Consider the following 121,896-nt stretch of genomic DNA (forward strand, 5'->3'; position numbering starts at 1 on the left):
ACCTTGGTCTGTCAGACCCATTGTGACTCCATATATTGATACTAAAGAAACAGCTTATTTACTTACTGTTTCACTTGCTGAAATGCAAAACCAAAATGAAATAAAATGCTTTATAAACTATTTATTTCCTAATTATTTGTGCAATGTTGCTCAATTTCTTGTTTTTCAGTGTGCTTTCCTTTTTCCTTAGAGGCAATATGAAAGACAAAGAATTTTCAAAAGAAGGAGGATCTGGGAATTCTCAATACTACAAGTTAGCTCCTCAGCATTTTCATAAAGAAAAACCACAGGTGAATCTTCCAACCACTGTTCAGTTGATTTTAAAAAAATTATCTTTGCCTTTCAACATAAATCTTTCAACATAAATATTTTTAAACTATAAAAGCCCTTCCTGAATTTCATCTTCCTTCTTACTCTGAAGGTACTGTAAGAATAGTTACAAACTAAATGCCATAGAATATGCAATGTAATTATATATTTTGATTTCACCTTGCTCAAATTACGATGTTTTCAACTTCTTGAGACACAGTATGTGCTTATTACTGAAGCAATATGTCAAAATAGATTTTAATTTCTTAATATCAGTACTAGTAAGGAAAGAAAATATGGAACAAACCAGCAAATAAATTCTGCACCACAAAGCACCAAGTATTAATTTCTAGAGGAAAATACATGCTAAGATTTTGCAGAGCAAGATTAAATTAAAATAAGCGTGTTCAGACAGAGAGAGAGGTTGTTACCATCTGCAGTCCAGCTGAAGTGAAAGAACATTATGGGTATTCAGTGTCATTAAGACCCAAGTAATTTCTATTTTGTATTTTCAAGTGAAATATCACTCTGATGAGATATTCAGAATACTTAGCAGCTCCCATTATGCCTTTTCTGGGCCTCAGCCATTTGGATGAATTTCTAGGGTCACAGCCTTTGGTCTCCTTAGGATTCCTGCACAGTTGAGCTGCAGCTAAAACACTGACAAGACACAAGCAAACTGCCTCAAATATTCCCAGTCTGGAAGCATCTCTGGATATCACTCAGTCCAAGCCCATCTCAAAACTGGATCACCCAGGGCAGGGTGCTCGGGACCTTGCTCAGTTGAGTTTGGAGTTTCTTCAATGACATCAACTTCAAAAACTCCCTGGGCAGCCACAGGACAGATGCTCCTCTTATCCCTCCTCACAGCCCTTTTCTGCCCTCAATCCATCATGTCCATGTCCTTCCCACTGTGGGAAGCCCAGAGCTGGGCACAGCACTCCCACTGAAGTCTCACCAGTGCTGGGCAAAGGGGAATCATTACCTCCTTTGACTTCTGGCAATGCCCCTCCTAATGCAGCCCAGGATGCTGCTGGGCCTCTCTGCCAGTATAGACATTTACAGATATAACAGAATTTGAGGGACATTATGAGTTATGTATTTCCAAGGTCTGCTCTGTATCAGGAAAATTCAAACAATATTATTATGCTAATACATGTTTTATGTCAGTATCAGGGATTGTATTTATGTTCTCATTACATGATTTCCTAAATAACTGGCCCATTGAAACCAGTTGTTTGGGATGATTACACAGTGCTTTGTAAAAACATCTGTGCACAGATTTCTAAAGGTAACAGTGAAAATCTCTAAATGCAGACCAGGGTATGTTCACAGGAATGAAGGCATCTTGGAAACTGCAATTCTAGAAGATAGGAATTCTCAATTTCATTGTGTTGTTAGTGTTAAGATCTAAAGATAGCAGATTAATTACTATTATGTTTAACTCACAGATAACCTCCTGTAGCAGTAACATCCAGCTTATAAACTTCCACAGTTTCCAAAAGCACTCCACATTGTTTCAGAAGCCAAAAATCCAGTTCTCCCTAATGTATTTCTGAGAACCTTCCACTTCCTCTGCAGCTGCCACAGTGTAACTGTGGACAATACACTTATGTATTGACAATACACAAATTTTCTGTGGAAAAAGGTGCATCTACTTTCCAGTGGGTCCTCAGGCAGCCTAAAGCAATGAGATGGTCTATCAGATTTGTTTGTCTTGGCAAGGAAGACAACAACCTTGTTCTTGAAAAATCTACATTTAGCTCCCCATCTATAAACAGTTTTCATCAGTTCTTCCATCTGCAGTATAAGTCTTTGTTTGGCAAACAATTTGCAATGTTTCTTGTTATACATGTCAAATTGTTTCTGTTCTGCATGAGCTATAAAGACTTAAAGGACCAAAGTTCCATGTGGTGGTTGGAGTTTGTTCCCTCTGAATCCAGGGGTATCTTTACTGCCCTGGCTGGTCCATGATTTCTTTGCATTTCTTGAAGTCTGTGACTACAGAAAACAGGAATAAAACTCCTTGCCATTAGTGACATAGCAGTGCATGAGTCAACACACATTCTAGCTAATGTCCTTTTACCTTTTGGTATAGTTTAAAGCAGGATGCAAAATATTCTTCCAAAAATATACTAAGTCCTTTCCATCCACTTTCCTGTAAAGCTATGCCAAAAGCCCTGGGAAAGCCTTTTGAATCCAGCCTACATGCTCAAAAGAAATCTGTGAGACTGGCAAAAACCCACAATATAATTAGGACAATGTTGGAACTCAGATTAACATTATGGAAAGCAAACACCTTTCATACCACTCCCAGCTCTCACATATCCATGCTTAAGGGAGATTAAAATTCAGATGCTCATGAGCAGAGTAGCTCTTCCCAAAACAACACTAGATTGGCCCAGGTGGCCACAACCTGCACAATTTTTCATGGACTGACTTTCAAATTGCCTCATGGCTGCTTTGGTCTCAGAGATGTTGAATATCTTTCTCAGCTTTTTCCAATGCAGACCAGATGTTCTATTGTGATAATTCTCTCATGGGCCTTTTCCATTTTGACTCTCCATCAGCTGGAGATCCAAAGAGACATTACTTGAAAAACAGGAACCATAAAAGAGCCAGGAACTTATAAATTAAAACATAAACATTAATTTGTTTTCCAAAATACAGATGTCTTTTGTCAGTTCAAGCCTTGATCTCCATCAGTTAAAGGCAGCAGTTGTTCTGTGGAGGCATGCACTGGAAATCAGCCAACGGGCATTAACTTTTGGTTCTGATTGAACTGAGGAAAATTTGAAACAGAAACACAGAATTAAAGTTGTGATAGCAATTATTGTCTGATAACATTTTAAAATGTTCACAACAATAGAAGAAGTGTCTGGCCATAAGGAACTGTAAATTACTGAACCTTTTTGGAGGAGGCTCAGGAGAGATTTGGGTTGTCCTTGGGGATGGCAGGCACCTGTCCTTCTCCTCACCTGGCTCGTATGGCACATGGACCAGGACCCATCCCTGGGGAAGTGGATCCTATGGTGGTGACTGTTGCACTTGGGTCACAGCAATCTGGCACCACCACAGCTCTGGACAAAGGGACTGGGCTGGAAGAGGAAGGCACACCAGACAGAGACAGCTTTAAAAAAGCACTTTTATACATTACAAACACAAGTTGCACAGATTTAGTTTTGTATTGACATAACACAGCAAGCCTTATTTTCAAATAGCCACTGAAAAGCTGTCTTTTTTTAAATGCTAAATCACTTGATATATCAGTATTATTACATCTTTTAACATTTTTATCTCAATAAAACTTTGAGAATATTTAAAATAGCAGAAAGGCTACAGGCAACCAAAGAAGACATCTATAAAACTGTGCATAACAAAGAGATAAGGATGAAAAGTTACTTACTTTTTTTAACATGACCTACATGTGAACTAATTTTTTTATCTTTAAAAAGTAGCAATTCACAAGTCACACCTCTTCATTCCCTTTGAAATCAATTTTATACACCTACACAATTCTTCTGACAGTGGATTACTGCAGGTTTACACTTAAACTTTGAGTTTCCAGTTCTGCTGTGTTTTCTTGAAAAAAAATCTCATAGTATGAGAGATAAATACTACTCTGCAACTTTTAGCAATGAACCTTCTGCAACTGAACATTTTATTGTACCTAAGCAGGAAAGGTACAACAAATTGCTGGTCTTGATGTAATCAGTTCCCTCTCATATGGGCACAAACAACCACCTGTAATTTATAATCCAATCCAATCCAAGAACTATCACTGAATGATACCCTTTTCTTCTACTCCTTCAGAGACTTTGCTTTTACCAATAATTACTTCTTCTAGAGCCTTCTGCTCAGAATAGTCTGTCCTTTATACCAAGACCTGTCCTTCCTCTGTACTACAATGAACTCACCTGGTGGAGCAGGGATTGAGCATTTACTCCCTCCCTCGACACCACTGGAATAAATCCTTGCTCTCCAACACCCTTTTATGACAAGCTTTACATATTTTTTTTTTTTTTCTTCTTCCTAGGCTACAGCTCCTCTAGATTTCACACCATACTATTATCTGCCTATACTCTTCTTGCTAAACTGTTCATGCTTTATTATTTAAGTGCAGGGAATTCTAAGTAGCTGTTCCCACTTCATCTGCTCTTCCCTTGGACAGTGAACCAGCATCTGCTGTTCCCTGTCTCCTGAGGAAGAAACAACTTCCACAGAAAGCAGCCACAAAGATCCTTTCATGGTTTCACTTCACACTAAGAAAGATTTTGATTTTGATTGCACATGCTGGTTCCAGCAGAATTTGCTTTCAGGTAAAAACTGTAGTCCTGTATATTGGTAAAGTTTTAATATTCTCTTCTTTAAGAAGAAGACTGAGGTAAAAATTTAGAATACACATTTTACTTAAAGGTTTTGCACTGGCTCAGACAATTAATCAGAGATGCCCTTCATCAAAAATGTAGAATTCTATTCCAAAAGCATATGAGAAGCAAAAAGAGTCAGATATTTCTGTGAATTTATAGTAATATACTGATAACGTGCATTTATAGTTGTATCTGTTAGCTTATTAAGAAAGGTGAGTTTTCAGATCTATATGTGTTACAAATTAACTATTTATGAAATTCCCAGACTACAGAATGATGAAAATCTAATTATTTCAATTCAAGATGAAAGAAAGTTATTTTAAACATAAACTGTGACGTGGCAGATGTACACTCACTTTTAAAGATAATTTTAAATAGTAAAATGCATTGCAGCTGGTATGTCTTAAAAGTGAAGACTTAATCCAAACTACTATTGGTAAGGACTAAGAAATTATTTCCTGGCTTTGCAATGTCCAGATCCTGAACTTTTGCTTCTGTTAATCCCCTTGCTCAGTCAGACATCCAATTGTAGGAATAGCAATCCCTGTCCTCCTCCCATCAAAGGGGCTGCAATGGCTCCCCCTTCACATGACACAATCTTTTTTACTTTTGGCATCCCTTCCAAACAAGCCACTCCAACAAAACTTTCCCTGGATACACCACCTTCACAGAAAAAGAAGTGGTTACAGTTTCAGTTGGAGGCACTTCTGCCAACCTTTCCCTAGATGTCGCCACATTTTCTGGCTCCTTCATTACAGCCTTAATTAAACTAAGTTTAAACTAAATTGAACTACATGGAAAACTATCATGAAGGTTCCTACTTTCTTCATATAGAAGAAACAGAAAACTATCACAGAGTAACCCAATTTCTTCACAGCAACAAAAAGACATTATAATTATACGTAGGTATGAATCTATTTAATAGAATGTATCTAATATATCCTGCCAATGCCATATTGAAACCTGAAAACAGCTTTTATCACAGACTTTTTTTCACACTCTTTTTACCTTCCTAACACACCTCCTACTAATTGTGTTAACTCTTTGAGTCAGGAGTTGCTTGACCTCTTCCATTACTTTGCCTGAAACAATCTCCTTAAGGATATTTCCAAAGTTTCCAGATTCAGTTTTCATGCATACTTTGCTATTCTTTCTCTCTTAACAATTTTTTTTCAAAGGATGTCCCTCTTCTCTTATATGATTTTGCCACTATCCAAGTGCTACAAGGACACTATTTTGGGAATTCAAGGCAGGATTCAGGCTTGTGTTTTTGCTGATTTGGACTTAAAACAGGGTTCTGAGGGCACCATCCTTGTTTCCACTCCAGTGTTAATACCTCTCTGTAATTCACAGTTTCTTCCTGTGGAAATAGTCTTTGAAAAGCACATGCTGATTTCTACACATGAATGAAGTTTCCATATTGTGCAGAAATATGAAGACTCTTCAGTTTGTAGAAAAAACTACCAAAATATCTTTAGATTTTGTATTTTAAATTTCAGTTGTGCTGAAGTAGTCATTGATTGGTTGTCCACAAGATGGGGCTTCTACAACAGAGATCTTTATATACAAATTTAAGATTCTGATGTAAAACCTATGAATGGCATTACAGCTGACAGGAACATACTGTGAAATTTTGGCACAGGAATGGTCCTCACTGCATTCCCCATTTCTCATGTAAAAACAACAAAATTTCAAAAGAAATTTTGATCTCTCCTCAGGAAATCAAAACAACAGCAAGTGATTTTATCTTGTCCTTAACCCTTGCACGGTGCTGGTGTACAGCTTGTAAGCCAGAGGCAAAAATCACCATTGCAATCACCCTGTGTCTTGCAGAGATTCTGTGCAGTCCCCTATATCTACATGAGTGTTTGTGGAACAGCACAGAAACCAAAACACCAAATGAAGTGCCTGTGGTTTTTGAGACATTTTCTAAGTCAATATGCAGCCTTCAGAATTTTTGAAGCAGTGTGTAAGTCCACTGCTAAGATGATAACACCTCCAAATGAAAGTTAAAATAGCTCCACAGAGTGTGCAATTTTTGTAAACTTAACTGAAAGAGGGAACAGTTTGCTGTTACAAAAACTAATGGTAGGCATACACTTCACAGTAAATGAAAAGTAAAATAATTTATTCTTAGACACAACAATTTTGAAACATTAAAAAAAAAAGAATAGACTTAAAGTACCTTTAGCTGTCTTGTTTCACTGTGGTGTTTGTTTACACAGTATGTTCTGCTAAGAAAAAAGGCCTCTCTCCTCTTTTGTCATGTAAGTAAACAAGCAGGATTTTCATGTCTTATAGGAATCTCCACATAACTAAAATCAGAACAGACTGAAGAATTGTACAGCTACCTTCCTTTATTCCTTTTCATACTGTTAGAGGCTTAATTTATGGTAATTTCTGTTTTCTGCATGCTATAGTTGTTTTGTAGAATTATTTTTCAAGAAACTCAGCAGTGTTTGAGCATGCAAAAGCAAATACTGATAAAAATTTCCAGCCTGTCCCTCCAAGAAGAAGCTGTACAAACACAGACTATCAAAAAGTAAAACTAAATGTTAAGAAGAAACATTTCTGGCCAGAGGATAAAGTGAATTTCCCAAGGGCAGTCATTCACAACCACCTCATACTTCTAGTACAAAATCTTCAATGGTTCCTTCTCACATTCCTTCTGTTCAGTCTCCAGTAACTTGCCTGCTGCAATTCAGCCAGTTAAGCTGTCACAGACCAGAGTTTCAACAGGAAGTGCAAAATAGTACCCTTCAGAATAATCATCTGGAGAAGCATAAAATAAGAAAATCTGAGCAGGCAGGAATTACATGGAGAAGGATAGGGAGTGACAGGAGCTACAAACTGCAGGAAACAATGTGCTAGGAAAAAGGAAGAACACTAAATTTGATCAATGGCATTTTTGCACACACTAATTTTCCCTTTATTAAATGCTGAGATTTTAACTGGATCATTCTGTGCAGCTTGGGGTGCCACGCTTACTGGAAAAGTGGACCAAAGAAGGAGGCTCCAGGACAGTGAAACATCTCAGAGATTTACACATCATGATCAATAAGGGAAAACTGAAACAAAGCATTGTAACAGTTTTCAGATATCTAAAATTGCTTTAACAATACTAACAGAGCACATATTAAAGTGTTTCACTTACAGCAATTATAGAAAACTTAGGAAACTATAGAAAAAGCAGCAATGGATTAGAACACAGTACCTGTAGCCATCATTCAGTATCCAGAAAGAGTTTCAACAGTTTTCTGTCAAGGAACAACAAAGACATAGATGATCTTGGACTTGGGCAGAGCTGTCTGACAGGTCACCCTCCCTAGGTTCTCATGAATCCATTCAAGTGTCACTCTATCACTCTGTTATTGCAGAAGACCTACACTTACCTACAGGAAGAAAATAGAGATTTTAGGCTACAGGAAGCATGGTGAAATTCAGAAAAACAGGAAGACTATGGAGAAGGTGAACAAAAAGTTCAAAATTTTGCAGCAGAATGTATATTTAACTAGAACACACAATTCCTCGACTCTGTTTCAAAGAATTACAAGTTTTTCGGATACTACCTTACTGTTGCAGAGAACTGGAGGAACAAGAAGTCTAACAAACTGGCTTACTGGTGAACTGTGGATGGAGCTCACTCCTTGCAAATTTAGGAAATACTTGAACACAGCAAAAAGTGAAGCTTCAATTAAAATTTAAAATTAAAATTTTAAACATAGATTTCTGCGTGTTGACTAACCATCACTTGTTGAAAGTCAACCTAATACTTGTGTCCCAAAGCCTGTCAGGAGGACATGTCAGCATGTGCCACTCTGCTCAAACACACCAGCTTTCCTGCAGGAACTGTGATTTCTTAGTTATTGGGAACATCCCCACCCATGCTACTCACCCAATTTTTTACCTGCTGATATCTTTTCATCCTGGCATTTTCTGAGGATACAAGGAAGAGTTAGAATCAAAATAACACAATAGCAAAGCATCTGCTGTAAATCACCTGAGAGAAACAAAACACCATAAACCAGCCAGGAACCTTTTGGGTTTATCTCCATATAATCTACTGCAACTAAAACCATTCCTGATACATGTGACCTAATCCGCCTTTCAAAGCCTTCAGCAAATGAGATTCCCAGATAATCATTTTCGGTGCCAAACTACATCTGCAGTTTGAAATAATTTCCTAAGGTCTACTTTAAGTACTCCACATCCATCACCTCTTGCCCTAGATCCACTGAGCATAAAGAAAAACATATTCCTTCTCTCTGCAGAGAAACATTTTACCTTTTGGAAGATCATTATCATTTTCCCCCAACACCTTCCTTTTCTTCAGACTAAACAACCCCAATTCTTTCAATCTTTCCCCTTAGATCATATTTAAAGGTCTCTCATCATCCTTGAAGTTGAGACTGTGGCAACATGTGGTACAAGGAGAAAAAGGAAAATTGATTCCTACACAAAAGTCACGAGGAAGCTGGGTGACAGAGGGCTTGTTTGAAGAGGTTGCTTTTGTACGATGACTGTCTGCTTTGTTGCTTGGGTGATTTAGTGCCAAAATACATGTTCTTTCTGTTCTTTGTGGCTCACAGAGCAGGTGTCCCAGTGCACAGAATAGGCAGCAATAACACTCCTTGCTGAAAGAAAACATTTTGCACCTGGGGAAAATCGATATTATGGAAGGCAAGTTATTCTTGCCAGTAATGGAATACTTCTCCTTACCAAGATGTTATCTTTGGGATAAATTGATATAAGTGGCATATTTGGGATACCAGGATTATTTAGGCAGAAGTTTAAGTAATTTTTAGAAACATGAGTAAAATCCTGCATCACAAAGTACATTTCAGGGAAATATATTAGTTCCATAATTGCTTTCTAGTGCTGCATTCACTCTGTCTCAGAAAGCAATATGCAGTTGTAATATACACTGAGAAACATCTATGGTTCAGCTAAAATCAACAAAACTAAAAATAATCATGTGCATTTTAGAAGATGCCATGTTCTTTATAACCAGATAAATTAATTCTGCCATTCCTGTAATCAGATTCACATACATAATAGAAGAATGTAATTTACTTCCATTCTCCAGAGGTATACAAAGTCTTTTTTTTTTTTCCTTCCAGAAAAAGGTTTTAAAATGGCATTGTGTTCTATTCCCCAATGTTACCCAAGCAAACAGAGTTATCTCTGGACCTCTGGGTACCATGGCATGGAAAGATTGCACTCAGAAGTCAACTGAGCTTCTGTGTAGGAATTGGGAAAACAATCTTATCCAGAAAAAAAGATAAGACATAATGAGAGATGATAAGTGCTGGGAAAATAAGCTTGATGGAAGAAAAGGAAGTTAAAAAACTTTTCCATGCTGAGGAAAAGAAAAGGTCTTTCAAAAACCTTTGTTAAGCATGACATATTAAACATATCCAAAATGTTGTCCAACAATAACATGAGCATGGATCATGTAAAATGGTGTTATCAAAGGGTCTTTCATCCAAAAATTAGGCAATTTATGACATCAATCTTGCAGAAGAACTCTTAACGAGAAGGACTTTTTATGTCCTCAGTGGAGTTTAGATTTTTAACTCAAAAGGAAACATTTTTTTCAGTAAAAAAGTTCATAATCTCTGGCTACCTCGTATGAGCCTTAAGAACACATCAATATGTCACTTGCTTCCCCACACATCAAAAGCCTGTAAAATAAACCATAAACTTTGTCTGCATAGTTTAACACTTTTTATCTTGAATTTTCATTCTGTATTGAAAGATTGATTTCACTCAGAAGATGCTGGCTGTCAGAAGGTGGTGAGGACAGACCCGTGTATGACACTGTTGTATCAAGGTGTGCCAGAGCATGAATTCTGTACACTGGCAAACTTCAGAACATCCCCATTTCCATTCTGACAACAGATTACAGCCAACTGTTTACATGTCTGCAGGTGAGAAAAAGTTTAATTGACTTACACTGCCAGTTCTGTACTAGTATTAGCCTGACAATATTTTTTGTATTTGCAAAATACAGTCTAGCCCTAAACCACTACATGAATTTTTCTTCCTCTATAACAGTCTTTTAAGGCTCCAGAAAATCTATTACTTGCTCCCCAAGCTAAATAGAGGAAGTAAAAACCAGAGAGAATTGAGGTAATCAGTTAAACTGCCCTATGGTCCTGCTAAAACATACCATAAATCTAAAGAAACCACACTCATAAATTACATCCTCTGAGGACCCATCCCTCTGCTTCCTTGTCCCCAACCTGCAAAAAAGTGTGGTAGCAAAAGGAATAGGTTCACAGGCTACACCTCAGCATATGCAGGGATATTAAAAGACATTTGTGAACACAACAATTTTCCATCTCCTGGACCTTTGTACAACTTTTGAGCCAGTGGTGCAAAGCCATTATTAATGACCTATCTGAAACAACTGGAGTGAATGGCCAGGAAAAGCAATACCTTCAACCACCCCTACTTCAAAGAATCCAGGCACTGCTGGTAGTAGCTCTTCCCCCTTCAGAGCTCTCACAGGTGCAGTCTGTCTTGTTGCAAGGCCAAACATGAAGCTCTGCTTCCTCTTTGGTTTCTGTGAGTCCACCATGAAAAGCAGATCTCTTCTGGCATTTGACATGTCTGCATTTTTTAAAACATGCCCAGATTGGGAGCATCCTGTACCTACGAGGGGGAATGATTCAACTGGGCTTAGCATCTATTCCTTCTGGACATCTGCCTCAAGGTAAATAAATGCAACATCTAAACCATGAGATGCAGAGGAAATGCCATCTGTGCCATGACTGCATATCAGGATGAGATCAGCTTGCACTCTGGTTTCCAATGAAAGGGTATTTTGGCATGTCAGCCACCAGGGAGGCACCACAGGTTTCCACAGGATCTCCTCACTGTAGAGGATCACAAGTGTGATCACAGCCTCACACCAAGGCACAGTGTGACCTGTGGCTTTCACTGAACTACATCAACGACACAGGCCCAAACCTCACAGAGAAAACAAAACATGAGCTCACAGCTGAATAAATAAGTCTTTCTAGTTGCCCATAATCTCATTCCCAATGGTGCCAACTGTACAACTGAAAATACCAGTGACAACACTGGAGTTTCATCACCAGGTTCTCACAGCAGACAGCTCTGACATTGCCTTAACCTTGAAATCATGACTGGGTGAGGCAGTGGCTCACTGGATCTCCTCCAACAATTGCTTGCCTAATTCTATTAAACCAAGGCAACAGACTCATAGGATAAACACCCAAATGAGCAAGCCATGTACAGCAGTCATTATTTACAATTCACCATTGCAAAGCCTCTCTGTCTTGAGCAACACTCACAATCCTGCCCCATTTTTAGTTTCAGTTTCCTTGAAAAGCCTGAAACCGTGCTGCTATAAATGGCAGCAATCACAGGCTTTACACCAGGGTTGTTTAACTTACCCATTGATAAGCAGCAAAACAAACCACCCTAAACAGTAATAAAACAAAATCTCCAAGAATGAACTCATAAGGATAATCAGCAAAATGTCTGATCACAGACTGAGGTCCACCAGCAAAGATTGTGGAGCCAAACACGTCACTGTGAACAACAGGTCTGGAGATAGTCTGACCCAGAATGGGACCTCTGGTGCAAAGCTGTATCAGCAGAGAACTTGGTGATATGCAGCAGCCACGCTGTACTGCTTTACAGACTGGACTTTGCAGCTGCTCTCATCTGCACCACAGTTGCTTCACTGGAAAAAAGACTTCATGTTAAAAATTGGATTTAAACGTATTTTCCATGGTGTGAATCTGAAGGCCAAGCATGCATTTTGAGGAGCTAAAGAACCCTAAGAGGACCATCGTATAGTCCCCTCTGTGTGGGTCAGTGCTGACCCACTAACACAGTGACACAGGGGCATTCACCATCCTCAAATTCGCATTTATCAGTACTTACCTATACTTCATATCCAAGTATGAATATATGTTTATGAAGGAAAAGAAGGAGTTAAATATATGGCTTATTAGAGCACCTGCTCATTGCACAAAAAAACCTTCAGAAACGCAAAAGCCAAGCGCCTGTTGCTGACTTTGCTCTACTCTGGGGTCCACTGCCCTGCGCCCCTCCGGTCACATCAGGGACCAGCACAGGGAAGCCCCTTCCCTGCCTGGGGACCCGACTTTGGGAAGGTCGCTGGGCCTGGCACAAGTCCCCTCAGCCACGGTGGGCCGGGCGGTCCCGTCCCGTCCCGTCCCGTCCCGTCCCGCCCCGGCGGGCCGGGCCCGAGCGGCCGCTGGCTCCACCATGCCCGGAACACAAACAAACACCGCGCTCGGGGGCGGAGCGAAGCGGCTCCCACCATTTTGGGGCCGGGGGAGCCCGGCAGGCGGCTGGGTCCCCCAGCCCGTCCTGTCCCGCCTCATCCCGCCGGGGGCGGGCAGGGCTGTCCCCGCGGCGGGGCCGGGGGGCGCGGAGGCCAGCGGGGCCCCGCGGCTGCTCCCCGGGCCCGGCTGGGAGGGGTGAGAGGAGGAGCCAGGGCGGCCCGTGCGACAAAGCCCAGTGCGCAGGGAGCTGGTGACCGGGAAGCAGAACCGCGCCGGGCAGCCGCGGGGCGGGCGGACCCACCGGAGCCCGCTGCCCCACGGGGGGTGGGAGGCCCGTCCTGCCGCCCCCCCCGGCTCGGGGGTCGGGGCGGCTGCGGAGCGGAGCGGGAGGCAGCCGGGCTGCTGCTGCTAGTGCTGCTGCTGCTAAGCCGCTTAGGGCCGGGGCTGGCATGAGCCTCCCCGGCGGGGCGGCTGCGGGCTGCGCGCTGCGGCGGGGAGGCTGAGGGCGCGGATCCGCCGCCGGAGCGGGAGGAGGCGGAGGGGGGGGCCGCGCTCCCCCCGGGAAGATGGGGAACTGCCTTAAGTCCCCCACCTCGGATGACATCTCGCTGCTCCACGAGTCCCAGTCGGACAGAGCTAGCTACGGAGACGGGGCAGAGCCGGATCAGGAGCCGCCGCCGCCATATCAGGTAGGGGAGGGGGCGGCAGCGGGGCCCCGCCGGGGCTGGCGGGGGTCGCGGGGCCGCTCGCCCGGGGGCCGGCCCGCATCGACCCGGGAGCCGCCGCCTCCCCGCCGCTCCAGCGCTGGGCGGCCCGAACCTCTCCCTTTCCGCCCGCACGTAGCGCGGGGGAAGCCGCTTTGTCTCGGCCGGTGCCGGCGCTCCGGGCGGGCGGGAGGCGCGGTGCCGCCGGCGGGGCGGGGGACGGAGGGCAGGGGCCGCCCGGCCGGTGCCGCGTCCTTTGTTGCCGCCGGCGGTGACATCACCGTCTGGCGCGGGGACGCTCCGGGACGGGGACCGCGGGCCCTGCCCGGGCTTTGTCCGGGCCCGCTCGCACCGCTCCCGTATTTTTAGTAGCATCTGATCCCCACTAAGTAACTCCCCCAGCGCAGGGGATCCTCTTTCCCTTCGTCCTGTGGGGCGCCGGCGGGGAAGTGTTTCCCATTGTTCAGTAGGGTCTTTCTTTTCTTTTTTTTATTTTTCTCTGTCTCTGAGAGAATCTGTTAATTTGCATCTTGATGACGAATCAGGGGGAAAGAAGGAAAAAGGCCGGGTATTTGGTTTGATGGCTTTGCTGACAGCGGAGGGTAAGGCCGATGTGGAGGGGGATGGCGTTGGTGTGAAAGCCTGCGCTTGGCCGCCTCTGGAAGGGATGGGCACAGAAAGGGAACCTGAACTTGGGGTTGCCCTTGTCTGCTCCCGGAGATCTCCACCCCCCACCTATAGAAATGTGTATTGACCTAAACAAGCGGTCTACAGCACTGAGAAATTAAAAGGAAAACCATCCAGCGGTAGAACTGCACGTTCTATTCAAGTTTTGAAAGAATTTTCCTATCTGGGAAAATAGCATACATTCCAGAGGAATCTGTAGAAGCGGCAGTCGAGACACGCATTCTGGGAGGGGGTGACTTGAGAGCTGTATGTTTTCTAGGAGTCATTCCCTAATTGCAGACCCTGATGTATAATTAACAAAACTACAGGAAGTATTTAACCGGACAGGCGTGTAATCTACAAATGCTTTAGCAAGTTCAAGAATTCCACCCTGGTAGGAGCCCCGCAAGTATTGAAGAGAAGCCTTACACGTAGCAGCCCTTGCTGGTGCCCTGAAGCTGCACTGATGTTTCTTGGCAGAGTGTGCCTGATTGTTTTGTTTGGGTGCGAAAGCTGAATGTCACAATAAATTCCATGATGCGAGGAATTGGTTTTTTCTGATTTCTGAGCTATGTCCAGTAAATAGAAAGTGTTTGGTGGCAGATCAAGTTTTTTAAAGGTCGTGTTGTTCTAAATTAAGCCTGAACGGTCCATGAGGTTTAGGAATGCATTTCATTTTTGTCAAATCACCATAGAAAATTTGACTGTTTCTGCGATTTATTGCATTTATATCTGTGATTCTAGCAAGACTTGTGGAGGTTTTTTTTTCTTGTTTTTCCCTTTGGAAACAACCTGTTAGCTCTTGTAAGAGTCTCCAATCAGGTATATATATGCCTTATTCAGGCCTTCTAATGTGGATGTTGGTGTAGATAATGACTATTTTTTTTTCATGAAGAACTTGTCTGTAAGTGTGGATGGTTGACTGAGAACACGACAGAGAGTAAAATAAACGAACCCACAGGTGTCTATTATTGTGTAAGTATATTCATAGCAAACCTTTCCTCAGCTGAAGAGCCTGTGCAGCATCAGGTGATTGCCCACAGGCACTTGGCTGTGTGGAACATCACTGTCTGTCCTGAAAGCTCCTTCACTGATCCTGGCAGTTCCTAAAGCCTCACCTTAGGGTAGCCTTAAGTGTCTCATAGTCCAAATCAAAGCTACTTTTTCCACAGGTTTTGAACCACAATGGTTTGTGACTTTAATAAAAATTAGGCTTTAGCTGCAATATTATGCAGCATTTTCTGCACTTTGAGGTTGAGGGGATTTATAATTTTAGATTAGTTAATGATTACAAGATAAACAAAACTCTAAGTATGAGCAATTGCTGATGCTCCAGTATTACTTTTATGCTAGAAATAAGTCAATCATATTAACTTTGAAGTGGCAGCTCAGAGTCAATGTTCCAAATGGGAAAGTTGTGCCCTTGTCCCTGGTAATTACTTCTTTCAGTGTCTTAACCAGAGTTAGCGTGTAATGCGTAGACATGGGGAATGATAGCAGTGAAGGGGATAAAATAAAATTAAAAACTTACTTGTGGCAGCTAGCCTCGACAAACTGGAAGGTGACCAGTTCTAAAAGCCAACTGCTGAAATTTCAGCTGCAAGTGGACATATTTTAAAGGAGAGTAAAATCTGGTGTGTCTGTTGCTTTCGGGTTTGCAGCAACAATATGTCAACTTCCTGAGAAGCTCTTGCAAGGTATGCAAACTAAGGGAAGGATGTTTGTTGGGGGAAGCTACACAGTTGTATCACAGTGAAGATGACTTCTGTATTATTTTTGACATTTAAAGTACTTTTTTGTGTTCTGACAGGATTGTGCCATGGGCATTCATGCGGAACTCTTGTTATGCCATAGTTTTTATTTACCTATTGATTTCCAACTGCAAAATGTACCCCCACTAAAAATTGCAGTATAGTACGTTAAATTCTTTTGATCAGTGAATGCTGTGTGAAATTCCTACTTCCAAAAGTGAGGTTGAGAATTGGATTAACAGTGTGGACACATGGAATAATGAGGAATAACTTCCATTGAGAGGCTCTGCAAATACCTGTCTCTTGGTTCCTGTGGCAGGACATGTTATCAGCTGCTGCAGAAAGGCCTCAGAGAGGAGGCATCTTTTTAAATAGATATCTGAATTAATGAGAAAGTGCCCCATTAAAGCATCAGGTATTTTCTAGTGCACTGAGCTTAACCACTAACATGAGAAATGAAAATGCACCAAAAAAAAAAGTGTTTTCATGGCAGGGAGGAAGGAAGTGATTTCAAGAGTGGACCAACATTTTCATAGACGTTAATTTTGAATGCCTCCATTTTAGAACCCAGAAATTACAACTGCTTTTCTAAGTGTTAAGAACATGCAGCTCCATTTTTATCCAGGGAATCTGTGATTAGGAAGGAGTTAGCTTTAGGTTTGTTTTGTTTTGGTTTTTTTTTTTTTGTTTTTTTTTTCTCAAGTCCTCAAAATTGAGTATGCTTTCAAGTTTGTTTTCCTTTTTGGCATATGACTTCTTCACCATCTGTTGGCAATATGCCTTCTGCTGTTTTTCTGTACAAGTTCACTGGGTTTTTTTCAGTGTCTCTTACTTCTAGTAGTTCTTCTCAAAGACTTTATTTTGCAGAACAGATGTATCCCTTTTCTTAATCCTTGTCTCATGTTTCTGTTCTTAAATAGTTCCTTAATAGCTGTAGGAAATAATTCACCATTTTATTCAATTTTGGATTTTTTACCCAGTAAAGTACAAAATGCTTTACACATTTTCTCCCAAAGTTTCTAAAAAGTATTACTATGGACAAAATACACTGCAGTCTTCTAAAAAAGATGTATGATACTTGCTTAATTACTTAGCTGAAAGCATGAGAAATAAGCACAAGATCTTAGTGTTGACAGTAACCTCATAAAAGCTCATTTGATATGTTGATGTGGCAGGTAGACTAATAAAATACTTTACTCTGTTACCAGGAGAGCTCCAGAGCACCCTCTGGTACTTGGTGCCACCTTGTGCTGTCTTACAGGCCTAGATAAAATGGATAAAATGTTTTCATGGATCTAGTGAATTTTTTTTTTTTTTTTTTTAGGGATTAATTTAAAACCTTTTGGCCTGGATACTCATTTGATTTGGCTGTAGGAACTAAATGAGACAAAAGATCACAAACATGAGCTTAAGCCAATGCTGTGCTCCCATAATCCTCCAAAAGCTGTTGGGGACAGCAGGTTTTGAAAGTGTAATTTAGGATGTCTCATGGCTTCTCTTAAAACTGAGGTTGCTGCAATGGCTTCCTCGGGCCTCTTCTGAATGGAGTGTCACCTGTACACAGTGCACCTGTCCTCATCACTCTGGCTTGTCCTGCTTTATTCCAGCTGTTCCCACTTCAGGGAGGTGGCACATCAGCCTGTCCTGGCTGTGCCATAGGCCAGTGAACAGCACAGTAGGTGCAGCACTGGAGATGCTGAAGAAGTGCCCAGTTTGAACAGTCAGAGAATCTTCTTGAAAGAGTCCACTGCATTTTTGTGTGAACTTTGCCCTGTGGATGGGAGTGTTGGATGTGTTTTGCTCAAAAGAGGAACCAAGCCTTCATTACACTCTCCTCGTGACTTAAGTAATGTGTCACATCGGTGTTCTGATGCTGTCTTTTCAAAGGCATTTTTAATTAGTATAATTAAAAATTTCTAGCCAGATGAATTCTGATCTAGGAGTTGCACTCATTTATTGAAACAGCTGAACAAAAACTCCCTTGGGCCGCAAAGGAAATGATTTATCCTCTGTGACTGAGTGTTTTGTACAAGAAGGAAGACTGGTAGTGTAGCAAGTTATAATCTATCATGGAGTGGTTGTGCAAAGCTGGAACACTTGATCTATGTTCGAACAGCATAAAAGAGGGAAAGATGTAATGGGAAAATGTTACATACAGAAAGCTATCCATGAAAAAAAGCAAACCAACTAGTAGGGTTACTTTCATAAAAGAGAAAGCAATTTATTTAAAAGTTGCCTATGCATGTCTTGCCCTTTTTTTTGCTTGTCCTCCACATCTTGGTGATGATGTGTATGAATTACAGTTGCACTTTTGGATGTGAACTGAAATACTGCTCTAGTCCACAATTCCTTAGTCTGCTGGAAACTTCAAAGGGCTTCAAACCCTTTGTTTTTGTTGCTGTGTTGCTGGTTGGGGCCTTCTGGCAGCAGTGCCTGAGGTGAAGATCAGCTGCAGTGAGGAGGGAAAGTGATGGAGGAGCTGAAGTTGAGAGTTTACTGCATGGGTAAGAATTGGTAGAGTAGCCAGTGGTGCTTGGTTCTTCTCTTCAAGGATGGGGTTGCTTGAGTGACCTTATGTAATTCTCAGAAATGAAGAAGTGTTTTAGTAGTTTTCTGGTGTAACATTTTATCAGAGAAAGACCAAGCATTAAGTGATAAAGTCGCTCCTCATAAGTTGTTACGATACAATTTAGACCTGCATTTAGAAAAGCTGTAAGTGTTCCATGTTTTATATTTGTATGTCCAATTTGATAAACCTTTTTTTAATATCAGTATAGGGCTACACAATTAATTTTCCATACAGTAATGAAATATATGTACTATGAATGCCATTATAGTAGCATTCAAGATTATTTGGTTAGTGAACAATATGCCATGACATTTCTTATTCTTCCACAGCCGAAGAATTTAGCAAGTTATCTAGAGAATTGTATTGCTGGTAATCAGTTCTAGGTGAAAAGTTTCTTGAGGGTGCTGAGTCTAAACTTCCTTTGCAGACAACAGTTAGAAAAAGCCTGCACCTGTATTTCCTGTCTCAATGCATATTGGTTTCAGCATTGCCTTTCATTTTGCTGGTGAAAAAAGTTGGTGGGGCAGAGGGAGAAGAAAGAAAGAAAGGAAGACAGCCCTGAAAGAAAAGGATACCAGAAGGTATAACCGAGTTCAGTAACTTCAGTCTTGAAAATACGTATTCATAAAGAGTTTAAATTAATATTTTAATTAATACTGGTTGAATATTGTAATGCTTTATTTGCTTAAAAGAGATTTTAAACTACAGTCAGTAAAAAATGTGTTAGGCATGGCTGGAGGAAATGGGAAGAGTATGCTTATGTCTGACTTCTGTGTTACCACCTTTCTTAAAAAATTAGAGCTGGTTTCTAGATTCTCTGTTGTTGAGTTGGCAGTTGGTAAGGATCTGTTCCTAACCACTCTGTCCAGAAGATTTTCCAAGGGGAATTCTGAAAAGAATATGTTTACAGTATCATTTAACAGAGTATTGCTTTCTGCTTCACAAGGATTTCTGCAAGAAATATCTTTAAGTTGGATCAAGATGCTCTACAGAGTCTGTCCCTGTCTTCCCGTGTCCCTGTTCATCACTTCCACAAAGGAAGGAAACTCAGCTTCATGAGTGCTTCTGCAGACCCTGGTAATGGTGTAGTCAAACTGGTTGCAGAATGTGAGGCGAAGAAACTAAAAATAACACCTCTTGCTTGTGGCAGATTTGTGTCTTCCAGTCTTTGTGCTAGTCCTTGTCTCTGCCTTCCCATATGCACAAGGAGAAGCATATTTGTATTTTGGAGAAGTAATAGTCTGTGGAATAGACTGAAGCAAACCAGCCATGACTTTTCTATGAGCTAATGAAAACGTTCCTCAGAGACCGAAGAATGACAAAATGAGCAGGTTTTTAGGGATGGCATGGTTGAGTAAGAATAAAACCTTTTCAGGGGAAAAAGCTGGAGTCACCATTCTCTTGACTTTGAAAGGCAAAGCAAGCTTTGATCTCGATTTAGACCACAAGAAAAATGGGGCCTGACATTATGGAGGTCTCAGAAGCAAAGATGTGTCTTGCTCCCTGAAGGTAGGATGTGTTTTTGTAAAAGATGCTGTCTTGTTCTGCCTGCCTCTTGGGGGACAGCCGTAGCAGCGATCTGTCCCAGCAGAGCTAGAGTTGTGTAACTTCTTGCTGGGTAAAACTGCACTTCAACCAAAAAACCTCCCAGCCCCAAGACTAAGCAAAACAAAATCCACCAAAAAACCCCACTCTAGCAGCCCTAGGATAAGCTATCATCATCCTTATTTAATGGCTTCTGTTCTGTTTGTAACGTTAGGAAACCACTTAACTGGCCTGTACTTCAGTTTCTTCACTGTAAAATGTGTGAAGGGATAATAAAGTTTATCTTTAGTGCAGGCATGCTTAGTAATTTAATTCAAGTTTGTAAAGTGTTCAATGGTAGTTTGATTTTAATAAAAGAATATTCCTGTATTACAAAAGGAACCTCTGCAGAAATTTATGACAAACCTGATGCTGTAGAGAGGGAGCTTTATCAGAAGATCTGTTTAAAGCAGTAGATAAGTCTCTGAAAATCTGTTTTGGAATCTGATAGTTCAGCATTTATTTGGCAGCCTGCATTCCAGATGCTTGATTAGTAGGAATGAAGAGTCTGTGGAAATGGTAATAAGAAATCTTGCCTAATCAGGGTAATGAATCTTTGCTATGCTGGAAGATCATGCATTCTTTTGGACAAGCCAACCCAAACATGCAATACCACCCTCTCTAAAATCTAGGACCACCATGCATTTAGGAAGCTCTTCTGTTTCCCATATGTACCTTGCGTTCAGTGCTGTGATCAGCTGTTGCTGGCTTTACATCTGCAGTCAGTTTCTGACCCGTGGAAAATAAACCACTTTTATGTTTTGAAGAGATAATGATCTGTGGCATGGACTAAAGCAAATCAACCGTGACTTTCCTATGAACTTATGAAACAATTTCCAAGAGACCAAACAGTTACAGAGAGTGATTATTCTATTTACCAGCCCCTCCATAGGAATCTGCCAACCACTCTGTTTCTCATCAGTGAAGAAGAAAGTCAGAATGCCGGTGGCATAAAAGCTGCTGGGCCAGGATCCTCACACGGTGACACGGACAAAGAGCAGATGCGTGCGGCAACTGGAGGAGGAGATAAAAGAACCATCCTTTAACCGCAGTTGAGTCAGCCAAATCACAACCAGCTGGGTTATTGCACTGGGCATTTCTGCTGATCCACCACACTGCTCACGCATGCTCTGTGCACATTTGCATGCACACATACCCTCTTGTCATAGGCCGGGCTGATTTTTGAGCCTTCTTGTCCTCCCTCTGTTTTTAGCCACTGGTTTAGTTGAGGGATGATGTAGGTCTCAGGTGCCCAGAGGAGGACTGAAACTGTTGGAAGGATGAGAAAAACCATGACTCAGGAAATCAAGTTCCTCCCTCAGCCCCAGCATGCAGTGATGAATGTGCAGACTATTATCCTTACAATACTGCAGCCTGTTTCCCTTGGTTGTATTTTTGGACACTGGAGTGGCCTCTGTGTCCTCTCGTCTGTTTTTTTGCTCAGGGAGAGCAGTTTGTATTTCTAGAAGCATGGTTCAGGAGCAGTCCATGCATGCAGTGCTCTGCACTCCAGAGCCAAAAGCTCATGCAGGGACAACTTTATCCTCAGTCAAAGTCAAGTCTCAGCTGGCTGACAGGCCTGAGTTTCCCAGAGCTTGGGCTTGTAGCTAGCCCATCTGCCAGTAGAATTTGGACTGCTAAGAGAGGTCCTAGAAGCATCAAGGAAACGCCTGGTTTATGACTAATAAAATTTAATGAAGCTGCTTGACTGTCCAGTTTTAAGCAAAAAATGAGTCAGTATGTGCTGGTTTGGACAAAAGCAAGGATTGACCATCTTGCAACCATGGTTAAAACCATTGCATCTACCGCATGCCGCCAGTTTCTAATTGGTTTCATGGCAAAATGGCTTTAGAAGAAAAAATCGGACAAGAATGTATCCCACAAATACATCGTAACATAACTACTGTCCAAGTATAAATAGCTCTGTGGAGACTGTAAGGTGGCCCTATAGTCCCCACCAGTTTCACTCTGTGTGGCTCTCCAGATGATTTGTGTACAAGCTCTGTCCAGAAGGAAATGGAACAGTATTTATTCCCAGAAGATGTGTCTTGCTAGTGGGGATACAAATCTCTTCCGACACAGTGTGTGAACAGTGCAGAATTGGATGAGGTTGGGTGCTCTTGCCCTTTCTGTTTCAGAGCAGTGGGAGGCTTATCTAAGAGATCAAAGTGCATCAAATTCCATTATTTCAGTATCTATGGGACAGTATAATGCATGAATACTCTGGGACGGTGCCTCTGTCTGACTTTTATTCATCACTGTAATTAAAGCCAGATACAGAGCTTGTTCTGTGCACTGAACATTAATCACAGTGTTTTATTAACACAGTTGTCAAAATCTTTAATTCAGATGTCGTATAATTCTGCAACATAGATTAAGACTAGTATTTATTTTGCCTGAATGCATTAATTTTATTTAAAGTTCAGGAAGAGCTTGCTTTCAGGTTTTGAACAAATGAGTACAAGCATTGTTTGACTGCTGACATACCAAACTGCTAAACTGGTTTGGTCTGTACTGTTGCTTAACAAAAAGCAGCGAACTGCTGTATTCAGTGGAAAATGCATAAAAGGCTCAGCAAACTAATGCTCTAAATTCAGATTTAGTTAAGACACTAAAATTAATATTTTAGCATCTGTAGGCTTTATTTTATGCTCTGTAGTAGTACTTGCTTAATTGCCATTGCCAGTTTCTGATGTTTTGGGATTTTCCTTGGTTGTTTTCTGTTTAAATATTATGATTTGTATTGCAGTTGCATCCATGTATCTTCAGTTTAGCTTATGAAATATGACTAAGACATTGCTTTAGTGTCTGCTTCAGAGTTCTTTAATGTTGCATCTATATATATTTGGAGGCCTTGAGGCAGTTGTGGATTGTCCCATGGAGAGTGGTGTCCTTGAAAGTATATTACTGTTCTTGGAAGGGAAGAGAATCAGTTTTAAAATTCAAACAAAAGTACTTAACTTTAAATTAACTGTTAATTCTTTTATTGGTTAGTGCTTTTTCACCTCTTGTCTCTCCAAGTCTCTGTGGGCTGTTTTGTTTGTGCTCACAAGAGCTAATGAAATCCCCTCTGTAGTCACTAAACTGTAATAGAGGCCCACACGTCTTCTTGACAGTTTTTAGGGATCTGCTGATTGGAAGCTGAGGAGCACTGCATAGGTAGTGTTGCACTACGGTCTGTCCCAAGCTGAGAAAATTCTTCCTGCCCTGGTCTCCCACCTCTTCACTAATGGCTCCTTCATGTTGCTGTAGTGGCTGAGCTGGCCAGGTACCCCAGTGGCTGGGCTGAGTTAGATGGTGGCCTTTGGCCCAAACCTGAGTGAGATGCTTGGTTATTCTCCCACCTGCCCTCGATTGGAACTGGGAACGTGGTATTTAATCCATCAGAGTGGATTTGTATGGTAGCTCACCTGGAGCTGAGCTGGCTTGTGTATAATCATTCAAATCACAAATAAGGTGCAGGGAGGGATTTTATATTATGTCTGAATATAGATGAACTCCCTGAAATTTCTGAGACCTGAAGTTGCTTTTACTTTACTGTGTGGCTAAACTACTGAAAGTAAGTTTACCAAAGAATGCTCATACTTTCTGTAAATACAGTGGGTTTCTCAAAGTGCATGGAGTCAGGTCTTCAAAGAGACAGTGTTTAATGGTGAGTTTTGCTTTTTAAAGTCCTTTAGGAAACAAAAAAATATTATCCACACAAAATTTCATGCTCCAAGTAATCTTTTGCTTCCTGTAGAAACTGTATTCTTGTTCAATGAGTAACCTGGTTTTTCCTACCTCCCAGAAGAAGCAAGATAACCTAGATCTAGAGCTTCCTGGGGAAAAGTTCACCCTATATATAGTGTCTCCTGAAGTGTCTTTACATAGCTGTCATTTACTCTGAGCAGATGAACTGAAAGAGAAAAGAGCTGAAGTTTTATGCTGAGGTAGGAGAGTGTTTTATCCCTCCTTTTTTTGGTGGTGGGGGGGTTTATCTTATACAGATGTCACTAACTGTATTACAGCCAGATGAAGGCCAGACTTCCCAACTTCCAGCTGTAGCACTGAATTTCATGTCTCAGTGTGCTGCAGCTGAAAAATTACCAACTGCCTCTGTAAAAGGAGTGAATTGGATCCTGCTTTTGTGCCAGCAGGAGTTTCTGCACAGGACTCAGAACGTGATATCCTGGGGTCAGAGTGTTCTTTGCTCCGGTCAGATCACGCAGATGGAGACTCCTCCAAGCAGCACTCCTGGCACAGTGGTGTTTTTATTGGAAAGCAAAAGCTGGGAAAATGGTAGTAACAACTATATAACAGATACTACCAAACAGGCTGTTGGTGTTGAGGGATCAGGCAAGTGTTTCTACCTCAGGGTGATGAGTCAAACGATGAAGTGTGCTGTAGGCTGTGGGGAATCTGCCCGTCCTTTTGTCAGCATAAGGCTTTTTTTTAGATACAGGAGAGTTTATCTGAGTGCATCAGCAACTTGAGTGGTTTGGACTTCTGCAGCCTTTCTGGGGAGACAAGGGTACTTTCCAAGTCCCTGCAGAAAGAGCCACTGCCTAAGGACAGCACATACTCCTCTCCTGGCACCTTCACCACACTAGGGCCAGTGAAATCCATGGGTGCTCCTGTGGTGGGCTGTGTACACCTCTGCGTGTGGAGAAAGCAACATCTGTGTTCATTTAACTTAATGGCAGGATCCTGCTCCAGCACTTAAAAAGAATTACTTCAACAGGCCCAGCTTAGGAATGAACACAGCCAAGGCTTGAGGAGAGGGCTCCGAGGCTGTCTCTGTGTTCAGTGGACCGCTGGCTGAAACCAGGCAAAAATGTGGCATGCCTTGTGCTCAGTGTTGTGTGTAAATGTTTCTGGGGCAAGGAGGTCTGGTCTAACCATCCACTGCTGCCAAAAAGGGATTGTTTTGCTTTTCCCTCCTGTTTTCCACACGGAGCTGTGTTCATTCACTCCATGATGGATCTGGTGCTTGGGTCAGCTCATACCATTCAAGTGTTTGAAATGGGTTGTCTTATTCTTCCTCTGGTCAGATTAGTGAAATGAACTGGCTTCCTGGTGGAGATTTCATTTATCAGCGCTGTTTGCCACCTGTAGATTGATTGCATTGTACTTAAGTGACATCTCTGGAAATATCTAGAGGTGTTGGGTGTTAGATGTGTGCTATTACTACCAAGTGTTAGAGAAGTTTGGGCTATGTTGAAATTAAGGCTATACTTGGATTTAACTGTGTACCAGAGCAGGTGCAGGATGAGTATCTGATACTGGTTTGGTCAGTGAATGCATTTGGGAATGGCCTGTGCATGAAATGCAGCCTAAAGTTGCCATTTTTAACTTCAGCAGGGTGGTGATTTCAGTTGTAGGGATTTTGCTACTTCAGGACAAATGTCTGATGTGGACAAAGCCTTAATTCTTTATTTCTTACCTGTGACCTTTCCAGTTAAAAAAAAAAAAAACCAAACTAAAAAACCAGGAAAAAAAGTGACATAATCTTGTTTGTACCACAACCACCTTTAAAGATTCTTGAGTGCGTTTTGCTATTTTTCTTGTTGAAGAGCTTCATTGGTGTTACCTAACAGTTCATGAGTAGACTTGGTAAGTGGAGGAGTGTCTGAAGACTTTGACAGCCTGTTCATATTGTGCTGCAGACTGTGATGTCCCTTGGGACACAACTGACCACAGTAACATCATTTAGCTGTGTTGTGGGTGCTGCTCTGCCTCTTTCCTCACACAAGCCTTGCAGTAACGACTCCGTGGATGCTTTCCAAAGTCTGAATGTTGCTTGGCAAGCTTTGTCACTGCTGTTAGGAGTTTGATTACCATTGTGCATATGTATTTGAGGACTGCCAGTGTCTGTGGCTTTTAATAAAACAATCTCCCTGTTGTCTAAAATGTTTAGAATAAAGAAAATATTTAAGTGTGCATGAGCAGGAGCTCGTCTGGCTGTCTCAGTTTGACTGTACTGTTTCATATGTTATGTCTCCTTATTGAAGTTTGGCATCTCTCAGAGGAGGCCACTGGCTTCTTCTTGAAACCGGTCTTACTTAAGGTAAATGAAGGGACAAAACCCTGTTTCAGAAAATAAATTTGAGAAGCAAATCTTGCTGCTTCTCTATGCATCTACTCATGGAGCATTACCATTTCTTCTCCTTGCTGGAGTAATGCTGTGCTCTTATATAGCTCAATCCCCCTTGCTCAGAACCTTTCTGTTCAGCTTTCTGAATTCAGAATCAGGAACGCTGAACACGAGCAGTAAATACCATCTTTACAGCTTTTTTGCATCTCATTAAATATCTTGGGTCAGGCTTAGTTTTTGGCTTGGAGACCTACCAAAAAAGCCCTCAAAGCCACAGGAGATGGGGCTACTGGAATAGAGAGGACACCCTTCCTTGCTGGTCATATTCCACATTGCCAGGGCTGTGGGGCACTGCAAAGCTGTGAAATCATTTTCTGAATGAGACCACTAAGGTTCCTTGGATTATTTTACAGAATATACTGCCAGGCTTCAGTTTGAATACAGTTATGCATTTTAGCTGGACAGAATATAACTATTTAAATTAGAGCAGTAGCTAGTGCACTTTCTCCCTTAAAATTACTTAAGTAATACAGCAAAGTAAAGTAAGACAAATACTATTTTAAATCCTAATTGCAGAGTGGTTGCTAGCAATAAAGTGTCTGTAGATTGACACAGACTGCAAGAATGCCATGTACACTTGTTCACTGATGATCTTACATTTTGCTTGCCATGGGCCAGATCTTCACTAGTGGTGCAGCTGCCTGGTGCTACTCAAGTGGAACTTCCAGCTAGCATATGTTCAGCAGAAAAAACTTTATAAAGGTCTTTTGTTCAGCCTTGCCTTCATTCCTGCTTCTGCCTGTAGCTAGTGCTGCAGGAGAAAGGGTTTGGCCAAGAACATTTGTACTCCACTGTAGCAATCTTCCACCAGTGAGCTATCAAAACCCTCCCTGAGATCAAACCAGAAATCCTAATGGAAAATTATTTTGCCCAAAAATTTATTTTCTCACATTTAAAGCTTTTGTTTTGTTACTGTCTTAACTTCCAAGTGGGCATGACAGTGTTTACTGACTTGTCTTCAACAAAATGAAGCTTGGATTTAATGAGTGTTCTCTTTTGTATTTTATTTAAATTACCTTTGAGTTAAACATGACAAACATTATTGCTAGTTTTTACACCACATCAGAGATTATACTAGTTTGGATAACAACTGTTTTCAATACAGTTTTGCAAATTGCATGCTAACAAGTGTGTGAATTAGATTGTTTTCTGGTGTCTGGACAAGGGGATATATGGACAATTTTGCATATACTCAGCGTAGTTATTTTCTGCAGACCATGGATGATTTTGAAAGATGCTGGTCAAGCTTTGCCCTGTTACTCCCTCAAAAGGGAGCCTCTTTTGATCAACCAAAAAACTAAGGCTCAAGAATCTTATTTCACAATTTTAGATTGTTTATGACAAACTTGCACCTGTTATTCTTCTACCAGATAGGTCTTTAGTTGTTTCTCTGATGTTTACACTCGTGATTTATTTAGAGATCCTATATCCCTTTCAGCCTTTGTTTTTCTGGGCTAACGCTTCTATTTTTATTTTGTTTATTAGCAGATATGATATTCAAACAACTTGGTTTTCCTGAAAAACAAAATGCCTCGTCTGTAGTCAGTGAAACCAAACAAAAACAACAGTGAAAAAAAGAAAATACTAAAATGGGGCATGTGATAAGTGATGGAGGGAGCATTGACTGACTGCTCAGCATCTTGCAGTGAATTTGTCATGGGGACTCATAATAGAAGTTAGAGACAATACTTAACTCCAAATTTGCAGAATGTGTAGCTCCAAGGGGTAAGCACCTTTTCATTTGCTGCTGGATGTTATCCTCTCTCACTGGGGTAAACCATTCCACAACACGAATGAAGACCTCACCAGGAGTGCAGCACTAATGACACAAAAAAATTAGAACCAGGCCTGTAAGTTATTTCAAGGCTAATTTCAGTATAAAGTTTCAGCATAGCAAAGAAATTTTCTTTTACGTGATTTCTAGTCTGAAATTACTTTGCAGGGTACTTGCTTATGGTGTTCAGCAGATTTAATTTGATGAGCACTGGACTCCTTTTTGCCAAAGTTCATGGAGAAGACTATGGCAAATAATTTTCTACCCCCAAGGAAGAACACAGAGCTTCCCATCCCCCAGAAGGATCAGTTTATTTCAGTATCTGCTGTGTGATTCAAAACAAGTGAAAAAACAAAATTGTTTGCTGCAGTAATTTCTACTTGTGCCTTTACTGCACTGGAGATTGATCCATAAGAAAGGATGGATTTATTCCCATTTAAAGACAGGAATTTGGTGTTCCCAAGGAAGCACATTCCCTGACTTCACTTAACTGTAGCCAGCCTTAAGGAGACAAAGTAACTTCAGTCCTGTAGACTTGCAAGAGTGGCACTAAATGCCATCTGCTTCCCAAGGTACTCTGCTGCACCCACTGCCTCTTGGAGAGGTCTCCATTCAGGGATCAAAGGGTGAGCTAGAAAGTTTAGAAAGATAACTAAAATGTTTTATAGTCACTGAGTCATGATATTTCTGCTTATGAAGTTGTAGTCTGAGCAACAAGCTGCTTTTTCTCTTGAAGCTTATCTAGGTATTACAGTTACCTCTGAAGTTACACCCTAATGACTCCAGAGGTAGCAAGACTAGATGTCTAGACTAAATGTTGTAAATTAAACGTAAAGAGCTCGCAGGTTTTCTTGATAGCTGTTTTGCTGGGGCTGTGTGTATTTTTTTTTTTTTTAACTTTCAAAAAAGCTCGGTGTTACTCCATTCTGGCATTTTGTCGTGACTGCAGTTTGTCTGTGTGAGTATAAACTGACAAAACTTATTTTAGTGAGTGTGTAGGTTGCAGCAGGACATGGTTATTCCACCCTAAACATTAATGCAGGAGAATACAGTGAATACAAATGTTTCTTTATATTTTCATAAAGCCTGAGAGTGTTGGTAGCATAATGTTAATGACATGAGGCTTGGGGCACAACAAAAGTAGTAGCATGAACCTCACCCAGAGTGGTGGAGTTACACTTCAGTGCAGGACCTGAGCTGTATCCTTGTGTGTGTGTGTGTGTGTGTGTGTGTGTAAACGTTCTTGGTAAATTAGAGCTTTTAAATTTGCACAGACAAGTTTTATATTTGTATTTCCATGAGACCTTTTCAATTCCAGCTGTAAAACTGCCTCCTGTGTTTTTAGTGTCAGTGTTTTTATCACTGTTTTTAGTGTTCAGGATTTCTGGTGTTCCTCACACAACCTGAAAGATGGGTTGTTGCGGATGGATGAGCCAAGGCTGGAAATCTCCAGGCTTTGCAGCTGCCCTCATGCGGGTGTGTCCTGGTGAAATGGGCCTTTGTCTTCCAACCAGTCAGTCCATATTCAGAAAAATGACCTCTCTGTTTTCATGTCCCTCCTCTCAAACAGTTTTCTGTTCTTCTGAGATTTTGTGGCAGCCTGAGCTGTAATCCAGGCAAGTACTTAAGTAGGTGCTCAAGTGCCATGTCCCTGGTACTGTTTGAAATCCTTACTGAGTGTGCTTCTGGAGCTGTAGTGAGGACATTGGTAGATTTTACTGATCCATGCAGACAGCAGTATGAATCCACTGTGGAAACTTCAAATTTTCCTTCAGAAAGGCAGTTGCATGTAAACAAAAGCCCTGTCTTCTGTGACAGTGGGTGTAAGCAGGGGAATGGCCTGACAAAATAGAGGTTTTTCTTCCTCCCATTGAAGCTGAACAAGATGAAGTTGAGTTGAAGAGGTTGGGGTTGGACTCTGTGCTCCCTATCTCCCCCCTCACCCTTGCAAAACCTTGAACCTGCTACAGTTCCCCCTTCAAACCACCTACTCCAAAAGCACTTGTGCTGAAACAGACGTGCGTATTTTTGGTGTGAAACCAGCACAGGCAAGATCCAAAGATGAGTATAAAAAGCCCCACTACGCCATAGATTGAAAAGGCTGATTAGCCAGGTGTTGGCTTGTACAGTTAGTGATGGAGGTTGTACCTTATTTATCGATGAAGATGAATGTTTGCAATTTGTCCTGCTTGCATCAGCAACTGGCTGTTTCATACATAGCAGTGAAACCAATCCGTGTTGTCTGGTGACACATTAAAGAGATGACCAGGTGCCCATTGAACTGTCTCTGTGCATTTAAAACCTTAAAATAGTAGGGAAAACGTGTTCTGGAAATATTTCACTTGTGTAACCAGCTCCTGAGAGAGCTATTTATGATTTCTCTACCTGTTCTTGGCACAGGCTTTTTTTTCTGTTAGAAGAGGTTTGACAGTTGCATGAGATCACACTTGGATTTGTGCCCTGCGAGCTGAAAACGCAGAGTCATTGCTTGCGAGGACAAGACTTAGCTGGAAAAAATAGAAACATTGCCCTTGTGTTCACTGCTAATACTGCATCGAGAAATGGAGCTCTGTCAAGCTTTAGTGTGCCTCGATATTCATGCAGGCATTACTTGCTTATAAATATAGAACTGCTTTAAAAAAACCCCAACAAACCAAGAGATTTGGAAATATTCATCTAATGCCTGGGATGTTCCTTTAAGATTAATAAATGACTAATGATTAATAGTATGGATGAGATGAACTGATAGGCTGACTCGGTGCCTCTGGCTATTTATAGCTGCTGCTTATTAACTCAGAGATGAAATAATTAATGTTATTATCAAATGATGCTAAACAAATAGTCAGATCCCATTTTTTGTGTGTGCGCATTCTCCCTGAAGCGGGAGATGGCAGCGAGTGGGTGCCTGGGGGAAGTGTCAGCATCCACACTATGGAGCACCCTGAGCTGTGCCTCTCGTGCACAGCCCAGCAGTTCAGGGTGCTGCTGGCACTCCCAGTTCAAACCACAGTTCCAGCCTCAAGATGTGGCTGAAATCACAGAAAACCCCAGTCAGTTTCCCAGGATCTGGTGGAGGAGAGGAGCTGTCCCTCTCCAGCGCACAGCGACTTGACTGTGTTTGAGGTGCCCCAGTGTATGGCAGGTGTTTATGAGCCTTCATCTGTCTATGGCTTTCCAGCAGGCTGATGCAGAAACACGCTTAAAAAAAAAAAAAAAAGCTGTGGTTATGCTGTGGCAAAATGCAGCGTTGATATATCTTTTAGCTGGCCTCAGGAAACCTCCTGGCTGCCTGTGCACAGTCCTCTGCTGCACTGAGTCTTCTCACGCACCTTGATCTCAGGGTATCCACTGTTGATCAGAAATTCAGATGCCAGTAGGAAAATAAAAAGGCCTGTGGAGCTGAGTGTAGCATCAAACTGCCAAGGTGTGGCAGCTTTCTGCTTGAGCAGGCATTCATAATTGAGGATGGCTTTGTTAAAAAGGCAATTAAAATATTTCAAGTGGAGTACAAAGTTATGATACAGTGAAGTATAGCACAGATTCCTAGGTTTTGGAACAAACCCTGCTGTCACGGGCTGCCTCACTGACACAGTCTCACAGCAGGTGCCCCACACCAGCAGTCTCTCTGCTGCAGGTTTTCCTGCTCTGCGGTTACACACACCCAGCTCATCACCAACCCCATCTGCTTTTTGAAGCTCTTCTGCAGTAGCATGTGGACTGCTGCCCCTTTTCTTCCCCAAGTCATTTATCCTTAGTAGGGCAATCTGTTTTTTCTCCTTTTCCTTATGCTCTGGCAGAGCTTCGCGCTGCATGAGAGTCCTGCTCTCCTGAGTCCCTGTTTGCTGTGAGGTGTGATAGAAGATTCTTCCATCAGGTGTGGCAGAGGTTTGCGCTATGTGAGAGACCTGCTCTTCAGAGTCCCTGTCTGCTGCCAGTCCTGACAGAAAAATGTTTCAGGTTTCTTCTTGGTTTCCCTTGCTGGGGGAACCCAATGCTGGCCCTCCTTCCCAGGCTGTGGCACAGCTTGGCCCCATCAGCTGGGCTCTGGTAAGGGGAAGGTCTCTGTCAAGGTCTGCAGAAGCCTTCTCCTATGTGTCCTCTTCTGTGTGTTTGGGTGAGCTAACAGACTGTATCTCTATAAAAAGAACAACTGTGTCTGTCCTCTTTCAGACCTCTTTTTGGTGCTTGCTTACAACCAACCGGCTGGCTACAAAAAGGCAGTTTGTGTCACCGCCTAGGATAGTGCAGGAATGAGGGGCAGATGATGTGAAGGAGCTGCTGCTGTGCCTGCTTGGTTTTGTTACCTTTGTTACCTCTTACCTGGAGCTGAATTGACACCTCACAGAGACGTTACATAAGGGTGATGTTCTCAGTGTAGCTGGCACTGTTGTGTCTATTTAAGTTCTGTTTTAGGAACCTGATGTAGGAGGACCTACGCTCCTCCATAGGATGCTTTTGGATGTGTGTGGAAAGGTAACGCTCAGGCTAGAGATGAGATCATTTGTCACTTGATTTCTTCGATCCTTTGATATCCTACTCACTCTTTCTAAAATCCTTTACTAGTTCTGCATAATTCTCTGTAATTCTCTGCATTTCTCTGTAATGTGTTATGGTGTTCTCATTAGTTCACACTAGCACCCTTAAATACACACATGCACATGTGTATTTACACACTGAAGTATTTATGCCTCAGCAGCACTCCCCTGATGGATTGACTACTTGTGCCTTCAGCTTATGTCCATTTTCATGTTTACTCCTTGGCTTGGCCCCTTGTCCCTAGTCTGTCCTCTTGGCTAATTAGAGCTGATTTCCATAACTTTGCTGCCTTGTTCCTGAAGTCCTCAGAAGAGCTGTTTTGTTCTTAGAGTTGCCATCGAGGTGACCTAATTCTTGCCAGAAGATATATTTTAGCACTCTTGCTATTTTTTAAGCGTTTGGAGTTGGGTTTTCACAATTGGCTTGAGTCCCAACAGGGGCACTCCCCTTGTGTGCCTGTTCCCAGCTTTCCCAGCAGCTGCAGAGATTGAACTGTCAGTGGCAATGGCTTGTGTGCTTTCCATGAGGGGAAGAGTCAGTCAGAGCAGTGTCCTTGGAGCCACTGCAAGGGACGTGGCGGGACCCACAGTGGTGAGGCAGTGCTGTTTTAGACCAGCTGGAGTCAGCTGTGCCCTAATCCCCAAATTCCCTGAAATGGCACCATAAGCAGGGGCTTACTCAGCTTCACTGAGCCTATGGGTTCAGTAGCAGTTCAGGGCACAGTGTGCACTGCTGGTCACTCCTGGTGCCTTACATTGCTCACCTGAAGTCCCTTATATCCCTGCACTCTTCCCTGGGAATGCCTGTCCAGTGATCCATACCCAGCAAGAGGACTTGCACACACTTGTCAGTGATGCAATGCTTTGGGAGCTTTGGGATGGGAGCTTTGGGCCAGGCCCGTGTCTCGGGTGGCAGAAGCACGTGTGAGCTTTTTGTACCCAGAGGTGAGTCAGAGCCTCGGCGTGGTTTGGGGTGTGTGTGGGGATGGTGTCTGGGACAGATCCCACATGTCCCACACGGGGAGCAGGGCAGGGTGTGAGCAAAGCCTGTTTGCTGCTGCACACGGGGCCTGGCTCAGCGGGAGTCATGGCTGCCTGCGGACTCTGTGTTCCCCAGGATGATCAATACTACCATTTTTTTAGCTGTTACCCCTTTGATTTATACTGTAAACAAGTTGCACTGGCTGGTATTTACCCTTTGCAGAAAGCAAACGTGTCCAAAGGAAGTGTGAATGATTTCCCAATAACTGTGTGGACTACTCGTGTTCTGTCAGCTTTCCCGTCATATCTTCCCCTGTCTCTTGTGCTTGAACACAGCCTCCAAAAAACACCTTAACTCCATTCCTTTGTTTGGGGTGTTCTTTTTATTTTTTTCTTCCTGCTACCCAGCAGCTCCACAGCAATAAGTGACTGGCACAGAGTAGGTTCACTTTAGCTCTCAACAGAGGAGACAGTCTGAGATACTTGTTTTCAGCCTGTTCCACCTCAGAACTGTTTTCTTTCCCCCAAAACTTCAGGTTTTTATTTGCTATTAAAGCTATTTCTTAGTTTTCCAGCATCCATCTCACTTGAACCATAAGTGCTGTATTTAATGCAGCCATAGCACTGTAAAAACCCTCTGCTCTTGTCAGGCCTAAGGAGGGGTTTCTGCAAAGAACCACTTGGCATAAGTGGGAGAGAATATGTACAGTAATACAGAACAATAACACAGATGTGGGGTTGCTCATGGGGTAGGATGATCCACATTCACATGCTGTTCTTCCACCACCAGCTGCAGAATTGATTCCTGGCCCCTTCTGCTAGATTTTCTCCCTACCCAGCTGCTTTGCTGTGTAGTCCCTGGGATGTACCAGTCTCAGGAGGCTGCATTTTGTGCCTGAGTGTCCTTATTTTAATGTTTAGGTGCAACTGTTCCTTCCTGGCTTTTCTCACTGCAGCAGCCTGACAGAAAAGCATGAATTTTTATAAATTGTTTATGAATCTTTTCCTTCTCAATATAAATAGAAAAGCCTATTAAAATAAACATGCTGGGAGCTGTAACAAGAAGGCTTTGTTATCTCTCAGAAGTTGTGGCCCGATGGTGTAAGTTGAGCTGTCAGTGAGGCTGTCTGGAGGGATGGAATAAATTCTCTGGTGAGCAATTTACTGGTCTGGGACATGTTGGTGTATAAGTTACTGACTTTCCTGAACAAAGTCACACTCTGATGTTTGATGTGATCTCTGGAGAAAGGAACAAGGACACCTAAAACTGACACAAAGCTGGTGAACAAGAAATCAGCGAGTGGAGTCATCAGTACCCAACGTTGACGCCCTTGAGTTAGAGAAACCTGCTGTGCAGCCTGGAAATGTAAAAACTGGCTGTGTCAGGAGATTGTGCTTCCAGGGAGTAATTACTGCTTTTTAATTACTGCTTTTCCCCTACAACTCTTTCTTGCTACTCTTTTGTATTTTGGTTTGCCTTGATGGTTAATCAAATTTCAGAGCAAGTGACTCTGCAGGTGATTTCCATCTGCCAGGTGAGGCTGGGTTTGCTCTGGCCAAGCTGCAGGGGCACTGCCAACTGTTTGTCTTGGCAGTAGGTTGATAGCCTTTTTGGGTTTGTGTGACAGTACAGGGATGAAACTTCAAAGTCCTTTTCTCACAGCCCTTGTCACTGTCTAGGAAAGCAGCAGGCAGGATACATCTACTTTGTACCTTCTCTCTCTGTCCCAGCCCTATTTTTGGTAGCAAAGCTGAGCTTAGGGAACCTGTGATATTTTAAGAGTCAGCAGTCAGGAGTCACTTTCTTTCATGGTTGCTACTCTTTTCCAGCTCTTCAGATACATTTATTTCCCAGTAATTTCAGTGGAATAGCTGTGAGGAATGCACAAGACAGTTTTACAGTTTTGATTATTGTGTGAATGAGGCTGTGCCATCTCTGCAGAGCCACTGTGGCTTTCACCAAAAAACACTTCTCTCTGAAGCGTGATCCATGACTCAGAATGGGCGTTGCTTCTTAACTGGAGTCAACAGCTGGAGGAGCACAGCACAGATCCTGCAGGTTCTCCTCCTGTGTGCAAACTGGTGCCTCAGTCTGTTATTATATTAATTACTAACTGTATTTGCAGTGCCCGATTCCTACAGTACCAGAATTCTTAGTAATCTTCCCTTAAAAGCACCGTGGTGGGAAGTGTATGTGCACATGTATCTGATCTGTCTGTCCCCTCCCAAAGGGAGAGGGGAGAGGAGGGGATTTTTCCTTCAGAAGAACTTCTGAGCGTTAAGTGCTCAGCTGTTGCAGTCACTTATACTGAGTGACTACTTGGAAGCAGAAATATAAAAAATTTGGGTAGCAATTTCATTACATGATGTTTTATAGCAACGGCTGTTCACCTTTATAAATTAACTGCTCTCTTTTGTATGGCAGAAAAAGGCTTTTATAGTTGGCAGGCTGCTTGTAATATTCTAAGGATTATTAAAGTAAGCTGTAGTTGTCGTATAATGCACATTATAATGGCGCGTGGTTTTACATTAATGTGTCTTGGGGGAGGATATTATTTCAGAATGTGTGTTCACATATGGATGGAGTTTTTTCACCCTGATCAGAATGACATTCACAGAAAAGGTCCCTGGACCATCATCCCAGCAAGTTCCTTGTGAGATAATAAAGTGGTGAGAAGGGAAAATTTTATCGAATTCAGGAGGAATTTTTGAAACAGACCTCAAAGAGCACTTTTTTTTTCTCACCTCCTGACTTTACGTTTATAAATGGGGGTTGTTCGTATTTAGGTGAGTTATTTGGGCTCCCTGCTCTCCTTAGAGGTGAGAAAGCTGGGGAGCAGCCAGGCTGAGTGAGCTGTGTGTGGGGGTGATGAGTGCTGCAGTGGGGCTGCAGTGCAGTGGGGGGCTGGTGTGTGTGAACCAGGGCAGTTGCCTTCAGACATCCTGTTCCAGGCAGGACATTTGCAAGTCGAAGGGATTTCAGAACAGGGCTGTGGGAACAGCTGGGGAAATGCAAATGGAGCTCTTATATTTGCATTAATTAATTAGGCAGCGACCGCAAGGAGCGTAAGCGCTACAGCTACTGATGTTTAAAAAGTGTGAAAAAGATGTAGGATAAACATAGGGAGGTGTTTTTCTCCTCTGTCAGGCTGAATTAACAGATACACTGTTGATCTGGTGATAAAATGCATATTAATATCCCAGGTTGAGACACACAGAGCTCTGGATTAGGTGAGGAAGAAAATTTAGAGATGGAAACAGCAAAACAAGCAGTAGAGAAAAGCAGGTGGCTGTAGATGGAATCTCAGGGACAGCACTGAGGCTTTAACCTCTGGAACTATTTAACGTTAGGAATTATTCTTCTCACCTTTGACCATTCTGAAATGATAATTTGGGCACGTTGGTGCAATTGTAAAAACAACAAGCAAACAAAAGCCCTGATAGCATACTGCTATGTGGCATAAGAGAGATCTTAAAATAATCTTTATCCAGGGATTAAGAGTTTCTGATTTACCACTGACCTGTTTTCAGAGTATTACAAATTCATGGTACTTGTAAAAACAAGACAAAAAGGCTGTAAAACAAGAGAAAAGCAGATTTACAGTAGCATAACTAAAGTAAGTTGCATTGATGAGGAAACTTCAAACTAAACACCATGCTTGGTGAAACTTCCTTTTCCTAGTCAAGAGTCCAAAGTGTGCTTTGAAATCTATGTGTAGAAAGTTTCTGGGCCTTTTAGGCCATGTGTGAAAATGTTTATTTTCATTAGGAGTGAGAAATGCAGACCTCCAGATGCCCTCTATGATTTTTTACCCCAAAGGAGGAGGAGCTGGGGTGAGATGGAGACACAAACACTGCTGTAGTCCTTGAGTCTGAATTAATGCTGCTCCTTTTAAGGGCTGAATAAACATTGGGAGTGAATGATTTCTGTGCACAGAAAGCCAGTGAAACTTGTGCTATTACCACTGACTTTGTGAACAAAGAGAAAGTTGTGTATCTCCAGGATTATGGACATCTGAGGTGTTCATCATTACTAAATTCTTGTGGGGAAAAAATGATTGACTAAAGCAAATTAAGTGCCAGAAAGTGGTTTTTATTTCATTGGCTGACAGTAATGTGTGGATTTGATTGTTTGTTTTGGCCTTTTTTAGAGGTTTTTGCACTTAGTAATAGAGTTAGCATGAAATTTCATCTTAGTTTGAAGTGCTTTACATCTTTATCAAATCATAAATAACACAGACTTTGGCTAGAAGTTCAGTATTTTGTAATTTTGTCTGCAAAAACATTTTCCGTGGTCAATAAGAGAATTGTGATACACCAGACCAATAAATTCATGCTCGTCTTTGAAGTAAAATAATTACTTGGGTAATGCAATCTTTTTTACATACACACATGTCAGGGGGCCCCGGCTACAAATGTGAGCTGAGTGAAGTCTGGAGTCGTTCCCACCCTGGAGGAGCAGGACCTTGGTCAGTGAAAGCAGCCTTTTTAAACTGTGAGGGATTTGCAGAGGGGTGATAATCCACACGGGACCGGCACCTTAGAATTTTTGTTGGATGTTTTAACTCCCAATCTCGTTGCAGAGATTGGGTAGTGGAGAAATCCAGGGCTGTGGCTGCCAGCAGGGCCACCAGCTGTGTGTGTGCCCAAGCCTGGGTGTGTGCCCGAGGGGCTGCCAGGGGACAGGAGCCCAGCTCCACTCAGGGTGGTGCTCAGGGTCTGCTGGGGGAGCTGTGGTTGGAGCTTTGCAGTCAGAGAAACCCCGACTCTCAGATTCTCATGAATAAATAGTTTGAAATAGTTTTAGAATCATGCAGGTACGAACACACTGCCTGTTGGAGGGGAGAGGGCTGGTTTGAAAGGGTCGGTGTCGACGTACCGTGTACTGTGACACTGCAACGTGTGTGGCTGTGTACTTTCCCTGGTGCGTTCATGTGCAGGGCTCAGTTTGGGCAGGCTTTTAATAGCAGTCGGGAGGGGAGATCAAAGTGCCACCAGGCATCGCGTTCAATGCCCGAGTATCGAGTGGTCTCTGTGGTTTATTTACAGTAATTTGTTCTGCATTTTTCACAACAGCCACACCAACCCCTGCTCTCTGCATAGGACATGGCTGTGAAAGACAGCACCATTTTCACCCAGTTACATCTCTGACAAGAGCTTCTTGTCTAGAATGTGAAATTGTAGAAGCCCCCAGCTGGCGACTATAAATTCCTGCCTTAATGGCCTGTGTCAGACACGTCGGGGCTGGCTGTGCCAGGAGAGAACCTGAGACAGGATGCCAAAGGGAGGAGTTTCCATCCAGCGCTGGCAGCGGGAAAGCATTTGTGTGTTTGGCACGCCAAGGGGCCAGGGTCCCTCCAGCCCCTCTGCAGGGAAGGTGACACCCAGGGGAGAGGGGGGGCTGTAGTAATGCACAAGTGGCTTCCCCAGCTGCAGGGTCTCACAGTGGTCACTCACAAGTGCCTGCAAAGGACTAGAACAAGAGAATGAGGCTTTGTTCTTGTCTTGCTTATCACAGGTTTAAAAGTTGTGTTGATTCCCTGTCCAAATTAACCAAAGCAGTTGTTGAGTGGTCGGTGTGTGGCTGTTGCTCACTTCAGAGTTGTCCAGATGTGACCACTCTAACTCATGGCAGATTCTTACTTAACCATAGTTTCCTTTTGTTGTATCATTATTGCTGAGATAATCAGTTTGCTGTTCTTCTGCTACAGATATTCACCGTCAGTTTTTGTTGCTGGTTTCAGACATTTTGAGAATTTCTTGGATCTTCTGTCCTCCTGTTTTTGCCTTTCATTGAATTTCTGCATTACCACTTGCAGCCATGGCTTAGGCCAGGGGAGTGGTATGAAGCACAGTTGCCTCCCCTCCTCCTGCCCATGCTGGCACCAGCCTGTGCTGTGCCTATGATTTGTTGTACTGCTCTTCTTTTTCTCCTAGATGTGAAGGAGGGTACAGCCCTCTCCAGTGCCGAGTGTTCTCTACATCTGTGTAACAAGTGAAGGAGGTAGCAGTAATGTTGTGCTGTTGCTTTAATGACCTGTTCAAAGAAGTACAGCAAAGCCCTGGGAAGAAAAAGTAACTGATAGTTTGTGCTGCTAAGTTCTTGAAACATAAAACCATGACCAGGCTCTGCTTTGAGCTGAAGTGTTCAGTGCAGAGGGTCTGCAGCATTTGTCAGGGGAAAATTTTGCTGGCGCCAAAGGTTGCAGTCACTTTCTGAATACTGTTATATCTGACAGGCTGGCCCGAGGTTCAGATGGTACTTTTCTCTGTCCAAATGATGATTAGAGAATACATCAGATAATTTAAAACACTAAAAGGCACCTGATCCAAAAGAATTCTGTGATTCTGTGAAATATGGTTCAGAGTAGTCAGGAAATTAATCACTTGGAGAACCCCTGGCATTCAGTCTTTTGAACCTTCTCATAATTCCTCTGAGTTCTGCCAGGAAATCAGAGGGGGGAAATCCTAGGGTGTCTAAATTAAGAGACGACTGTGAATTTTACCCCACAGCTGAATTGCCAATGGCAGGCAGTGTTCAGTGAAGAATTGCCAGGCAGACTTGTATCTGTAATTAGCATTTCTCAGGAGCAAGGGCTTCTGCTGCTGGGTGGCACCAGCGAGAGGCTGCTCGCTCCTGGGACAGCTTTCTCCTGCCTTCCAGGAGTCCTGGCTGGCTGAGTCCACCGCTTGCTGTGATTCCTGGCAGTGAAAGGAGAAGGGCTTTATGGAGTTTGACAAATGCAGTGTTACATGTGGGAGGTGACCTGTGCTGCCTCAGCTGCGTACACCTGCCCTGGGCTCAGCTTGCACCAGTGTCCTCTGAAACAGCAAATCTGGCATTTGCCAAACAGATGATTCGGTGCATTGTGTGTCTGATGCAGCAGGTTTATTTTCAGACACATCTAGAAGTTGAATTTTTTTTCTGCTGTTTAAGAAGAACTATTAAAATGGGTCTCTTGCAAGAAATTGACTCTCTGTTAATCTATGGCTACTGGCCAATATGGTCCTGATAGTGAATCCTGTTCAAAATTGGTATTTATGTACCAAAAAATGCTTTAAAAGCAAGTAAATTAAATACCATGTTAATATAAATGTTAGTGAAAATATCTGAAGTTCATTAATATTCAAAAGAAGTTTCTCAGAATGTGGTCCAGGAAGGAATGCATAATGTTGCCTATATTTTTTTTTTTTTTGAAAATATATATCTCAAACATACCCACAGTTGAATCCAGCTTTGGATTACTTGTGAAGTCATACTAGTGTATGAGAAGAAACATAAAACTTGGGTTACTTACTTATGCTGTTGTTTGTACTGTTCAGGTAACATTCTTATAACACATGAAAATTAAATCTACAATTCTAGATTTAAGCTTATGTGGCCCAAAACAGTTCACATAAATTTTAGTTATTGCAGAGTAAGTAAAACCTTCCTCTCTAAAAATTTTGAGAGTAAGCAGTGTCCTCATCTTTCATTCTTTCAAAGAATTCTTCCTAAATATAAAAAGAAGATAAAAATCATAGAATCTACTTTCAGTTGCAGATGCTGGGGGTTCTCCCTAAGGTCTTGCATTGCTCAGTTCCATACCTTAGCACTTCACCTGTAAGGTTTATTTGCCTGCTGCCTTGTGGAGTTTCTCGTCCATGCGTCTCCTGTGTGAACAATCCCTGGATTATCGAAAGCTTTTGCACGGAACAACCACGAACAGCTCCTTCCTCAAATACTGCCCTCAGTTCTCTATCCTGTTCTCATTTTAATTACAGCCCCAAAATTCCAGAGTAGGAGTGGGAGTTCATACAAATATTTGTAGGCCTGTGAAGGGTACCGTGCCGTGGAAGGCCAGGAAAGCCTCTGAGGTGGTTTCTCACAGGAGCGCTTCGCTTTCAGGAGCAGGTGCCCGTTCCTGTGTATCACCCCACGCCGAGCCAGACTCGCCTGGCCACGCAGCTGACGGAGGAGGAGCAGATCCGGATCGCGCAGCGCATCGGCCTCATCCAGCACCTTCCCAAAGGCGTCTACGACCCCGGCAGAGACGGCTCCGAGAAGAAGATCCGAGAGTAAGTCCTGGGTCTGAATGGAAGGATGGGGCTGTTGTTGGTTTGGGATGTTACCCTGCGAGACCTGACCTTGTCATCCTGGGTTTGCCTTATTTTCTGGGACTGCAACTTAATTTGGTTAAAAAAAAAAAAAAAATAAAAGCCCTGCAGAAGGCTGGTGTGGTGAGTAGCATCCCTGCTGAGGGTAGGGGTTGGAATTCTGTCGGCTCCAAGATCCCTTTAACCCAAAGCGCTCCATGCATCTGAGGCTCTTTCCTTTATCTTACACAAGGCTGCTCCTCACAGTATCTACAAATACTAAAAGTATCCAGAAATAGATACTACACTGTTTTTAACTTCCAGGTTGGTAACAGCAGCTTAAGTATTTTATTTTTCTCCCCTCAGATGTGTCATTTGTATGATGGACTTTGTTTATGGGGACCCTATCCGATTTCTGCCGTGCATGCACATTTACCACCTGGACTGTATAGATGACTGGTTGATGAGATCCTTTACCTGTCCATCCTGCATGGAGCCAGTGGATGCAGCACTGCTTTCATCATATGAGACTAACTGAGCCAGGGTTTCTCTACTGAACCTTCAAAGAGACCATCCACTTCAATGGGTTTGATCCTTTTGTCATTCAGCCCAAAGAGCCAGGAATTAGGAAATTAAGATCATGCACAGAGTATACATTTCCTAATAAATAAATAAATTTAAAAAAATATTCCTGAATGGCTGCAAATGTTGGAAAACATAGTATTTTAGAGACTATAGAAAAGTAGGTTGTTATTTTTAATGTAAAGCCTTGACCCACCATTGTCTTTTAATGTTTGTTCTTACACCCATATATAGGAGTTGTGTAAAGTGTTAAAGCAACTGTAAATGTTTAAACTGTGTGTATCCAATTTTATTAGCAGCAAGATAAGAGTATTTTTTTCCTAAATAAAATAACCAGTTTTGTTCTGATTCTTTTCACAAGTCCTGGCATTTGGGTCAAGGCTTTATTGAAATCTACATTTTATAACACTGGCACAAAGAAATAGTTTTAAGCTTGTTTGCACAGTTATTTTTCTTTTTTTTTTTTTTCCATTGGAGATGGAATTCATTGCCTTAGGTCTTTTTAATAGTGTATTGTTATTGTTGGGCTGGCTCTATGCTTGAAAACCAGTTTATTTATAACCTGTTAAAAGTGCTATATTTTGTTTGCAGTTAGGAATATGCAGACTTCAAAGTGATCTCCTAGCTTGTAAGCAAACTGAGATGCATTATCCCTTTTCTAGTGATGCAGATTATGAAGATAGGACACAAGGCCTGCAATGAAACTGTGGTTTCATGGGGTTTTTTTATAACTTCCTTCAGTTTTGGTGAAATAATAGTCCTTAAACTTTAATATGTTACCTTTAACTTCTTCAGATTAAAAGTGGGCCGGATGAACAATAAATAGTTAAGCTGCCATAACTGGGAAAAAAAATATATTTGGAACTAATGTAGTGTTAGTGATCACTTATTCTACTTTTTTCTCCCTAAAAAATGGTTGTCTTGGATCATAGCAAATGGATACTGCATCTCTCGTTCTTGTAGTTCTTAGGTTATCAGAAGTTAAGAATAAACATACTGTATCTCAATCTCCTGTATTAAATGTATCTGTTGAGCCCTGCTGGCTGACACATCAGTCCACCAAACAGGAAAGAACGCAGAGAGGAGAAAAACAGACTTTGTCCTGCACATAAATGCAAAGTTTATATAAACACAAACTGTCAGGGTAGCAGTGGAGGGGCAAACAGTCCTGCTGTAGCCAGAATGACACAATTCCCTGATTGCTGTAGCAAACAGTATGTGCTTGTTAAGAGAGGCTCCAGCAAAGAGTGTAGCTGTAAAGACGTTTTTCCACTTAGCTTTTTTTCTTTTTTCTTTTCCCCCACTCCCTTAATGTACCTGCTGTGACTTCTATGCATTCAGTGCCACCCTGACACAGTGAGAAGCCCTGGTCTCATGAAATGAAACACAATCTCAAATTAACCACAGCAAACTGGGGGATGTGCTTTGATTGTGTTTCAGCTATAGTTTGAGTTCTTGACACAAGTTGTGTTTAAAGACCCAGGTCCTTTGAGGACTTAGTGCGTTTCCAGTAGAGGAGAATTGTAATCCTGTGGGTTATGGATAACTGGTCAGCACAATGGAGAGTCAACATTTGTTTGTTATTCCTGCAGCTGACAGCACCCTGCTCCCTTAGAGAAGAACTCCAAGGAGCAGTCACAAGGAACTGAAAACACTCTGCAATTCTAGATACACTCAAATGGCCACACATTTATCTGGACACAATGTTTTGCTGAATTCATTCATACCTAATTACATGGATCAAAATCTGGGAAGAGACCTGAAGTTGTGCAATATCATTGTTCCTTTTCATCATTCCATGTGTGTTCCTCTGTGTCCTCCTTTTTGTCTTTTTGTTTCAGGGGTTGGGTTCTTTTTTTTTTTTGATAAAACAATGTCCACATTAAGTATTCATTTCTTTATCTTGTTAAAACTGGCAAATGAACAATTTAAAAAAAAACAGTGTTGTCATGGTGGTATTAGTCTTTATTTATTACAAGACTTGATTAAGAAAGATTTTAAGCAAGTAGGAAGTGATGAGTTACTGAGCTGAATGCTTTCCTAGCAGCTGACACCTGAGCAGCTGAACTTTTAACACTGATACTGACTTGGGCTAAGGGAAGAAATTACTTTTATTAAAATACTTGTTAAATAGCAAAAAGGTGTGAAGGGCTAAAACTGGAGCTGATGACAAAAGAACATTCCAAAACAGTTCACATTTTAGCTTAAAGACAAATGTGTAAATATAACAAATAAATCAAATTATTTTTCAAGTTTTTAGGTACAATACTGTTCTGGGTGATTTCTAATTCAAAGAAGAACTGATCTAAATTTAATGCAAAATAATGTATAACCTGAATCTTAGCTAATTGTGGAACCCGGTCTGCGTCTTACTTCTACCATCTATAAGATGAAGATGTTCACCTCCTGTCTTAGAGGTATCTAACAAATTACTTGCACTTCAAACACATTAAGACAGTCCAGCACAGCACAGCTGTTCCCAGCTGGAGTCTTCTGCAGCTGAATGAAGGGAAGGAGTTGGCTCTGACTCACCTGGACCTGTTCACCCAAAGCCCTTCTTATGCCAGGGTTGGCAGGCCCATAGAAAAATGTCTGCAAAGCAGTTTGAAGGGAAAAACAAACAAAAAAGCCTCTTAAAGCCACTTGTGCAAGTACCTGAGTTTGGAGGTGCTCAACAGCCCTCAAGAGCTGTTGCTTTGAAGCATTTTCCATAGGGCCTGTGCAGTGTGATGAAAACACTGAGTGCAGTGATGGCATTTGTAATCTAGAGCTGGAAGTGGCACAGCAGCTCTGGCACAGACCCAGCAGGGCTGAGGGATCACCAGGCTCCATTTTAGCAGCACAAGGGACACTGAGTGTGAAACCCACATGGCCCAGGCCAGTGCCAGCACAGCCCTGCTGTCCCTCCAGAGCCAGAGCTGCTGCAGAAACTGCAGGGAGGGAGGGCAGCATCTGCACCCAGGAGGCACAGCAAGGACGTGCTTGGATTCCATTTGCAGATTAGAGAAGGAAATGGGTTTTGTCTCCTACATGGGGGGGAAACTCACAAACCTAAAGCCAGAGATGTAATGACAAGTAAGGAATACTCAGTTTTGTACGGACCTTTGTGCTTCAAAACATTTGCATGCTACAGGAATTACCACTTTACAATCATTTTACATCTAAGGATGATAATCCTTATTACTTGTTGCCAGTTCATTGTTTAAATCTGGGGGAGAATTATAAATAAACAAACAAACCCACCCCAGAACATCTCTTTCTAAGGACCATGAGCCACATAAGGGTTTAAAAGCTCCCATGGTCTTGCAGCTTCCCAGGGCTGAAAGAATTCCATGTTTAGAAAGCTGACAGTCTCCCTTTCCAGTGGCAGAAGGGAACATTTCTGGGTTGAGGGATTATGAAATACCTGAATTTACTTCAGTTGCCACAGTTTCAGGACTTCAACATTTCCTGTCATTGTGCCATCATGATGAAGATGAAAATTCTTTTGAGTCAGACTGCCGGTGAAATAAATAACAAGATGGCTGAAACTAAACGTACAGGGTCTCTCAGCAGTTAAATCCTGGATTAAAAGGACTCAGGAAAAAAGTGGATGATGGATGTTTGATTACAAACACAGTTTGTTACAGACACCACATTTTTATTAAAAGCACACATTCTAGTTGACAACCTATAAAAACACATGAATAAAAATCTGTTCAGAAGAACCTTTCTTGACTTAATACTCAGAATAAAAATGAGCTTCAAGGATTAACTTTTCCTTTTATATAGCATTTAACTTTGAAGAATATAATTTATGCTAACCATCCTTTGCAGATTATCTTGCATTTAAACCTGTTCTGGGATAAGGGTTTGGGGCTTTGGAATTCTTGGTATGAAATGAAAAGTCAATGCTTTGTGATAAAGAGAACAGTTTAAATGTACTCTGCTGAAGCATCTTTTTGATTTAAACAGAAGAAATAACTGTATTTTCACACTGGCAACTGATTCATTACAACGTCCACACTGCTTTGACACTTGCTAAGTAAAAGCTGCAGAGAGGAGTTTATAATGAAGAAATCCTTTGTGCAAAGCCTTTTCTGTGTTCCCACAGCACCGAGGTATTTGCTTACTCAGCAAGAGAAGTCCAGCCACACCGAGCATGCACAGAGAGCCCCCAGCCCTCCTCTGTCCTCCCGGCTGGAAAACAAGCAACAGAAACTCCGTAAACCTGCTCTTTGCAGCACTAACCCCTACAAAACATTTTCTTTCCAAGAAGGCATTTCAAGAGCTCTGCACACAGCAGAAAATGTTGGATTCACTACACACACCACACGTGCCTTGGCTGCCCACACCGAGCACTTTCCCAGCCTCACTGTGCTCCCTCTCTGCACTTTTGCCAGGGTTCTCACTGCAGAAATGACAGAGAAACTTCACCTTTTCAGCATCTTTTGCCCACACTTCTGCCACATTAGCAGGAGGTGTAATCCAGGATTCACGCTGGGGAAGCAGATTGAGGGAGGCAGGCAAGGCAAGAATTCAAGGGGGGAAAGGTTGAATCACTGCAAAACTGGTTTCTGAGCAGGACAGAGCCATCCCAGGCACTGTCCCACTGAGGCAGAGCTCTGCTAGTCCAGGGTGAAAACTGATGCCCTTCAAATCTAGAACATAAAACTGCATTTCTGTGAGGTTAACCCACTGAAGGGCTCTTGCTAGATTTCCTGTTTGCCTTGGGATTTCTTCTTCTTGTAGAACATTATAAACTGCACAGTCCTGCGGTGTGATCCTACTGCAAACCATTAATAAAGGCCTTTAACCTCTGCATTTTCCTCAACCGTCATCAAAGCTTTTTCTTTTTAAAGTATATTGCCTTTTCAAAGTCCTGAATTTAACAAATAGTTCAAGCAATTCTGATAACTTTTCAAAAAGCTTTGACTCCAGAACCTGTTACCAGTGTGTGTGAGTATACACACATACATAGATGTTTTATGTATATTTATATATGCTTTTCTTTATGTGTGTGTGACAGATCAGACTACACCAGAGCTGCAGCAAAGGCACTATGCATGGAATTCCTGCTGTTCCTTAGAAATACCAACATTTATTCACATCAGTGATGAGCCCAGCCAGCATTACAGAATGGAAATCTGACTCGGGTATCCACAAGCCATAAGAATGAAAGGCAAACCAAATTTTTCACAACTGCACCAGTCACTGGAATAATCTCCCCAGGCAATGTTAGATCTCCCAACACTGGACACTTCTAAGATGCAGCTGGACAGGGTGCAGGGCCACCTTGCCTAGCCTCTGTTTCTGGCAAGAAAGGTTGGACCAGATGATCCTTGAGATCCCTTCCAACCTGGTATTGTATCTGTGACTGAAATATCTAAACCGTAACTGGCCCTGGTATTTGTGTCGAAAAACCTCTGCAGCTGCATCACCTTAGTGGTGGTGAGAGCAGTGCTGGGCACTATACCTGGGTGAAGATGACATTGAACATGAGCCACGTAATTCTGGGATCCTCTGGAGTTAACAACCTTGCTTCACTCCCCAGAATGATTTACTGAACTGCACTGAGATACAGTTCCTGTTCAACAACTATAGAGCAGAGACAGCTGCAAGTATCTCACACCAGCACCTTCTCCAGAACATTGACAAAGCAGCAGCTCCTCCTGGGACTGCCCCTGTGACACAGGTGACACCAAGCACAACCCCAGGGCTCCGGCTCTGCAGACAAACATCCCACACAGCTCCAGCACCAAGGATGGTGTTCTTACCTTCACAACCTGTGTGCTGCAGGATGAAAGGAATGGGGAGAGGAAATCTGTCCAGAGTATTGCAGCTTCTTCTCTTTCCACCACATCACCACATAACTTTTAGGCCACAAGCCTGAAACTGCTGTTCCTGTACTTGGCTAGTACAAGATAAACTTTTCTTTGCCTCTTAAAAAATTGAATCAACCCATAAAAAGAGCATGTAGGGGGTTATGATTGCTCTGTTTTGTATTCTTTCTGTAAAATAGCCAAGAAGAGAGAAAGCAAGTTAATTTTCCCACAATGCATAATTCTAAACAAACATTTTGCCTATGCTTAGCCCGCAATGAAAGTAAGTAGGTCCTGAGGTTTAAAAAAAACACAAGATAATGGAGCACAGCCCAGTCCTACAGAGTCATGATTGAATTTGAGTAAACAGTATGCAGAACTTTACCACAGTGCAATGCAGGTATTTATTAGCTCTGCTGCTATTCATAAATCTTGGAGACAGGGATTGACTGGGCATGTCCTTAAAAGAAAGTACTTGGATTTTTTTTTTAAACACCTGAAGGAAACCTAGATAGCATCTTTAAAAAATATTCTATGATGACAAATCATTCAATTAAAACACTTGCTGGTACACGCTTTGCACATAATCTGCCACCAAAATGTACGTGCAGAAGGTAATGAGAAAAGAAGCAAGTTCATTTCTAGTCTGTTCAGGTTGCCCAATCTCATTCATCAGTGATGTTGCCAACCATTACCCATTTTCCTGTAGAGCAGTAAACAACATGACTCACCTCTTTATCTTCTCCTCTTCCTCCCAGAGGGGGAATGGTGTTGAATGCGTTGTTTCGGTCATTTCACATACATTTGCTTTGCTGCTGTGTTTTTATGCTTGAGAAGGCAAAAAAATGCATCTTGCAGGTGGAACTGGAGGCTGAGTGTTGTATTTAAACTCCTGGGAGTGCATTCTGCATTGTGAGACTGACCTGTAGGAAAGCCTTGTCTCATGTGGAGAAGCATTATTTGATGCCTCTGTTGGGCCAGAGGCACACAGGCTATCAGCCCGTGAGCTTTTAGTGAGCTTTTAGTCTTGGACCCAGGCCACAGATAACTAAAAATACTAAAACACTCAATACAGAATGTAATGCCAAAACCAATGTGAAATGGGAGGAAATGTTTGATATGATCCTGTTCTACACTGCTGTATTTCATAAAATGCTGTTTCCTAAGCCAAGTTTTGAGGTGTAAACAGCCTGAGGCCAGGCAGAATCAGAAGGGGGCAGTCCTAAAACCATCCATCCCTGGTGGCACGTGTGAAATGTGGATGGCAACTTAACTGTGTGTCAGTAAGCAAAGCAGGCTCCTATGACACAGATGGAGCTGAGCAATCTTTGTGTGTTTCCAGATCACACTGTGACTTCATCAAATTCTCTTCTATCCAGAAAAGCTGTGTCCAGGTTCAGCTCCAGCCCAACATCCTTCACCCAACAGGTCTAGCTCACCTTGTGTTATTTACAGGAGCTGGGAGCTGATGCAGTTGCACCTGATCAGACCTCAGCAGGAGCTGCTGACTCTTCAGCCCCTCTCCTCCCTCAGGTCAAGAGAGACCTTGCAGACAGGGATTCCACATAGCAGAGCTCATGATAAAAGGGATGCCCCTTTTACTGCCCTGCCCTTCCTGCCAGCACCACTTTTAGGTGACAGCATTATTCCAAGGGGCACCATGGCTGCTGCTGCAGACATCCAGGAAACTGAGTAGGAATTTCTGTCCCTCCTTGGTTGCTGGCAGGAAAACACTAGTGAGAAAAAGAAATAAAGTTTGTAGGTTTTATGATAAAGGTCCTACCAAGTGCAGAAAACTTCTGCTGTCGGAGTAATTTTTGTCTTTGGGTAACAAAGAGCTGATTGCAGCAGTTGGCTAAAGCTTGTGCACAGAGTGGGTTTCTCAAGCATTTCTCAGACAATTCAGTGTTTGAACCAGAAGGAACTACTCCTGCAGTTGAGGTGTGGACTATATCTGTCTGCAGTCATGCTTCAGTCTCTGATGTGCAATTCAATAACAATACCTGCTATTTTCTGCTAAGTGAGTACCCAGAGGTGAGAACTCACACATTTGTGCTTTCCTTGATCCATTGCATTTGGGACTCCAGACTGATGAAGCAATTTACTGTCCTGCAGAGCTGCTCCAGGCACCATGCAGCAGCTTCTGGAGGAGCAATGAAAAAACCAACCCAGCATCAACCTTCCAACCCAGACCCCACAGGGTTTGGGTCCCTGCCATGGAGAAGCACCAAAATGAAGGAACTGATGAGCAGAGTGATGTTGGGCAACTGCAAATGTAGCACATAAAAAAACTTACAAAGAGACAATGTACCAGACCTTCCACTCATCTTCTTCTCAAGTGAATCCATACTGTTACAGACCATAAATCCTCATTGCATAAGGAAGATGATTATTTGTTATGGCTTAGGAGCCAAAGAGCCAGAGTGAAACACCACAGTGAACTACAAAGCACTCACTGAAGCTGGAGATCAGGTCCACAGTGTGACTGGTGCTGGTGTTTGAGAAAAGATGACTATGAAAATCTTAGGAAGGTTACGAAAACCTTAGGAAAATCTTGGGATTTTCAATGCTGCAGAGCATCAGGGAAGTTGGCTGAGTATCACACAATACATCCTTTGTGTGATGTATCTAAGTTGTGGGTGAAATTTCAAAGATGAGAAATGAATCTACACTCAGGATTGTTCACTTTCTGCAAAGTACAACTTATGCTAATTTTCACATGGCATTGCTTGCTTAAAAGATGCTAAGGCTGCCAAAATATTTGAAAAGGACACAACAGGAAGAAGAGGCATCATATGCATGAAGTAGAACAAGAAACTTTTTTTATTCTATACAAAGAATGACTGAATTTTTACACTGAAGTTTTGATGTGCGGCATGTAAATAGCATAACTGTTTATACTGAATTTTATCTGAATCGAGAAATTTATTGGAACTAAATTTATCTGAAAAAGTAACTTTAAAAATGCATTATTCATCTTTAATTTTTAACTTGCAAAGACTTTTATGAAGGGTATCTATTTTTAAGACAATGCAAGTTTTCCTTGTTGAGGAACTGGTGGTTCTGTCTCCTTGCATATTAATCTACAGTTATAAAACAATTTTATTTCCTTTGAGGAGGCAAAAGCAGAGCTATAAACTGTCAATTTTCTTTTCTGCTGGGAACAATCACTTTAGAAAGGATCTTCACTGTGAGGTACATGGATATTAATCTTCCTGACAAATGTCTCCATTGGAGAAAAAGGGCTGTCAGAAGGCCTCCCATCTCCACCCATCCAAATGGGTAATGGGGAAGAAGCTCTTTCAAAAGGGAGGTAGAAGTGTGCCCCAAAACCCCAGAGGCATACAGACATGGAACTAGCCTGGAGAACAGCAAACACAAGGCAAAGCTGTGGTACCACTGACTTCCCCAGTTTTCCAGCAAAGCAGGAATTCCACGGCAGCGTTGGAAAGCAGACTCAGCTCATTGCTGTATTCTCAAAACCCCTTACACAGAAAATCTCCCAAAAGATCAATAAAGAGCAGAAGGATAAAGGGCTGTCCTTTGTGCTGAGGGAGTCTGCTCCATCCCCAGCTTCCTCCCACAGGGAACATCTGCCTTGACCAACACAGACTTCTCAGCTTGGGAATCCTAAGAGCAGTCACTGTAAGAGGGGCTGGACCATCACAATAACTTCTGTATGGCTCCAGCCACTGCATGTTGCCATTTCCTAAATGACCTTCAAGGACTTGTACTTTCAATTTGACATAAGCTTCAGATCATGTTCATTCTGACAAAAGACATTTCCTAAGAACCTCCCATTGTCAAAGAAGTGATGCAGTTTTATGCCATCACCACCTTTCTCCCTGCAATCCTCAGTAAATTAATTCAGCTGCTACAAGGAGCAGACCTGACAGGAAAACCAAACTAAAGAAAAAGTCAAGGTACCTGCATAAGGGAGACCATTCTTTTCACCAGCAGGTTTCTTACAGAAGCAAAAATCTGACTGGTAGAAGCTGGTAAAGAGAAACTTTCTGTGCACAACTAGAAATGCCCAGGATCCAGAGCTCCTCCCTGCTGTGAGATTTTCTCACACCATTCCAAGTAAGCAGGTACTGGGAAAAAGCAATGCTTCCTTCTCAGCTAGCAGTATGGATCCAAACAAACATTTAGAACTAACTGAGGCTAAATCTGGAAATCTTAAAGTTTTGCTGTTTGTTTTTCTTTCAAATGTTCCCCTTTCACTAAGCAAGCTACAACATAATGTTGCAAACGCAAGAAAAAGGCACATGATTGAAAAATGAATTACACAGATGTAAGTATTCAAAAAGCCACTGTTGGAATAACAATATTTTTCAGGGTTATGGTTGGTTTGAGAGATTTTTTGCCATGTTATTACACTAGACAAATGTTTTATGCATCATCTTCAAAATTTTAAGTTATTTGGTTTTTCATGGACTTGAAAGAAAAGGAAAAATAATTCTAAAGTGTCAGTAATTTTCTGCACAAAGTTTGCAACAAACAGAACATCAAAGAAGAAAATGTTACGACACTGCTGAGGCTCCACAGTGCATTCCATTTTCTGGGGCAGATTTGGCTTGGTGCAGGGCAGCTTGAATTCTGAAATGTGTCCTTGTTTCCATGGAATAATTCTTGTAGTTTTGTCTGAAACAAAAGAAGATCCACTCCGATGAATATATATTTTTAAAACATTTCTAACTTATCTTTGTATTACTGTTTTAAGCAAAACAACAGTAGACAGCAAAAAATCCTTTCTGCACAAGCTCCTTTGTTGCCTACTCTAAAATACAAGGCATATGTTCCTGGCCAAACAATGCAGCTCTGTGTTCTTTATTTGTAGTTCCACTGTCTGGCAATTAACAGAAAAATATAACTTAATAAGAGATTGAATCTGGTCCACTCAATCAAAATATTGAGTCCATATTAATTATCTGTAAAAACCACTTAAGCAACCACTTAGTTTACATTCAGAAATTAGAAATTTTCCCCCCCTCTCAAAGAGTAACTGACAGATTTTAATACAAATATTGTCAGCATTTAAAAAATTAATTTTAATAAGGCAGACTCATTTCAAGAAAGTAAAGAGGAAGGGCAAAAAAAAAAAAAAAAAAAAGAGAAAAAAGAGAGAGAGAAAAGGGAAGCTGTCCTGATCCAGAGGAGGGAAACATCCCATCTCCATCCTATGTTTGCCAACAATGTGAATTCTGTAGGAAATGAAGGAAGGAGACAATTTGCTGCTCCAGAGCTTGGAAAGTGGACACACACCAGATTCCATATCAGCTTTTGAGGAGCAATTCACCATCCCAGGGAAAGGCAGGATTTGCACCACACATCTAGGGCCTAGCTCTACACTGTCGTCTGCCTGTAGTTTCCAGTAGTTCTGTCATGCTCTAAAGGGTTACTGGAAGTTTCAAAGAACCTGTATTTTCATGGAAAAGCATATATAAAAAGAAGAAAATTTGCCCCAGGACCACACAGAAATTGCAGATCCTACTTAGTAGGAATTAACATGTCAGCTCCTACAGGATGGATACCGAATCCAGATACAAAAGAGGATTAGACTATGCTAATTTTCTTGAAGAAGGTATTTGTCATCTTTACACAAACATAACATTAAATATTAACCTCTGTGTATCTTAACAGCATTTCAGTTCTAAATTCATAATCCTAACCAAGCATGACAGTATGGTATCTGTCTGCGGCAGTGCCAGTCCCTTGGTGAAAACAAGGAATTCCATGCCCATCCTACACCAGCTTATAATTTAATGTATGCAACACCCAAGAGGCTGACTGAGAAAAGGAGGTGGCCGTGTTCTTCTGTGTGCTGATCTGAAATCCCTTGGAGTTTTTCCTTTAAATGGAATAGATTTTGTCATGCCAGGCCTGTACTCCTCATGAGTACACTGATATTCTTGTTTGTAGTTTACAGTCATACAAATAGAAATATTTCCATGCATGACCAAGCCAAAACTGTTTATCATCTCATCCCACTCTTTCTCCCAGAGCTGAGGATCCAAGCCAGCAGCAGGACGTGGATTTAGGTCAGGCAAATCAAGCGTCACGCACCAGCCGAGCGCTCGCCTGCGCTTCTGCCAACTGCAAACTGAATTCTGCAGCCCCAACCCCACCAATGCCCTGCTCTCCCTCTCAGGGCTGCTGAGACATTCAGTGTTTGTAGTTGAAACCCAGAGCATTCTATTGCCACAGGTAGAAACGTAACAGCTGCACCTGTATTTATGACTGACTGAAATACGGGAGTTTGTAATGAGGGTGGTATGGGTTTTTTTGTTTGTTTTTTTGGTTTTTTTTTTCTGTGTTAGATTTTTGGTTGCTGTTGTTTTTGTTGTGGGTATTTTTTTAATATCATTATAGTTTTCAAGAGTTCTTTGAGCATAGTGAGTCTGAGAAGCAGCTTTCATACCCTGGGGACAGCATGTTTTTCAGAGCTGCTGCCTGTTAAGCCAAACACCTTCTCCTGAGAGGACCCAAGACACTCAAGAGCTGCCAGGGAAAAGTGCAATGGCCAGGCAGCAATGACAGAAGTTCTGGCTGGAATCAGCAGCTCCAGATCATTCATTTCTAGATCTCTTATTAAGAGAGATTTGAACAAAGGAAATGGGGACAGGAGAGGTGGGTTTTGAGGCACATGCAGCCAATTGAAACACTTTCTATTGCACTTTGCTATAATGTAATTTTTGCTGTTCTTGATGTCTTCCATGGGTCTACAGAGAACCAGGCTCAGAAGCACAGGAGATTAAGGATTGCAATGTTTTAATTTTTGTGCTGACAGGCTTTTGGCATAATCTTTGGTAGGCTGGATTTGCTGCTCTGACTTGCAGAGTTGCCTGATTTGGACAAAAAGCAACATAAAAACTCTATCTGACCTCTCTGACCCAGGGGCAGGCATCAGTTTTGCAGCTGTCACACCTGTGGCAGTGACTGTGCACATCTGGACTCATTCAGGATCCAGGCAGAGGTGAGCTACCCTGGATGCTTGAAGAGGGGGAGAGTTGTTTGGGTTGGATTTCGTCCCTCCCCATAACTGCCAAAATTTTGGCTCAGCAGAGAAATAAAGGTTCAAACAGAGGCAAACCACATATTTTGTTAATTTTATAAAAAAGAACACAGACAATCAAGTCCAACTTCCCATAAACCTTCTTTGCAAGAAAAAAATAGTCACACAAAACAGTAAAAGCAGGTGTTTTAGTTGCCTTGATGCAGATGAAACAAAGCTACCATGTGCAACCTGAAGCATTATCTTAAGTGTATTTCATCAAGGAAAGAAACAGGCACTGCTGGCCATCAATTTAAGTAATGGTATTTTAGCTACAACACAGAGCTTTGATTCAATTTAATATATTTTTTATATGAATAAGCAAATAGACTACAAAGATTATTATCCTGTTACACATGGATTATTTCTTATGGAAGCCTTTGACATTCCTAATAAGATACTTGATTTTTTTTGGCTCTTTTTGCAATTACAAGACTGAACAAATGTAACACCTACCACTGGAAAGGTCCAAACCAAAACTAAGGCATGCATGCTCCCATTGGGAAAATGAATGGAGTTTCTACCATATTAATTAAATTATTCTGCTTCTTGCTAACCAGTAAAACACCAAACTGATCCATCAGACAACAACACAGGCTTTTCACCTACTTTGCTTTTTCCAGAAGTTTTATTGCTTCTTCTCTTCTATCCTGGTCCAGGTACAGTATTGCCAGCTCCAGCAAGGCATTTGGAATTAGATAATGGTCATATTTTATCTTCTTCTCACTGTATTGGAAAATAAATAACCTAGAGACCTTGAAATGATATATTGTTTCCCTCATATAACAGCTCCAAACACAAATAAATAGGAGATTAGCTAAGATCAGAAGGAGCAATCAATCTCTATTACGACACTTGTCATGTTCTCTACCCAAAGCTCCCTTCTGGGTTATTAAATGTGTATTTTGCATAAGCATCCTACACAGTATGTATAATCTCAGGATTAGAAAATAATGCCTTTATGATCAGGGAAGTGTTAGAAAAGATGATAATATCATGAGCTCTATCCATGTGAGCTGACAAAAAGAGGTGCCCATTCACCTTATGTGCAGAAGTTCCCAGTGCAATCCTGCTCCCACCTGTCTCTGCTGAGTACATTTGGTTTTTTTGGGTACAGTTTCCTCATGACTGGGAAGAGGAATGGGGCAATAAAAGCTAAGTGGTATCTGAAAAATTTTGTGCACATACAGTCCCCCAGAAAAGCAGAAAGCATCTCAATAAAAAATATTTAAAAATAAAAATAAAAACATAAGATTTGAAATGCTTCAACTCACAGCTAACAACAGTGGAAATTAAAATCCTAATATCTTGAAGCAAGCACTAAAGATACTGCAGTCCTCTCCCTTCTATTCATATCATGGTTGCATCTCCTCTTACTTGAAACTCAAGAGCTCTCCTACATGCCAGGTATGAAAACTTACTTTAAATAGATGTAATTAAAATGGTCTTCTGCTTCTGAGATCTTGCCCAAATGCTTGAAGCATAATCCCTTTAACAGCTTTATCACACACCGGTCATCTGCCAGTAGTTCTGTAGCTGCAAGAGGAAGTAAATGGCACATTTTAGAAAGCTCCAGAACACAGGAGACTTTTCTGCCTGTAGGGGAACTTTTCAAAGGTAAGTGTGAGTACAGTCTATCTACTGAAACACAGGAAAGAACTAATTGGTGAATTTAATTTAATGCAGAGACAAACTCACATCAATCTTTTCATAAATTGATCAAACTTTGTCCAAATGTTGGGCTGTTCCTTCCCTCTCTACTCCCACTGAATTCCAGGTCTTACTGCTCTGACACCTAAAAACTAATTTAAGGTGTCCATTTTGTGAATACTGAAGTCCAATTTACAATCTCTCAACCCTCTGCCTTTATTACCCCGTACAGCTCTTCTGCTTCCTGACTTGTACTCACATGGCCTATTCATAGACAAGAATTTTGTCAATTTTCTACCTTCATTTGGCTAAATAAAAATATGTGAAAATTTGCTACCTGTGCCTCACACCTTACCATACCCTCTTTGGAGTTTATGCTTCTGAGAGCCCAGAGTCTTTCCAGCTTTGCCTAGTTCAAAATCCTTACTATCAACACTCTTTCTCCATCAGAAAATTTCTGCATAATACATATCAAGAAAACTTCTGGGTGTTTCATATCCAATCCTTAGAGGCAGATTACTCTTAAAAGTTTACAGGCAAAATCTTCAGCTTGGTTGCTCATTCCAAAATTCATTAAATATGCAAAGTCAAAAACTGCAAGTCAATATTTGGAACAGGCAACACTTTAAATTGTTGGCATGTTTAAAATATATCCCACTTTTCAGTTACATGTCCTCATGGTGTTCTACAAACATGAATCTGCTACAAAGCCCTGCAAAATGTAGCCTTAGCCACAATTTGCCAACTTAAAAAAAAAAAAAAAGGAACAGAGAAATAGTTCACTTATTTTAAAATGATGAAACAAAATGGGTAACAAAAAAGGTAAAAAGTTCAAAAGCCTTTTTCTAAGATGTCACCTTCACTGAAAATATTTTCCCATTCTCTTTTTCAATTAATTAAAAATAGATAGTTTTAGCCAGCCTTTCAGGCAACCCTTTCAAACCTTGTGCAACTCACTGCACAGAAGTCAAAGGCCCTAGAAAAGACTGCAATGCAGTGTTTTAGCCTATATTCTTTTGTCAATATTCTTCTGATCCTTTTGCAGGAAGGTTGCATATAATAGTAATAAGATCAAATATTGGTCAAGGAAAAAATTCTGAGAAATGCTGTGCAGACTGCTTGCACACCCACAGGAACTGGGAAAGACTGACAAGAAATAAACATCAATCCAATTTTCTAATGGATAGCTAATTAAGAAACTGACAGAAAATGTGGTAGCAGAGCCTGTTTCACTTCAATCCCATATTGTGCTCATTGACAGGAAGGCCATCCCCAGTGTACTGGATTTCTGCAGCACACTGGTGACACCAGAACATTCAGCCCAAAGGTCACTCATAAACTGACAGCACCTTTGAAACAAAATACCAACTCCTGTCCTATTTCTGCTTCAAAATTGAAGATAACAAAATCTGAGGATAACAAAGTTTCAAGACCCAAATAATCAAGTCAATGCACATGCTGATTTTGATCTAGCAAAATAAACAGATCTTTATCACATGTCATAACCCATTCCTAACACACCTGTGGATGGAAAATTGCTTGCTATTATTACAAGTTATTGCTGCATTAAAAATAAAAAATGATTCCTACCTGCATAAACAGTTTATGGTTTCATTATCTGTGTTCCTCCTGTGACCCAATTAACTTTACTAATGAGTGTGCCTCTATTCATAGATAATATCTCTAGCTATTGCAGTGTAAAATAACTACTTAAATCCTACCACTGGTTACCTGAACTTCTTGCCAGTGCTTCTTCTGCTTCATTTAAAGTCTCTAACATGCCTTCTGTTAAGTTGGGACATTTTCCAATTACAGCATAGCCATTCCAGATATACATCATTTCCTGGGGTCAGGGAGAAATGACAGCACTGTTAATTACAGCACTGGATAAATGTAGTTGTCAGATACTTTCAGTTTATCTCGGCATGATGAAACAGTTACAGGTTCCTTAAATAAAGTCGGTTTGTCAAAATGTATTTTCACTGCAACTGAAAACTTGTTACACTGTTTTTTAGACCAAATTAGCCCAGGAAGACACCTCAAGAGCCACTTAGTGCACACAATGCAAAGGAAACTGCTTGAACAGAAAGCAAACATATTCTCACTTACAGAAGAAGCAAGTACCAACAAAACAGATTTCAAACATTCATGGCACATGGCTAATTGTCCCTTCATTAAGGTCTCTTCTTGTTTTTCAGTTCTATCCTAGCAAAGGCAGTAATACCCATAAATAACTGCAATGTACTGCTTCCACAGAAAAAGTATGAAATCTCAGAACAGCAAAACAAACGAAAAAGAAAACCAAACCCTCTAACCTTTCAGTTAAGTTTCAAACAAAGCAACAGATTTTTAAATCTGAACTGTAAACCTCTTGCATTCCTCAGGTTTGTTTGATGTTCCCAAAGAAAGGAACTTCTTTATTATTCAACTGTCCTTAGAGTAAGTTTTTTTAAAAAATATTGTCTGAATTCCTATTTGCTATCAGGGTTCTTAGAGTATATCACCAAATGTGCCCATTGCTACTACCAATCACAAAGGGAAAGATGAAAATACTATGTAGACTTACAACTGGCCTTCATGATGTATTATTTAATCATAACCCCACGAAACAACATGAGTTTGAAGGGACCCACCAGGATCACCTGACTTCAGTCCAATAGTACCTCAAGAACCCCACCCTGTGCCTGAGTGTGTTGTCTAAAAACTTCTTGAGCTCTGTCAGGCTGGTGTTGTGACCATTCCCTGGGAGCCTGTTCAGTGCCCAACCACTCTCTGGGTGAAGAACCTTTATCTAATACCCAACCTAAACCTCCCCTGACACAGTTTCATGTCATTCCCTCAAGCCCTGTCACTGATCACCAGAGAGAAGAGATCAGTGTCTGATACATCTATTCTATTTATTTACATGACCATATCTACATGTATTAATTTAAAGCATTTGGGTAGAATTTACATACAGAACAACTGAATTGTGGAACAATGGCCCTAAAGCTGTCAGGCTAGAACAGCTGAAACAGCATGATAATCCCAGTCACTGTTGCTTTCACCATCTGGTCTCTGCTGATTGGAAAAACCTGTGCTGAGCTTACTGGACCTAGTGCAGATTCATTAACATGGTTTTCAAACAGAAGTACTCAAACCACTTTTATTCAAGCTAAATCTCTGAGCTAAGACTTGCTTGAGGACTCACTCTTTCCAGCAAATCTCCTGATAATGAAAAGAAAAATCCTGGAGATGAGATTCTGTCCCCAGTTCCACATCCATAAAGTGCTTTTATCTGTTCAGCTGCGGCATCTGCTGCCTCGGAAACGTAACTGCAGAGCAGCCAAGGATGCAGTGCCTGGCCAGAGAGCTCCTGGGACAGAAACCTGCTCTGTCAAAATCCCATCAGGATAGCCCAGCCAAACCCCAGGTGTGTACACTCCTTCCTGAAACCTGAAAGGCACATCAAAGTAACCTAATTATTTCTCTCACTTCAGTCTTACTAGTGGAACGTGGCCCCTGGTGAATACCCATGTTCTGCTGTAACAACTATTTCAAGAGGCACAGTGCCACATAGCCCTGGTGGGCTGGGGAGTGGTCTCTAAGAGGCTCTCCTGGCATTTTCTTAAAGAGTATTTACTAATCATCCATCCCTCTTAAAAACACAACACCTAAAAGCGCTGCAAGTGTTAACAACACTTCACTTGGCAAATCCCTGTATTCAAAACCCTTTTATGCTCTTTTTTACATGTTCTTTGTAGACAGATTTTTATAAGTGCAATGGGTGCCTCATGCAACTGGCCACAGGGAACAGGCCAGCATTACAGAGAGAAAAAAAAATTAAATAAAAAAACCCAGCAGTCTCAGTGGTTCTCTGGGGCCAAAGGAGTCAGTTGTTTCATCCCAGCACCCATGAGCTGCTCTGGAGAGCACCAAACTGCAAACATTCAGGGGCCCATGAAACAGCTCCTTACATGCAGTCCCCAAACCTTCTATTGTTTCCTTGACACCACCCCTCCTTATACCTTACAGTCCTCTGTTAGCAAGTGACACGACAGAAGAGACCCAGGGCAAAGTTCCTCCAAAGGGAACCAAAAGAAAGCTGTTGGGAGCACGCTGCTCTATAGCTGGAATAATGAGTTACACATGCAACACATTTACGTGTCACAAATAGCTGGCTGAATTCCCTGTGGCTGGTGCATGCCCCAGTTTTACAGCATTCCTTGCATTCATCTGGCTTTGCTTTGGGAACATTCCAGTCTCCTGCAGAGGTTTTACCTTAGAAACACAGAAAGATACTATTCCAATTATCTTGGGTTTATTTCTCTAAATTACAAAAATGTTGAAAAGGGGATGTGTCTGGGTATTTCTAACTTACCAAAGGTGGGACAGGCAAAGGAACTGGGTTTGAAGAAAGATATCGTCGTGCTTTCCGAATTGCAAACTTTTCTGTGGGCAGAGATTTCCCTGCAATTTTCAGTTTCAGACTGGGAACAATCCTGAAAGTTTAAAAGAAAGCATAAGGAATTTTTCCCCTGTGAACCTCTGAGATGAAGACATTCAAACTTAAATACAAAAGAAAAAAAAAATCAAACCAAGGAGAATTTATAAAAGCTGTCACACACTGGGCTACTGCTACCTCGGGGAAGCTGAGCAATACATACTCACAAAAGCTGTCTTTATGCAGGGCACGTTTATCTCTAGGCTTCCTCTTTAATCAAGCAGGAGGAGAGGGACTCTTCCCCACTGAAAGATTAAATTAGATGATGCACCTGACTTATAAAGGGCTCATCTCTCTTCACAGATTGAGAAAGAGCAAACTAGCTTTTGTCTTCCCATTTTCCCAAAGAATAAAACTATCTGCTTCAAAATGGATTCCAAATTCAGTGAAATCTGTTTATAATGATTACAAAAGACAGAGAAAACTTGAAAAGAGTAATGTAATCACATTTAAAAAATTAGATTTCATATAAAAAACATAAACCCTAAAGTAACCAAATTTTCTTTGCCCCAGCAAGTCTTTTTGAGCTTAAACATTACATTAACACAGTGAGGTTATCTCACTGTGTTTATAATGCATAGATTCATTTGCACATTGAACTATTTCTTACTTCTCAGACTCAGAACCCAAGAATCAAGTTGTGCTGATGCTCCCACTAAGGAAGAACACATCTTGCAGCATTGAAGGCTTTCACATCTTACATTCCATTTTAATTAAAGGGAGCAACTGAAAAAGAAAGTATTACATGGAACAGCAGCAGCCACTATATGGCCAGGAGAAATCTGCTGTCTGAACTCAGGATCCACTTTAGTTTAAAGGATATTAAACTCTGCATCTTCTTACCAACCCAATGCTATTTGCATAATTCTTCAAATCTGCACGATGAATAATTTTGCCTCTCTTCCCCCAATACTGTGACATTAAAAGATAGTAAAATGTTGTAACTGTGAGTTTGCAAATTTTACCTAAATAATTCAACTTCACTGTCTCCAAAAGGACTGCAGTCATCTGGTCCAAACATACTGAGATAAGCAGCTTTCATGTAAATGTAAGTAGCCTGCAAATGAAATGAACAATATCTATGCAAAAAAAATGAATTTACAACATCACCTTTATTCATATAAAGCCCAAAAAAGCAACATAAAGGCAAGAAGTTTCTGCTTTTGCTCACAGTCTCACAAAAATTTAAGTAAGAGATAAATATTTTAGAAAGTGAGTATAGAATATTGTTTTTAAATCATGTATGTGTTTGCTTAGTATGTATCAGCTTATAGGTTGTGTCCAAATTCCAAGAACAAATCTAATGCGTGAGTAAAATAAGTTTTTAATACTCATAGGAACACATTCTAGAAAACCTAAGATAAGGTCTTGCTCAGAGAAAAAAACTATTATTACACAGCCTCTGTGTCCCATGACAACTTGGTAACATATCCCAAATATTAGGTTCTAGGAAACAGTCACTCCCTGGAGCTCAGAAGAGCAGACTTTGGCCTCTTCAGGGATCTGTGGAAAAGCACCATGAGATACAGCCCTGGAGATAAGAGGGGCCCATGAAATCTGGTTAATATTCAAGGAACACCTCCTCCAAGCCCAGGAGCAATGCATCCCAAGGCAAAAACTCCTGGTGGCCCATGTAGGTGAAAAAGGATCTGGAAAAACTCAAGAGACAAAACCAAAACCTACAGAGGGTGAAGGGAAGGACAGGCAGCCTAGGAGGAATACAGAGAAATTGTTGGAACAGCCAGGGATCAGGTTAGGAAAACTAAAGCCCCGATGTCTGGCCAGGGGGGAAAGAGCAACAAGGAAAGACTCTATAGGTATGTTGGTGATAAAAGGAAGACTGGAGAGAATGTGGGTCCTCTCTGGAAGAAAACAGGAGACAAGAATACCCAGGATGTGGAGAAGGCTGAGGAACATTGACTTTTTTTCCTCAGTCTTCACCATCGAGTGTCCCCGCTTCCCTGCCGAAGTCACAGAAAGCAAATGCAGAGAATGTAAGATAAACTTCCCAGGGCAGCAGAGGTTTGGGTTCAAGACCATCTAATGAACCTGAAGGTGCAAAAGTTCATGTATTCCCAGGGAACTGGTGAATGATGTTGCTAAGCCACTGCCCATCATATCTGTGAAGTCAAGCCAGTCCAGGAAGATTCTCACCAACTGGAATAGGGGAAACATAAACACTATTTCTAAAAAGGCAAAAAGGGAAGAGAAAGGGAGAAAAACTGCCAGGGCTCTGGATTAAAGAGCTTCTCCCCTTCCAGATGCAAAGGGATAGGCACCATTTCTAATTGCATTTATTACCCTGGAGGCACCACCATGGTTAACCTCACTCATCAGCAGTGGAGCTTTTATCCACAGCATAATGAAACAAATGACAACTTGCTCCATTAATTGCAACATTTGATGACACAACCAGTCAATACACAGCATCTTTAACAAGCTGCTGTTCATCTACCAGTTGGGCCCAAAAAATTTCTGCTTGTCCACCATCTGTTCAGATGTGAATGTTGGCAATTCACATCATTCTGTAGCAGTCACAGCAGGCCAAGTTTTACTTTACAGTCTGTACCTTCAAAGCTACAAAAAAATTGACTCAATTTACTTGAAAGTTAATAGATTCCATGGGGCCTCCTGCTCCCCTGTTCTGCTGAACCTACCTTTGACCAAGTGTTTTCCTTGCTCAGCAGGTCTGCATAGAAAAAAGCCATCTTCCACTGGCGCTTGTAGGTGAAGCACCACATCAGCTCCCAGTAACACATGTGGTGAAACTGCTTCCAGTACTGCTGAGCTTCACAGCATTCCTCATACCTACTGACTGCCTGCACACAGAGATGTCCAAACACTGCCTTAGTCAGGCTGCAATGCACAGAGGAACTGTAACACACACTGGGGCTCCAGGATCTACCTGCACGGCTCCTGAAGTTTCCAAATTATTGAAAGCACATTGCTTCCCAAAATCCCATTTGCTGGCTTCACACAAGAGGTTCTTGGTTGCACAGTCATCCTGGTGTTAGCAAGTTTACCATGCCATAGAGGTCCCCATTCCTGAAAATTATGCTTCTAAGCATACTCTAAATTAATTTTGTGTCTTGGGAAATTAGGAAAATTAAGGCAGAGGACAGATGCTCAGCTGGCATTTATTGCTGCACTTCCATGGATTTCAAGGGAGCTACTGCCCTGCACACCAGCTGATACTCTGTCTCAGAGTATTTCGCATCTGCAGTCTTCATATTAATAATTTTTTTCAAGTCTTTTATGACTCTCTGTTCACACTGGCAAAGGATTATCACTGGGTCTCATTAAAGACACAATCTGATGCATGATTGGAAAGAGACAATGATAAAACTGTGTCATTAATCCTGGTGGAGTAGATTATCACCAGAAATTGGGAGGGGTAGCAAAATGAGGTAGAGAAACAAGTTAGTCAAAATAGTTTACAAAATTCCTCTTTGTAATTCAATAAATGACGAATTACAAATAGGCCAAATCCAGAGGAAGCATTAGCCAAAAAGGAAATAGCATTCCTGGAGGAATTTTTCCAAAGCTTTTGAAATTTATTTTTGAAATTTACTTGAAATTAGTAAGTAAAACGATTACTTACCGCATCAATATTACCCTTTAGTGTTTCTATCCTGCCTGCAAAAAACAGGAATATGGCTCCCTGAAATAAATAATAATAAAAATACAAGTATTCTATAACAGTTTTCAATCTGACCATACAGTTTAGATCTTTGATTTTTGGTACAAAAACACTAAATGATCACACCAAATAAATTATGATTCAATTTACCTTCGGATAGCGCACCAAGTAAGGCTTAAGTAGTTTTTCTGCTTCCTCAACATTTCCTTTTCCTGTCCCTAGAATGTGTAAAAATGCAAGTGATAAAAATAGTTAGAAAACAAAGCAAAAAAAACCCAAAACAAAACAAAAAAAAACAAAACAGGAATGCAAGGTGCTGATTCTCCATCCTCAATTGGCCAACATATTGGTTCCTCTGCCCACTAAGTAAGGCACAAATAAGGCTGGAGCTGCACTAAGGCAGCAGCAGGAAGCTCTGAAAATATTGTGCTTCCTGACTTGAAAACTCAGGCATAGACAAACACATTTTGTGGCATGATTTAGGAGGAGATAACACAGAAGTAAGCATTGGAAGGAAACTGTCACCTCCCAAAGAAAATCCATTGTCAACAAAGCAATTATCACTTACAGCCATTATTTTAACCTCCCCAATAATGCACCTGGCTAAAACAGATTTAGCTCTCACAAGTTTCTTGGCCATCCCCAGTATCTCCCTTGTCATGTGTTAAACAAACCTCCACCTTGAAAATTAAAACACACTCTTCCATTACGATCATTACTGTAAAATTACCCACAAATGAGCTACATTTAATATGGCTGCAAACAATTCACCAATAAATAGGTGATGGAATCATCTTTTTCCCCTTTGCGTCCCACAAGAACTAATCAAATCCAAGAGTTATTATAAACAATCTTACCTAACACAAAGGTCATGAAAGTATGATAGCAAAGCAACAGCATGGTACACAGCACCGACCTAAAGCTGTATGATGATGCTCCTTCTTGAAGCTGCAGCAGACCGTGTTCCTGTGCAAACAGGGAGGGTGACAACGTGTTGGAACAGAACCAGGGATATGTTTTGCTAGCTTTACTTCTGCAGGGTCAGCTACAGACTGCTCACTCACCAAATTCCCCAAAAGGCACCGACAAATTCTTCAAAAGGCACTGATTGCTTACGAAGCCATCAAAGATAAAAATACACCTATTAACGTATCTAATAGTTTTTCATGGAGTTACTGCTTAGCCTGGAAAACACCTGGTGACAGAGCAGCAACTTGGGATGGATTACATGGTTAACATAAAAAAATGAGACACAACTTATCACTGTGACCCAAGTGCTGCTAAACAGTGTTCCAGAAACAAAACACTGGGTTTTGAAAAGTAAGAAAAAATCCACGCATCACCATTATACAGTGTATTCTTGTTTGATGTGGTTCACTGCACAGAAAAGTTAAAATTATCAAGAAAATAAAATCTGCAATGAGCAGAGCAAAAGATGTCAGCGCAAAAAGACATTTTAAAGTATGCCAAAAACAATAGGAGCTTTGCAATGATGTTGGCCCACTACCACCAGTGGAAAAATATGATGAAAAGAAGAGTATTTCTGTTCCCTTTGGGAAGAGCTAAAGCAATCAAGTATAACATTGTGTTCATAGTCAATGACAGCATGATGGATAACCAACTTTGGGGATTCAAGTTCCTGAGGCAAGAGCATTTATCAGCCCATTCTAGGACTAGTTCCATGATATCAACAGCAAGAATATAAATATGCAAATGCATCAAACAAGAGATCTGCCCACTTGTAAATATGCACAGTAAGACATCCACTGTGTGCTGGGACAAAATCTGTTTAAAAGTTACTGTGTCTCTGCACTGGAAGGTCACTGGGACATGATGTTTGTGACTACAAGGACACCCTTTCAAACCAGCTATACTATAAGTAGGAACCCTGAGGGATGTCTATCAGAGGCACCAGGAAAGGCATTGGGGAGAGCCCTCAGAGCATGATCCCAGCACAGATTTACATCTTTTGTGTGTTGGCTGAGGGGTGTTACACCACCATGTCTTTCTTGCTTACTGTGTAAACACTGAAGGCTGTAATCATACTCTCATTTTCCTCAGACATCTATTTTTGCACTTAACTAGTGCAGTTAATTGTTTTCACATAAATACGGGGGGGGAGGGGGGTGGGGTGGGGTGTGATTTTGCTTCTACTTATTTTTTTATTTTTTAAAACTCAATGTACTACATTAGTTACTGCTACAAGGAAAATATGACTCATATTTGCAGACAATTATTATAACATCTAGTTGGGACAAAATAATCAAAATACTGACTTGCATGTCACTACAGAAGAAACTAAAAGATAGTAAGATCATTACAGAAAATCAGTGACTTAATGGAAATCAAGTACTTAGCAAAATAAAACCACCTTCATTTTCTGCTAAGAGGAAAAGTTTGATACAAATAATTAATAAAATATGATATATTCTTCACACTGCCCAGATGAAACCCACAAATATTTGTACTTTTAAAAAGTATCACTTCAAGGTAGAAGTAACAGAAAGCATTCTGTGGAATGAAATTGTGGCAAAAAAATTTCCCAAGTATCTTTCCAAAGTACAGTTTTTTGCAATGAAAAATCTACAGGCTTGACATTTCATTGAGCCTTTACTGACACTAGGCCTTAGAGCATTTGGTATCTTCCATATTATATAAAAATATATATAAAATGAGTATGAATAGCACTAAGAATGATTCAAACAGACTTTGTAATATAAAATATATATATAATGTAACCTGTGTCAAGTTGACCTCAATTATGTTTTAGTCTCAAAAGCACATATGAGTGCAGCCAAACACAAAGTTATAATCTGTATGGACAAGGAATGATCCCACACCCACTTTACACAGGACTGCACCCTGGATAGCAGTAACTGGATTAACAATATTGCCCATTCATCAGAAGAGGGCTGCAAATCTGACACCCTTAATTATCAATTCTTGAACTGAGTAGCTACACAGACATGAGAAGCTCACTGAGCAAGTTAGTTCACTCCATGGAATGTTCATAAGCCTATCTAGGCTGTTTACTTTTCACTCTGCCACCTGAATATCCCAAACTTTCTGTATTAAAATAATAACAATCAGTAAAAGACACAGCCTAAATAAAAGAAATTTAGAAATAGTTGTCAGTATTTTAACACTTGCTGGTAGAATACATTGCAATAAAGCTGCTTCTCCTCCAAAAAAAACCCCAAAAACCAAAAAAAAGATACAAAACAAAAAAAAAAACCAAAACCAACCCTCTTCCAAACTGCTTTTTGATTTGCAAACTGCAAATCCAGAAAATAAGAATATGAAGGGTGTCACTGGGAATCATGTTTTACATCCCACTCTCCCTAGCTGGCCTCCTGAGGCTCCCTCTGTGCCTGGCTGATGCAGAAGTGCTCCTCCAAGGAACAGTTTGGCACAGCAGCCTGGATCAGGCACATGAACCACGTTTTCAAGCACCACCCTTTCTCCACAGGGAGCCTACAGGGATTAGCCAACAATCTCCATCAGCCAAGGGAGTGCCAGGAGCTGGGCAATGTAAGGCTCTCCGGGATCAGACAGAGGACCTGGGAACAAAATCACAAGCAGCTACTTGAGCCTAAGGAGTAACTCTGCAAACACACTGCACTCAATTAGGGACTGGCACCAGTGAGTACATTATATTTAATTGTCAGGACACACCTTCTAACCACAAATGACACATAACTATCTTCCACACCTATGTCACAACTGATAGAAGCAATCCCAGAACACCAGGAATGAGTCTCCAAAAAAAGTCTATTACAGGGCATTTTATAACAACATAAAACAGATGTCAAGGCAGTAAGCGTTCATAATTTTTCCAGAAAGACATTTTTGTAATTTCCCTAATTGACACTAACACATTTCAGTTTTATTTTCACACAAAGCATAAACTGCTCTGAAGGATATAAAGTAGAGCACAGAGTAGATGTGATCCAGTGTGGTAACTCTCAGCATTCTGTGCAAGTTCTTCATGACATCCCACAATCTAATTCTCAAGACTGTCACTACATTATATTATATCAGTATCTCATTGATTCAATTCTTGTCCCAAGACATCCAATGCTCTGTCATTCAGGACTCCCTGCATGAGCACTGGGGATTCCCAGAGCAGTTGCAGGATGAACAAGGACAATGCTCAAAATCATTATCAGACAACACTGAGACTGGTTCGTATTTATTTCAGCTTTTACTGACTAAAATCCATTGACTTTCCTGAAGCAAAAGTTCTTGGATGTTATTTTTAAATCATTCTTTTAATTAAGGATCCCGACAATGAAAACAAAGCATGGTCATTGTTCATGTCCCATGGCTTGATCACACTGCTGCAAGTTTAGCAAGGAGGATGGATATTACTAACAGCTTTACAAAGAAATGAATAATTAAGCTGATAGACAGGGCATTTGAATGTATCCCATTAAATAATATTAGATTTAAGCGTTGCTTAAAATTTGAAGAGACCAAAATGCAATTCAAAAGAGATACTTAGTGAGAAACTGGAATTCAATGTAGCAGAAATTGATGCATAAAGAATATTCTTCAGCTTTGGGGGAAATGTCCTCCCACATTAAAAAAAAAAAGTATAATTTGAAAGAAATTGGTTCTATCTGACAGTTTCCTGCCTTCTCCTGAAATCACACTGTCATGTGACCCCCTGACAAATTGCACTTAACATATGGTAGGCTCATGTCAAACTGTTCTCCAGTTTAGCAGCACAGCATTTGTAATCACCTACAAAATAAGCACAAGAGTAAATATTAGCCTGAGACCTGGCAGAGAAGGCAGTGAGGAGGGTTCAGACTTCCAGGGAGACAGAGCAAGGAGTCTCCTGCTCTCACGTCACAGGTTAGTCACAGTTAAACACCCAAGTGCAGCTGGGACACACACTCCACCTACTGCTCAGTGAGGCTGCTGTGCTCCCAGCACAGGGTGCCTGGCACAGCTCTGCCCACAAGGCACTTCTCTCAAAACTGGGCAAAATTGCACTGAACTTCACTGCTCAAATGTGGGGCCTGTGCTACTAAACACAAATAAGCCCATGGTTTGACTAATGATGCAAGGTAAAGGAGCTTAAACAGTGTGAAGGACACAGCTGGCATATATAGGACTGGAAGAGAACAAACATGGCTTCAGGCTGTTTTTTATATTTTCTTGATCGTATCCCACCTACTATTTTGAGACTCCAGACTGCTTTTAAGTTGATCATGATGTCCACAGTGCCTGCAAAGGCTTAGGAAGTACTAAAGCTTTGGGCATGTTCTCATTTGCAGTTCCTCATGACATGCCTCAGAGACAAGGAGAGTCCCCAGGGGCAAACCTTCTGGTTTGAGGCAGGTTGGTATCGTGGAGGATGACACAAAGCAAATTTATATCCAGTTTAAAAAAACACATGACCCACACCAAAATCAAGCTGTCCTGCAGTGTACAATAGCTCTCCCAGGTAATCTGCAAATAGCTCAAGGCACTAACCATGACTGCTGCGCAATCTGATACTCAGAGTAAGCATTTAAAGGAAGAGACTGCAGCATCAAACACAGGTGTATGAAAAACTCCTAGACAAGTGCAGCACAAATGAACAAACTTTCCTTTCCTCCTCTGTCACTGCTTCTTTCACCCTCTAGACTCTTGTCTACTGATCTGTTGTAAACTTTGGAAAACCACAACTGGAAAGGACTGCATGTGCAACTGCAATATTGCTTTTGGCTTTAGGCACCTGACTCACAAATGTTAAATGCAAAAAGGCTTTTTAGAATATTAATATAAATATTGCCATCAATGAACTTTGATCAACATGTTTTAAATGCTCCTTTGTATGGTGTGCAAACAACAGGATTTTGCTCAAATTTATGGTAATCTAGGTCATGCTTCAATGAGTTATTATGGAACTGTAATAGGAACTGACTCATCAACACAAATATCAGCCCACTCATAGCCATGCAAGAAATCCCAGGGCCAAATGAAAACTCAACTGAAGAGACAATTTCCATCTGCAAGAATAAAATGAGTGTTCACCAAAGTAAAGTACTCTCAGAACGCTGCTGGTACATGAATTACCTTTACATTTCTAAGAGAATATTTTGCTTTAAATGCTCTGTTGTTGAAACTGACATGTAAAATTATTTGATTTTTTTCTTTACTGCTGTGAAACCCCTCCTGATCAGCTCCTGGAAATTTCTAAATTGTAATCCACACTCAGCTCTTTGCTTTTAAATATGACATTTTATTTTCATATATAAGATCCTTCCAGTAAACCAATAAAATGGTGGTGACAGTCATTCACCTGCAATGTAAGGCTTCAGCTCTGATAAAAAAAAGACACTTTTCTCCTTAAAACTTGTTTTGCAAATAGAAAGTATTATAAAAGAGTTAAAACTTAACTTGTTCTTATGTTTTTTCCTAGTGCTTGCATAAGACACTTACCTTACCCAGCATTTATGAAAAATGTGATTAGCGTTTTAGGTTAAAGGGATCACATTCTGCATCATATTTTCTTAACCCAGGAGCCCTGCTATGAGTGAATCTTGTGTTCTGCTGGTAGAGAGACAAGGGCAGGTACAGGATAGCAAGGCTAAGATACTCCCACCAATTCAGCATTCTTTTGAAACAACAGATCCATAAAGCTGTAGCACAGCTCTTTCTCATCATCATGTGAGTTTTCTGGTGCTCCATTACTGAACTTCTTTCATTAAACATCTTGCTCAAACAACACAGATCAGACTGGTTACAGGCAAAAAAGCACTTACTTCCTTAGGTAGGAGAATTTAGGTGGCACACTCAAATTTCCAGTTGCTACTACAGCAGAAATGAAACAGATTTCATGTAAGAACCTGTCAGGAATATTCAGACCCCATAATGATAGTAACTACCAAGGAAGCTATATAAATATATCAAGGGCTACGAATACATTTTTGGCTACAGATTTCTGAGCACAAGCCTACAACAAAAGACCAGTAAACAAAAACCTAATTATCTTGACATCTCTGTATTAGCCATTGCCTTTACCATGTTTCACAACTGTTTCAACACTGAACAACAGTATGACAACCTTTGCAGTGCAATAGTTCAGCCAAAAATATAAAGCAAAACCGAGCTGCATGAAAGCATCAGTGCCACAGTGCACATGTGTGATACCAGAAGGTTACAGCTAATGTGAGGAAGAAGAGAGAAACTCCTGTGTCTGTTTTTTAATTTAAGAGTGAGGGAAATGTAGCAATAATATTTAGTTTACATTTACCTTATTCCCAGAAAATCCAACAAATTCCAGTAATCTCAGAATCCGTGCAGGAAACATGGACAATGTCTACAGAGAAAAATGTAAGAGTTATGCAGTAACAGACTTTCTGCATTTCAGCTACCAGTTGCCTCCTACAATTTTTCCAAGCACAAGAAATAACAAAGAAAATTACTAAAAACATATCTATATGAAAATTTTCAGGGTAAGTGTATACACCTGGTATATTTTACATACAATTTAAACAGAAATATGTTTAATATAGGTGGTGTCTCCAGGATGCCCTACTACAGAAATATGTTTACACAGTACATGCTTAGTAACTCCAGTATTTCTTGGACGTTTCAGAAATCCTGGGTTCATATCATATAATCCATAGTTGTTCTTCATGCAGTAAATCTAATATTTGGGCACACAAAGCAGTGCAAGCAAGAGGAAGCTTGCACTTTCTGCAGTCCATGCCCTGAACAACCACGTCACCCTTCACCATCTCTGGGTCAGTGCCTCCCCAGCAGCATCCTGCACCATTTGCTCACCTGCTTTTTGGCCAGAACACAAGCAACAACAGCCAACAGTGACTGGAGCAGCTCCCCAGACTTTATTCATGTACCCCACCCCTTCCAACTGCCCCGCTAACAGCCTGGATCCTGGTAATTTTCCAGGTGTCAGGAGAGTAAGAGGAATTTGACAGGCACAGGTCACTGGTGCTCCTGGAAAGGCTTTTCCTGATCCTCACGCCATGCTGTGGGCAGCAATCCCTTTATTTCTGAAGTGTTATTATCTGATGTTCTCAGACCAGACACTGGGACCCTGCACTGTCAGAGCACACACCTAATTTTAACCACGTGATCAGTAGGATGCCAGTGGAACTTCTCAGGAATTCAAGGTAGGGACATTTTCAGGATGTAGCAGGACACTAGCTCATGATAAAAGTGCTGGTACGTACCAGGTTAAATGCTCCAACTCCAAGTTTTACACCTCCCTCAAAATGAAGATGGTTTTCTCCTTTGACATAATGTGGGGACTGTATGAGACTGTCCAACTCCCTGGAAATGCACAAGATTCTGTTACAGTGTCAGTAAATAACAACATTAATTATAATTCAGTAATAAAGTAACTCCATTACCTTGAACTACAGAGTAGTTTAAAAAAGGCTAATTTGTCAATTTACTCAAGTGAACAGCATCTACATTTTGTTGGATTTATCAACAAATAATTTCTGTCACATTACTATCAATTAAAAATCATGGAATCCTGGAGAGGAATTCCTGTCAAACAGACACAGTCAATATTCAACTACATTTCAGCCTGAAAATGTTTCAAGGATGGCTGTTGGGAGCATCACCAAACTTTGCTACTACAAAAAGAGATGATGGGGAAGTGCATGAGAGTTAAATTTAAATTAGCAAATTTGACTTGAGTTTCACTAATCTTTGGATTAAGTGCATGTTCAAAAGAATATTTTGTTATAGGGAAAGACAACTGTAATAAATATTCTAAAATGGGCAGATGTATCAGAAATTACTTTCACTCATTTTTCTGACTTCTATAGGTCTCAGCTTTGTAGTGACCCTTCATTCCCAAATAATCCAGCTCAGTTTGAAATCCATTTGCCTCCAAGCTTTCTACAGCTATGTGGGTTTTACTACTGTTTTAGTTTAGTTTTTTAATCATTAGGAGAGGAAAAACATTGTTTTAATTGAAGCATGTATTTGTGTTCAGGCTGTTTTTATTGACTGCTTGTTGCCAAACAGACTCAGCATTATTCCCTGTAAGTGCAGTCTTATGGATCTGCATTTAGAGTTACCTTCAACCCACACAAACATGGACACTGTCACCTCTCTCCCTTCCAATGGACTTCTGCAGCTCTGGACTTGATGCTGTTCTGTGTCTGATTGACACAAGATATTTTGTGCCCACTCTGAATCAAAATTTATAATTTTAAAATAAATAAAATATGATGCATATTTAGCCTTCACTTTTTACTGTGCTTCAGCTACTGGTATTAAATGCCCCAAAAAGCTGCAGCTGGTACTATAAAGAAATGCCATTTCATTATGCCTAATGCCTACAAGACCTGCAAATTGTGCTATGCAGACACAATGAACAGTACATCATTTAGAACAGTTATTTTTGACATAATTTCAAGGGTATAGTACTTGCAGGAGGCAAACCTTGGGAGTTAACAGTGCTGGGGTCCATTATCTCCACAATCCAAATCAACCATAATGTTAATGTCCTTTGTTATGCAAAGGAAGAGTCTGTGTGGGCTGGGAAAATCTGTAGATGTGAGGCCCATAATAAAGACTCAATAAATACAACAGCAATGAATTTGTGAATTGGATCATTTCACCAGCAGCACTTCTTACTGATAGAGTGCACTTAATGACATCATCACTCTGACTCACCTGTAGGTTTGGTAACTGTTTCGGACTTTGATGCCTCCTTTTATGAAGCTGACCATATTCTCATCCTGTAGGAATGGAAACACATTAGCAGTATGAATTTGTAAGCATTATGAAGGGCTTTTGTCTTCTTAAGATGAATACACACCTGGAACATAACCAGCATAACACAGATAATACAAGCTTCTAAAACATAACACATGGATTTAGGATTTCCTTTCTATATTAAAATACTTTTTACTCTGTTTAGACACAGACATTTTATTTTAATGCTTTCTGTGATCAGTTCAGCCCTTCTCACCTTTGAACCATCTGAATTTGCATTAATGATGACAGGGACTCAGCTAATAGATGTCACCTAAGGTACATGCATTTGTATCTCTTTCAAAAAATAGCTTTCTCTCATTTGTCCTTGAATGTAGTTAAGATGTATCTGGTGCTGAGCCAGGAAATGTTCACAAGTAAACTGCCTGTCCTCAAGAGTCTGCACAATACAGTTTCAAATCCTAAGAATGAAGCAGGGTCATTAAAATTATGCAGGATATGTTCTTTCTGGTTTGAACATTCATTCATATATATATATATATATACATATATATACACACATATACATATATATATATACACACACATATATATACACATATATATATATATGAGATCCATACTAGTAAGGTAACATGTTACATGATAAGCTATAACAAACTGAGAAATTACAGCAAAGTATGTGGGGGACCATTAGTTAGAGGGTCTTTAGTTTCATAACTTTTTGGAGGCACTTTTCTGCCTCACATATATAATCTGTCATTCTGTGTTTTTTTTTATTGTCTGCTGTTACTTTTAGACAGAGTCTACATGTGTTTTAACAGAAGTTACCATCACAGAAAAATCGTAAGAGGCCATCATGGAAAAAATAGCACAGATTAGATAAATTAATTAGATGTACTAAGTACAGCATATTGGGGGGGTGCAGCACCCAGCCATATGTAAAGGTCCAGTTATATTTTCTTTTGAATGGAAGTGGAACAAGGGAGGGAGATGGTTTTAAAATGTTTGCACTCAGAATGATACCAACAATAGCAATAGCCAATATGAGAATTTTTCAGCCCTTAAAAAATGCTGAGACAACATTTTATGTGTTTTCAACTGGATTTGGTAGTTTTTACTAAGCATTAAAACTAACCCACTTCAGTAGCTGTTGGAACCAAGTGCCTCTGTTTAATTTTTCAAACTAGTTCATGTGTTCATGAAAAATTAAATGCAGAAGAGAACAGGAAGCAAAGAGACCTTTGAAAAAGAGCACAAGAAGTTGGTTTTTTACTCTTAAATCTCAAGTTTCTATAAACATTTTCATAAACTGATATCTGTGAAAAATAGTGCTTAAAACCAAGAGACACTGTTTTAAAATGCTCCTTTCCTACAGACGTAACAGAGAAGTTCTCAAAAGTCTTCCTTCGGTAGTTTCACATCTCACCCATACTGCCCCCAGTGCTAGAGGCTACTAATCTCAAAGGAAAATGGAAACAGGTAGCTACACTGTGGTCATTTCAAAGTCCATCATCAGCACTCTAGAAACTACTAGAAGCTCTTCTGATTATGGATGTTGCTACCAAGCAATAGTTTCTAGCAGTGGTACTTAGCAGATGGCTGAAAAAGGTTACATGGTTCATAAACTGTCATAAGCAACATAAATCAGAGCCCACCTGGCAACTCCCAAACACTATAAAACCACCACCTGCATTCCATTTCCTATCAGCACCCTTGAGCCAAGAAGCAGCAGCCTTTTTCTGACTCTGGCTTTTATTATCACCTTGGTAGATGAAGAGGCCCACTTTCATACAGCAAGTACAGCCAAATCAAGAAGAAAAATCAGTTATTTCAACTGTGACTAACAATGAAAATTGCATGCTGGAGCCCTAGTCCGTACTGCTAATGTTGCTCCATCAAACAAATCAAGCTTCATTAGGACATTCATTACTAGACAGATAAAATCCAAAGAAGAGGGAGAGCTCCCCTTTGTTAAGAACAGTTAGCACTGTTAAGGAGAAAGCATGTGTAGAGCCCAATAGCTATGCAGACCATAATTGCTCTTGCTTGTATTCCAGTACAGCTTCAATGACCATCTCGTCCTTATTTTTTTTTAAATCTGGTATCCCAACATATAATTTGAAAATTGGTGCTCACTGCAGTTATTATTCCACACATCCAAAAGGGAGTGGGGACGGGTATCATAGAGCACTCAGCACGATGTGAGTTAAGTATCTTTTAATAATCATGAGGGAAAATTAAACATTCTAATACATCATCAGGTAGTCCAGATAAAATCCAAACTTGATCCAGAGGAAAGACCCAACAGATCAAACTATAGTTTTCTACCAGTCCATTTAGGAAAAGAAACCCATATGGTATTTTTCCCCCCAAGAGCCATTCAGGAATCCATACCTGGAGGAATGTGAGTGCAGCTCTCTGAAGTAAGCATTCAGCATAACAAATTTCTGCATGGATTTCCTCTAATGTCACACAGAGAGAAGGAAACAAATCAATCAGTCAAAAGATAATTTAAAAACACTTAGCCCATTAATGTAGCAATAAGATCACAGAGCTCAAACTGAGAAAAATATTTTCCAAATTTGCTGTAGTGTTTCAGTCCTAAACTACTAATGTAACTCCAAACAAATGACATACTGTTACAGAAATTTTGCAGGAATTTTTTCTGGTGCTTTCCATAAATTCCTGGATCTAGAACCTTTACAGGAATTTCAGTACTTCTTTCTAGATATTTCTTTACCCAGAAATTTTTGGGAGTGCTGAGTCAGAAAGCAACAAGACCAGGGATTTGGGATTGGTTACACAGTAATGGCCAAAACAGTGACATTTGGTCCAGCAAATACCAGATCAGTGATTTTGTTAGTGAAGTCACAGTTTGCAAGCACATATTGAGTGAACATTTCTACAGGATTCAAACTGCATAAATAAAAAAGGAAAATAGTATTTATGTGGATGATGTTACCTTCAGTGAAGTGTTCAAGGCTTTGTCTATGCACAAGGTTGTTGATAGAATCAGCTACAGTAGATTTCTTCCTAAATCTGCAAAAAGTCAGTTTGGTCATTTTGAAGAAGGAGCATCAAAAACAACAATATCTTTCAGCTGGCCACCCACACAGTCACTAACATGCCCCCAGTGCTCACCTGCCCCATCATCTCACCACACACACAAACTTCAGCACAGGTCACAGAGAATTTAGTCAACGTGATCCTCCTGGGATCCCTCCCTTCGTGCACAGAATCTTGATGAAGGACAGGGAAAATGGGGTGTTTTGAATTATTTTGTGTGTGTATGGGTGAATGTGGGTTCAAAAGTGGGAGCACAGTTGACTCAGACAGACAACTGCAGTACAACCATCATGCATGGGAACACTCTGAAGTGTTTGAACATTGTGAACAACTTCTAGACACTGCAGAACCAGGACTACAGGTGGGACAAATTCCAATTGACAAGAAAAATCAGATACTGCAGTAAACTGAAGTTTTCAAGCCTAGACTGTTGAACACCCTCATTTATGTGCTGTCACCCCCCTCTGAGCAGGAGGCTGGACTAGATGACCTCCTGATGTCCCTTCCAACCTCAGTTTTTCTGTGATTTCTGTAAGATTGCATTTCCTTTTTGTATCCAGTCGTCTTTCAAAACTTTCCCAAGAAAGAACTATTTACTCACTGAATTGCTCCAGTCTTACCTTTGACAGGTGGCTTGAGCTTCCTTCATTGTGTTCCCTGCATTCAGTATGTCCTGAGGATCAAATGTCATCATAGCTTGCATCTCCAGTATGGTGGCATAAGTCAGGGCATGATACATGCTGTCTTTAGTTCTGCAAGAAAACACAAGGAGCAAAGCCCCGTTGATTTGATCATATTATTGCTTTTAATAAGCAAATATAAATCCAATTCTAGAAATGTATCAGCCTTATGGAAACAAGGTCTAAATGAACTAGAACACAAAGGACATGCAAAATAATCAAGAAACAGTAATAGATTGAAATTTATACAAGAAATCATGTCTGCAGTCCTACATACTCTGCTGAAACGTATCAATTCTGAGCTGAGGATAGATATTTAACAGGAACTAACCACATGGCTCACCATTCAGAAACATGGAATCATGGTGGGGTTAATTTTGGTGGGTTTTTTAATCTAATGAATGCTACAACATATGACACAAATCTAGCTGATATTCTTCTGATTTGGGACAGTTAGTACAGGCTCAAGGAGATAAGTAACACAATATAACCATGGCCAAAATAGAATCTCCTTGAACCAGATCTTCCCACCAGAAACATAAGAGTCTGCATCAAAAAGTACAGCTTTATTCTCCTCTCCCCTTCTGCCAACCCTCCACCCCAACCTGCTCAACTTAAATATTATTCTGTAGGGTTTCAGAAAGTGCCACTTTGGCAGAAAGCAAAAAACTTTGGCATTAGTGCAAGGAAAACAATTAATTCCTATGTGCAGCCACTGCTGGCACCTTTCCTCTGAAAGGAAAGAGGGTTTCTATATTGCACACATTCAGAGCATTCACCTGTCTGGTATAATTCCCTGCAAGTGAATCAAAATATCTTCAGGCACAGAGTAATAAGTACAACTTGAGAAATATGTTGAAGAGCAAGCTCAGATAAATTCCTGACACAGAAAGTCTCTCTAGACCTTGCTAATCCACCCCTGACAAATAGCACGAATTAAGACAAATATTGTTAAGAAGCAACAATTGCTATTTCAATTGTTTACACTCCAGAACAGATGAGATAGCTCTATATGGCAGGGAATATTCAAAAATACTTGCAGTCAAACAAGGATATCCTTTCAAAAGCTCCACCCTCAGCACACCAGTTCTCAATGTGTTTACTTCAGGTGCCTCTTCATTTTCTTCTCCTTTCAAGAAAAAAGTGGCGTGCCAACAACGTGCTCTTGGCAAAGGCAGGGCTGCATTAAGAGGCGTGCTGCTGCCAGCAGGATGAGAGAGGGGCTCCTTCTCCTCTCCACCACACTGGAGTGCTGTGCCCAGCTCTGGGCTCCTCAGTGCATGGACACACTCAAGAGCAGGGTGGCGAGGATGATTAAGGGACTGGAACATCTCTGCTATGAGGAAAGGCCAAGAGAGCTGGGACCATTCTGGCTGGAGAATAGAAAAATCTGGGGGTTCCTATAATATATAGAAATACCTGAGGGGAAGAAGCAAAGATGACAGAGCCAGGCTCTTTTCACTGGTGCCCAGGGACAGGATCAGAGGAAATGGGCACAACATGAAGCACAGGAGGCTCTGACTGAACATCAGGAAAACTTTTTTTACCATCAAGGTGACCATGCAGTGGCACACATCATCCAGACAAGTTGTAGGGTCTGTATCCTTGGAAACATTCAAAACGGCCCTGCTTGAGTACACGACTTTATGAGGTGTCTTCCAATCTCATCTCCTCTTATTCTGCAGGGTTTTTTGAAGGAGAAAAACTGCACTTTAAAGACACCTCAAACCATGTAATTTCTCACCCAGAAATACACTTGCCTATGGAAGTTTTGGACTGAATTGAAAGAAAATTTAATGGATAATTAATCAATTAATCAACGATGTAATAATTCACTGTGGTGACTTGGGCCTGGTGCTTCCCAACCCTCCCACTGACAACAAAGGGCTTCTTTTTCCAGCACACAGGGCACAGAGCAGGATGGCTGCACTGAAGGAATTTGCAGTGCACATCTTTAAACTTCACTGCAGTCTGTGCTCTGTAGCTGTCCTTAATTCCTACTTGCCCTCACCATCTAAACCAATCTAGCAGAAAAGCTGTTCTGGGAAATATCCTGGTGCCATAAGTGCTAAAAGCCCCAGACTATGCTACCATCCATCTCATTTGCAAGCTAAGAAGAACAGACAGATAATAGAGAAATTAGTTTAAAAACCAGTGGAGCTAGGACAGCTCTTTCTTGGCCTCGTAGATCATGATTCTTTCAGTAGACTGATAATGTAAAGTAGAAAAAATGAACAGACTAAAATGCCAGCCTGATGAAGTGTTTCTGGTCATTGGAATATTTATCAGCCTCACTGGGTTCAGAAAAACATCCTTCCTCTTGTATTTACTAAACCACAACCATTCCAGAGGCTCAAATACAAAGCACAGGGAAGTGACTGAAACAGTACCCCTTGAAAATTATAGAAATTTGCTTTCTAAAGCAAAGCAGATAAATATTGAATGCACTGCATTAAAAGGAAAATTGGTACTTTTCACATACATGTAGTGAAGAGGGACTTCCCTCTCCAGTCATTTGTTTCTGAAACCAAACCACCCCTTCCCTAATCAATGGTTTCATCTATTTTACTTCTAATATTTAAAGGAGATAATAATTAATGTCTGTCATTAGCCAACTGGTATTTAGCAACATTCAAATTTGTTCTTTTTATTTCAGGGGTGGGGATGCTGGCAGAAATGCAACTTATTTATGCTATTTCTATTAACCATTCCATTAAAGTTGCCAGCTACATCCTGGTATATTGCCAGGAGCTTTAAGGCCTGGGTTTCATATGGATGGATACAGAATGAAACTTGTTATCTTTTTACTTTTCTTCTTTTGATTCCTCAGCAGCAATTCCCTCAGGACATTGTTGGAGTTAACAAGCCTGTATGACATGAATGCAACTAATATTGTGATTAATGACTTATCCCACTAGTTGGTATCACATGACTGAATAAGAGGATTATAAGTAATATCTTTAGGCACTTATGGAGTTCTGCCACATGCCTCTTCAACTATGGTGCAATCATTATCATCTTGCAGCACTGCCCTTTCTTGGAGCTGTTGGAGAATACTTTGATTCCTGCTCTAAAACAACTGCTTAAGTGAGGACAGTCACAACTTTCCAGCTGAAGTATGAAAATTAAAAAGCTTGGCTTGGTTCAACCTCAAAATTAACCCTGGCATAGTAATCTTTTGTGAAAAATAGTGCTCAAAACATTTTCTGAAGATCCTTTAAAGTAATCCAGCAGACAGGGGATGCATTTCTAAGTTACAGAAACCTCAGGTTCTAGTCCATATGTTGGTCTAGTATCACAATGCTTCCAACACTCAAACCAAATCCAACAGCACAGAGTGAGAAAGACCCTCCACAGACCAGTCAATAGTCTGTTCATCCAGGAGGACTCAAGAGTGAGAGACCAATGCCCAAAACAAACCTGCGACAGAAGAATGTGGTCACAAGGGGCCTGAAGACCTTCCTCATTTTTGATCCCAGGTTCCACCCTATGTCCAAACAACCCGCTAGACTCATGGCAGAGGCTTTCACAGAAATGCTCAGATTTGATGAACCAACATTTTCTGATAAAAACCCACTTCCTGCAAGACTCCCCAGTAGCAATAGATTAACAACCAGCAACGACCTCTCCAGTGAGCCACCATCACAGCTCCCTTGCTACCACAAGCCACCAGGATGGCACAAAAAGCTGTGCTTCAACAAGAGAATCCCTGACCCTTTTTAATCGAAGCAGATTCTGAATTTTGGAAAATGGCTGAGTTTTTCCAGAAAAGAGGTGAAGCCAACAATTTAGTCAGGTTTTGGCAGCAATTCATTTTTTCACAAAGACTGCAGAAGTTGTGTTTTTCCAGACATCAGGTATAAAAAGCAATTACAACCTTGCTCTTGTTCATGACATTCCCTACAATAAATAGCTAACCCAAGCTTTGAACAACATATTTATCCAAGCACTGTCTAGAGCTTCACTCTACCTGGCTGTGTTTTCCCCTATTCTTTCACCACTCTCCATTTGACAATCACACCTGATCTTTTCCAGGGAAAGCTTTCAAAGCACAGTCATTCTAGAATTAATATTCCACCAAACAACACCAAGTGCTTTTTTAGACTCCATTTTCAGAATAAAGACAACTGCCTGGAACAAATCATTGTCTTATTATTCCTTTACTGTCATAAACAACAACACATGTGGTGCACCTCATCCAATGGTCCAAATAATTCTGTCATGATTTTATCTTATTTACCATTCTCCCAGTGGATCTGATATCAGCAAGCTGCCAGGTGATTATGCCATGTTTTCTTTCAGGATAATCATCAAAATATTAAGCATTTGTCTTTGGAAGGGAAGGGGACATCTCACCAGAATCAACCCTTAATTTATTATTGTCTGTTTGCAATTACATGAGGGCTACAATCCAGTCAGCATTTAATGGATTTACTGCATGTCTCAGGGCTGAGAAAGCAGATGAGATTTTTTTTCCCCTGCTCGAGTGATCGGACAGTTTCAGTGTTATGCATGTTAACATATTGAAAATCACTGCTGTGCTTGGTGACTGAACTTCAGGAATTTCCTAAGAGTTCTTAGATGCAGTGTGAGTACTCCATACAAAAGATAAATTTAATTAAACTTACTGCAGAAAGCACAAGATAATCAGAATTTGCTATTGCACAATGATTGTTAATAATAGTGAAAACTGACTCTAAAAGCTAAAAGGCAGTTCAGAAAACAAAAGTTAAATAACATGAGGCAAGAACACCAGATGTATTTTTTTTCTGTGAAATGAGATCTCTTCTTTATAATGGATTTGCTTTTCTTTATGATGGATTTGCTTTTCTTACAGGAAAAAAAGTGCTTTACCTCAACACAAGTCTAGACACCATCCTCAGATATTTATTTTTAAGCTGCTAGGAAAGCTCTTCTGACTTTAAGCCTCACACATTGTGCCAAATCTGCTGTTTCACATGGTACAAATTAGTTGCAAATACACTTATTGTGGAAGTCAAATGTGAGCAATTTAGTGAATCTGCATTAATGTAATGCAGAGCAGAGTATCTCCTACACCAGAAGCATTAAAGCCACAAAAATCTATGATCTGAAATTCTTCACAAGCATGTAAAGACTGAAAAGTATTTCTCTAAACAGTGATAGTATGTTTATGGACTGTGAAAACTAATTTCAAATCTCAGCATACCAAAAGGGAACACTGAGGAACTGGTGGCTCTGAAAGAAAATACTCAGTACTACCACATGTGCCCACTACAACTCTTCTCCTTCCTAAAGAGATGGAGTGTGTTCATAATGGATTTCATCTGTGGAGAAATTCAGCATTCTGTTTCTTCATTGCATTCACAAAGGTCGTAAGTCTCTATTTCCCTCACTGCCAAAGGCAATAGGAATAAGGCACTCCTCATAACAACAGGCTAACATGAAAAATTAGTTTCAAAATGGTTTTGCAGTGTGGAATAGAGTCAGGTACAAAAACAGAGTATCAGCTCATGAAATACATTCTGCAGAGCTCAACAAAAGCTGAATGAAAACCATATGCAACAGAATAAAAATGGACTCACAGAAAAAAAACAACCCACAGCCTCACTAGATTTTGCAGTGTTTTGGAAACCTGCTGCAATAAAATATCCCCATATTTTATGCTAAGCAGTGAGTGAGCCTTCCCAGATGGGCTCAGGGGCTTTACTCTCAGGATTTAATGAAAACACAGTTATTCTTCTTACCATTTTTATTATAACATCTGATGATATATAAACACTAAACAACTTTGCTGTGAGTAACTCCAGCATTATTAATATACCTGAGGCTACAATTTATCATTAATGTTTTTCCCAGAGAGCACTTGCATGGCTAAGCTAGAGATTCTGGCATCAAATAGGAGACTGATACCTCAGCAAAGGAGATATGTAGCATTCATTGTAGCTACCCCTGATGCATATCAAGCATAAACTATGAATTTTACTTTTTTCATACTCCAGTGTCCTAAAAGAAGGTATGATGCAATTTGCTGGTGACTCAAAAATAAATGGAGCAAATTGGGTGGGTGGGGGAGAAATCTAAATTAACGACAGACTTCAACAAGCCAAGAACACAGGTAACTTCAGGACAGGGTGTGACAGATCACAGACATTGTAAAGACACAACAATTTTTAGGACTTATTTCATGATCTCACTGCTTGCAGCTGGGCCACTCATTACAAGTTAGGCTGCAACATAATTAGGAAACAGAGTGCATGACCACAACACTGAATTGCAAAATAAGCTGTAATAAAGTTTCTGCAAGTGCTTACAACAACAAAGAAAGAATTTATATCTAATGTTTCTCAGACCTTCAATTCATGGTCAGTTGCTCATTTAGACACAAAACTATAATTATTCATATTCTCACAGTATGCAGAAAAATATGGGAAAGGAGCCAAAAATAAAATGTGGCAGAAAATGGTTTCTACTCTTTCAGGAGGAAGAATCTCACATACTGCACTACAGCTGAGGAGTTAATTCTTTGGATATCAATACTAGAATTTTAGAAGACAGATAAGTGCTTTACACTTGTGTGAGTAAATAAAATCTTGTTGTTTACTCACACAAGTGTAAAGCACTTAACCTGTCTTCCCCAAAACTTAACACATTCACTTACCACTCCCTTCTGAACAAAACCATACAGACTTAACTATTCAGAGAGAACCAGCTCTCTGGTCAAAATCTCCTGGAAGATGGTGAAGCAAAGAAAAACAAACAGAGAAAAAGTAGGAAATCTTATCAACTTACTTTGCTTGTAGAGAAGCCAAAGCATCTGAGAACTTGTTGTTAAGAAATAAATCCAGAGCTGCCATACATTCACGCAGTGCCACGTTGAGGTCTGATGTAGATGACCTGCCAGAAGAGATAATAAACTCAGCACATCTATTCTCTTCTACCAGTGCATTACTGCTGCATTTGAATCCCCCCTTCCTCAATTACATATTTATTCCCTTGCATAACCTGCTATTTTATCTCTAGTGATTGCAAGAAATGAAAGTGACTCCTATTATGTTTGTGGATGTGGGTTTTTGGGGTTTTTTTAAACTGCTTTCACCAAGTAATATGTGAACAGCAATTGAATTCTTTCTTTTTCTGGAAAAAAAACAAAACAAAAAAACCCCATAAAAATAATTTTAAAAACCCCCTGCATGTACTTCACATAAGAACATGGACATGCAGAGCTTGCCATGTGGGAGCACAGCAATTTGATGAGCTCAGGTACCAAGGACACAGAAGAACTGGGTGACAATGCACATGTCATTATAAGGCTGTCAGGCTCCAGCTGGTGACATCTTGATCATGCTATCACTTTAAGGGTGAGACATTGTCAACCTGCATCACAATATTACACCAACTGCTCCTGGAACACCTGCCTTCATTCAGCTCATGTTCAGAGTGGTGCCTGAGCAATAAACAACTACAAACTCACAGGGGGGTTAAAATTTCCCATTGTGCATGTTCATGAGAACATCATTGTCCCTAAGAAATGTTACTGCACTCAAAAAAACCCTACTGCTGTATCTCAAAGTCAAAAGACTCTCAGTGACTTACTCTGGCTGTACTTTTTGCCTTTACAACATTCAGATGTCAGCCTGACCTGTCACAAGGCTTCTCAGCTGGTCTTTAGGTTACTGGCAACAGGATAATACAGACCAGCTGAGTTAGTTTGGCCCAAATTCATCACCACCAGAACTGCTGAACCAAAATAAAATAAAATAAAATAATATATATAAAAAATCCACAAAAAACCAATAAAACCTTGCATTGCACTAATGAAGTTAAGGTCACCTAGCCAGTGTTAGGACAGTTGAAACATCTGCATCTAATAAGCAAAGAGCTAAACTGCACTAATATATTGTATACAAGCATGTACAAAGCATCCTCCAACAAAATACAAACAAATCTGCTCCATGCTCCTTATTCTGAAGAGCTCTAACTAATGTGATCTGTCTTGTGACTTAGAAACTGTGTTAGTTCCTTAAAAAGTGGCACAACACAGAATGATGAAAGGAAGACCAGAAAGCAAAGTCCTGATAACATCTTAGGGAAAAGGCAGGAGAGCAGAGCACAAGGAGATAGCATCAGCAATAACTACCCACTGCAGCAGAGGTTTGGTTTTGGTTTTAGGAATAATGACTGCAAAGAAATAAAGAGTATAATTATATACACAAAAAACAGGTCTTTAAATTTGAGAGAAACATTACATGATGCTGCTCCTAGTGGCTTTGTCATCACAACTTCAGATACACTGCAAATCCTTTTTCACCCAGGACACTCTGCAAGTGCTTTGCAAGCATTGATTAACCAAGTTTTGGCATCCATCTCATACAAAATGCAACATCATGTCTGCCTGTTTTGAGCTATTCTGAGCCCTGCTTAATAATTAAAACTTAGTCAATTACTGCTGATTGTATTAAAACTCTTACCTTCCTGTTTTTAAATCTGTATCCCCGAACAAAGTAACATATTTAACATGAATAAAGCACATCTTCACCTCTTTTAAAATATTTAGACTACTAGCATTCTACCTGGGTTTTTTATTTGTTCGTTTCTTGTCATGCAGGAGGATTACCCAAATCAACACAAATAAACCTTTTCAAAATATTCCTTTGAAACAGAAAGATGACAAAGAATAAAACCACCGCTGAAGCTCAAAACAGAAATAAGATGCAATAATTACTTGGCATCTTTTCTGGAATAACAATTAATGGCACAGTGATACCCCCAGCAGCAGAAGAAATACAAGCTGCACGTTTCCCTCATACTCCAAGGAAACCTGTCACAGTACGTAGCTCCCAAGTCAAGGGCTTAAGACATGGGCAAAATACACGCCTCACATAAATGCTACAAACCATCACTTGTCACTGTTAATAACGGGGCAGAAATACTTTAAACTCGAGGGTGCTCAGCAAACTGATTAGTCATGCTCCAGTGGGCTGCAGATCCCTCCCGCTTCCAACAGCAGGATCAGAACTGCCTCTATGCCAAATGCCGTGCGCCGCTACTCACCTCTCTGCCGAGTCTCCTGCGTGTTGTGACATAGTCATTGTAAGCCCACCCAGCTTTCAGGCTCGAACATCAGCAGCGCCCGGTGCTCCCGAGCCAGCTGCGAGTGCCAGTCCCGGAGGGAGCTCCGGGCAGCGCCTGCCTGCGGCACCGCACTCTGCGACTGGCACCGCCACGGGAACGGCAGCGTCGCTAATTCACCGGCCACATCCTACAAAACAGCCCCTTGGAAGCCAGCCCGTGGCACACACCAGGTTCATGTGCCGCTGGATCCAAATACAGCTGGATACCTCAAATGTAGGAGGGGTTGGCGGCTGCCAGCCTATCTCCCATCTCCAGACCTGTCTGGAATGAGCAGCAGCATCAGCCGCCTTTTCTTCTGTCCGGACCAGGCAGAAGCCAAATACCCTTGTAATTACAGAGCTGAAACAACAAGAATTACTGCATGTGGCAGTGGCCCACATCAGAAACCTGCGAACCAGAACGGAGAGCCAAACGAGAGCAGCTGACAGGCGGCACTCAGGCAGTAATTGCTGCAAATGTGAGAAGCACACAGGCGAGAGACACAAGCAAGTGCTCCTTCCCAGCAAGGATTCTCCACAAAACAGGCTCCAATCCAGCAGCCAAACTGCTGCTTTTTGTTCGTTCCTGTACTTTTGGGAGGAATTGAGACTTCACATGCTTTTTGTAATAAGCTCTTTTTAATGCCATAGAAAATGAGGCGAGTTGGCGCTAACAATTTAATCAGCGGAGTGAGCTCATCTGGCTGATTTTGCCCAAAATGAAACAGTGTATTCCTCTGGACTGCTTTGCTGGCACATCAGCTACATCAGCTCTATCAGCCCTGTACACAACTACGAGCAGCACTACCAGTCCTTCCACTCATTTATGAGAGCTGGACTGTGCAAGTTGATCAGCAATGATCCACTTACATAAATTAGTTTCTCCAAGATCATTTAATGTCAGAAATTATCTGTTTGCTAGATTACACAAAGTGGTACCAATAATGAAGTCATACACTGCTGAAGGAAGACCCAAAAATGATAAACCAGCAAAGGACAATTCCAGGAAGATATTCTGAATCCATTAACATACCTGATTAAATCACTTGCTGGTTTTATGGCATCCTGTACAGGAAAAGCCTGTGCTGCATTTTGTACAAAAATTACTGCAATAGATCCACAGGCTATACCAATAATGACTCCATTACATGTTCCTAACAGCATTGTGTACCTGGGCCACAGCAGGAGATAAAGACATTACTGGGATTTTTTCCCCTAGTTGGGAATAACTACTGGTTACAACTTAAAATTATCTGGCTGCTTTCATGGCAGTATTATGGGCTACTCTGAAAAGGTTTCTCATCATTCTCACTAGCTGTTTGTACAATTTCTAATTAATACTGCATTCTCCAAATAGTCCTTAAAGCCCTGTATAGTGGAGGCTCTGGCTGTCTCTGCCAAGGTCTTCAAGACTTGATTTGGCAGGTTTTTATTTGAATACCATTTCTCTAGAAACAATTATATGCTCAGACAAGCTTCAGTATGCAACCTGTCCTTCCCCACACACATGTACTTTTTTTTTAACTAAAGAAAACAAATTTTAAAAACTCAGATCTGAGATATTTCCACATTTAGGCCATTTCCCGGCTGGTTTTACAAGGTTCTTTCTTTTTTGTTTTTGGGCAGCAGGTTTTGCAAGGACAGTCATATGGTTCTCGTTGTGGTTTTGTTATTTATGAAATCGTTGTTGTCTGCCCCAAGAACCATGAGTGGGGTTGCTTCACAAATTACAACCACAATATATCCTGGCAGTTGCAGTAAGAACTGCTCTCCTTACTCCACTTCATCCCCATTATCTCTAGTTGGAAACACAGTTCCTTGGAATACCCCAGGCAAGGCCCCTTTTACTTAAGCACCAGACCCTTCCTGTCAAGCAAAATTAATAAGGAGAAATAAGCAAAACTAAAATCCGGAATATTAATGAACAGTAAAGCATCTTCAAAAATAACCTCATGTTTTTCATAATCAAAAGGAAAGAGACACATGATTTTTGAACATGGGAGTTACCATATTAATGCAAAATTTTATTTCACTGTGTGCATGATGTTGACTGGCTCCTTATAATAAGTTTGCAGTGCATAAGCTTTGTGATTTGTCACTGAGTTTTACAGATTTCTTCAATAAAAAAGCATCTTGAACCTTATACTGTGCAAAATGCTAAAAAACTCAACCTCAGTAATTATCAGAACTTCACAAAAAAAGGTAAGACTGAGGTTTGTGCCTTTGTAGTAATGCTTTTAATAGTAATTCAAGAGCTCCTTCAGTACTGTGAAACACTAAAAGCAAGTGAAATCAGTCACATGCTAAAATATGGATGCATTTCTCTGCCAAATCTTCCTTCGCTGCAAAAGTCAGCTGAGGTTGGTGCATTGGTAAATTCATTTGGAGGAGGAGAATGAAAGACAAAGAATGAAACACCATTTAAGCTTCACCAGTGCTAACACTTCAACCACTGACAGATGTGAGGAGCCTCCCAAAGCACATTTCAAAGGTCTCAATTTCAGTGTTAAGGAAACTCCCCTGTCTAACCACCCAGGAGTCACAGCCACACTCCCATCACCTGAGCTGGGACCAAAGCCCCTTCACAGCTGCACATCCCATACTCCCAGTGAGACAGGCTCGACCTCATAACAGAATCTCAGATGTCCCAATGCTTAAAATTATTTCATCTTGGTGCAATAACAAAATAACAGCTTCGAGGAGGGACTCCAAACAAAGGAACCCCGGGGTTTTTATCCCCTCATAGTCTAAACAGGAAAAAGTCTGGGGATCTTCAGCCCCTGCTGTGTTCCCAAATGTCCCTCCCTGTGCCCTTTGTTGTGCAAAGGGTCAGCAGTTCACATCCCATGGTACTTCACTGACACCAGGATGTCCTTCCCACTGCCCGTTTTCAGAACGATACAGAAATATGGAAATTCTTGCCATGACACCATTTTCTGTTCTAATGCTGGATAATCACAGGGACATTAGGCGATATCAGGGTACACCTGGGGTTATTTCCTTTAGCCTTTTCCAGTTCTCCAGGTCATTCCTAAATCCTCTGCTACTTTTCTAAATAGTTGGCTTCTTTGAGCAACACTGCATTACAAGTTGTGAGCCTGAAAAAAAATCTCTACATTCAAAGAAAACAAAAAGCACATCACTCGGGATGAATTCCTTTCTTCTGCAAGCATTTCCAAACCCACATGAGATCAGAAATAATCTTGGATGAAAAGAACAAATAAGCACTTCTCACAATAATTTGTTACTATTCAGTTTTCAGACAATACAGAATTACCTCCATAATTCCAAAGGAAATAAGTTAATGCAAGACAATTAATTTTCCCATATCCCTTCCTGTTCTATGTGCCAAGCTGTTAATACCTCAGCATTTATCTTTCTGTGTTCTTGAAAACTTTTCTGGCCTATGTCTAAGACTCCTCAGTGCTGCAGAAATGCCTTTACTTCAACAAAGCAACTGGAAAGGTTTCAGTATTTTTGTTCTCCAAATATTCTGCATAGAGACACAACAGTGATACAATTCTGGAATTCAGGATATCATAGTATTTCAAGCTGCACATGGAGTATGACACCATTTATTTTAAAGGTTAATTCAGCTCTCAAATCTGAGTTATTGATGCCTCAGCAACATCAAAGGTCTTTTAAAAAGCCCTTCTGTCCCAGCAAAGGCTCACAAATCAAAGGGATGTGGCAAAGCAGCCCAGTGAGCAGCACAAAGACCAGGGAATTGGCAGACTCATGTTCTGCCCTTGGTCCCACCATGTTTAACTTGGACCAAGCAGGATCTAGTTAGCATTAGGCTCACAGTTCTCATCCTGTATTTGAACAGGGAAACAGTGTAATAAATTCATTAAGATATGTTTGTTCAGACAAATAAAATGTACTGGTGTCATTTCTACTGTTCCCTTTCCTTGTTGTGCTGCCATGACTGCTCAGAGAGTGAAATGCACCACTGTGGGTGAGCACTCCCAGTCAGCAGAACTGTCTGCATCAGATAGAATGAAAATGCATGTAAAGACAATCAAGTCTGGGATATTACAAAAATAAGCCCAAACATCCTGCAACAGCACTGATCTATTGGAATGTACAAAGAAAAAGTTACCTCACACAGGATCAACACTGAAATAAAACAAATATATTCAGCATCACAGAAATTATCAGAATTGCTGCAATTAGGAATAAATTTTCATCATAAATCAGACCACAGTAACATTTAGCAAGCTTTAATAGTTCTTCTTTTTAAATTCAGATGATCTACAATCTTTGTCACTGTGAAGGTCACATGTGATTGATGTAATTCCTTTTGGGGTTTTTAAGAGTCTTTAGACAACCTTATAATATCCACTTGCTCTTTTTTCCAAGTCCTCTGACTTTTCAGTTTTACTGCCTCTGGTCCACCCACACTTCTGACACAGTTACTCTCAATTTTTAAAGGTCTAATTCTCATCTCACTAAAACTAATGAGAAAAAAATCAGCAAGGGCTGCACTAGACCACTATAATGCAGTGATATTGAGCACATTTAGGTACCCAGCAAACAAAAAATAAAGCATGAAGCAAAACACAAACAAACTCTGCCATGTTCATGGTAAGAAGCCAGACAAAAAAAAAAATCGGTGAGATTTGCTTTCCTAAGGACTACAAGGTCAGGGTAGAGATCTGTATCTCTTCTGAAATCAGACTGGGTGAGAATTTAGAATTTAGGGAGGGATGTCAGGCAATTCCCCCCCTTTTGGCTGGATTCTGCACTTGCCAGCAGTGATAAAGGCTGAGTGGTAGATAACAAGAGTTACCTGGGCATGGTTCTTCAGCCATCTGTGAAATCTGGATTATGCTTATACTTCACTTCTTTCAGACTTAAGTGTGGTTACTGACATAGAAGGGAAGATATACACACTCTGGCCTAAAAAGCATTTTCCTGCAGTACTTCACATGAGTTGAAACGTTTCTTTGTTTGGTTTTACTTGATTTGGTTGAGTTTGGTATTTTGTTGCTTTGCTGGGGTTTATTTCATTAAATCTAAATAAAGAGTTTTCAAAATAACTTACTCTGTAACATGTTTAGTTGCAACTTTTTTAAAAAAATAATGCTTTTGTTATCATTCCACTGCTGAACAGTATCTTAGGTTCCCATAAAAATAATATATAGGAATGACACAAAATCCTTGAACAAATAGGGGATCGTTGCTTTCCTTTTAAGCATTGCTTTACATGACATTTCAGATTATATTTCACTGAGCGTTTCCAACAACCTGACTTTATTCTTCACAAGTCATCTGCAAGGCATACTTCACAGTATCTTGACCAATAACAATGCCACTTTCTCTCCAATTCAATAAAAATTCAAGCATGGCACTCCAATACAGCTTTACAGTTCTCCTGAACCTTCCCACTGAAACAATACTCAAGAACAGAAAAAGAAGTACCAGTAGAAAGTTGTCCTGGCACTCAGCATTGCCAAAGCCATTTTGAAGAGTTATTCTCTGGCACAGTGGCTTCAAGAAGAAAATAGTTATTGTCTCCATTTCAGAGTGGAAAAAAAAAAGGAAAAAAAAAAAAACCTAAAAAAAGAAAACTAAGCAAACTACCTGAGGAGAAAAAAACAAATGAAAACCAAAACAAGTGAGGCTGATGTTGAACTCAGATTCAGTTAGTCTGGGATCTTTCTGTCAGTTTGCCCCTTTCTGAAAGGAAACAAGGATTGATAAAAAGTAAAAGCTTTAATGCAGATGTGGTGAGATTTCATCAGTTCAGGATGGCAATTTTAATTAGAAAGAAATGCAAGATTACCTCTGAGTTCAGTACTGCATTCTGTTAGATATACATCTGAGATTTCAGCCATTAAGTATATCTGAATGACCTATCCTCACCCAAAAATGGATACTTTCTTCTGACAATTGCTTTTTCACAACAGATGACTGAAAGTTTTGTTATCAAGTTGAAGACAATAGCTGAAAATCTCTGTAATGGGAGGTCATTTTTCATCATCCCTACTCAAAAATCTATTTACTTTTCGGGTCCAATCATTCCACTAGGTCACTTTTCCTCCAACTATCATCTGATAATCTCAGTCTATTCCAAAAATATACATGATACCTAGAGAAACCACAAATTCAGATCTGTGGAAACCCTGTCTGGGGGCTTCATCGGGGTTTTAAAGGAGTGATTTAGGTGCAATGTGAACTACAATAAGGAAATAGTAATGTTTTCCCACAAACTAGCCAAAATCCTGATAGATGCTTTTCAACACTTTTTAGCACAGTACTGGAAACATCTGAATCCCTTTAGATCCCAAGGCACTGTTCTCCCCCGGAATGGGAGAGCTGGTTCCAGCAGATGGAGCTCCAGAAAGGCGATGAGGAGCCAGCACCAAGTGCTCCAGCTGCTTCAGTAACACAGACTTTCAGGACAACCTGCCCAACCTGGCAAAATTCACCCAGCTCCTTCCTACTCCTAAATATTTTGCACAAATTGCTCTCCACACACAGAACCTCTGAAGCACAATGCAAACTGTAGTCCCTCAGCCTGCTGCCATTGTCAGAGCAAACACAGCACCTGGAGGTCATTTAGTGGTATCATTTAACATCATTATTACAGACACACAGACCACCTCTCCAGCCTGCAATTAACAAATATTTTTAAAGTTGCTGGGCCGCCTGTTAAAGAATTACCAAGACAGAGCATGGCAACTTAAAAATCATAGAATTCACAGGGCTGGAAAGGACCTTGAACATTATCTCATTCTAAACCCATGCTGTGGGCAGACACACCTTCCACTACACAGAGTTGCTCAGAGCCCCATCCTGACCAGCCTTGAGTACTTCCAGGTCGGAGTTTTTATATATAAATACTAATAGACAGGTAATTATTAATCATTAGCAAGTCTAGCACTCTGGATTTTTAAATCCCACAGGACCTTGTTGCTTTAAATGCCACTAGACCACCTCCTTTGGTCGCTGTAATAACTCTTAACATTAATATCAATACCACCAAAAAAGAGCACAGTTGTACAGCTTATACAGTCTAAAATTCAGGAAATTATTTTTTTAATAATGGTTTCTTCAGCAGAAATAAAGTCTCAGGTAAATGTTTGCTGTTTTCAACTTTAAGATAAAGTGTGCAGCCAGAGTTGCTACAAACACTTGATGCTTTATGAAGAACCATGAACAGAACCATTACCACTCTTCTAAGCAGCAGTTCGCTGACCTCTCCAACAACTGCACTCTTAAAAGCTTCTACTCCTGCACAGACTGTAAAGAAGATTATTTATTATAAATGTCTTATGCAAAATACAGAATCCAGAAGCTGAACTTGAAAGCAGCCATGTCTAAAATTTAACACGCCGTCATCATGGGGAAGAATGTTATTTGCAGACTGATTCAGCTTTTGAAGGAACAACTCACACACACGCACAATGAAAGTTTATGTATTTTAGGGGCAGTGGGAGTACACACCTGGAATGGAGAAAGTTATCCACCTGCAGCTCGTTCTTGAGGGTGAGCAAGAAGGTAGAGTTACAGAAGAATGAACGTCAGCGTTCCACTGCCAAGGTGTGTTGCAAGCTGCACAAACAGGAGCTCAAGCAAAAGGACCTGGTCTTCCACAGACACCACACGCTCTTCAGTAACCCTTTGAAGCCCAAAGGCAATTTGCACATAACTACTAAAGGGCTGCTGCACAGGTATGTAATTAGCTCAAGCTAATGCTCTTATCTAAGAAAAAAGAAAACCCCCTCGAAGTGCAAGAACCAGTTTGTGCCCGAGCAGTGGCTGCGCTGGGGTGGCTCAGCCGGCACAGCCCCTGGCCACAGCTGGGCCAGGCCGGTGGCCAGGGCGGTCCGCGGGGCGGCTCGGTCCCGGCCCGGGTGGTCCCGGCCCGGGTGGTCCCGGCCCGGACGCCGCAGGTGGCTCCGGCCGCGGCCGCGGTGCCCGCCAGGGTCAGCCCGGGGGCCCGACCTGCCCTCAGCGGCTGCCGCGCCCGGCGGGCGGCTCGTCCGGAGCCCCCGCGCCCTCACAACGTCCCGCGGCCGGACCCTGCGCTCCCGGCCCGTCCTCCCGCCCGGGACCGAGCGTCGCCGGAGCCCGGCGGAGGCGGCGCTGCCCCCGGCGACCCCCGGCCCGGCCCCCCGGCCCGCCCCAGCCGCGTACCGAGCACCGGCGCTGCCGGCCGGGAGGGCGTCCATGGAGGCGTCGGAACGGGCAGCGGCTGAGGGGAGGGCGGGAGGGCGGCGGGCACGGCCGGCGCTGCTGCTGCTGCTGCTCCCCGGCGGCCGCCGCAGCCACCTCGCATGGTGTGTGCGGAGCGGCGGCAGCCGCAGCCTCGGCGCATGTTCGGGCAGGGCAGGGCCGGGCCGGGCCGGGCCGGGCGGAGGGGCCGCCCCCGCAGGTGAGCGGCTGCGGCAGCGCCCGCCCTCCGCCGGCGGTGGGGTGGGATAATATAATATAATATAATATAATATAATATAATATAATATAATATAATATAATATAATATAATATAATATAATATAATATAATATAATATAATATAATATAATATAATATAATATAATATAATATAATATAATATAATATAATAACCCGGGGTTACGGTCCCACTGCAGCGCTCGGGCGGGACCCGGACGTGTCGCTCCGCACCGGCGTGAAAGGCTCCGGGAACGGCCGAAAAGAGAGCAGGGATCGCTTATGTGTGCTGGAATTAGAGTCGTTAATTCCTCTCGAGACAACAACAACAAAGAAAAAAAAAAGAAAAAAAAGAAAATATAATTCATATTTCGCCAAGTTTTCAATTATCAGCACTCTGCACCTGCTGCCGTGGCAGGGTTTGGCCAGGGTGCAGCCCTACCCCCAGCACAGGGGTCAGCGAGTTGTACCACAGCAGTGACACCCCATAGGGCTCACACCTCTGAGGGACCAGGTTAGGACCAGATCACATAAATAAATAATTAGATCTAAATAATTAAATCCTTTAATTTGTTCAACATAAAATTCATAAACAAAAGAAATATTTAAAATTTTAACTTGCCTCTTCCATTAAAGAAAACCAAACCCACTGAAATTGCGAATAGAATACGCAATACTGAAAAAGATTGCATTACTTTGGCCATTATCTATATTATAATCATATCAATCACACAGCTTCGGGGTTACAGGGATAACAGCTCAGAAGAGATTAACAAAAGAAAGGAGCCTGTGGAAGGAAATGAACAAGGCAAAGGAAGGCAAAGGTATACACGGCCGAGGGAGTGGCAGGACAAACAGAAGGACTGGGTTGACATAAAGAAACAATGGGCACATTAACGGGAACAGTGGGCGTATAAGGTTAAAAAAAGAAAGAATTTATTAGCTGCACACCAACAATGTGGCTCGTGATGTGAGGAACAAGGGGCGGGTGGCAGGACGGGCTCACGCTCCAGTGCTCGGGGTGCAGCTGCTCCGAAGGAAGAGCCAGACATCCAGTGATTGAAGGATGATTCCCCCTTCTGACACCAGCCAAGAAGTCATGATTGTCTCCACTAAATCAAACATTTTAGCTCAGTCAGGGATAGTATAAGGACTTGTGACAAGCACCTTCCCGGAGCTATTTTGGAACAAATGCAAGCCCACGTTTTCGAGCATAAAATACCTGTTTACACACATTTCATTTTCTGAATTGTGAGGCTTATACATTCCAGCTCACAGCATTCACAATGAAGCCAGATTTCCTGTGTAGATTTCTGCACTTCACCCCATTGTCAGTAGCCATTCAAGCTAACGTACACAACATTTTTATCAATAATCACCCCAGAGTATACTCTAAATTGCTTTTTACAACTTTTAGAATTATGTCGTAGAGACAAAGCTGAAAAAGCTAGAACAGAAGGACAAACTTGCTCCTCTGAGCATAGTATTGTGTGTTTGAGAACAGTTGTGCTTTTAATATCTGACAGTAAAATAAAATAAATGTTTTAAGTTAAATGGATAGCATATTAAGGAAAATTAGAGGATTTAAATATACTATTTCAACACTAAACAAGTACTTTATCTGTATTTTTCAGGATACAGGGTCAGTGGTTTGAACCACAACTGAGTTATTTATTCAGTAAAAGTTATTACTGAATGTGTACCCAAAATGAAATTCACACTCCAAAATCCTCAGAACTGTCAAGGACACTAATTTTAAGAATAAGGAGGTATTAGCAGAGCTTCAGTAAGTATTAAAAAAATTCTACAAGGATTTTACCTAAAAACCCATTGAGTCTTTTAAAACTACTTTTTTTCTGTATAAGTGACCATACCCCTTCATGTAGCATCTCAGGAGAGACTGTATTCTATGAAAAACAATCCTAAAGACTTTCTGGCTTTGAATACAAACATTTCATGTTAGAAAGTGTCAACAGAATAAACTAGAAGTCTGGCCTCACAGGAAAATCAGTTTGTGTGGATCAGGATGAGTCTGGCACATTCAAACCTGAGACAGCTGACAATTTGCACAGTGTTGCAGGATCTCTTCCTGGGACAGACTCAAAGGTAGGAATTTCTCCCTGTATTACCAGCAAACAAAACCCTCAAATATCTTGTTTAAAATGGCACTTCTGTTAAATTCTTAATTTATTTCCAGTTATTTGTATAGTCCTGTAGAGGACTGCAGCTGGCTGCTTCTGCCAACAGAGAAAACACCTCACACCATTGCTCCTATCTACAGGATACGAAAGTAAAAAGGAATAAAATTCCTTTTATGCTGCACAGGGTTGTCTTTCCAGATTAGAGCAGTTATGTAATAACTATGAGACCTGTTATTAGTTACAGAACAGGAAATGGCTTAGCATTAAGTGGTTTGTCCATAATCACTTATTAAATAAGCAAGAGATAACTAGAAACAACATCCTGACCTCTTGAACACCCATCCAAACAATGCAGCATTTTCCTCCTCTATCAGCAGATCACCTGCTCCAAAAATTAATGCTCTTTGTTTTTGGTTAAAATCTAAGGTCCAGGCAGCTCCAGATGTCTCCATTTTAGCACTATAGGAATTCTGAAGTATTCTGAGCAAGGAATGGAAATGCAGCTGGTGTAATTTATCTGTTTTGCTATTCATGTTTCTTTTAAGAGCTTGTGGATGAAAATTACTTCTGTTTCAGGATATTACTGACTGATGGCTTGTCAGCTGATGAATTACAAGTTCCTTCCCACCTTTTCTGGGATAACATTATGCTGTCTTCCTTCCTCTTTACTTCTGCTTCTTTCCTAATTTAAGCCTTAGAGGTCCCTGCAAACACAACTCTGGAGAGAATTCAGGAGTTCAGTAACACTCACATGGGCAGCTAAACTCCACTCTACCTACCACAAAAGATCAAAAAATATCTCTCATTAGTGAAAACCAGTCCTCTTCCTTCTTATAAGAAAAAATGGATGCATCTGAAAGTCAATCTTCACACTAGTTAACAATAGAATTAAATTCAAGAGTATCCACTGACAAGATACAGAATTCCATAACAAGAAAACACAGAATTTTAGTTGCCAATATTTTGAACAAATATGTTACTTTCCCAATCTTACCTTCTGTTATCTAAACCCAGTATCATCTAAATCACCATTCTGTCAGTATTACAAAACAAAAACACGAGGTTGCACGTCCATGCACACAATGACTTCTAAGATTCAGGCTAAAGCACAACTACAACACTCCAATACTGAACTCATAAATTCACTAAATATTCAAATTCTGGAACAGCCAATTGAAACTTAAGTAGGTAAAAGAACATGTTGAGAAGTTAATGGGGAAATAACACAAGGCACCACAATTCTGCCACTGGATTGTATTTCTGTGAAGGTGACCCATGGCAGGTGTGTCAGGTGGCAAAGGCCACAGAGAGCAGACTAGAGCCAGGACACCTCACACTGCATTATATTCACACAATGCTTTACATCTCACAGCATCCTCTTCAAAAAACAGGCAAACAGTTCACATTTATGTACTTAAACTTTATTTCTTCATAATTACAGGCTATTGTTAGAATTTTTAAACAAAAGGGAAGTCTATAAATAGAGGCTAATCCCACCTGAACAAGTTGTTTAAAAAAAACAAACCAAAACAAACAGTTAAAACTTCATAAAGTAATGCCATTTAGCTCACAGCAGTGGTTTGTTGGTAGTCTGAGTAAAAGTCCTATAGTCAGAGTCAGTAACATGAAATGTAACATCAAATGACTCAAAACTTTAAATTCCATAAAGGAAAGCAGGAATATATATATAATATATACATATAATATTGTGTTGGTCCACTGAGTATACATTTTTAACAAAAGATAAGAAACTATGTAATCCAGTTAAGCATATGATTTGCAAGATTAGTGTACACTCATTACAAAGATGTATAAGATAAGTTATAGCTACTTAATACTTGCAAAATTTTAAGTTACTTTTTTTTTCTGAGCAGATGTTTAAATGCTCATCTCCCAGTGCAAAAGAAAAACCATCCCAGTCAGGTAACTAATGTTTTCCTGAAAAATTGAAAACACTCAATCTCATGCAACAGCAGCATTGATAGGTAATGGGAAGAGCTTAAATATACTGAAGCATGGCTGAGTTCTCCCCCTTTGCCCCAGTGCTGTGTGTTGAAACACTTCAATTTCCTCAAAAGAAATACCACAGGTTAAAAGTGCAAGAAACAAAACCCCCTCTAGATGCTTATGCTGCTGCCATCCATTTTTCTTAGATAGGGCTCAAGATTATTCTTTTTGGAATTATTTTAATGAAACTTATTTTCCAAATAGAATTCATTCAAAATGAACAATAAGTTATTTTCATTAAGTTATTTTCATTAACATTCTATCAATCCTACTCTGACTCAGTGACCATTCAGAAATCATTCAGTTTAAGGTGCAACTATCAGTTGGCATTCAATAAATTACATATACAGAAAACAACTGTGGTTAAAAAAAATAGAAATCAGACTACCTGTTTTTTCTTTCTATTCTCAATCCTATTTCAAATGGAACGCATTAACTTGCCAGTTCAGCTGCATATTTCACAGGCAAAAGTGGCTCAAATAGCAGTGGGGGTCTCACAATTTGACAGTCACCTTAGCCAACAGCAAATGCACATGAATTTTCAGCTTAATTGCTTTATAAAACAAAATAACAGGTCTGTCTTAAAACCTATGATCATGCACGAAAAGCAATAAAGGTTTCAGAAAGACATACCCTTTATGATGGAGACTCCATGAAGATTATGTTAAATCCAACATAAAATCTTGAACGAGGAGAAAAATAATCTATATGCATACATATAAAATAAAGCACTCCACAACTCCAGCATTACTAAAACCCCTTCAGAAGGATAAAAGGTTTCCAGTGACTAACTGCTTGATGGGAGACAGTCAGCCATGACAGAATAATTGCTGTGTTCACTTTATGCTCAATTACCAACTGCTGATAGATTACAGTCAAACCCCATCCTCTCTATCTGCATTTTAAACTAATTTGCTTTCAGCTGGGAAAAGTACTTTGCTCACCTGAAAACGTGAAAGAAATTGAATGCTAAACTTAACAATTATTTAAACAATAACCAAAAGGACTGAATTTATCAGAAACATTCACATCACTTTCAGAAATTTAAAACCTTTCATAGTTTCTTGTATATATGCATTTTCTGATTAACATTTAAATATGTTAGGTACTCAGGAAAACGGACAAAACAGTTTATGTCAGATAAAATCTTATTCTAAACTTCATGCTTCTGATATTTCAGATTTACTGAGTGCAATAGCCAGTTCCAAGTCTTCTTGCTCTTGCTGTTTTAGTCTTGCCAATCTTTCTTTTTCTTCTCTCTCACTTTCTCTCTTAGCCCATTCAATCATGTCTTCCTCAGTCGAATACTGCATGTTTAAAAGACAAAATAAAACAGATTAATAATACAGTGATAATTATTACTCACTATTATTTATGTTATTAAACACTCAGTTTAAGGGACAATTAGTTTTTCAATAATTGTACATATTCTAGTCTTCAAAAATATTACCTGTTTTGTAGTCGTGTTAGACTAAATTGGCTTAGTCCAAGGTTTAACTACTAAGAAGTGCACTGAATCAAACAGATGTATTTTAATGAAATATGTTATGTTTCAAATTTCAGCATTAAGTTTCTAAAACTTTACTAAGCAGAAAGTGCTATAATTTAAATACAGTTTTATTTTGGATAAATACCAGTCTGTACAAGGAAAACTTTGAATAAATCAGGAGAACATTTTGCAAAGCACACTCCTATTCACACTGTAGGGCATCCTGATTTATCCTGCTTTCATTAGGGATGACTTTTCCAGGTGAAAATGACTGCAAAAATTTATCTGTAAACTGACTGTTTCTGAATGTGTAGATGAAAAATATCGCTGCCAAGAAGCAACAAAATAATAAGAGTAAATGTAGAGTTAGAAGGCTAGTAGTAATACAGAGAAAGATCAGCATGTTATGAAAAGGGGGGAAAAGAACAGATTTCCATGTATATCGATGAGAACCAACTAAATACTTCTAGTACAATGATTATAAATCAGAGACAGCTAAGGGTATTATCTTAAATGAAATACAAAAGACTGGGCTAAAGTTTCTTCCTAGCAAACATGCAGAAAAGGTGCAGAAGAGGTAGGTGAAGCCCCTGTCCTTATGGCTGTCCCAGCATTAATTGAAAGGGTTAGATGTTAGAGACCCCGGGGTCTCTGCTTTGAGCTGCTTCTTTGGGAAATAAAGGCAGAAACACCTGAGTTTTCTCCAGAGTGCATTCAGTATTTTCAGTAATTGCAGCTGGAAAAGAATACTATTTCCTTCATAAAGATAATAAACATTCTTGCCACTCCTCCAAACTGGCTTCTCAGTGCCCCTAACTACTATCACGGATGGATAACCACATTTCAGAAGCTACTATGCTCCAAGACACACCAACCAGTGCAAGTCTACTTGGAGAGCCTGACAATCCTTAGTCTACGTCAATCAAGCATGTAGTTTATTAGGCCTGAACAGAAAAAGAGCAGTATGATCAAGAAACTGTAAATGCAAATTGCATTTAACAGGTATCAGGCTTGAAAGTGAGATGATGCCTTTCAAAACTTCTACTTGCAAAAGCTCAAAAGAAAAAAATAATATATAGGCATGCACAAACCTTTAGATTTGCTTCTACTGCTTGGACACCACGACTTCTATGAAATGAATTATGGTTATAAAGAGACACTTACTATTTTACTTCATTGTGCATAAGTCTGGAATTTACTACATTCAAAACTCATCAAATTATATTTCATTAACATACATTTTTATCAGGCTGTTTACCATTATTTCAGTACGTTAAAATTATGACCAAAGAGTTCAGTGAGAGTTAAAATCATATTTTGATTTATTTTTAATTGGGTAGTTAACAGCGTGCTTGTTATAGATTTGTAATTTAAATCTGCTGCACACATTGATAACATGGATAATCCCTAGAACATAGATATTTCTGAAATCCTCTCCTCTAAAAGCTAGGAGACCTCCATGAAAAAGGGCATAAACCCAATGCAATTTAAACATTAACTACAACATTTTGCAGCATTTTGTTTTAGGACAGCCTCAGCTGTAAACTAAATGTAAACACTGTTTTAACTGGAAGCAATATCCTTTTCATACATGGGATATGTTTTAATAATTTAAATTAGACTGAAGACTTCAGTGTGAACATTTCAAAGCTGCCATTATACTGAAACAAATGTAAAAAGTGTTTACTCACAGTACTGAAGTTTGCAAAATTGTTGGGGTCAGCCTCTTTACTGATGCTGGTGGGAGCAAATGGATCACAGAATAGATCTGCTTCTTGTTCTTTGGGAATGTCTGGGGTGGGGAAAGGCTGAAATGGATCGCTCGACTTAAAGGAATCTGAAGAGTCTATTTGATTGATCGGTCTTTTCCCTTAGATTAAAATGAATTTAAAATGAATTTAAAATTAATTTAAGATATCAGGTAGTAACATGCCAAAACTAGTATAAAAAAGCCCAGTCAAAAGCTACTTGGAATGCAACATCTTCCCACAAACTAGTGGAGCTGTAGTTTCAAAGGAAGGGTTGCCAATTTAAAAAATGAGGGTACAGCCCACACTTTCTGAAAGGGTACTCGGGTGAAAAAGGAACACATGTATGTTAATGAGTCAGGAACACAGTTGCATATTAAATAACTACTTTGGTAAGAGAATTTCTAACAGTTGTGAGCACCTATTCTGTCGGCACAGTACTGTTTTCTGGTTATCAACTCTCTTTGATCATTCCAGCAAGGCTCTTTTATTATTTCTTTCATTCAAGTTAACTCAGTTTTATTCAGAGAGCAGAAATACATTACATTTTTAAGTTTTCAAAATACCATGACCACTCCCTATGCTAAGACCAGGAATGTATGCAGTTTAAAACAAGGAGTATGACAACAAGCAATCACAGGCTGAGCTGTTTTGTTAGTTCTTGCCTAAGTATCTCCAAATAAACAGAATCAGGGACAAACCCCCACTTATTTTGTTGGGTTTTTTTCAGCTTAACCTCAGTCAATTTTCAACACCGTTGAGGACATTAACCCAAATAGTTCCAAGAATTCAAGCTGAGCTGAATTTCATCCCATCACTCCCTCTGTATGTTAGTGTTTACACAAAAGGTTTCAGGGCAGTTTCTTGAATTCTACTACCAGGTTCTGCAAGTGGTTTCACATTTGCAGTGGTTGTATTTTAAAACTAGCTTCTGTTTCAATTTCAGATTAAAACCACAAAATTGAAAAAAGGTGCTTATTATTTCACGTATCACTATTGAAAATAAGTTTAAAATTACTTCATAAGAGCAAAAGAGAGTCTCATCTGACAATGATTTAGAGATTTGGAGAACATCCCCTGGTAAACATGATTTACTTAAGACACTTCCCAGATAACCCTGCCATCTCTCTCGTTGATTATGTTCTATCCATGTATCACTGATGATACCCCATTCCTGGAAGTGTTCAAGGACAACCTGCTCTAGTGAAAGATGTCCCTGCCTTTGGCAGGGGCTTGGAACTGAATGATCCTTAAGGTCCCTTCTAACCCAAACCATTTTGTGATTCTATATTCTTTTACTCACAAATAATGCCTGCCTGTTTCTTGAAAAGTGTGGGAGAAACATCTCAAAATATTAACCAGGGAATTTTACTTCTGCATTTGAAGGGTTAATAATTGTAAGAATATAAAATACACAATCACTAAATCTTCCCCAAAATCAGGAAATGAGGGTGTTTGTCAGTATCTAGAGAGGCAACAGAATTCAGAGGCAACAGCCCTTCTACACACTTCTACTTTCAGTAGAGAGAATAATTAAAAGAAAGATTTTTAGGTACTTCTTTGAAAAAGCATTCTGTTGTTTCAAATCAGACCAAGGAAGTCATTAAAATAATTACATTTAAATACCTCAAATTTTATTTCCAGTAGGAAAATAATTAATTTGGAATGTTTATCAAGATAACCACATTTTAACTGTGCCTATCAAAACCACCTTTTTTTTCTAATCATCTGTTGCTAAGGATGCTGCTGTTCCACCCCTAGAAGCTTGCCTTCCAAAAGTGCATGTCACAGCCACTCCCATACAATCAAGTCAGAAATCCTTTTCATGTTTAAATAAGGACCAAGATCAAACATTCCAATTATCATCACTTGCCATGTCAGCTGTTTTAATGTTATTTACAATGGAAATGATTATTTGCCAGGCATTAGCATGAACCAGATCTCACAGCAACATTAGAAACTAAACAGCTGAATTTAAACTTCAGTGTGAGCACTCCTGTATCTATTGTGTTCCCCTTCTTTTGAGGAAAAGATGAATACACATCTAAGTTTCATGCTACAGTTTCTCAAAATACCTTAAGACTCATCCATGTAGTGTAACAGTGAAACAAATGACACAGTAGAGTTTTTAAAGACAATGAAACAGAGGACAGAAATTTTTAAAGGAACACTAGAAATATATTTTCCTATGTCTGCAAAAACAAATTAAGAGTGAGTAAGTAGCCTGTTGTAATATGATCTTGTTGCAACCACAAAAAGGTGTTGTTATGCATGATAATCATGGCCTTTTCTGGAAAGCAGAGTGGTTTGTGTCATGGGACATCCCAGAAACTCCTCTGCCACAGAGGAGAAAACAGCCTAAGGAACGTGGGTTTATTACTGTTACTGCTACAAACCTCTGGAAAGGTTATCTAGAAAGAGTTAACCTGAAAACGAGCCAGTTCTTTAACCCTTTTAAATTAATTTTGCATTAAACCCACCAGTGTTTGCGATGTATAAAGCACACTAAATTCTCACTTTAATCATCATTTAATTCAAGATTCACAATGTAGCACATTAGCAACCATTTAATTTGCAGCTATACTGTGGTCTTGCACACATTTGTAACAAGTCTTTTTACCTACTTCCTAAATCATTTGTCTCTTCAAACTCTGATCCCAAATACCATGAAAAACTTAACTCTGAGGAAATGACCAACAGATCAGGAATGAACTTGTTTCACATCTTGCTCCACATCTTGCTCATTAACTTTAAATTCAGACCCTTTATCCTCCCCTCACAATTCCTGTCCTTCTGCCAACATGAAACAGCTGATTGTTACCACATCTCAGTGTCAGCCCTTACCAGGTGGTGGTGGACAGGGTCTGGTGGGAGTTCCTGTCTTAGGGGGCAGTGCAGGAGGAACATCCTCATTTTTAGCTGGTGGTTCTTCAAATAAGTTTTTAGTTATGGTGACGCTGCTGACAGAGCCTGATGTGGAAGAGCTAAAAGGATCCTCATTGTTGGCCTTCAACAAAGAAAACAGCAACACACACATTTTCAGTGCAGTGCTACCAGACATTCTCTTCAATAATACAGTATTAATTCAGAACTGAAAGTTTGGACTAAGACTAAAGAAAACTTCTGCTTGTTTTTACATATATCCACATACTCCAGAAGACTGAACAGAAAGAAAAATCAGGAATAGCCACTATGTACAGCACTATAAAGTTGAAAGCAGTTAAACATGAAAAACTAGTACTTTTGCTGCTAAACTCAGCAAATTTAAAAATAAATAAATAAATTAGTGTATCACTGGAAATAAAGAGAAAATACTTATCAAGCCAAAGAGATTACATTGCATTCTTCACAGAATTGCACGACAATTTGCTATCAAGACCTCTATTTCAAGCAAATCAGCCATTATAAGTGTTTAGTAGTGGCAAAAAAAAAACTGTAATGCAACTGAATAAGCTTTGTCTTGTCACTGCAGTTTCATGCATTTTCTGTGAGTAGCAGCAGCTTCGTATTACCTTTGACAGCGTGCTGAAGTCAGCAAAGCCACCTTCAAAGGATTCACTTCCAAACAGGGAGGCAAAGGGGTCTGTAGCTAAATGCACATAAATCAAGCAAAGAACTGAAAGTTAAATATAAAAGACTGAAAAAAAATTCCCATTACCATTATTACAAAATAGCAACAATTAGATATTTTGCAAAGTAAACTAATTAAGTGGAGTGTTTTATGAGGTGAGCACTTCAAGTTATTAAGTAGCTCTTTCAAAAATTCTAAGTGTCAACTTCCAATTAAAAATAATAAACCTGAACAGGAAAGAATTCAAAATAAATACTGCTATATTCTTCTACATTAAAAAAGTTAAATTCCACTAAAAGTATCAAATAATCTTAATCATACTACTGGAAATGTTCTGCTGAGATACATGTATGTATACACACAGAGGTGTTTTTTTGTGTGCATACACCCATAAATATACATATACAGACATATATATGTATATATATATATATTTATGTGTATAGATATATGAACATGAAACAGAACTCTTTTCTGACTGCAGACCCACTTGAGAAATCAAGTACCTGAACCTCATATCCTCCCAGTCTAATTCAACAGTACCTTTTCATTCTCATGTGCCTAAAATATGTGAAAACTACTACTGTACTGTAGAGCAGGAAGTGCCATACCCACTTCTGCATCTCTAAAAAACACAATTTTTTTCCCTACAATTAAAATGAACAGCTTTACAATACAAAATCACACACACATTCCTGTTTTGGATTATCACTTGTCAGTGCAGTTTAGGAAAATAGGAGTTAAGAGCCTTCCCTAAATCATCTTTAGCCCTAGATGACAGAGGGTCACAGAAGGAGCAAACTCAAGCAGTAAAAAAATTTTGATGAAGGAGTTCCTCTATTCCACATCTCCTCTGGTGGTGCAGAGCACTCCTGATGTTACTTAGAAAGTGACATGGAATTTCTGAAAACAACCCTAATGGGAAGCAGTACAAACCATCCAAATACACCAAACACTTAGATCAGGATACTGTCCCAGTTTTAGTAAAGCAGAGGAACAGTTTGTTGAATCAGTCTTCAGTGATAAACACTACAGATAGAGTCAATTTTGGTTTATAAATTTATCCCCTGAAAAAAGGCATCTTATGTCACACTTGATTGGAATATTCAGAAAACATGGGAAATCCCTATAATGCTCTGTTGCAAATTCAGTTAAAAGACTAGAAGCAAAGGCAAGTAAAAGCAAAAATAAAACCCAAGAAACTTGATATGTACAATCTACTTTTACCTAGATCATTTGATGTAGTAACAGTGGTTCCACCAGGAGCAAAAGGGTCATTCTTCTTTGATAACTCTGTCTAAAACAAAAAATTCCTTTGGAGGAAAATTTGCTTTTCAGCTTAAAAGATTCTTCAATCTAAGAATACAGTCACCATTTATTTTAGTTTAGAAGTTTTAAGATAACACATTCTGGAAATAGCTTTTATCAGCATCAGTAAAGAAGTCTGTTAATAGAAACTCTTCCTCTCAGTTTTGATTAGTACTTTGAAAGGATGGAAAAAAGGTGCAATATGTGCAACATACTTCATAACACCTAATGCAACAGCCAAGAATATCTACCACTCAGTTTTGACCTCAGATTTCTACAACCACAGCCATCTTCATGAAGATCTAAGATTTCAACACTACAGAGATGTGTGGTAAACCTTTTAGGATAAATGTCTAACTTCAGTTCTGAAGTACAGATCTCAAGAATCCACCGCTAATCCCACACCACAGCTCTGACCTCCCTTTTTTTTTCTTCCTTTGAACTGTAATAAGACCAAGAATTGGTTACATTAGAACATCAAGACTTTGAAAAGGATAGTGTGACAATTATTACAGATTGTAGAAATCAAATTTTTAAGGCTGGGGGTGTAGGCTGTGGTGTGTAATATGACCTTGAGATGTGCACAGTGTGCACACCATGGGGAAGGGGAGGACCACCACTGTCAGCTGCAGTGATTTCTCACTTTTGGCTGCTGTGGGTGTACCTCAGGCACACTCTACAGCCACTTAACTTGCCTCTTAATTCACATGTATCTGAGTTCTATATATGCCTATGCATGTTTTATGCACACATAAAGCTGGAAGTGAGGCATGAACAGAAACAGCATTGGAAAGGAAAGGAGATGGCAAAAGAATAGACACAAACTTAATGGCATGAAGAATTTCAGCTGTTTAAATTGTCTATCAGCTTTAAATATTGCATATTCAACAATTCTAGTCTACACCAGAGAGAGTTTTATACCCAGCTCTACCTTATTAAAGGTTTAAAGGTTCCAGACTATTCAGTAACTGCTCATTTATAATGTGAGCTAACAGTTAGACTGAAATACCCTTGAAAGAAGTACATTCAGTAGGTATTGACACATTATGAGAGACCTTTGGTGATTCTTATTAAAAAAACCCAAACCATACCAAAACCTAAACATACACTATAGAACAATCTGACTTCTCTGAGAGGAAACCCCATGCACTGCTTCAGATTTCAGATAAAATACAGCACATAGTTCTTGATACTATAGCATGTGGAGGCAAAAATTAAGTGTCTGAACATAACCTGGTGAGGTTGATCCTGGACTTCTTTCCATTTAATATTTTCTGCCAACTAACAGAACTGTTGGAGAGCTCTAAAGCTTAAGTCATTGTTAAATAATGACAGTCATTACTGTCAAATGCTCTTAGCTGTGGAGCAATGAAGATCCACAGTGAAATACTTTAAAAATATTTTTATTTTTACTTCTACTTCATCTGTGACTATTTCTAGAAAATAGGACACAAAAAGACAAGACAGAGCCAGGGGATCAGAGGTAACCTTTATATGATTTCTGAGCATCATTTTTTTAAAGCATGTCTAAATGTACAAAATAGGTTATTTTGTCCAACTGACGTAGAGAAAGCAGGAAAAGGTGTGACACCAAACTTACTGTGGTACTATTACTGTTGTCTGCAGAACTAAATGGATCAGTGCCAGCAGTCACAAAAGGGTCGGTGGAGGATTGTTTGAAGAAAGAGTCAGCTGCAAAAGGGTCTGAGCCTTTGAAGGGATCACCACCAAAGGGATCTAAAAAGTAAACATCTCCCTAATATTTCTGCTTGCTTTACTTAGCTGATATACTAAAAATTAAACAATGTATTGCTTTTTTCATATTGCTACAAAGTGACACATTTAAGACCAAGGACCTTTGAAATATGAAATTTGCCTGTGAATAATTTTTATTCTGTGATTCAAAATATCAGACAAGCCAAAGTTTTCTGCACATCATGAAAACAGCAGTTCCAGAATCATCTCAGCGTATATGTTCTTTAACAAAGACCCTAAAAATGAAGCATTTTACAGAACCTAATGCTTCTAAGAACTCTCCTGCACTCCCCAAGCCCAATTAATGTTCTTATTTGGTACTTGATACTCAACCATATTTTACTATTGCTTTCCCACTGGTTATTTGGCTTTTTTGCCACCAGTAACTCCACTCAGGACCAAGCAATCTAAATAGAGACTTCCCACCTTTTCAGTACTTGATTCTAAAGGAAGTTGGTGTGGTAAGAGCTTTTAAAAGAACAGAGTCCTATTACTTTGCAAATAAAACATGCAGCAAGTGTTTGGGGCCTTCATCACCTTCACATACTTAAATCCCAACTAAGGAACTTCCAACAAGACCAAAATTCACTGGCAATGGACTTCCCTGAAAAGTTTTAACACAAGTTGCCAGGTGCTAATGTCACACATAGGACTATTGGGGGCATTTCTACATACTTTTTTCCTCTGAAAGGGGTGACAATGTTCCCCACTAGCAAGAACCATCTAGAAAAACAAACACATTATGAGTTATAAAGTTACTTACCAATTTTTCCAAAAGGGTCATCCTTGAAGGGATCACCTGTTCAAAAGAAAAGAAAATATTAATTACACAGCTTATTACCATCACAAGACACACACAAAAGCAGCCATCTCTAAGCTGCATTTCTGTTGGCTGTTGTCCACAAACACCCACATAATGCAGTATTACCACTGCAGCAATCCAGGCCAGCTACTGAGATGGGTCCCAGTTCTGTTTGTCACAGACACTGGGGATGGTACACAGACACTGTGTTCACTTCAGTACTCGATGCATGATTGTAAGTCATTTCTACTTTCTCATGTACATCTGAGAGACAGATAGCCTGTCTTCTAGCTGTGGGTATTACCCCTGAATATACTGAGTGCTCAAAGCCTGAAAGTTTGGTTCTTAACAGACAGACCTTTTCTCTTCTGAAAGAAAGGCCTTGTTATGTGCTGTAAGACCACCTCAGTATAAACAAAAATCAAGCAGTATCTACACAGAAACATTCAAGCTGTTTTAAATTAGTTTAATTTATTCATTAAAAATATTCAATCTGCACTGACATTCTTTCAGAAGCCAAGTGATCTGAAACGAATTAGCTTATTTTCCTTTCCAAGCAATACAAGCTAAATTGATCAGACCATGTTGATCTGAAAGTGTGTAAAATCATATTAATGTAGTTGAGAACATCTGCTGCAGCAGTTAATTCAAATGAACTTCCCTTCCCCAACTGGCTCCATATAGGCAGATCATTCCTTCCATAAAAAATAAGAGCAGAGCAACATTATTCGTCAATGGCAAGTTCTTAAAATAAAGCCCAGCACTTCCACGAGATGAACAGATGGTGCAGTTCCACATTACCTTGTTCTGAGAGCCAAACTCACCAGAAGTAGGCCACAGCCATTCACTCTGAACCACCCACACCCTCCCCACAACACAGCCCAGAGAACCCTCTGCTGACCTGTTTGTGGATTGGGGCTGTCGATCAGATTACTGACACCACACCTATCACAAAGCCTGCCCACACCTTTACAGCCAAAATGCCACCTGGGCAGAGGCAGGGAGGGGATGGGGAAGAGAAGCCCTCAGGGAAAGCAGTGAGGGAAAGGAGCAATTTTCAGAGCTCATTAGGAAGTCCAGATCAAATAAGGAGAATCACCCTGGAACTGTCATTTCTATTACTTCTATTCCTGTAACACTATTAGCTCCACGCTCCTGTCACTCACACATCTTCAGATTTATTCTATCAAGACCAGTCTCAAGGCAAGGATGAGTCTTGATGTATTCACACAATTCACACAAGACCTGTTTCTGCAAATCTGCACTTAGAGAGAAATGTTTACTTACTGCCAACAAAAGGGTCAGACTGGAAGAACTCTAAGCTGGCTTCAGAAACAAGATCAGGCAACGGATGAGATTCAGCATCAAATGGATCTTCCTGGGCAATGCAGAAGGAGAGAAACATATTACATTTTTAAGACTTACAAGGAGAGAATACACTTATGTCATCTCGTGTTACCATTCAGTGGTTTCTTAAAGCTTAAAGCAAAGCGACAGCTGGATTTCTATACAATTCATCAATGGAGATCCAAAGTATTTTTCAACAACCTGCCTGTAACACGAGATTAAATGTTTTCAAGACATCACACTAAATGAAACTAGTAGGAAGTGACAATTACTCTATTGTTGTATGACCACCATGCAAGCCTGAAACAGTTTCACCAGGATTTTTTAAACCTACTTTTTCCTCCCCCAGACCTGAACAAGCTCACTTTTTTGGTAACAGTTGCAGCTGGGGTCTCTTTCTCTTCTCCAACGGAGACTGCTGTTTCAGGACTATTCCTTATCTGTACAAGGATAAAAGCAATTCACCATAAATAAGTAAATGCAAGACTGCTCAATAAAATTTTAAGTCTTAAACAGAATCACAGAATATACTGAAGCATACTTCAAGAGATTCATACTTATTATAGCACATACTTTAGTGTTCCATAAATCCTGTAAAAGCTTTAAAAAATAAATCCATCATGAATCTACTGAGACATAAGGAGGAACATTTAAAGAAAGACAGTTTTAGATTTTCTGTACTTTTTCTTATTCTGCTCTTGTTGCACCAAATGGAGACAGCTGCTCTCCTTTAATGTTAATTCTGCTATTCAATGTATGATATTTTGCTTTGGAAATAAATACAGAAAAAAAAATGTTACTGCTACTTTCCAGGCAAGCTAAAATTACCTCCTTTTCTGCTTATGAACTTTCAGATATGTGGAAACACAGTCCCTCAGAAAAACACCCTGAAATTTCAGTTGTGCAAGTGTTTAAAAACATAATCAATCTTGGTACATTCTTAACTTATTCCAACTTCACAGCTGCAATGCATCGTGATCAAGCAGGCAATACACTACTCACTGGAGAGACAGAGTTTGTTTGTTCCTCTTCTGCTATACTTCCCCTCTCAGCATTCTCATTAAGGTTTGCAGTTTCACTGCTGCTGTTGCTAAGACTGGAATGATCCACAGTTCCATTAACAAGTGTACTATGGGGCTGAGAGTGCCAACTAAATTGGTTATTTTCCAGTTCTTTCAGCTCAAGGAGCTTTGTCTGCACCTGTAAACAGAAATAAATGTATTAGCATCAGTATGGCAGCACATGGAAGCCAGTAAATGGTCATCCCCTCCTAAATGTAAGATGGTTGATATATGTCTGAAAATCTTATTTTCAAAAGCAAATATAATAAAAATCTATTGTCAACCAAAGGATGGAAATTGAGAGAAAAGCAGAAATCTTACTTACCAGAAGTTCAGAGTAGTTGAAGGACACACCTTTTGCCAAGGAAGAAGACTGTGTCATTGGCAACACCTAGACTTGTAGCTATTCAAACTCATCAGAAAAGTTGCAAAAGTTTCAGGGTTTTTTTGTTTGTTTAGTTTTGCTGGGGAGTTTTGGTTAGGCTTTTTTTTTCTTCTTCTTCTTTTTGTTCTGGATTGGGGTTTGTGTGTGTGTGGTTTGGATTTTTTTCCTAAATTATGTATTTGCAATTTCCTTAAACTCAAAATTAAGAAGTCTGCTTTATCAGAATTCTCATCTTCCACGAAGGAACACTATGATTTCATTATCATCTCCCACATGACTTCTGAAGTCTACAAAAGCCAAGTTTATCTTCCCAAGCAGACACTTATATTCATACGTTGTTATTTCAGCAATATGCTTAATGAAGTGCCTTACAGGAAACATTTACAACCAACCTGCCAGTTATGAAGGAATTACTGGATGTGGCAGGTTATGCAAAAGAATAAACCTAGTCCAGATATTCAGGTGCCTAAATCCCACTGAACTCTGCTAGGTCAGTCACCTAAGAGAGTTACTGGGGTGTCAGCAAAGATGCTACCAGGTGTCTTTCAAGTTAAGTGACCAGTCCTTAGACAATCTTGCCTAAAGCACCAAAGCACCTACAGTTCCTTATTTAGGAGTCAAGAGCAATAAAATCAGGAGTACTGTCATAAAACCTAATTAAAAAAAAATCTGTAGTAAAGTCAAGCATAACCATTTATATTATCAGTCTCAAATCTGTTCATGGCAAGCACCTCTTGCCATATAAAATCACTGAAGTGGTATAACATTCTCTCCACCTGGGATGAATTGATGAAAAAAATCATTTGTTTACTTCTCATCTGAGAAGTAAAAGCCATATTTTAAAATTATGAATGCTTTAAGATTCGTTAGCAAGTTACAGATGTGAATTGTGTGAAATGACCAACCCTGAAGCCATTTCTAGGGTTCAAAGGTAGGCTCTGCCTTTTGTTTTCAACTTGGTATCAGTGTGAGTGGCTAATACATAACACAGCTGGCAAGAGGGAAGGAGAACCATGAGGAAAGGGTGTGCAAGATGATGCATCACCGAAGTAATAACAAATCACTGATTACAAAGAGAAACTGAAAGTGTTTGTGCATCAGCAGCCACTTGAAAGCACAGGGCTCTCTGCTTCTCAGTGACTAATCTCAACCCAATTTCTTCTTCCATCCACCTCACTTTCCCCCTTCACCAATACACTAAGTAAATGCTATCAGCAATTTTCTACCTCACATCAATTTACAACTTCATGTCAATTGAAAAAAAAATAGTGAGAGCATATCCCAGGCCACAGAGGATGAAAACTTAAATAACGACTGGATAAGTAAGTCTGCGTTTTCCATTTTTCATGCATTACATTACAACAAATTATTTATAGAGTATAATAAATTAATCCCTTTAATTAACAAACTTGGAGAAAGACCATGAAGTATCTTGAGTGACTTAAGTCAGCATCCAAAAATTCCAACAACTACTAGCACAGAACACATGTGTAAGTAACTAAAGACATGAGCAAACAGTGAAGAAAAAAGGAATAAATGCCTTCCCCTTAAGGCAAACCACACTAAAGGTTGCCAGCTCAAAATACTCTTTGGGGGGGTGGGTCTTTCACACTGCCTTACTGAATTGATTTCCTGTTGTGAATCCTGCAGATGTTGTTGAAGAGGCCCCAGCTGTGCTTTCCCAGACTCTATGCAATGCTCAAGCTCTGCAGTTTCTTGCTGCAGGCGACTCAGCTCCTCTTGGGCTTTGGTCAGTTCATCTTCATACGCTGAAATCTTTGATTCTTGACTTGTTATTTCAGCCTTCAGCATGGCAATCTAAAGCGTGAACAGTATTTCAGGTTAAAAAAAAGAACACCCAAAACCCACACCCAGAAACCCGAACAACACTCCAAAAACATCCAAATACATATTATTTATGACCAGAAAAAGTAAAAAATCTCTTAGCTATTGCAGAGATTATAAATCAGATCCAAATGAACAGTTAATTGTCTATTGGTCTCAATAAGAACAGAGTACTTTAGCTGTTCTTCTGACCAATGCAGATATTTCTAATATTGAAAAGATAATTTCAGACCTTAAAGAAATACAATAGTTTTATGTTAGAAAAAAATTACATAAGATAATATTTTTTTTTACCACAAAGAAATCAGTACCAGTAATTAGTGGTTCTAACAACATTTCTATTGTATCATAATTTTGCTGTCTGTTTTAAACCTTGTTTGTGTGCAAGTATATCTCAATATGTTTGCTGACACACTGATACTAAATTAGGAACACTGAAGCAAGTGATGTATTTCTTATGCTCTGTCAGTCACAAAACCATGACACTCAGGCTATTTATTAATTAAAGCTTTTTTTCCTTCTCCAACAAGTGTAACTCTGCAAGGCTGAGTTCTTCAAGACAAGGCATTTACTCTTCCTACCAGACCTTACCAAATGGGCCTCCTCTGCACACTTCTGCCTGATGTCATTAAGTTGTTCTTCCAACTTGGCCTTCTGCTCATCAAGATCATTAAGGGTTTCCTGTGCCTCCTGTTTCTGAGCTTGCAGCTTTTGCAGATTACTGCTCTCCCGCTTTACTTCATCCTGGAGATCCTGAAATAAAACATCAGCTTGACATTTGTTCCCTCTCTCCCCCTAACCACTGAATTCTGCAGTACAAAGTGCAGTGCTAACCCAGATTTCAAAGTATCAACAAATTACCTTCCAGAAGCTTGCATGGATACCAGACAAGCAAGTACTTTCAGATTCTAATTCAAGGACATAAAAAATAATCAGGCTGTTTGCCTTTGCTTTTCTTCCGTAAAACAAATCTCACTGAAGTATTGATATCATACACCAACACACAGATAAACTGTTTTCCTCAAAGGGAGGTCAGGCTTTCACTTTGAATTTCGAAGTTGTCTTTATTGAGGCTGCTATATGTCTCTGTCCTGTGTTTTAGCACTATGTTTTACTGAGTTTCCTATTAAGAACATGGACCTGTTGGAGTGAGTCCAGGAGTCCATGAAGATGATCAGAGGGCAGGAGCACCTCTGCTATCAAGACAGGCTGAGACAACTCAGGTTGTTCACCCTGGAGAAGTGAAGGCTCCAGAGAGACCTTAAAGCCCCTTCCAGGAACAAAAAGGGGCTTGCAAGAAAGTTGGAGATGGACTTTTAATCAGGACATGGAGTTGTAGGACACAGGGGAATGGCTTCACACTGACAGAGGGCAGGTTTAGAAGGGATATTTGTAAGAAATCCTTCGCTGTGAAGGTGGTGAGGCCCTGGCACAGGTTGCTCAGAGAAGCTGTGGCTGCCCCACCTCTGGAAGTGTCCAAAGCCAGGTTGGATGGGGCTTGGAGCAACCTGGGACAGTGGACAGTGTCCCTGGCCATGGCAGGGGGTTGGAATGAGATGGGTTTTGAGGCCCCTTCCAACCAAACCATCCTGAAATTTTGTGATAATAAAGATCCTTTATTCTGCTCCTTCCCCCTTCAAAAACATATGGCCAAAAATAGGAACTGTTTTTTGGAGTATGGTGAAAGACCATTAACCCAAATGCACTGTCTCCAAGGGCATTCCTGCCCCAAATTTTGCAAAGATGAGCCAAAATCTTAATTTTTTTTACCAGTACATGTAAGAAATGCACATTTCATACACAACAATATGGAATCTTTTGATTTATGAAAGAGTAGCAAGTATGTGTCGTGTTTTAAGTACATTAAGAAGCATAATAAAATAAGTTCATTTCTGAGCAACAGGATTGGTTATACTTCAACAAGCTGCAGAGATGACACTGAAAAGCATGTCAAGGAAAGAAATAAGGAAGAAGAAAGAATCATCAAAGTCAGGAGGAAGAGGTGATACAGGGAGATCAAAAAGGATTAATACAAAAGGAAAAATATTAGATGAAAAGAGAAGATTGCAGCCTTTCTGAGAAAATACAGCAATTTCATGAAAAATCAACAGTAAAAAAATGAAGAGAGAGAAAAAAAATTAAGGAAGATAAGAAAAGCAGACGTGAAATTCTGATTGGATCATATATTTGTGTGCTGCTCTAAGCTACAACCCGCTCTCCTTTTCTAGGGGTGTTTTGTTTGGGTTCTATTTGGTGAGGGAGACAGTTTATCCATGTGTTGTGTGCTAGCACCTCCACATAATGAGGACAAAAAGCTAGCTAGGAATAGAAAGGCATAGAGTGCAGCCGAGTCAGATGCTGGGGAATTAGGTAACCTCAAGACAACTGCAGGGCTATCCAAAGATACATCACAGATGCTTTTACATTAAAAATCAACCACAAAACCATGCAAAAAAATCTCCCAAACTAAGACACAAAAAGCCCTCCACAAAATCCCTGCAAATCAAATCTGAATTTTAGTGAAGACTATGTCAGTACACATCAATCAGACTAGGAAAAATACTCAATATTTCTAACCCATGAGAGAAAAAACAGTGAACACACAAAAAGCTCTTTAGAACAGCTACTGACTTGGATAACTGGGACACTCTTGATCCATTCATTTTCACGTGGCTTTGAAAAGCAAGGATCAGCTGACTCTTAACACAAGCAGTGGAGGAAAAAAGTGACAGCTTAAAGAGACTTCAGCCTCCTTTTTCCTAAAGGAAGCAAGAATTCACATCCACATAAGCTAAATATAGATTGCCTCCACTTTTGCCTGTCCTAGGCACAGCAGTAGAGAAGCATTGAAGAGACCAAACTAAGCCTGATGGCTGCCAGAAGAGAAAAGAAGGAAAAAAACCCAACCAAACCCAAAATCTGTGGTGGTTTTTGTTCACATATGCACCTAACCTCTCCAGAATTAAAAGTTGGAGTAGATACAACATGCAAAACTGGCTATAATACTCAAAGATGCCTCTTCATGAAGTAAAACAGGCTCCAATTAAGCTTCAATTTCAAAGAACACCCTTGAGCATAGAAACAGCATTTAATGTTCAAGCACCAAATGAGATCTAAATGAAAACCACTAAGATACTTGAGGTGTTACAAACTGGCATTCTGATGGTAATAGTAATCCTTGTATTAGATTTATGATCATTGTAACTCTTTGTGCCAATATAGTGTAGGATAAGGAAAGTTTAGGAATCCATATTTCCATGGACAATGGATTTAATAGCTTGCCAGGCTGTCCTTCCCAAGAAAATTCACGTGCTAGAAAATGTTAAACCTGCAAGAGGACAGAGAAGTAAACTTCACTGGCTTTCTAAAAGCATTGGTGCACTGCAATAGAGAAAAGGAAAATCTGGTTCCGAGGGATACTCAGTGCACATAACTTTGAGGAAACACCCTCTAGTCTTTGGTACTAAAGAGCTAATATTTTACCAAGCATATTAAACCCCATCAATATGCTAGATCTTCCTTACAACTCTTTTTCTGCCTTTGCTTTTTAGTACCTATTTATATAGTATTGAAATTATTTTATAGAAGAAAAAGCTACCATTCTTTCCCTCCTCCTGTACAAATTAGTTTGATTGATCACTGACCATGGCTATATTTGAGATTACAAATAAGTCTGTAGAAGGAATTCTGGTATCAGAAACCCTGAAGTGTCATGATACAAAACTAGCTTGAAGCAAGGAGGCAGGTTAGAGCAATTTGGTTTTGTAGACCATCTTTAGAAATGCCCTCATTAGAATAAAACCAGAAGAAAAAACATGAGGCAAAGATACCCTTAGTCTGCCACATTATTCCCTGAAGTTCTAGAAAGTTTGTTGAAACATGCAGATCCTCCACCAGTCAGGAATAAGAAAAGGTAAAGGGCAACCAGATCAAATAAATGCTGCAGCCATTTCCTGTTTGATCCTGGAGTTTTCTTGTTTTTCTGACAATACATTGTTCCTTCTCTGCAGTCTGACAGAACTCTGTAACTGTATTTATCAAACAGCTTGTGACCACTAACAGGTTAGAGACCTGAGACAGCTGCTCCCAACAGCACTGCTCAGGATATAGAGACTGAGGGGATTCTGTGATGCTAGTGCCTATCAAACACACAGGGATGACACTGTAACATTCAAGGTAAGGTTTTTATCAAGCTTACAAACCTTTTGTGCAAAGACACCAGAGAACACAACCCTCACATGAGCAAACACAGATCCCAGAAGACACCAACAAAATAATCTTTGTGTGGAAAGCCAGAATACCCCTGAGAATTCTGTGAACAGTGGGAAAGGGAATCTGCAGGGTGGGGAGAGGAATGACCGTGGAGCACAGGCATGGGCAACTTCCACACGCATTCCTGCAGCTGCTGGAGCTGCTGCCAGCATGGCCAACAGGCCAGCATCTGATTATCTCCTCAAAGGTCACACCATTAATTATCATCCAGGCTCCGAGGGTATTAAATAATCCTGCACAAAATTCACAGCTCTTGTAACGCATTAGCTCCTTTTCAAGCCAACTGAAATGGAAATGCCGAAATCTTGCATTATTTGCTCTTAAGTAAAGATTATGGAAAACTATAGATTCTTAAAATAAATTTAGAAATAAATAAAAGTGGTCAGATATCACACTGAAGATTTTCTTTCTTTAAACAGCAACTGGAAATTCAATTGAAATATTGCTTTGCAATATTTAATTCAGAGCTTGGCTAGTCTGTCAGCACTCTAATCACTGATGCTGACTGCATAATTTTTAACGCCCGCAAAACACTTGTAAATTTAAATTTTCAGATATTCAAGAAATTCAGTATCATCCTTTCAAATAAAAATCAACAGATTCTTTTAAAAATTCACTTCTATTAGGCAAAATTAACTTGAGGCAACATTTCTCCCAAGCTGGTAATTACTGCACCTCTTAAGAAGCAGCCCTATACACAAGCCCTTTTAATTCAGCCACTTAAGTTTATTAATTAATTTACAGTGCTACAGTGTCCTCTTTAATTTTAATTACACAGTAGATAGTCTTGCTTAAAAAAAAAAAAGGAAAGAAAATTCTAGCCTTTTGCAATATTTTTCATTTCAAACTCCATGCATGCTATATATTCTATGGGAGCTTGCCCATTTATATAATTATACACTCCTACACAAACCCAAAATTATGTAGAAAATACACTTCAAAGTACATTCTTTTTCTTAGCCACCATTTTTTTTTCTTTTTACTGGATAAGTGACATGATCTAAAGACTCAGTAATTCCACTGTCATTAAAACAACACATGATGCAATATCAGGTGTCTGAACAATAATTTGGTGATTTATTTACCTGGACCTCACTTGTCCTCTGCTTGATGGCATCTTCTTTCTCCTTCAGGTCTTGCTCTACATTATTCTTTTCCCTGGAAGACCAGCAAACAATGCAAGAATACTTAAGAACATCAGCTACAGCAGGTACAGTTATCCAGCCCCCTAAGCCTGTATCTCTCTTTAAATACATAGTGAAACATTAAACACAAAAGATGTGAGGGATTTCTGCTTTCCAAATTATTTACAAGACAGAAGCCCACATAAGTGCTCTGCATAAACCCCCCTGTCTTTCCACCAACTGCACTCCAATGATAAGAATGGCTCAAAAATGGAAGGGGGCGGGAGGCAGAAATCAATGAAATACTGTCTCCAGTGATCTCACTGTTGCTATGGAGCACTTGTCTAATGAAAACTGCTAGGAAAAGTGGGAGGGATTGCATCAGATTCCATCTATTAACCCCTGCAAACACAGCAATGCCTGTGCTCACAGCAGCTAGGGAACACTCCCACAGGCCCATAGAGCCCATTAATGCCCTTTGCCTGTCAGATTTTGGATCTGTCTCTTGGGAAGCTCAGGCAGGAGCAGGAAGGTTGGCTTGGCTTGCCGGAATCATGATCTGCTCAGACACTCCACACGGAGTGATTTGCTGTGTCATATCAAGCCTGCCTCTACAGACATTTATTCAAGTTTAAGTGACTGCTGATGACAGGGGAATTATCATCAATCAATTTTCATCAGTCAGACATAACAATACCTTTAAGAAAGGAAAAAAATCCACTCAACTCAGAAGTGTTACTGTTATTAAAAAATCATGAGTGTTTCTCTCTAGACAGCATATGGAATCCTTTCTCCTTTCACAGAGGCAGAAAAACATTAAGCATTACAGTTTTACATGATCTTCTGTATTTACTTTCACAAGAACTGTTAATAAACCAATACACACACTGAAGTTAGAATCTGAACAATAAACCTAACATTTCTAAATGAAATACCATAATGAAAAGCTATTAGATTGTATTACTGGTATAAATTGAAACTAAGAAAGTTCGTATTTTAATAGCAGTAGATTGTTAATCAGTCTAAAACTATTTATTTGTTTAGTCTTATTTGATATACAGAAGAAAGCATCTTCTGTGTTGAAGTAAAGCAGGTCTACTCTAAGTTCTCTTTACTCAAGCTGAGAAAGTTTTGTTTGCTGCTAAACCATA

The 121,896-nt window shown here is 40.3% G+C and overlaps 3 protein-coding genes and 1 long non-coding RNA gene across 5 annotated transcripts; 1 reads left to right on the plus strand and 3 right to left on the minus strand.

The window, feature by feature from the left end:
• Positions 1 to 2,955: 2,955 nt before the first annotated feature.
• Positions 2,956 to 12,885, minus strand: LOC134046684 (uncharacterized). Its single transcript, XR_009933378.1, has 5 exons — positions 12,600 to 12,885; positions 8,575 to 8,615; positions 7,894 to 7,936; positions 3,288 to 3,407; positions 2,956 to 3,091 (listed from the first exon to the last, which is right to left on the minus strand). It is a non-coding gene; the product is annotated as an uncharacterized LOC134046684 (long non-coding RNA).
• A 304-nt stretch (positions 12,886 to 13,189) lies between these two features.
• On the plus strand, positions 13,190 to 43,332 carry RNF11 (ring finger protein 11). Its single transcript, XM_062497663.1, has 3 exons — positions 13,190 to 13,656; positions 41,556 to 41,725; positions 42,110 to 43,332. The coding sequence occupies exons 1-3, from the start codon at positions 13,534 to 13,536 to the stop codon at positions 42,279 to 42,281; spliced, it is 465 nt and encodes a 154-aa protein (XP_062353647.1). The 5' UTR covers positions 13,190 to 13,533; the 3' UTR covers positions 42,282 to 43,332.
• A 9,135-nt stretch (positions 43,333 to 52,467) lies between these two features.
• Positions 52,468 to 85,258, minus strand: TTC39A (tetratricopeptide repeat domain 39A). 2 transcript variants are annotated; one of them, XM_062497016.1, is made up of 17 exons: positions 85,170 to 85,258; positions 78,339 to 78,470; positions 77,615 to 77,691; positions 77,047 to 77,114; positions 74,608 to 74,672; positions 73,146 to 73,245; positions 72,203 to 72,268; positions 65,811 to 65,919; positions 65,104 to 65,171; positions 64,915 to 64,974; positions 63,971 to 64,132; positions 62,279 to 62,370; positions 61,191 to 61,311; positions 58,562 to 58,673; positions 56,602 to 56,716; positions 55,790 to 55,906; positions 52,468 to 52,770 (listed from the first exon to the last, which is right to left on the minus strand). In XM_062497016.1, the coding sequence occupies exons 1-17, from the start codon at positions 85,232 to 85,234 to the stop codon at positions 52,650 to 52,652; spliced, it is 1,650 nt and encodes a 549-aa protein (XP_062353000.1). In that variant the 5' UTR covers positions 85,235 to 85,258; the 3' UTR covers positions 52,468 to 52,649. The 2 variants fall into 2 exon arrangements, with proteins under 2 accessions (XP_062353000.1, XP_062352999.1); XM_062497015.1 differs by having other exon boundaries at positions 77,615 to 77,715; positions 85,170 to 85,249.
• Positions 85,259 to 99,430: 14,172 nt separating this feature from the next.
• On the minus strand, positions 99,431 to 120,877 carry LOC134046846 (epidermal growth factor receptor substrate 15-like). Its single transcript, XM_062497659.1, has 13 exons — positions 120,707 to 120,877; positions 115,941 to 116,102; positions 115,125 to 115,322; positions 113,061 to 113,258; positions 112,424 to 112,498; positions 111,999 to 112,089; positions 110,673 to 110,708; positions 109,755 to 109,891; positions 108,074 to 108,143; positions 106,788 to 106,864; positions 106,120 to 106,282; positions 103,219 to 103,397; positions 99,431 to 101,345 (listed from the first exon to the last, which is right to left on the minus strand). The coding sequence occupies exons 1-13, from the start codon at positions 120,875 to 120,877 to the stop codon at positions 101,199 to 101,201; spliced, it is 1,704 nt and encodes a 567-aa protein (XP_062353643.1). The 3' UTR covers positions 99,431 to 101,198.
• Between the last annotated feature and the right edge of the window lie 1,019 nt (positions 120,878 to 121,896).

The sequence above is a fragment of the Cinclus cinclus genome, chromosome 8 (genome assembly GCF_963662255.1).
Source record: "Cinclus cinclus chromosome 8, bCinCin1.1, whole genome shotgun sequence".
Lineage (NCBI taxonomy): Eukaryota > Metazoa > Chordata > Aves > Passeriformes > Cinclidae > Cinclus > Cinclus cinclus.

Coding starts and splice junctions, on each gene's coding strand:
- RNF11 (XM_062497663.1), top strand. CDS start 13,534: ATGGGGAACTGCCTTAAGTCCCCCACCTCGGATGACATCTCGCTGCTC. Junction 13,657..41,555: donor AGCCGCCGCCGCCATATCAG/GTAGGGGAGGGG, acceptor CTTCGCTTTCAG/GAGCAGGTGCCCGTTCCTGT. Junction 41,726..42,109: donor TCCGAGAAGAAGATCCGAGA/GTAAGTCCTGGG, acceptor TTCTCCCCTCAG/ATGTGTCATTTGTATGATGG.
- TTC39A (XM_062497015.1), bottom strand. CDS start 85,234: ATGGCAGCTCTGGATTTATTTCTTAACAACAAGTTCTCAGATGCTTTG. Junction 72,269..73,145: donor GAGTTGGAGCATTTAACCTG/GTACGTACCAGC, acceptor TTTTCTCTGTAG/ACATTGTCCATGTTTCCTGC. Junction 65,172..65,810: donor TTTCATGACCTTTGTGTTAG/GTAAGATTGTTT, acceptor TACACATTCTAG/GGACAGGAAAAGGAAATGTT.
- LOC134046846 (XM_062497659.1), bottom strand. CDS start 120,877: ATGTATTTAAAGAGAGATACAGGCTTAGGGGGCTGGATAACTGTACCT. Junction 113,259..115,124: donor CACAACAGGAAATCAATTCA/GTAAGGCAGTGT, acceptor TTCTGTTTACAG/GTGCAGACAAAGCTCCTTGA. Junction 109,892..110,672: donor TGACCCTTTTGGAAAAATTG/GTAAGTAACTTT, acceptor TTTACTTTTTAG/ATCCCTTTGGTGGTGATCCC.